We start from the raw sequence: 144,179 nt of genomic DNA, 5'->3' as shown, positions 1-144,179 counted from the left end.
TTCTATTCTCCTTTTATTAATAACATGAATGAAACCATGTTAAAAATTTTACAAAAGTTTGCACTTTGACACACATGAAGTAACCGTTCCCTTTGCATAACAAATGAAGCTTTAACTAACTGTATACTTTACCGTTCTGCACTTCAATGATTTTAAGAAGCAAATGGCTAAACTAAACGTTAATTTGCAATAAATAAAAATTTGAATGAAATAAACAATAAAAGCGTATTCACAATTATAATATATTTGTTTATTATTTCATATTGAATGAAAATGAGTTATTCTACAATCAGATTCAGCTATAGGCGGATTATATTTTAAGTTTCGGCAACACGCGTAGCTGGGAAATCACACAAACCATTTTTCAATAATATTGTAACAACTCTGGGTTAAGACTTGTGTATTTGACGCACTCACAAGATACAGCACTAAACACAGGTGACAACTCAATCGACTACGACACAACATCTCAATGAATGACTACTTGACTACTCTTCAACTACTCACTCTGACTTGTCAGAGTCAGGCTTTTAAAGCTCCCGACATCCGGTCAGAGCGGCAATGCTAGCCAACGTTTGACTTGCGGATCACCTATCAACATGCGATAGGGGACAAAGTCCATTGGCGCTATAATATCCGTACCGGCATTTCAGTCTTCCAAAACCCCATCCCGCCAATGCACTACAGCCGGCGGCGGCCTGAACCCTTTTTCAGGTAGTCCCCAGCTAGGCAATCACAGCAAATGCACAGCGTGACGGACACACAAAACTCCTCCCCCAGTTTCCTTGATGCTTTATAGAGTAAAGACTAGTAACTTAGGGCCCGTCCAGCGTCGGTGGATAGGTAGCGCTAGCGTATTTTAACACAATTCTTAAGAAAATTGATCTAATACTTTTATTTTCCGGTCCAAGTCAAGAGTTTCCCTTTCTTGCCCACTATTCTCGGAAATATTGCCTACATCCACATTTCCACCCAAATTTTAGTCTTCCATAACCCCATCTCACCGATTCACTACAGCCGGCAGCGATCTGAGCCGTTTTTCAGGTAGTCCCCAGCCACACAATCACAGCAAATGCACTGCGCCACAGACAAAGGCTCCTCCCATTTTCCTTGTTGTTTAATGGAGTAGAGAAGATTTCCAGGCCGTGCTATTCCACGCTCCAAGTACGGAATGTACACGATCCCTGCCCTGAAGGTATTCATTATTCAAGAGTTACAAGGTATAAACAACGACAGTAAAACGAATCTGACGACCGATACATAAAAGGGTTATGTCCGAATCTTGGAAGTAACAGGTTATGGTCTTTTCGTTCTCTCTGGCGCCCTAGTGGAAGAAAAAACGCCTACCCCCGTTTTCTCGCTCTACCCCTTAGCACGTCCCCAATGCCCAGCCAAAAGGGCCCGGCTACAACCCTTAATTAATGCGTGCTGGTCACGCTCCCTGCCAAAGATGCACCATCTACCCCCGACCGGCAAAAGAAGTCTTCTCCTCGACAGCGACGAAGGACCACCCCCTAAACACCAGCCAAAATGGCACTCATTCAACGATAGCTCTCCCCCGCCCCCCGTTATCCTCAAACTAACGGATGAAAAAGCTAACTTTAGGCAGATGGACATGGCAGAACTAACAGCCATCACCCAAGATATCGCCGTACAAGTGGGCCAACCTAAAAGCTCCGCCTCCCCAAGAGGAGGTGACCTGTTCGTCAACCCCGTGGACGCAGTTCAGCAAAAGGCCCTACTAAACTTGACACTGGCTACCAACCGCTCTATAAACGCAGCCCTACCTAAATCTATTAACAGACGAAAAGGTATCATCCATAAGGTCCCCACATCGGAGACAGAAACATATTTGTTCGAACTCCTCAGCTCCCAAGGTGTCACCGAAGTCAAGCGCTTCGCTAGAACTGTTGCCAGTAAAAGAGAGCCTTCAGAAACCGTGGCCCTAACATTTGAAAGAACCCTCTCTAGCACAGCTTGTCCTGGGGATGTACTATGATGTAACAAATACGTTGCCAGATACTGCAGCCGATTTGTTCAGTAAAAATGGTTCTTTGTATTGTAAATTTTTCTTAATTTTTATCTTTTTTCGTCGGAACGAACGAATAAATTCGGTGTGTGGTTAGTTAACAACTTAACTGATTTCATAAATAAATTTTTTGACAATATTCCCGACAAACAAATTAGTGAAAAACTTTCTAATATTTCGTAACACTGCAAGTTACCTTTTTTCCCGCCTTTACAGCCAACGCTATTAGTTGTCAAGTGTGTGTGATTCTTTGCTTTGGGAAAAATGCTTCCAGTTTTACTAGTCCCATAAATTCGGAGAGTAATCTTTTCAAGTATGTTTAAATAGATAAAAGCAAAGTCTTTAATAGTTAATAACTTAGTAACAGTTACTGTAATAGTCACTTGTAAGCTGGTATTTTGACTCTTATTGCCTTCTAAACATTATGTATTCACTTCTAACAGAGACAATTGAGGCATCAAGTGACATGGCATTACAAAAGGTAAGTTTTAAACTAGTAATTATCAATATTTAGGTGTAAAAACTAATGACTGTGTAATTCCATTTTAGGACACAGTAACCTAGCTAATCGTAGATTTGGATCATCCACGTTCCCTATGTTGAAACGGACGGGAAATGTGCCTATCCCAAACCAAGAGGAGACATAGCAGAAATAAAACAAGAGCAGCCAAATGATAAGTGGTTATTTTACAATTGCATCACCAGAAAAGAATAAGGCAAGTATTAATCATAAGATAATTAATGGTGCTGAACGCAGAGCAGTAATAAACAAATGCATATGTATTGCAGATCCTACCAAGCTGCAAGAGAAAAACTGAACCGTGCTTGTGTTCAAAACAACCTGACCTCTTCATCTGAAGAAGAAATGCCAATGTGCGAAAAAATAAACCCCTGTGTTGAGATATTCACCAACGCCGGAAACAGTAAACGACGATTCGGATGAGAGCTTTGAAGCTCTGGTTCTACCTGCCAGTACTTACCTCCCGTTCCCATACCATGGATGGACAGTCAGCCGGGTAAGAATGTGTACAGCCATCAGCTGGTAAGTGTTTTTAAAGCTATATGTTAATTTGATGGCATATTTTAATTTATATATTTTTTTTCTGCAGCCGGCAAGTGGCCAGCCACCATTCCCTGCGCCCATCATAGCTCCGCAACAACAACAACTGTCTACCGTCAATATGACTTTTCTTCCGCAGTCCGTCGAACAACGTACTTATGCACCAACAGCACAACTAGCCAGTTGGACTGCACCGCTAAACTATCCAACATTGTCGCAACAACAGAAGACGGCAAGCTTTTCATCATACGCATACGTATGATAAAATAATTTATTGTAATCATATTTTTTTAGTTCATGTAATGTCCTTATTTTCATTTACAGGCAGAGCCAGTCCAAAATACACGGTTTTTCAACGCTTCAGCCTGTTGACTTCAGCCGTCAACCTGAACCTCCAACGGGAACCAGATCAGGTAGTATAATATAGATATAGACTATATTCATTGGTAGTATATATATTATTTTATTCCTTTATTGTTTTCCAGATCAAGACTTGCGTGTCAACTTGGTGCGGGAGCTGGCCAAAATGAAGGAAGTCAACAACGTAATAGTTACCAAACTCATCTCCATGGACACCAAACTCGACAACATTTCCGAAGGAAAGATGGCCAAAAGACATCAAACCAAGGAACCACATCCGATACCGCTAACCGAAATCCCGCCCATGGTTCCGTTCGACGGGGATCTTCGATCCAACAAAGCGAAATACGATAAACTGATAACTTTTTAGACAGGTCAGAGTGGCACATTTAAATCCCTATTTATTTTTTTAGGTCGCTTTAATCCGTGGGATTGGTGGGTCCTGCCTATCCGACGCCATCAAGCATGTGTGGTCCATCATTTTTCGCTCCAATTCTGTTTTTTCTCTATTTTTTAGAAGACATTCAATGCGTTCTGCAGTTCAGAGGCGCAAAACAAAGCGAGCTTGAGCTGGAAACCCTAGCCCTTTGAAATGCAATAAATGCTGGTGTTGCCAACTAAGCAAGTCTGCAGCGTATTGCGAAATAACGAAAATGAAAACGAACGGCGAACTTGGGAAAAAATGATATATTAAACTAAGGACAAAAAAACGAGACAACGCGAGCAAAAAAAAATGGCGACACGACAGGTAGCACGGTCGAAAAGCGTCTGAGCCTCTTTACACGTCATCAATCATATCGCCAATCAAAAAACAAAAGACTTAAGAATTGCGGAACAATAGGCCGCTAAATTAAAGAAAAGGAAGGGTAAATGGTTGGCGCGCGAAGCCCGATCCGAGTTGCCATGGCAACTCGGTAACTCAGCCGGCCCTGCTGCGGCATATCTCGAGCAGCATTAAAGGCTTCTACGCGACACAGCACCGTAGCCGGGCGGGTGTAGGTTTTGCCGGACTTTGTAATGACTTCAGCTGCGCGTACTACACCATCGGGTCCAGGCAACACTTTTTCGACCCGAGAGATTGGCACATGGCCGCGCGGGGACTTCGGATCGAACATAAGCACCATATCCTTGGCTTCTAAGTTCTTTTGCGTCTCTGTCCATTTGTTGCGGGTCGTAAGAGTTGGGAGGAACTCACGCAACCAGCGACTCCACACCTGGTCTAGAAGCTGTTGTGCATGAAACCACCGGTGACGAGAACACTTAATCTCCGGGTCGATAACTTCAGGGGGTAAATGGGGATTGGGTCGCCCCAACAAAAATGGTTCGGGTTTAATGGCTCGAACTTCTTGGGATCTGCTCCCAAGTAGGTTAACGGGCGATTATTCAGCAGCGTCTCAACTTCGATGACGATGGTAGCAAAGATCTCCTCCTTTACTGTTTGCTGGCCGAGGATTGCGCGGAGGGCGTCTTTGCAAGAGCGCACAAGCCGCTCCCATACACCTCCGAAATGCGGGGCAGAAGGCGGGGAGAAATGCCAGCGGATCCCCTTTCGCGCGAGCTGATTGACGATTTTGGCGTCATTTAGGCGGGTTACTGCTTCACGCCGCTCACGTTCTCCAGCCGTTATATTGGTACCGTTATCGCTGAAGACGTCAGCAGGAGCACCTCGTCGGGTAACGTAGCGGGTAAACGCCATCAGAAACGAGTCGTCATCCAGAGACGGGGCTATCTCCAGATGGATCGCGCGGGTGGTAAGACAGGTAAATAGGGCTATCCAACCGTTCTCCGTACGGCGGCCGATCGAGATAGGAAATGGGCCAAGATAGTCCACACCGACATTGGTAAATGGCGGGTTAAACGGTTGGACCCGTTCTGCCGGAAGCGGGCCATCATTGGCTGGAACGGCTGAGCTCTCATCCAGGAACAATAAGGGCAGAAAGTTATCACGGATTTCACTGTTTGACGTCCTCGCAGCACCCAATACCGAGCACGCATTGCGGCCAGTGTCCGGTCAACTCGTCCATGGGCAACGGAAAAATGCACCCATCGAATGAACAACTTCGTTACCGGATGTTTCGGGTCGAGAACCGCGGGATGTCTAGCTTCGGTGCTAATCGGGGCGTTTTCGAGGCGGCCACCGACACGAATAATTCCGGCCCTATCGAGGTAGACGGAAAGCTTCAGTAGCCGGGATTGAGGACGGATCGTTTTCCCTTTCTGCAGCCGATGTAAGTCGTCGGGAAAGGAAAGGCGTTGCGCGATCCGGATTAACAGAAGATGGGTGGACTTCAATTTGTCCGCACTTTGCTGCCGGTCCGTTTTTAGCTGCTCGATCGGTTCTTATGGCGGTTCTACGCGGCTGCCGTCTGGATTAATCTCTCGCTCGGTCCGTCTTCGATGTACGAGGATATGCGTGTTAGTTGTAAATCTCTCAATCCAGGCGACGATGCGTATAAGCCGATGTAGATTGTCGATGCGGACGGTAAAATAGTCTAGCGGTCCGCTGGAAGCGACGATAGCTAGGCAGGCGATAGATTCTTCTTCGTCTTCGCATTTTCACTATCCGGCATCTGGGCTGGCCAATGTTCGGGTGGTAGAGTAAGAAACTCCGGTCCGCGGTACCAACGATGATTCGGGTCGAGCTCGGACGGACAAAGGCATGGTGCCACCGCTGCGGGGTAGTTGAATCGAGGGTCTCTGAAATTCTATTGGCGACGAAGACGTTGTAGCGGCGATGATTGGCGTGTATCCAACGAAGTACGGTCATCACATCCACCAAGAAAAACACGGAAGAAATGGGCAGCGTGATCTCCTTCAGCAGGTAGTTCACCAACCGGACTGCTAACAGCGTACCTTGTAGTTCCATCTTCGGGATAGATATTTGTTGGATCGGAGCAACTCTCACCTTCGCCATCGCGAACGCAACTTCAAATTTGTTCGGCGACTCGAATCGAAGATAGACGACAACTCCAAATCCGTCTTTCGATGCATCTGAAAAGGCGTGTAGCTGGAACTACGAGTAGGCAGATTGTGGACGCGTAATGAGACTTTGCGGGATGTTCAGCGACTTGAGCGTAGGAAGATGTTCCATAAAACGTCCCCACCCATTCAAAATGTCAGCAGTCAACACTTCATCCCAGCCGCTTTTAAGCCGGCAGATGTCCTGAAGAATAATCTTCGCCACCAAGACCACCGGCGCGAGCAGACCAAGCGGATCGTAAATGCTCGCGATGGCAGCCAGAATGTAGCTTTTAGATTAGGCTTCTTTGGGCGGCTTGAAACGGAAGAGGAACTCATCTCGATCGCTATTCCATAGATAACCCAGCGTCCGTTCGGTCGGCAAGTTGTGGAAGTCCAAATCGAGCTCCGGCATAAGACGAAACGCGGAGGGCAAGCGATCCAGCAATAAACGCGAGGAGCTGAGAAACTGGACGAGGTTGAAGCCACCTAGGCTAAGCAATTCCACGAGTTTTCGGCAAGTTGACGCTCCGTCTTCCACTTCGTCGATCGATGACAACAAATTATCCACATACAGGTCGGAGCGAATCCGGCTCACGACTTCCTGCAGGTGGACGGGTGCATCCTTTTCGAGGCGTTGAATGGTGAAGCTACAAGTCGTTGGCGAAGACACGGCGCCGAAAATGAGCACCGTCATCTGGTACTCCTGGATAGGATTTTCAGTCCCAGACTCACTCCATAAAAAGCGAAACATCGGCCTGGCGCCTTCTCGCACCAGAACCTGATAAAACATTCTGGCGATGTCAGCAGTAACGGCAATCCTCCTCTCACGAAAGCGAAGCAGCACTGCAAGCAATTGGGTAGTCAGATCTGGCCCTTTCAACAGGATGTCATTAATGGCCATTCCTTTAAAGCGGCCAGCGGCGTCGTAGACGAGTCGAACCTTGTTGGGCTTGCTGGGATGCTGAACCGGGTGATACGGGAGGTACCAGATTCTCGAACCAGAATCAGTCGAAGTAACTCTTGTGACGTGGCCGCTGCGAAAGACTTCTTGCATTTGTTCGGAAACTGCTTTGCGCAGATCGTTGTTCGACTGCAGTGTCCTCTACAAGGCGAAAAATTTCCGACGGGGCAAACTCCTTGTTGTTCGGCAGCTTCGGGCAGTCGGGGCGAACGGGTTAACCAAAATCATAGCGAACTCCACTGTGTCGAATGGTCGAATCCAATTGGTCTATGGCGCAACGGTCAAGCGCGGACATAAAGGTTTTGGGGGGCCTCATGGACGGGCAGCGATTGGGTTCTCCAGAACCTCTCAACGGACTGCTCCAGCAGCTCGATCGACTCCAACTTAACGAAATTTACGCTCGCTGCTTTCGCAGCGGGCGCGGAAAAGGTTCTCCCCACGATGCCCCAACTGAACGGGATACGAAACGCATTAGGTCCTCGAACTCTACCTGGCGGGCGACGGACTTCGATATTCAGGTGAGCGTCCTGGACGTCCATGCCGATCAGAACTTTATCTTCTGCGGCATCACGAGCGAAAAAATCAAGTCCGCGAAGATACTCGAACGAGGTGGAAGAGTTTTTCATCCTTCGGTGCCCAACGTTGAGATGGGGTACCACGAAAGCGTCGAAAACCGGACAACTTTGCTTGTTACCGATTTGATCGGTAGGGGTAGGACCCTGTAGAGGGCTCCCTTATCGCCTCACTATCTTTTGTTTTTGTCTTCTTGGTGACACGGGCGGGTAGATCCAGTTTCAGTGTTCTTTTTGTGTTCTTTGTAATCGACACATAGCTGTCGAACTCCCCCAACCTTGTAAAACGAAGCCCTTCTCTGTTTAAATACAGTATTGCAAACCTTCGTTAGTTTTCTTAGTTGTCAAGACAGGGGAACTAGGGACTTTAAGACTTGTCGGTCTATAAAGCCATTGCAATTCTTTAGAGATACGCAACATTACTCTCCATCCAGCGATGACACAGTGAAATCTACTAAGCGAGTGTCGACGATAGGATCTTTCCCGTGGAAAGTCCCAAAACGAATTTTGCGAGGCCGAACCGTCAGGCCGAGCGCCTGAGCCGCGTCCTCACGCAACAAAGTAGCGTGGCTGCAGGTGTCCAATAAGGCGAAGACGAACTGGAACAACGGCCAGAAGAACGTTTACTGCTGAACGGAGAGTAATGGCGAGAGTCTGGGGTCCTGGAACATAGCTCGGATCCTCGTTCGGATGTGGAAAACGGCGGTGTCCACTCTTCTCGGGGAAAAATCTTTCCGCACCCTGCAGCAACGAATGATGGCGAGCACGGCAACCGGGCGATTCACAGGCCGGCTACGAAAGACAGTCAGCACTTCGATGTTTCCCGTCAAGACAATTGAAGCAGATACCTTTCTCCTTTACCACCAACGCTCGATGGTTCGGCGACTTCCGCCGAAATTCCGCACAGCTACTCAGTCGATGAGCCTCACCGCAGCTCGGACACTCGATGTCAGTTCTCTCATGGCCTGGGTAGACAAAACGGTGGGAGGTGGACGGATGGGTGGTGGCTTCGGAACTGAAGGCTTGATCGAAGGGTATCTCACAAGGTTAGGATGGTCAAAAGTGACACGCTTTCCGCGAGGCTCCATCTTGGGCGCTAGATCGAAAGACAAACAACTAGCGATTCTTTCTTCTTCAACAACCTCCTCCAGGAAGCGATCGAGATCGTCGAGATCCAGAATTTTCGGCATGCGTTTTCGGACATACCGGGCCCAGCGATGGCGAAAAAGAGGCGGCAACTTTTGAACCGCTTGGTCTAAGTTGGCAGCACTCTTCAAATCGTGCTCCAACCCTTCTTGCTGTAAGACGAAGACTGCTCCATGTAGCTGGTCGGAAAAAAACTCCAGCGCTTGGCGATCACCCGGTTTGACGAAGGGAAGACTCAGGAGATCACGAATTTTGCATCGGGCGATCTGCTCACTCGAACCGTAGTGTTTTTCAGGTAGGCAAGAACGGCAGAGTAACCTGGGGGCGTTTTCAACAGCGGGGAGATGCGACGCAGAACATTAGAGCCTGTTCTGCGTAAGTGTTGGCTGTCGTGCGGGATGACTTCGTGGACGAGAGCCTGGAAAGTGCGAGGCAAAGAGAAGCCAGTCACGTGGATCGCCGTCGAAAGGAGTACACGTAAACGGAGCCGATCCTCCAAACATCCATGGAACAAGGGTGTTTACTGGTACAGCTGCTGGTTCCTGCTCCAGGTTATCGATCCAGCTGTCCACTCTTAAGACGGCCGACCGCGATTCCGAGACGTTTTTGGAGCGGGTCTTTAGCTTCGACGACGGCCTAGGGAAAAATTCCTCGTCGGATTCGCTGAGGGAGCTCAAAGAGATCGGCGAAGACGAACGAATGGATCTTTTCGACAACTCCTTGCTCATACGAAGCCGGGCGATTTCTTTCTCGATTTTCCTTTCCTGTGGTCAGGCTGCGACGCGCTCTATTTCCTCTCGGAGTTTGCGGGTTAGCTCGTTGAGGCGTAGGTCTTCGTCCTTCTCCTCTTCTATTCTCTTCCGGACCAACTCGAGCTCGAGTTCGGCGGCACGGCGTTCTCGCATCAGGGTCGAACGCAACGAATTCCCAGATAAAAAAGAGGAAGTGCTCCCGGCAATGGAAGATTTTGAGCTCAACGAGGGTGAGCGATTACTCTCGGATGGACGACGAGTAGGGCGGTCATGGACGAAAACTTCTCCGGGCCGGGATACACTTTCTTCGCGATACTGCAGCAAGGAATCGGAAGGGACGTACAGCGGAGTAGATTCAGGTGGACGTGTCGGATCAGTCATATCACGGCGGACATGGACTCTCGTACGAGCTTTTGCTGCAGGCGATGACGGTCCAGCAGGTTGTTCAGCATGACGCAGCGCTTCGAACTCTTCATGGGTAGTTTGAAAATCACGTCGTAGATTTTCCAGCCAGCTGTCGTCGGTGATGCCCACTCTTGCGCAATAGCGATGATGGTAGTACATGCATTGTTCGTAGTGGATGTCAGCCTTCTTGAGGAGATCAGCTGTGTAACTGCTGGCTCCAGTCTCCCGAATCACCTTCCTCACCAGATTCAAGTTTCGAGTGAAGTTCCTACGATGATGAGAACGCTTGTTGACCAACGCTGAAGGATCCAGGCGACCGGTAGAATTTGAGGCTATGACAAGCGATTGACAAGCGACCGGGTGGTAACTGTTTGAGAGTCCAAGTCGTATTAGAAATCAATGAATTATACTATTCCGTAGATGGGAATCCGTTGATGTCATGGCATCGGTGAAGCTTTTTGGTTTGCGTGTTCCGGTCATCGACAGCAGTGACTCATCCCATTGACGCTTTGGCACGTGGATGCGAAGCGGATAGGGGGATTGACTAGTTGTAGGCATCGAGGTTTCTTCGTTTGGTATGGTTGTTGAGACCTCATTCTGGACATTTGAGGAGTCAGCCGGCTTAGGATTGCACTCTGGATTGCTAGTGTCCACTGGATTGTCTTCCTCCTGCATCATAGTGCTTCATGGGTGGTTGAGAGGTCTCAATGAGTTGGGCTGTCTTCACTTGACTCGGGAAAAAGTCGTTGTAGTCCGATTTGTTAAATTTGTCGCGGTCTGTTAATGTTTTTGGAACATGGTAGGTCTGTTCGTAAAAAATAACATCTCTGCTAATTTTGATTGTCTTAGCTTCTGGATCCCAAAATCTGTAAGCCTTTTGATGGGTACAGTAGCCTACGAAGTAGCACATAGTGCTTTTTGAGTCCAGCTTTCTCCACTCTGCCTTCGGTACATGGATGTAGGCAATTGATCCAAAAATGCGTAGGTTGGATAGATATGGAATGGTTCCGTGCCAGTTTTGGTACGGAGTATTTGGAGCCGCCTTGGTGGTGACTCGATTAAGAATGTATACTGCACAGGCAATGGCTTCTCCCCATAGTTTGAGGGGCAAATGTTTAGCGTGGATGAGGCATCGGGCGCCTGCCATGATGGTCCTGTTGGCTCTCTCCGATACTCCATTCTGTTCTGGCGTGTGTGGGGTTGATGTTTCCAGTCTAATCCCGTTGTCTGACAGATACTTCTTATAGGAATTCCCGCTGAACTCCCCACCATTGTCGCTTCTTAGAGTGTGCATTGGATTGCCAGTTTCAGACCGCAGGTGGTTGTGAAATTCCTTGAAACATGCCTCTGCTTCTGACTTCTGTTTGAGGAAGTAGACTGTGCGGAAACCACTGTAGTCATCTGTGAAGATCATGAAGTACTTGGAGACTTTGGGTGTTTCGACATGCATTGGCCCAAACAGGTCGGTATGGAAAAGCTGACCCACTTACGTTGCACGCGTTCTTCCTGTCTGGAATGGGGAGCGCTCCATCTTCCCAGCAGCACAGCCATGACAGGGTTCTGTGGGGATTGTGCTCTCTCGTGGTAGTGTCAGCCCAGTCACCAGTTGACTTGATGATATTTTTAATATTCTATTCTAGCTAATGTAGGCCAATCGTTGGTGCCACACCTCAAGGAATGGTGGTGGTGGTGCCATGAAGAGCACTGTGTCAAGCGGGGTGTTGGCGGAGATATGTAGGTGGTAGAGCCTTCTGCCGATTCTCCTTCCAACCATCATAACGGTGTTGTTTCTATTGAAGGTTACTCTAGACTCAACAAAGTGTACGGTGACGCTAGCTTCTGTCACGGTTGCAATCGATAAGAGATTGGTTCCAAGCCCTGGTACATAGAAAACAGTCTTGGCAGTTGTAGGACCAGCGATATGTCTCACTCCGTTCACCACAACCATGAATTCAATTTCTCCATTTCCATGTACTGCTAGTCTTGTGTTGCCAATTTCGCTTACGAACCAAGAGTTGTGCTTGACTGGTATTAGATTTTTCAAATATCTCCGTTGATCGGAGATGTGTCGCCCCAGAGTCAGCGAACCAGTCGTCGGAGCTATGGGAAAAGAAACAGGTAGTGTCAGATATGAAACTATTATCTTCAAGTCGATAGCTCTGATCAACTGCTGGCTTAATGAGAGTCCTCTTTTGTTGAGCACTCAGCTCATCTCGTCTGCGTTGGCGACACATTTCAGCGGTATGGTAATCTTTATTGCAGTATGTACAATGGGGCGTGGAGGCGTACGGATGATAATGTCTTGATGGTGTTCTGACTCCACTGGCACGGTTTTTGCTATCTCTTGTGCCACGTGATGGTGGCCGGGTTGTTAGTGATCTGGCTGCACACCTGTTTGGAAAGTTACTTGCAAAGAAAGCCGCATCGGTGGAATCTTGTTCGCCTCTTGTCCAACGCTTGGCCATGCACCTCTTTTAAAAGCCGAGATGTTAGGAGAGCCAGCGAATTTTTGTTGCAGGACATGTTGATTTTCGACGGCATTACGCAGATGCTGAGCAGATAGGCGATCCCACATCTCATGGGCAGTATGACAGTTGATCAAAGTTTTTTGTTGCTCCCACACGGCACGACGGGCTCCTCAGTACCTTTGCAGAACTGCCTACTTTCCTCCTCAGTCTACTCCATAACCATCCTAAATTCCTCTTAGAACCTTCTTTTTGGTCGCCTAGTAGCTGCCTGACAGGCTCTTCAGTCCCTCTTACATCCTCCTCAGCTAGTACCTAGAACCTCCCATGTTGAAACAAATTGTGTGACATCTCGATTTACCCAACGGCTTTATATACGTTTTATAGGAATTGAATGTAATTAACACATAAAATGAATGTTAGACGACAACAGAACATTGGGTATAATATATTCAATTTCAAAAACTATATCTTTTATTGGAATTGGTTGTGAAATAAGACTCACTTTTAAGATATTTTAGGTCAGTCCTATTTTTCCAAGACATTAATCCTATTTTTATTTAGAGATAGTCGTATTTTCTAAAATTGTTCCCATTGAAACGATGAGCCTCCATTCCGGTAAGCAGTTAGTTGCGTAAAAGCGTCGGCTTATATGCATTTTCCTTTTTAAAATACTGATGGTGTTTACTCATTACTTATATTGGTTCACAAAACCTTTTTTTCTTATGCTATTTTAATTAAAATTACAGGAGAACATGAACGATATTGTATTTAATAGAGGTCATTTAACAAAATACTATTAGGGCAAAATCAGAAATACTTATTACTTATATTGCATTTTATAGTGGTCACAACGAACTTTGCCAATTGCATAAATTTTTTACTATTTCATACTACTATCGTTACCTAATTCTAAATTTCTAATTTTTAATTTTAATTTGAAATGTTTAACCCCAAAATTTACATTATTTAACAATTCTACTTGAGCCAAATGTTTTTGTGATACTTTAAAACTCACGAGTCTTACTTTCATGGAGCGATCTCCTAAAGCAATCCTTAGCATATCACCAACAATTTCTTGAATTGACAATATTGGTATGTTTCTCGAAAATTTTCCAGCCTCTTGTGGCCCTCCTCAGTACTTCTCAACGGTATGATTGATGCGCTGTGGAGTCTAAGAGCCATTTAGGAGATTCGCAGGAAGGAGATGTGCCGTGTGGGCTGACTTTCTATGGTCGCAATGAGATAGTTTCTTGCCATGATGTCCTTTCTCATCCACTATGCTCTCTGCTCGGTGGTCACAGAATTATCTTCAGAGACAACCTTGGCACGTTGGTGAGAAAACATTAACATCTGTTGGGACATGCTTATGCTTAAGATATACCTCAACAGGATATTTTTCCAATCCAGTCAAAACGTTGACAACATCACGCTGCTCGAGCAATAGCCAACATCCGAACTTCCACAGGGGGAAATTACTGCCATTAAACTTGGCTATATGGTTGACTTCCTCAATGTATTTTGTGTCATTTTGCTTTCAGACAGGGCGCATGGACTGGGCCCATAACCTGTGAAGAAGACAGAATGTGTCAATGGAATTGAGGCGTCTGACTTTGACGACAGGCATTGCAATTCCACCCTAGTGCAATGCAGTAAGTGAGCGTATAAATATAGTGAATAAACTTACCTCTTATGTCCATGGTATGTAAAGAAGGAGAGATACAAGTGCGAACTCAAACTGTATTTAGTATGGAGTACGAGAGCTTTTGACGTCTTACTGTTTTCTTACAAACTCTGGATGAGAGAGAGAAGACTGTATGACAAAAGGAACGATGAGCACACTAAACCAAAGGGCAGGTATTCCAACAGATGATGTGTTAAGCACAGCCATCTAATGATAGTCAATAGCAAGTTTGACATTGCCAAAGCGTTCGTATCGCGCTCAACACACCAGTATTCTTTTCAATTGGCAAAATTTGGGCATAAAGGGACAAACCCATAAGTGGATTCAATCTTTCCTCACCGGTAGTACGGTCTGTGTGCAAATAGGAAACTTCGTTTCTTATACAAGAACCATCAACCGAGGAAGCGGTACTAAGTCCATTATTGTTCAATGTCGTAATGCAACAAATCGTCGAGCGAAGCCCCTCCTTACTTACTTTCTCAAATAGACTAGAATCTTATACCTGTACCCCTTGTTTCTTAAAGCCTTCATTTACTAACCTAGTTTTAAAACTCCCTTAGGAATATAGGAAATAACGAAGACATGTCTCGGCACGTTGGCTAAAAATAGATTTATTTTGGTTGGTCTGGGATTATCCGAAATGGCCTAAAACCGTCCGACCGATTTTCAGCTATCGCCCAAAATTCGTTCGATACCACCCGAATTTGCCCGCCTTACCTCTCCATTGCACCCAAAATCGCCCGATACCACCCGATATTGCCGCCTATCCTTTAACATTGTCCCGTATGGCTCTCACGGTCGATGGCTAACATATATAAAGCCATGGACAACTAGCAGTAGTTAGTTGACCCTTGAGAGAACTATCTAGTGTAGGCCTTCAGCATTCTTTCGAGCCGCTACCTCATCCTCTCCAGCTGAAGCGCAAGTCCTCCTCTTAGTAATATCAGCTACTTGTTGTCAACAGCTGTATAAAGAAACGAATAATATACGAAACCTCTTTAACATGCTCACCAAACAATCATTCGGATCAAATACCCCGACACTGGCGACCCTATTCAAATCCACTCTGGTGGATATCCTACACAGAATAGAATAAAATAGATAGAATACACAGAACTTTGGACTGGAAACGGTCAAAAGAAGATACAAATGGCTCATGGCCCGATATCTAATTAAACTGAGGAAACAACCCGACAATTCGGCCTCAGCCAGCCCTGCAACATCTTAACAACCCTTGATCATGGCCCGTCTGAAGCACCCCAAACATCTATATAATGCTCGGTGACATTACTTCGCAGGACTATAATCTTTTATCAGACCGCTTCGGATACATAACTCAAAGGAAAACCACTACGCCCTGGACCACCGCGCCTCACATGACATCCTACTTCTCGATGACAAAACCAGAAGCTACCTCCAACCAATCTAAAGCTCGGGCGGCGATAAACAAGGTTTTAAGGAATATATTCTAGACCTCCCTCGTCGGATTCATGGACGGATCCGTAACTTCAGCCTCCACTTCGTGCGTCTACATATTTTCGGACCCTGGATTCAAAAGTGCCTGGCACCTTACCCCAGTGTCCAACATCCAAACGGCCGAACTATATGGGATAAAAAGCCCTTGAAGCCATTTACCATACAGAACCCGGACCCCGACTCCCAGCAGCCCTTACTGGCAATCAACGCAACTCCTAGACTAACCCAAAACCAAAAGCCAGTTACAATAGAAATATGGAACCTTATCCAAAATCTAAAAAAATCAGGCACTCGCACACACTTGGATCCTAAGCGACATTGGCATCCTAGGTAATGAGCTGGCTGACAGTGGAATCTATTGCACCGAAATCTTTCGTTTCAATAAGGGTTTTGTTTACTATTTTACTGAAATCTGTCGTTGCAATAAGTGGCTTTATTCCCTATTGCACCGAAAGATTTCGTTGTAATAAAATAAGTTTTCCCCTATTGTACCGAAAGATAAAAATTCGTATACTACTAAAATACTATAGTAAAATTCATTATTGCTAATTGAGATTTATATTATAACTCAAATGAAAAGACAAAAAATACCTGGCAATAACACACCACCCGACTGAAAAGCCTTTTGCTAGCTATTAAAAATTAGTATACTCTCGTGGTGTAGATAGACACGTGTAATTTTTTGCGAGTAAAGTGCCGTAATTTACATATTTGTTCTTTTTTGTCAGTGTACAGTGGCAGTGTTTTGTTGTGTTTTTGTTGTGGATAAAGCTGCTTTTTAAAGGTATGTCCCAATTCCGTATTTGTCTTAAGCACGTCATTTTTTTACGTTTTCTATTTCGGCTGGCCATTTTTTGCCACCGGACTGTGCCATCGTGGGTCATGGTTCTTTCCGTTTTTTTGGCGGGCCGTTTTTGCCCACCGGACTATGCCTTCTTAGGCCATTTATTTTTTCTATTTTTTTCGGCTCGCCATTTTTGCCCGCCAGACTATGCCTTCGTGGGGCATTTTTTTTCTCTTTTTTTCTACGCAACGATTGCAACATTTATCAAGCAAATATTTAAATAGCTTTGTGTATTGTTTCTTCACATAGTATTTATACTCAGTTTGCAAATATATTCCTTAGCTTTAGGGGACATCCTTCAAACCTGGAAAAAAGTCTCGAATTCCTTCGAACTACCGAAACTTACTGGTTTCAGTGTAACTAGAGCCATTTTAAAAAACACAAAAAGGACTGAAATTCATGTAAGAGAAAATTCAAAAGAGCGTATATAACGCGTGTCATACTAGAAAAAAATGGGAATGAAGTAAAAACTTAGTTTAAACATACTAGGTAAGAGATTTATCCATTTCTGTAAAAATAAAAATGAAAAATTGAGAAGAAAAGAAATCTTACATGAAGGCTTCCTATGCCGTTTTCTTCATTGGCTACAGTAATAGCGCTCGTTCGCCAAAAAACTTTAAAAAAGCGCTCTTGTAAAAATTTTTTCCTTCTCAATTTTTCATCTTTACTTTTACAAAAATTGATAGTTTCATAAAGAGAGCTATCCATTTCAGTTAAACTTTTTAAATCTTAACTTATGATAGAGCCTAAATTAATTATTTATATTTTAGCTTTCATTTTAGAGGAAGGGAAATGGCAGCCAAGAAGTTCCAAAGTTTAGGACACTCGTTTGGGGGTTATTTCCAATTATTGCAAAAAAAGTACACTTTCTGGAATCTCCGCAAGCTTGTGCATCTCGTGATACCAAAAAATCTATTTAATATTGACTTTTTATAACCAGAATATTGAAAAAAACTTCCACCAATCACCGTCGAAGCAGACAACATTTTCAAGGATTCGGCGGTAATTCGAATGTTTTTTTTTCTTATATTTAATACGGATCTACTTACCAGTTGTTTTAATCGGAGTTTAACTAAAAATACGAATTTTTTTTTGATTATGCAGTAATATTTCATCTCTTTGTCGGTAGATAACCTGCCCATACTGCCAATTCCATTGTTTGTTTTATTACAACTAATGAACTCAAATATTGTCTACAAGTGAAACGGTAAGTTTATTCAAAAATCATCTCTGTTTCATAATCAATTGAATTTTCTATTTCATATAACATCTGACTCTTCTACAAAATCATAGGGAACCCACACATCTCCTACCTGGGAACCTTCTACAAGGCTTTTAGCCTCCCCAGCGCATCAATCATAACTGATTGATACGCTCACTTACTGCATTGCACTAGGGTGGAATTGCAATGCCTGTCATCAAAGACAGACGCCTCAATTCCATTGACACATTCTGTCTTCTTCACAGGTTATGGGCCCAGTCCATGCACCCTGTCTGAAAGCAAAATGACACAAAATACATTGAGGAAGTCAACCATATAGCCAAGTTTAATGGCAGTAATTTCCCCCTGTGGAAGTTCGGATGTTGGCTATTGCTCGAGCAGCGTGATCTTGTCAACGTTTTGACTGGATTGGAAAAATATCCTGTTGAGGTATATCTTAAGCATAAGCATGTCCCAACAGATGTTAATGTTTTCTCACCAACGTGCCAAGGTTGTCTCTGAAGATAATTCTGTCAACACCGAGCAGAGAGCATAGTGGATGAGAAAGGACATCATGGCAAGAAACTATCTCATTGCGACCATAGAAAGTCAGCCCACACGGCACATCTCCTTCCTGCGAATCTTCTAAATGGCTCTTAGCCTCCACAGCACATCTATCATACCGTTGAGAAGTACTGAGGAGTGCCACAAGAGGCTGGAAAATTGTGGAGAAACATGCCAATATTTTCAATTCAAGAAATTGTTGGTGATATGCTCAGGAGAGCTTTAGGAGATCCCTTCATGAAAGTAAGACTCGTGAGTTTTAAAGTATCACAAAAACATTTGGCTAAAGTAGAATTGTTAGATAATGTAAATTTTGCGGTTTACCATTTCAAATTAGAATTAAAAATTGGAAATTTAGAATTAGGTAACGATAGTAGTATGAAATTGTAAAAATTTATGCAATTGGAAAAGTTTGTTATGACCACTATAAATTGATAAATAAACCAATATAAGTAATAAATATGTCTGATTTTGCTCTAATAGTATTTTGTTAAATGAACTCTATTAAATACAATATAGTTCATGTTCTCCTGTAATTTTAATTAAAATAGCATAAGAAAAAAAGGTTTTGTGAACCATTTAAGTAATGAGTAAACACCGTCGGTATTTTAAAAAGGAAAATGCACATAATTCGACGCTTTTACCGGAATGGAGGCCAATCGTTCCAATTGGAACAATTTTAGAAAATAGGACTATCTCTAAATAGAAATAGGACTAATGCCTTGGAAAAATAGGACTAACCTAAAATATTATAAAAGCCAGTCCTATTTCTTTGCCAATTCCAATAAAAGATAAAGTTTTTGAAATTGAATATACAATTTCCAATATTCTGTTGTCGTTTATTATTCATTTTGTTTGTTAATTACATTCAATTCCTATAAAACTTATATAAAGCAGCTGGGTATATCGAAGACATGTGTCACACAATTTTTTTCATCACGGGAGGTTGTAGGTACTGGCTGAGGAGGATGTAAGAGGGACTGAAGATCCTGTCAGGCAGCTACCAGGCGACCAAACAGAAGGTTCTAAGAGGAATTTAGGATGGTTTTGGAGAAGACTGAGGAGGAAAGTAGGCAGTTATGCAGAGGTACAGAGTAGCCCGTCGTGCCGTGTGGGAAGTTTAATATAGATGATACATCAACGTCAAATTTCAACAAGGTTTCGCCGAGCACGAAAATGATCCTCAAAATTTCTGCCTGAGCTAATGACGCCCTGCTTTCACTAAGTGGATCACACATTATCATGTAAGATGCTATGTCCTTTTCTAAAGTTTCTTCAGTTTGTATTGATTCGTTGATAAAATATGCCATCTCCTTGTGAGTTTGCTCACTTTATTCTTCGAATCTTCATTTAAACATCCACGTATCGATTAGCTCGTAGTCTTTCGCGACGGACACTACAATAAAAACAAAATATACTATGTTACAATTTATCTTTCCGTTACACAAGTTATTTATGTTACCATATTTGCCATTCATTCCTTTAAGGCAATTCAGAGCTGAAGTTCTCAAATGGAATCGTCCTGAAAATAATGAAAATTATGTTATGGTAGATGTGATTATTTTCAAACAAACATTTAGTCAAATAAACCCTCACGTGTTATTAAAATAATTGGACTTGACCCACATTTAATGTACATTGTTCCAATAGATTGGCAGTTGTGACAGGAATTTGGCTCAAAAACATGAGCAGCTACATCTTAAAATATCAACAGATTGTTAAAAACATTGTAAAACGTTGACTTGTGCCTTAAAAATACCTTTTAAGCACAATTCCTTCTTGACATCCAGTAATAGTGTTGGAAGAAGAATAATCATTGCACCGCAATTGAAATTAATGTGATGATGTGCCACTTGTTCAGAGTGAATAATGTCGTTGCACAAGTTCTTTTTGCAAGACTTTCAGCGGACACAAGCTGAAGAACTTCTGCATATTTGGCATGTGCTAAAAGCCAATGTGTCCCTTTCATGTTGTAAGGCTTTCTCTGCTATCCAGACCTTGCGGAATCCCATTCTTTATCCAATCGGGTAGCATATATATTCGAACTGCTTTCTTTTTTTCGATATTCTTCAGAAGTTTTTTAATAACCGGTGAGATGGGAACCAACATCATCTTCTTTAAGTTGTTGCAATATTATAACTAGGCTTTAATACAAAATCACTGAGATGGCTACTCAAAACAGAATGGCAGAAATGCATTAAATATTGCACGCGTAATTCGAGTTCTTTAACAACGTTACCTTGTTTTCCTTCATTGTTATCCTGGACAGCGTCGCGATTTTCACAGGTATCTCTCTCTTTTTGACATCTTTATGCACTGCTTATAAATCTAAAAGATTTCCCTCCAATTCTACAAGTTCTATTTGTTTCGTGTTTGCTAATTTGCGTTGTCTAGCTAATGTTTCACAGGGTTAACACTAATCAAATTCAATAAACGACTTTTCACCGGCTGTTTTTCGCGTTTGACAGTGTTTAAACATAGGCTAAGTTTGCACTTTTGGCCGACAGGATCTCTAGTTGGCGTTGGACCGTTTGACCGAAACGTTTTGCCGAAGTCTGTGAAACGGTCCAACGCGTTGGACGATTCTAATGTCAATTTCCAATGGCCGCCCTACGGAGTAGGGTTAGGGCAGTCAGAAAACTAGCCATGACGTCATGCACTAACCGGGGCATTGCCAGGTTTTTGGCCCATTGGAACACATTTTTGTCTTGGTGCAAAGTAGACGCTCTTGTAACGCACATTTGTAAACAAAAAATGGCAGGTGTTGAAAGTTTAGGTTGTAGTTTTTGTGTGTAGTGTGTGCAGTGGTTGTAGATTTGTTTATGCCATTAATTGTGGAGAGTTCAAAGCCTTCCGACGAGGTTCCCGCCACCGTGCTGGAATCGGATTTGTCCCGTTTTTGGGATCTCGCACTTCAGTGGCGCGAGCCAATAACAGGATATCGACATGGTTCCTCAACCTCCGATATTCAAATATCAGATAAATAATCAGAGGCACTGGGAACAGAAATCCAATAACCCACTCAAATGGGTACCGCTTGACGTTCTCTTCTTCCTCCCATTGTCGGCGTAGGCTTTCGACCGCTTTGGTCGCTTTGGTCTATCCGCGTTGGTGGGCGAAGCGCTGATGGTGAATGCTCCAATATTGGGCTCATTACCACCGGTTGCCGTTGCTCCATCACCGGCACCAGCAAGCTGCTCAGCATCCCGGCCGCTTCTTCGTCAATGACGTTTGTGACGTTCATTGGCAGCATCCGTCGAAAGCTCGCTTGCAGAACCCAGTCATCTGAGGTTGCCGAACAAAGTCTTGGGATTCTTATCACCCCCGCTGCGGGCAGAACTTGTGGCAAACCTATTCCGCCGATCCTTTTACCAGGGCACTGGAGCACTATAGTCACATTGTCCTTCCCCGCGTAGCCCCACTTTCGTCCTCCGACATAAAACAGATCTATGCCATTCCACTTTTTACTGTCCAGCCGGCAGTTCTTCTGAATGGCTTCCTGCTCCTGTAGAAATACAGCCGCCGTACAGGTCTTCATCCTTCCTTTTCGGTCAATGGGCTTCAGGAAAGGGCACACACTGCCCATGAATGGCGCACATTTTCGCGCTTCATCGGCGTTGAATTCCACAAACAGTTGGCGATCCGGCGACACTCCCAGATACGGAGCTAACCCAGCGTAGGAGTGGGACATCGATTCCCCTTTGCTGGTGGCCACTGGCATTGGGGACACACACACACACACACTATAAATCTGCAAAGCATAATTAAATTCAAATACTGGTAAATGAATAAACAACCGAATGTTGCCGTTTGCCAGTGCCGCCTCCACCCTAGCCTCTTCGTAGGCCCTCCAGCCATTACCCCCTTGAAGGGCCGGTGTCAGCCCCCATCCTTGGGGTAACGTCTGTCAAACGGACTCCAACGCTTGAGTCAGTACGTTCGGGGGGCACATCAGGGGTGACAGCTTCCCTATTGCTGCGTCCGCTAGCCCAGTCTGCCATCCATGCAGGACTTCCGCCGTCCAGTCCAGAGCGCGATTAGCTTTCTCGATGGATCTCGCCACTTTCTGAGATAAAGCAATTCTCTCGCCAGGTGTGTCCAGCTCTCGTTGAAAGCCTTTCTCAGCTGAGCTTGTTCGTGGCGCATCTGTCCCGAGGTCGCTATCAAGATGTTAATCTCTGCCTCATGTTCCGCCAGGTGTCCCAACGTGACATTCAGGAGTGTTGCTTGCTCCTGAAGAAGATGCACTACTTCCAGGCCCTTCTTGTCGAAAGATTCGAGCCTTGAATGCACCGACTCTAGCTCCTGGGTGGTAGCGGTCCAAAATTTCCAGCTAAGTAATTTGCCTCCAGCGTCGAACATCCCGCGCTTCCTCCGGGTTCCATCGCCTTTCAGGGCTCTCTCCAACTCCCTGAACTCCTGCCGCCGACGCTCCGCTCTGGACTTGATTTCCACCAAATTGAACGCAGGCCCCTCCAAGAATGGCTTTACTTCCATTGGGAAATTGGCCGTCGCGACATTGTCAAATGCCCGAAGACTTTCGTCCACCCAGTTGGTGACACGCTTGATCACTTGCTCCGCTCGAATTTTATGAAATCCGAGACTGCATTTCGTTCGAACATTCTATGAGTTTGATATTGTCTTGTGTAGTATGGCACGAATACAGATAAGTAAAAAAAGTAAAACATGAAAAGCGGAAAACGAACTGCCTCTAGGCGCTACAGAGAACTGAATAAGCCTACTAAACACAAGTACAGCTTGCGACAACTTATATGATAATCGCCTCTTCACATACGTTTTTACGTTCACCATACGTTCACCGTTGGAACCAACTCCAGTCAAGCGGCCTGGAAACAACTCTTTTTCATCCATTGACAACCACTTCTCTACAGACTGTCGTTCACCTCCCCCTCTATTACCTTTCATTATCACTGTAACCGATCATAAGTGCTTTAGAAAAGTATTCATCGTATTCTCGTAAGCCTCTTATCGTATCACCGCGATGGAGATCTATTCGTAGACGGCCCGGATGAGGTGACAAGAAACCTACTTCTGAACTTAAAAAACCTTGATCATATTCCGTACTAGATGTAAAATGGAGCCAAAGCAAATCTTCGTTGTATCAGTAGCAGACCAAGAAGAGGAAATCGTAGTCGAATTAGCCTCATATGAAGTAGTCAAAGCAAAAAGATTAAAAAAGAAAGATGGTGACACTCACCGATTCAGAATATGTCACTCTCATCTCTGACTACCCGCCTAGAGCAAGGGTCCTAGTCACAAATCAAATTGCATGGTCAACGCCCGCTACTTTGAAAAAATTGCTGGTTCCTAGGACCTCCATCCGGAAACTGTCATCCACAATCATTCTGCAAAACAGAATCATTCTACGAAAATACGAACGCCTGTTCCGACATGCTCTGCCGCAACTTTATTCGCAGCTGTGGTAACGCATTTCACTAGGCAGGCGACAGAAACTGGCCCGACTACCTGGAAAAGCCAAGATTCCTAAACTTTGCTCATTCTAAAAATCTGTGGAAACTCAAATTCACTCTCTAGATCTCCAGTTGAGGCATCGGTAAATAACGTATAAAATTTCACGATATCAGCTCTCACATAAAAATGCCTTCTTGTGTACCATCAGAGGAAAATGATTCATCTCTACAAAATGAAGCCATAAAAATCAAAGCCGCCATTCTGATTCAAGAGCTAGAAACACTCCAATCGTCAATCTCTGATATAAAAAGAAATTTCAAAGCTATACCTCACTCACTGCAGTATTTTATATACTACAAAATTGCAATGCGAATACCAAAGTCCTGACTCTCAAGAAATCATCCCTAGATACGATTGCTCCAAGGGTTGCAGGACTAGCTCCGCGTAAACCCTCTTCTCGAAGAAATTTGCAACTATTTCGCAGAAAAACAGCAAGTTTTCTTTACAGACCATACGTCTCTTCAGTCACCCGCTAACACCATCAATGAATCAACATCGATGCACCCTGAGCCAGTTATCAACTGTTGTAACAAATAGTCGGATATTATCGAATGGAATGATAACAGCTTAAAAGAATCAAAACGAAACCTAAATTTTCAGTACCTGGCAAGGCACAACCTCCCGATCATTCTCCCTAGAGAGATACACTGAAATCAGACAGCCACAATGGACATGATCGAAACATTATTTTCCAACATCCTAATTTATGAAAATTGACCCGTTGGTTACGGTGGAGTAGGAAAATCATCATGGAAAATCATCAATCATAGCTCCCACTTCAAATCGAAACCAGCAAGTACTAGACACCGCAATTCACAACCTATTCACGAGTGAGATATCCCTCCTACAGGGTTGGACTATCGCGATACTACCGGTAACGGTACCGCGATATTTCTTTTTTAAAAGTATCGTTACCGGTATCAGATCATAAATTTTGACTTACAATCCCGATACTTTTAAAATTTGGCGCCATCTAGGAGCCAAAAATGTGACTACTATTTCTGCCAACAGATTGTTCTACTATAACTTAAAAATTTGAATCTTCCAGTCCTTACAGTGCGTCTTCTGCTGCAGCCGATTCCGTGTCCTTACATTGTTACTGTCAGTTCAGAATTTTTTCTTCAACAAACAAGTGTCAATTAGAAATTTCCTACTTTTGGAATGTGGAATTATATGGAATGATGTGATAATGAATGATGTGGAATGAATATTTGTTGACAGGATATATATCTTTTCCAGGATATATATTTTTTACTCTTCAATAAAATCGATGCTTATTAAATACAACGCACCACTGCCTTCGTCGGCTTCAGTCGAAAGGCTTTTCAGCGTTGGCGGAAATATTTTTCGTCCACCGAGGAATCGTCATTCTGACGCAAATTTTGAGAAATATTGTTTTTAAAAGTAAAAAATGATTTACAATAAAAAGAAACAATAAAACAAATGCAAAATATTATTGTATTCATATTTTGTTGGTCAACTGATAAAAAAAGCGTAAGTCCCATAAAACTACGATAGCTGAAATGTTGATTAACGCCATCTAACGAAAAAAAATTGTAATAAATTGCACTCATAGATGGCGTTGAGAAAGTAAAAGTATCGGTATCGATATCGCGTGAGATACTTGAAAGTAGTATCGCGATAGTACCGCTATCGCGATAAATTTTTCGAAAATGGAAGTATCTGTACCGCAATACCGATACTTTTGCAAAGTATCGCTTCCAACCCTGCCCTCCTATATGTGTATAGTCCCATGCAAATAACTACAGCACCGAAGACGTTACAAATATTTTCAATGTATGTCCCGGACCAGCTATCGTCGGTGATGATTTCAACGTACATAAAAGTTTTTGAACACCTGGGCATCGAAGACAACCAAACAGGTCATGCGATCTTACAATTCGCACACAAATTGAGTTTTAGCAACTCCGAAAAATTTAGTTACCAGAATATGCTTCGGGTCCAGCCGTACGCCCAGCCGTATGCTCCGCAGTCGTACATTAGATCTCGACTATCCGGTTTATTTGATGACTTCCCGTACTGGGAGAGTGATAACATTCCTAACTTCCTTCCATTCTTGTGTGCATTCTGAATTTCGACTCACAGAACAGATTCGTCCTTAAAATGGGGAAAATGGAATGCATGGAACGAGGCTCACTGGTTGTTTGACATTTGAAAAACATTGTTAACCCGTCCAAGGCCTATGAGACAGTCACAGTATTAATGAACGAAAACATGAAATACTTCCCACAGAGGAATTCAAATAATCAAAAACGTATTATTTCACTTTAGTTTAAATCACTTCTGCCCCTGACAATGCAGCCGTGATCTGGTGCCTTCCTGATATCCTGCTCTTCAGCGCGTACTGGTTTAAACATTGGACCGAGTGCTGGGAAACGAATTTTCTTGAGGGTGTTCCATTACACACAAATATACATTGGAAGGATGAAATATCTACTTATGGCACCTAACTGAGTCCATAGTACATGACAATGTGGACGCGTTAGTCCTCGGGTAAGCCATCAGCTAGCTGATTTCATCAAAATCTTCAACAAAGTTTGCGTCTTTGTAGCCCTTCTGGACTACACAGATGACCATTTGAAGCATAAATTATTGAGATATTTAATACACAGACATCCCATTCAAATAATTAAAGGGATGCAACATCCGAGGCCCTAATGCAACAAGTTACAAAAGCTCTAGAAATGGCTCTAGAAAAGCTCTAAAAAATGTAAGATATCGCTAAATAATGAAATCCCAGACGATAACTTATCAAAGCTCTCAAAACCTCCAAGAACAATGCTACAGGCCCTGGCCTTGTCTACATAAAATGCTGTCCAGCTTACATGCCCTAAACAGAAGCATTCAATTATTGCTGGAGAAATAGGACCCGAAGATTTAGGACCTCAAAATATGACCTGGGGAAATAGGACCTGGAGAATTAGGACCTAGTTTATAAACATTTTTAGAGGGTCCTATTTCTTCCTCATAAGGGTCCTATTTCATCTTGGTAATGGTCCTATTTGTCTTTCATTAATATCCTAAATGTCCAATGTCGGAGAAGAAGTACCGTACGGCTTATGTAGTTTTCCGCAATCCAAACAGCGCTATTAATTGCTCGTATAATCATTCAATCATAACTTTTTTGTTTGAATTCATATTTGTAATGTTTTTGCACGATTACATGGTCTATCTATTGCTTGATACAGCTCATGCATAAAAGTTCTATTTTGCTTAAACAGTGTTTGGTTTTTAGCCCTCGACATTTTGTTAGTGGCGTTTCCAGTCCTAGTATCGCCCTTACCCCCTGACTGATGTCTGTATTCCATGGGAGTTCTCGGGGGCAGGGGGGGGGCGCTTTCGCTAAAGTACCCCTTAATACACTGATAAATAAGAAAAATATTATGTATAGATAATTTAAGATACGTACCTTTTATAATAAAAAAATACTATTTGCCATAAAACCATAGATGAAGACCTACATGGTAAGAACAAAAATAATGAGTTCCGCGGGGCTTTTGGTGGGTGCTGGGAACGAATGTTAACATGAAGACTAGTTTATTATTATTAACATTTGATAAAAAATGTTTATAGAAACAATATTATAATCTTTAACTAAATATCGTCTGAAGAAAGGACAAAAAAGGACTACTATAATTCATTCTTGATTCAAATACCATTTATTTCTTCATCACATTTTCAATTCTTTTCACAGTTACAAAGATTCCAATAAAACAATAATTTTACAATAAAACCCTGCAGCTATAACTATGCCAGGCGATGGAAGCTGTCGGTTTTGTAGGGTAGGAGCGCTTTTCACCAAACCGAAAGATGATTTAAGTAGAACCAAAATGTAGCCTACAACTTTCGTAGGAACATCTATGAGTAAAGTTTCAATAGTTATGACGTGGCTTTTGTTAAAGAGGAAGCGGAACTAATAACCTCACTTTTATTCCGAAAGGGCCACCTACATCTCTGGAAAGACGTCACATTTTTCCCGCATTTATATATGATTCTTGACGTCCTCCGTGTCTTGTTTTCCACCTTACGCACATTTTCAAGGAGCTATTGGTTACCTAATTATATATTACATACAACACTGAAATTTCAGGAAGCTTTGCACTTGACGTTAACAAAGCTACTGTAACGAAGCCGAATACTTTAACTTTTTCTCGCTTTTGCTTCAGTAGTAAACACAAGTCTGGACATGGCAATTGCAACACCATATACGCAGTGCAGCTGACCCAAATGAACACCTTCAGCTGACTCACGCAGACGATACGCCCTCAACATCACGCCACGTCGAACGGCATCTTTTTATTGGCTGCCGCCTGAATGCACAAGCTCCGCCCAATCACGCCACTTTTGCAATATGCAAAGTTTCGTGATAAATCTAGCAGTTGACGGAAATCAGACAAGTAGTTGCAGCCGTGCCAAGTAGTTGCCTTACGTCAATCTTCCTCGCTTCATTGAGTAGTATTGTGCCTAACTTAATGTTTCCTTAACTAAACCTTTGAGTAAAAACTCGTTCTCGTCCTGAGCTATTCCGGACGTTGATTGTCAATTCTCGCGTAAATGAACTCTTGTTGTGTACCGCTCGTGTGGAAGCTGACTTCCAGGTTCGCCTTGTGTCGTTTATCTTCCATTCTTTCACTCGTGAGTTCACGGTAAGACCCTGTTAAATTGTCCCCTCTTTTAACTTGTTTCTTGAATGTTTCTTCTTGTCTTTTGTTCTCATGTCTTTTTAATTCTTATGTCTTAGCTTACAATAAACACATACGTCATTGTGGGTAAACCGCCTCTGAGTTCAATATCTTTTCTTGTCTTAATTCCGTAAAGTCCGTCTTCCCTCACGGAAGAGGCTTTACATTATGGTGGCAGCGGTTTCTCGAACTCAATCACAATGACGGATGATGTTATTTATGGCGGACCTATGATACCTCGCACGCCTGTAAGCACCCCCCTTGTTCCCCTAACGCCAGTGGTACAAATTTCCGACGAAACGGTTGCTAAGTTAATTGATTTTGAGAAACTATCCGATCGCCCTTCGTCCACGTTAGACAAAGTTCAGGGCTGTAAAGCGTCAGAAACAGAAACTGAAGCTGTTAATAAATCGGCTTCTCCCGTTTTGAAACAAGTGCAGACAGATAATACTCAGTTAAGTAAACTACGGTCGAATCCTGCTTATGAGGAAGTGGCTCCGTTCGTTAAACCCACCACTAAAACAACTGGTACGTGTGCTAAATCTACTGCTGCAGCCACTCAACGTCCACGATCGGTTTATGCTAAGTTCTTTTCTCGTCTTTCTCCTCCAAAATCACCTGCGAAAAGCGAATCAAAGGCTAGTCTTCTCTCGAGTACTCTTTTAAGCTTCTTCCAAAAGAAAAGCCCAGTGAATGGACGGTCACCTCAACTTGAGTCTCCATCACCTATACCACGAAATCCAGAACAATCCATCCAAAGTGTTTCCGACGCCGTCGAGTCCGATTCCGTCCCTGATATTAGCAAGTGCCTGAAGGAGAGGGTGTTGGACTTCCAGTCGCACGACCCGAAAATTTGGGACCAGCTGATCCGGCTACGGAACGATTTCGTGCTGAGGAGCCGCCCCCTGGGCAAACCGCAGTTGCTGACAGACGTGGAGACGCCAACGATATTCCTGAGATACTTAGCTGCGATTCAAGAAGTGAGGGCCAGCGGGCGGATAAAGCGAACGTCACGGAAGGCGGATCAACAAGCGTCCGAGTTGACGACGTCCTTTACGACGTATGCGAGACAGTTTACGACGTTCCTGTTAGGACAAACGTACAGCATAGAGGAACTGCAGACGCTCGTACCAGCGAAGGACACGACCCTCTTCGGCTTTGTGCCGAGGTGACGACGCAAGTCAGCGAGGAGGAGAGGCGATACCAGTTTGTCATCCTGGAAACATTCGAATTCTCGATCCACCTGGAGAAAACCTTGTTGGACTTCCAGCTGACTCTTCTCGCGGCCATACTATACTTACTCTCGTTCATAAGGAAACTACAATCAATCACCAGCTTGGAATCACTGTTACCCGAACTGATACTCCTCGGGAACAGATTGACCCACTTCCGGAGAGTGGCAAGACCGTGCCACAAGCAGCTATCGACCATCATCAAAGACGTCCTCACTCAGACTGCCAAACAATTGAAACAGTTGCTATCGTCCATTCGGGAAACCCAGGAAGAGCTGGAGATCACCCCAACTTGTCCGACATCATCACAGCAGATAGACAAGCACCAGACAGAACGACTACGATTCAGAAACCGTCGATACCACTGACCGACAACAATATTGGCGAATCCCGGCCAGTTTCGAACTGCATTCCGGGCACCGCGCAATCTCACCATCACAGAGCTCCAAACTCCCCTGTAACGTTTTTACCAACAATATGGCTTACTCTTATTCCCCTACCAGGGCAGCTACAGTTAATGATTTGAACGATTTGCAGAACAACCAGCATACCTTTTCACGTTTACAACTTCTCCCTCCTTTTTCCGGAAGTCCAATTTCTCGCTTTGACTCTTTGCTAGAATCTTTTGAGAGTATAGTTGATGGGGCAGGATGGTCTGAAGGAAAAATTATTCAGATGATGCGTGCAAAATTAACAGATAAAGCTTTTTCAGTCATACAAACCTTAATTAAAAAACATCCATACGACTATGGTTCCATTAAAACGGCTTTGCTCGATCACTTACACGGGGATGAAAATGTTGATGTATACATTAAGAAATTCAATAAAGCTAAACGTAAACCTGGAGAAATAATTGCAGACTATGCTCATCGTCTACAGGAAATTTTTAAAAAGGCATATCCTGATGGTTATATGGAAAAATCTTTCGCAGTTATTCTCATGCAGAAATTTATTGAAGGATTGGATTCAAAATTGCAAGCTAAGGTCAGATATAAGGAATTCAAAGATTTTCACGAGCTCGTAGCAGCAACTCGCGTTTACGCCGTTCGGCTGGAAGCCTTGGAAACAGACATTAAGAAGCATGAATTTGTTAGGGCAATTGACGAATCCTTTGGCGCAAAAGATTCAGAATTAAGAGAACTTAAGCAAATGTTGATCGATCAGAAGGAAATTGTAAACAATGCCATTGCTAATGTCCGCCATAGCCATAAGCAAGAGGATAATCCAAAGCCGGAGAAAGATGAGATTAAGGATATTCTTCACGAACTCACACAGGCTGTAAAAAAACTCCAAAAGGATAGGAAAGATTGTTCTTCTACTCCACCAGGCGTTCCTTATAGGAAACAAGTATCATTTCAGCCAAATAACGTTAATCAAGATAGAAGCTGGAGGCCTCCCAGTTATCGCCCTAATAACACAAATAATTCTTACCAACCAGCTAGATTCCCAAACAGATCTGCGCCAGGCATGCCATCTTTTCCGAGGTCATCTAACAATTGTAATAACAGATCAGATCAACAAGTAATAATTTTTAATTTTTGTGGTTACCGCGGACACACTCAATCCAATTGTCGTCAACTTCAGCGCCAAACTCTGGAACAAGCTCAGCCTCCCGTCTGCTATTCTTGTCGCGAGATTGGGCATAAATCTAATAACTGTCCGAAATATAGAAACTCTCAACGGTCCAATATTCCAGGCCCCCCTCAACATCAGGGAAACCAGTAGCTATCAACTGTAGCTTCGGGTCAGTTGATAACGATCCTCGCATAAAACCCCGACAAGTCGCGAAATTAACCACTATTACGAATGAATCGACCCCTAGAAATCCATTGAAGATTTTTCAGATTCCGGTACAAGCATTATTTGATACAGGCGCGTCTAAAAGTATTATCCACGAGAGATTATTTAATACGTTACCCCCTAGAGGTCAGGTGATCTGCAGTCAGCTTGACTTCGATTTGTATGATGTAGGGATGGGATGCAATCCAGAAGCACGGATTTCGGCTTGATGGAGAAGCCAGAAGTATTTACCTAGCAAGGGATGAGCAGGTATCAGCCATCTCTGAGGTACCGAATATGGCAGTTACAACGGTCAAAAAGACGACGTTATCTCGTCAGACGTCGATGGTAATTGCAGCGCAGATGAAGGGTTCATTTCCGTATGTCCCGCCTAATACAGCATTTATATTTACCCCAGCAGACATTTTACCAGTAGGTATTTTTATCGAAGAGTTTATAGGAAACGTATCGGCCCACATAGCACATCTCTGCCGTCGGATGTCCGACTGGGATCCGAACATCCGTTAGATATCCTGTGCCATATCGGGTTGTTCCATGGATGTCCGTCGGCTATTAGAATTTGAAGCCCGGTGGAGGTGCCAAAACAAGATCCTGAGGACGTCCCTACAACAGCAAAGAAGAGTTTCAAATATTTTCTTTTTTCGAAATAAACGTTGTTAAAAAAAATTAACCATGTTTTAAATCGTTTTCGAAAAGCCTTTTAGATTTGGATTCATCATTAAAAAGCTTTGTAAAGGATGACCATACGTATAAATGTTCTTTATAAAATTGAACTCTCGTTGAAAAAAATTATTTTATTAAAAATTAGCCCAAGGCAAATAACATGACAGACAAAACGTTAAACACATTACGTAACACATTGCACATTATGATATATTTATCTCACCAAATCTTAATCAATTTTTGTCAAATAAGAAGATGCATAAATTTCACGCGACTAAAAGACGTTTTAACGAAGGAAGCACTTGCTGGGAGATCAACGCCGTTATCCGCCTGAAATAAATAAATAAAAAAGAAAGACAAGTAAATGAGGCCTTTTATCCTTACCAGCATAAACAATAACAATTACCTCGCTAAAGTAGGAGCCGGCATCCAGTCTGTGGGCACTAACGATCCGATGTACACTGGATACCTTCTGCTAAACATCAACGATTGACTCTTCGGCGCTAAGCACTTTTCCCTTTTAGATAGAATGACATCGATTTAAATCATATGAATATGGTTATTACGATACTAATTGCTGATGAAATGAAGAAGAAATATTACTTGATATTTCCATGTGATTGTAGGCAGAGGCCGCCCGCTGGCCATGCAGGTAAGGTCTAAATCGCTACCTTCTTGTAGTTGGTAGTGGTGAGTTGCCACCGTGATGGAGTAGTTCCTCGATTGCAGCAGGAACTGCGGTCCGCCGAGCCCCCGATCATTGAACCACATCCACCCGTTAACAAGAGAGAAACAAGTGTACAATCATTAGATCTATAATTATAATCCTAAATAGATGAGCAAAAATTTAAAGTGATATAGAGCAGCACGATAGGACGTTGAAATGAAATGCCCATCTGATCCTTTATAGAATGGAATCTATGACATTATTCCTCTCGGTTTACTTAACTGATGTCATTACGTTGATCGTAAATGTAATTGCTGTCAGTTGTAAAATGAAGTATAAAGAGAAGAGTATGGAGTTGTAAAGTACGTTTCTTGATCTACCGCAAAATTTCACGGTCCCTTACAATAAATAGCACAATTTAAAAAACGAGCCATCAATGATGTGATCACGCTTTTCACGGATTGGCGTGAAAAAGTTCAAACAATGCCACTATAGTGTGGCAGGATTAAATATAATCAGATAACAGATGACGTCGTATACCGGGTTAGTAAACCGTACATTCAGGAATAGCCTTCTGCGGTACAATTGGTGGGAAATTGAGAAAGAAAAATACATGGCCTATAGTAAACAGAGAAAGAGGTCATTCAGCTTTTTAAAAAATGGTAGACATGATGCCACTGAGCGTCATATCCGTTGGCATTAGCCAGACTGGCGACACAAGCTCACGGACGCACGACCCCACCCTTTCTCTTTTCTTTTTCTGCTGATGCCGAAGCGCTCATGGTTGGTGGAAATCACCATATTAGAAGGAAAATAAAAATTTCAAGGCCCATCCTGCTCGCTGCGATTTCAATTATTCCAGTCAGCAATGTTCTTTTGTTAGCTACCTATTAGGCACATGTTTTTTTCGGTCCAGTAGAATATGCCACATATTTGCCAAATGCGGTACAACCTTCGCAAAGGGATCCGGCTATGTTTGCTAGTTATGTTGCCACACCAGTGTGAAACAATTGCAATATAATTATGTAGTTACATTATACAGACCTTAAACTTGGACGGAGTAGCTAGTTGTCTGTGGAGTGTGAGACTGGACGCTGTACCAGTAGTTTCCCTCATCATCCTCCGCAACACGTTCTATGCTAAAAGAAGAGAAATAACGTTACACAGGCGTGACAGTGTGTACACAGGTTATTAAACGTAAATATGTTACTTGTGCAATACGGTCGAATGATATTTGCTTAGGTATAAAAAGGTATGCAAAATTACTCACAGGGGAAAGAAATAAGTCACTCTGGATAATAAGACAAGATTGAAGGGCAGTCGAAGAACGGTCAGGCAGCAGAACACCATTTTTACTCCAAGTGAAATACTCATAATATATCTGGAAAATGAAACAGGGATTCAATAAACCGTAGCAATTCAAAAGTATTTGTAAATAACGAAAATGATTGAAAATCACCTCCAGCATCTGGTGGAATGCAAGGCAATTTCAAATTCGTTCCAACTAGAACTACCCTTCTGTAGGTGTCGTCGACGTCATTCTCTGATAGCTAGTAGGAACTTCTTTTTTCAAGTGTTGATTTCCGCGACTTAAATCGGCCACCTTGCCATCAGTGCCACATTAGCTCTGCTTTCACATTCGCTCTAAATATCTCTGATAGCAGTGGTAAATAATCCTTTAAAGTATAAATTGTCGATCTCTGATATCTAAATATAAGAAAAAATGTAATATTAACCAAAATAAACTACAGTAAATATAAACTTGCCTGATTCTGATGTCTCACTCGAGCAGACGTTTCTTTAACAATCGCCAACTGAATTGGAATTTAGGATTAAGCATTAGTAACACAATGTTTGCCAGATTTTTTTTGCTGTTTTTTAAATAATTCAAAATTATTATTTAAACGGGCTTTAAAAACTTACAATAATGTTTAAACTATATACTTGTAAAAAAACTCAATACTCAAGCTTCAATAATTGAAGCAATTTATATAAAAAGATTTTTTAGATGTAACCATTCCCCGGGGTTTAGGGAAAGAGAGCTGAAATGATAAAAAATGGTAGTTCCGATTTTCCAATTTTCGCATGCTGGTTCAGCGTTTTTGCCAGTCATCGTTTAGTTGTTCACTGAACAGGTTCTTGTTTCTGCTGTGTCTGGTCTGCGTTTTCGTGTAACTAACTAAAAACTAAACTAACTAGTGAATTTCGCTTTTGTGACTTTCTTCGTTAACAGTGCTTCTATTAGTGCTTCTCTTACTCTGTGTGCTGTGCCTTTACGGAATACTTTCAGTGCTGTGAAAAAGTGGTGCTCTCGATCCTGTCCAGCGAACCGCTGCGTTCCTGCCCAGCTGCGTTCCTGCCCAGTTGCGTAGTCTTCCTGCTGAGACCCCTTATTGTGGATAAAAACGGATGCGCAAACCGTAAGTCTATTTTTCATTTAACTAGGGCTGGGCCGATCCCAGACACGGTGTATCAGGCTCGGAACGGATAGGCAACGGTTCGAGTGCTGGCATTGTTACTATAAGTTTAAGGGCATTGAGACTTGTCATCTCAATGGGCACAGGTATCGGGATTGGTTTCACAGTGTCGTCGTGAAACCAATTGTCTGGCCATGGTCAGTGGACCTTCAGTTAGATGAATATCTTAGTCGGGACATAGGCCGACTAGGATTAGAAATACTTTAGAAAGAGTTATTTGACTATTATTTAAATTATGGGGTGTGTTACTTTTCCATGCGTGATGAATTGCTTTGTTTCTTCACTCCACTTTTATTAATTCTTTTCATTTTTTTAAACTGAACTTTTTTTAAGCCTTACTAATTTCTTTTTTTCTTTGTGGGTTTCGAAAGGGGGCTTTACCCGACAATTTTTTTAACTGTTTTTACCAGCCGCTCTAATGCTTCTGTTATTTCTTAATTATTGTTTTTGGCCATTGATCTTTGTTTTTGTCTTAGTTAATTTTCTTTTATCGCGAGCGTTGATAAGGGGTTTTGGCCAACGATGTTTTAATCAGTTCTTCAGGACGCTTGAAAGCTATTACTATTTCTAATTATTTTTTTGGCAATTGATCTTCGCTTACGCTTAATTCAATTAATTTTGTTTCTTGGTGTTGACAGGGTGCTTTGTTAAACGATTCCGAAGAGGAGTCCCCACCTCCAACTTCTTTGCCCCTGCCGTCTCGTATAGGTAACTACTAAGTAAAATTTACATAATATACAAAATAAAACCTTACCTTACCAAATCTTTTCTATTAGAATTCCCAGTTCCACTTACAATTTTAAACTAACGCTAATTTTGTTTATTTTTTACAAGGCACACCAGTTGGGCGTTCGTCAAATTCATTACTTGGTTTTCTACCTTAAATAGTTGCAATAATAATGTATGTACTAATAAGGAAAAGAGGTTGAGAATGAATAATGGTAGTATATACTATTCAAACTTATATATACAGTTTTTATGTTTTGGATTTTTATTTTGTTTGTTTGTTTGTTATATAGACTGCAGAGGAAATCATTGGTCATCAAGTATTTCAAATGCTTCTGAAAATCACATTCCACCCATTTCAAACAGCCCATTATTGAAATGTAATGGAAACTGTGATAACAATAGACTGCTCAGAACTTCGGAAAACATGATGGTAAATCTATTAAAAGTATAATGGGTAAAGTGATAGATTTAAATAGTGTCTAATATTTTTCATTATAGGGGCCGCGAAAGGACTCAACCAATAATAACAGAACTGAATGCCACCAAGGTGACTGGCTTTACTGCGCAACTGCAAAGAAAAGAGAAAAATAATGCGAGGGTTGTTTAATTTTATGCAATTCATTGGTGTTTTTTTCTCGTTTGAAGTAAACAGTAAAATGTTATCTTGTGGTATTTATGTCATCATTCTCAATACAAAGAAATTTCTTGTAACAATGCAATTCTTTTGTTTTACTTAATTCATTACTCAGTTCTTGGGAGCGGGGGAGGGGAGGATTAGAAGAGCCATCTCTAGTCAGGAATGCTTTCAGCTAGAGAACATTAGTGTGCTCATGAACCCTCAACTTCTTTCTTCGTTTGCGTTATTTGCCATTTTGGAATTATTTTAATTGGTAAAACAAAGGTATTTTTGCATAATTGATACATGTCCACGGCTTGTCCTTTTCCCGCCCAGCAGGACGTCCCTCGGATATCAATCGGCATATTCCCGGGAGGTCTTCCAATATTCAGTCGCTGAAGGACATCCAACTCGGAGGTCAGGCAGTTCTACGGATGTCCGTAAGATGTCACCGTTATCCAACTAGGATATACCACGGATGTCCGTGGGACCGAATTGTGCTATGTGGGGGGAGATGGAACTTATAAAATTTTGATCGAGAATCATTCGCTACATCAAATCAAAATTCCTAGGAACACTAAATTAGGCATAATTGAAATAATTAATAATGTTATCGGGAAAATTTCTTTAGCGGAATCGGACGATAATCCTAAAGCAGAAGCTGAGCCAGTTTTAATTGCAGAAGTAGATCCTGAATTTCAGGCACCGCTTTCAAAATTACTAACCGACTTTCACGACTTGTTCGCGTCCAAAGATTCGGAATTAGGAAACACCAACCTTATAAAACACACGATTGATACACAGGGACGAGGCCCCATTAGACAACGCCCATACAGAGTTACAAACAACCAAAGGAAATTATTAGATGATAAAGTTCAAGAAATGCTGGACGCTGGTGTTATTCAATATTTACATTCCCCATGGGCTTCACCCTTGGTCTTAGTAGAAAAGAAAAATGGAGAAGTACAGTACCCACCAAACGATTAGGTACACCCCTCTTTTTTCAATGTATTCTTATGGCGCTACGTGTCTCGGGAAAAATTAAATATCTTTTTAACAGTTAGAGCTAGATTTTTTTTCTTTTTTCCTCTATCAGGAGAAATAACACTCTACAAGTTTTACACACATGAAAAAAAAATAGGAGTTACACTTAGGGCGGTAAAGTATCGTTCACTTCATTAGGTACACTCAACTAACCCCCATAAACGCCATGTTAAAACCGGCGTTTTCTACAATCGAAATAAAATACTTCGGAACAAGTTAAAATTAAGTTTTTTTTTTCAAACGACGCGCCGTTTATTACTCTACTTGAAGAAATTTTTTTTTTAATTATACCAACTGAAAAAAATACTTCCCTATATCCCAAAGTTGTGGTACTCAGAGTTTTTTTTAACAAAATCATGATTTGTGCCGGCGTCACTAGAGGCGATGAAATAGCAAAGGCTTCTTTCCAAGTCATTGGGATGGACTTTTTGGGTCCTATTACGCCAATTTCACCTAATGGAAATAGTTATATTTTAGTTATTACCGATTATTTCAGCCGATGGGTAGAAGCAGTTGCTTTAAAAGATCAAACCACGCAGACGATAGCAGATTGCGTATATAAGACAATTGTAGTTCGACATGGTATGCCTAAAGCTATTCATTCCGATCGTGGAACCAATTTTACGTCCAAGTTATTCCGTTATTTCTGTAAAAAATTAAAAATTGATCAAAAATTAACAACTGCTTATAATCCAGCTAGCAACGGAGAGACTGAACGATTTAATCGAACGTTAACAACAATGTTGCGAAAGGAATTAAAAGATGGGGAGCATGAAAATTGGGAGGATATGCTGGATGATGTTTTATTCGCTTACCGTAGTTCTGTCCATTCTTCGACTTGCGAAACCCCATATTATTTACTGCACGGTAGAGATCCCAATATACCTATTAATGAATTCCTTAGCGTTTCCCCAAAGACATTTACCTCCGCATCGGATTACGTGGGTAACTTAACTGAACGCTTGCGTTATAGTTCTCTCCGTGAGGAGAGTGAAAAAGCAAGAAAACGCCAAAGGGAACAATATAATAAAAGAGCGAATGTAAAACAGTATATGGTAGGAGATAGAGTATTATTAGATATTAGGATAGTTAAAGAGGGCGATAGTAGGAAATTTACCTCTAAATATAAAGGTCCTTATAGAGTTGTAAAAGTTTATTCCAATAATACAGTTGATATTGCTGATAATTCATACATCTGTCAACGAACTCACGTTAACCGTCTAAAACCCCTGTACGAAACAATGTTATGAAAAGACGAACATTGTCCCCCTATCGAGACGCCTTCGAAGTTCGAGAATCGATTTCGTAAATCGATTTCCACCCAAACAATGGAAACTATGGAAAATATGGAGCTAACAACAAGCGAATCGGAAAACGTGGATATGGAAAAAAGTCCACTAAAAATAGTGGATGCGTAAAATGTGGAATTCGAAACCATGGAATTGGAAATGGACGCCCGCAAAGAAATCGAAGACTACCAATGCGTTATAGGAATTAGGAGAGTTTTTTTTCTCCCTTCGAAACAAAGTCAACGATCACATAACAGCCGTCGTGTATTTATCAGCGAGAAATTTCTATGGGACTTCACAACGTTTTTGACACTTGTTGTCGAGTCCACCCGAATCGTGCTCCAAATTTAAACTTCTGAAAAAATGGACCCGTGCGCCAACTCTACCAATCAACAATCCCAGGCAGTTTCCGAGTGGCTAAGTGCCGGCGAGCAAGCTGAAAAAGTAATGGCACCGATGGTTTCCATCCCAATCTACGACGATTGGACTCCAGTACTAGAAAAATCTACCAACGTCGTTAGCCAGACGCCTCAATCCCCAGAGCTCGACGACATGGAATCATGGGAGCTCGAGCGTCAACGATACGAGCGCCGTGTCGAAGAAGGAACGGCCGCGCTCACCCGCACATTGAACGCCAATCTGTACGCCGAGGACTGGGGAGGAGCTGTCAACACCCTCAAGCTAATTCTGGACTTGGATCCGGCGAAGCGTCACCCCCCTCTTTTCAACTGGTCGCCTGACCTGTGGGACTCAGGTCGAAAACGGCAGAGGCACGACCCCACCACCATCCACAATTAAGACAACGTAAAATGAAAAGGCTCGGAAAAAGGACCACCAAAAGAAAATCTCCTTATTTACTCCCACCCCAAGTAGCAAAATGCTTATTCCCCTTAGTATAGAGCGCTATCTCCAACAAAAAAGTTTTTCCCCCTTCGCATTATATTCCCTATATCTAAGCTATGAATAAACAAAGTAGAACGCAAATATTTCGCTAGCTTTCTCTATAAAAATAAATTTCAAATTCGAGAGTAAGGAGAGCGTCGTCAAATACGAAAATATGTGCTGTTCTTGTTAATCAACCCACAGAATAGCAATTAGGGAATAGTTAACCTCACTAACTCCTGAGGACTCTACCAGTAAAATTTCTTAGTCAAGGTCAGGACGTTGTTCGAACTTAGGACTCCCGAGTCGCAGTCAGAAGCTGTAACGTTATGCCCCCTAGCCAACGCCCTTATTTCCAATATATCATAGGGGATGACCACGAATTATGCATAATTGATCATACTGACTTGTAGAATTGCTACCCTTCATCCTCTCTTCTTTCACTTTTTCTTCTTTCTCTATCTCCATTTGATAAAAGTAGAAATCTAAATTTTAAAACGAAATGAAAGAAAAACGAACCGTTGTGCGCCCTTGGAAGAAGGCTACCCGACCCTACACAGCAATAAATAATTCCCCTCATGACAACGTCCAAGTAAACTTGGAGCCGCGGTTCCCTCGGAATACTCCCCTTCTTGGTTGAATTCTTTTTCTCCCTTTTTCCTCCCTCTCTTGGGTCCCTCGAATATATATATACAAAAAAAAACAATAGTCCATATACCCCATAAGCCTACGTATATTTCGAAAAGAAATTTACGCCTATTTTACCCCAACCTCTTGTGTCTGCGACAAATGTCCCTTGTCTCGCACAAGCCGCTTTTTCTTTCTTCCCCATATGTTCGTTCCCCTTTAGCGCCATTTTTACTTCTTTCCCCTGCTCTTTCTCATGTGTTGGACTTGGAAAATAAAACCTAGATTTCGCGTCATTTTATTTTTTTAAATAATAAATAATGAACTGTACCATTCTGCGTAGGTTAGCATCCTTATTGATGGATGAGTTGTCTAGTCCTACTGAGGATTCCAACCTCAGACCCCCAGCATCACAGCTGAGTGCTCTGTCATTGAGCAATTAGCACCTGTGTTCCGTCTTGCGTGAGCTTAGAATTAAATGCACCCTTCAAGCCTACCGAGCGCGCCTTTTTTCCCTTGCTCGTGCTTCACTTGCCTTTTACTCTATCTGTATCCGCCCTTTGCTGTAACTCTAATGAAAATTGACCTGTGTTTTTCCCCGTCGTTAAAATTGTAACATGCATCTTCTTCTTCTCCTGCCTAAATGATACGTTCTTTCCTTAATTTTTCTTTTGCACAATTGGGATTATTCTTTCCTCTTTCCAATGACACCAGTCGCTACATAAAAATATTCACTCTTATTCCAGATAAAACGTGTTTTTCATGCCCTATATGCGTATTTTTGCTCGCTCGCGACCATCGGCAACTGTTGGAAAGCCGACGGAAGATCGTTGACCTTTCTAATTGCCGTCATATCTACTCCTCCGCTTTTGCTTATTATTTTACCTTCTTTTATATTTTCCCTAAGTAGTTTTAAGAAACCCACATGATGTCATGTTATGCTTTTATCCACATTATCAGCTGCTGGATTGATCACGATGTTCACCATATGTTTCCATCTATAGAAAATGTCGCTGATTCCATTTATGCTGTTATTATGCCTTTACGAGTTACACCCGCAGGCATTTGAAACAACTGTATGCGACTGTTCGGAACCATCGAAGATGGGAATTCTACAATTCTCCGATGCTAATTGTCAACCAATTACGCCTGATAACAAAGCCGTTAAAGTGAAATACGCAATTTATAGTGAAGGACGTGCCGCAACTAAATTTCCCGGTTATATTTGCGCCAGATGGAAGAAAATACGCCACATCACAATGAACTTTTTTGGCCAAATAGTGATAGTGCCGGATAAAATTCCAATTGATACTTCACCCGCCGTATGCAACGACATGATAAACCATAAAAGATGTGATGATTATCGTATGACTATTTCGGACGATAAATATGTATTTGATCGCGAACCTGAGATTCTTGGTTATTGGTTACAAACAATCGATTCTGAAATTATAAATTGTGTTCTCGAGAAGATCCAACTTTTTCAGCAACATGAAGACGGAGACTTTTCGACACCTATCGGAACAGCTTCTGCTACCACTGGAAATTTATCTCATAATCACTTAACACTGATTTGGGACAAAACTTACACTCAAAAAACTAAAATGAATACTCGATTGGTGGAAGATGCAATAGGCACATTGGTTCGACTAGCGGCAGACGAAACAACTTTCAGGCTACAAGACGATGCCAAGCAACTCGATTTCCATTTAACTCCTATAAAACGCTGTGCCTCCCTGCAAAACGAATGCACCAATAGAACTTCGTCGTTTGAGATCATCGGCCAATCAAGACTCACCGTTTCGACGGCGGCCATCATGGAAAATTTAACAGTGACTTTGGATACTCCGGAGCCATCTGGCGACGAAAATCTAAGCGTACCCGCGAATATACAATATATTCGAGACCAACTTACCGATCATGAAAATGAGTTGGCAAGACAAATCATATTAGTCCAATGTGAAGCTCGCAAAGCCAAAGATGAAAGGGCTGTTACAACTGCCCAATATAACGGATGGTTAGCCGCTTCGCAGTTAAATTTGCCACAGTGCGCAAAATTACAACCCTTTGGCAAAACGGCTGTATTGATTCAATGTAAGGCTTTAAATGTTACATTTGAGACTATGCTGACATCTTGCGGGCCTCAACCGAAATTTCAAAACTACACTATTAATCTTGACGGATGGGAACTTGTAAAATATTCCCCTTGTTACTGGACCAATGGTTTTGTTAATTTTAATGACAAATCTTATGCGTACCGTAACGACACCTGGAAGCCAATCGAAGCTAATATTGTGTTACCGGAACAGACTCTTGCGCATTCTTTTCGGTATGAAAATGTCAAGTTCTTCGACTATGAACATTGAAGTAACCCGGCATATACCGACAATATGCTAAATCACATGAACATTATGGCCGATATAGCCCCCGCTATAAAGAACATCCCCCACCTGAATTTACGTTACGCCACAAATACAGTGCATCGAGTGTTTTAGTGACATCGACTAGCGTTGGAACTTCTACATCTTGGTGGGACTCCATCACGAATTATTTCTTCATCGGCATATTATGTCTCTTAGTGCTTCTCTTCTTACGCATGTTACGCCTGCGGTCTTTTTACCTTCATCTGGGTTGTATGCTGCCGCCCTTCCGATGATCTAAGACCTGCAACTCCCGAATCGATTCCGATGCGTAAACTCTGATTACGGGACGTAATCTCACGCCGCCGGGAGTGATATAACGAAGCCGAATATATTACTTTAACTTTTTCTCGCTTTTGCTTCAGTAGTAAACACAAGTCTGGACATGGCAATTGCAACACCATATACGCAGTGCAGCTGACCCAAATGAACACCTGCAGCTGACTCACGCAGACGATACGTCCTCAACATCACGCCACGTCGAACGGCATCTTTTAATTGGCTGCCGCCTGAATGCACAAGCTCCGCCCAATCACGCCACTTTTGCAATATGCAAAGTTTTGTGATAAATCTAGCAGTTGACGGAAATCAGACAAGTAGTTGCAGCCGTGCCAAGTAGTTGCCTTAAGTCAATCTTCCTCGCTTCATTGAGTAGTATTGTGCCTTACTTAATGTTTCCTTAACTAAACCTTTGAGTAAAAACTCGTTCTCGTCCTGAGCTATTCCGGACGTTGATTGTCAATTCTTACGTATATGAACTCTTGTTGTGTACCGCTCGTGTGGAAGCTGACTTCCAGGTTCGCCTTGTGTCGTTTATCTTCCATTCTTTCACTCGTGAGTTCACGGTAAGACCCTGTTAATTTGTCCCCTCTTTTAATTTGTTTCTTGAATGTTTCTTCTTGTCTTTTGTTCTCTTGTCTTTTTAATTCTTATGTCTTAGCTTACAATAAACACATACGTCATTGTGGGTAAACCGCCTCTGAGTTCAATATCTTTTATTGTCTTCATTCCGTAAAGTCCGTCTTCCCACACGGGAAGATGCTTTACACTACTAATAATAACAAATCCATTTTAATTATTTTCGACCAGGAAAGACCTTTTTTTGTGAGTCAGTGATTAACGAAGTCACTAAACCTTTAAAGATTTTTTTTTAATTTTCAACGATCGTGGAAGGCATGCTAGGGTAATGTTATACAAAACTATCACGACACGGCTTGTAAATAATAGAACACAAGTCAGATTATCCATGAGTCAATGTCGGCCATTCATACGATAAATTTGTCTTTTTTCGCTAGTTTATTCAGTTGATGCTTTCTTTTCATTTTTATCATCAACGTCGCAAATGTCACTGCCACTGTCAAACTCCATCTCCACTTGGGTTGCCTTTCGCTCAATTTGTTGACTCGCCGCTTTTTACCTCCACTTGAATTTCGTTGCGATTATCCAAAATTAATCCAATGTCAACGTAAATGACGTCTTCACTGTCATCTTCATCGTCAATTAGTCGTCTTCGTCACAGGAAGCCCCTGCAATCTTTTTATTCCTTAGATGGAAGCATCTTGAAGGCTTTAAAAAAGTTAGATCCGTTGTTTGTAATTGTGCAGTTGACGGAATTCCGCACGGAGGTCTGTCATTGCCTTGGTAAGGACATCTTAAGTGTGCGCCCCATAAGTCGCCGAACACCAAGATAAGCACTTGGCCAGATAATGTCTTCTGTATCCTTTCCTTCCCCTAGCCAATGAACCGTCATTCTGAAATCAGGTTTGATTTAGTTCTTGCATATTTTTGGTTTAAAATCTTCATCATCGAACGCCTATGTTTGATGACAAGTGGACCAATCAATCCCCCAATAAGCTTCTGGAATCCGTCTTCTTCGATTTCGCTTAATGGCATAACATCTGCGATGACGTGATTCTGTATAAAAAATAAAATAAAAATATATTGTCCTGTTTCGAAATATATAATAAAATATTTTTAATGTCGCAAGATCGCCTCGTCATTTCTTCTTGGACTCTTATTTGTTTAAATTTCGAAAAACTCGAATGCAAATGATCATTAAGTTTTATTACTTGCTTGAGATGCGGACTCCTCTCTTTTATTGTTCTACGAAGCAATAAAATTAGAGAGATAGGAAGGGTGTTCTGTCTGGAATATGGAACGACAAACATTAAAGCATTATAAACTGAGAGTAAATCTTATATTAATCTTATTACGCCATCACTTTTAGAAAGCATCTAGTGTACCTTAATATGCCTTTTAGCATTATACACCGAGTTGTTGGTTATGAACAGGTGCTCTGCCTTTTTCCATACTTCGTCTTATGCATATGGCCTAATAAGCATTTAACCTTAAATCCTTTTCCATTCATCTGGTGCTGCATGAGTGCGAAATACTGGGCTGGCAGTTGAATTCTTGACTTATTTGACACACCATCAGCACTAACTTGACGGGCTTCATTTTCCTTCACCCTACAGCAGATTAGAAAATATGAAAATGAACAATAAAAATGAAACCTAGTTAACTATACTGACGATGAGTCAGAAAGAAAATCATCAAAAGGTTCTGGATCTCAATGTGAAGTAACATAAATTTCCTTTTCATAGTCTTCGTCTCGATCTTCTCCATCGTGAATATTACTTGAATTGGAAGCCATAAGAAATAACTCCAGTCTTTGGAAAAACCAACAAGAAATTAATATTAAATTTTATTAATTAAAAATTTTAAATCTTGCCAGAAACCAAAGATTGTACTTGCACACTTGCCCAGACCCAATGTTAAACTGACAGAATTGTTTGTGTCGTCTGCGCACTTATTATGTCGTTCCCGCAAATTCTTGATTATATTAAGAAAATGTTTAAATTGCTACTGAATGATGACACAAAACGTTGTGAGGTTTGTGCCGCATTCTCTATGTCCACGTCCATGTGTGGCCAGTAGATGGATAGACGGGCGCGTTGACGGAGCTTGATAGCTCCTTGGTGCATCCGGAGTAGGTCTTTTAGTACATCCTGGTGGATGCCTTTGGGAATGCCTATGCGTGACCGGACACGATCGTGCCATCGGTGTCGACGATAGCTAGTCCATGGTGCACGCACCAGTAGGATCTAAAGGACGCTCTAAGGCTGCATTTGTTGGCGGAAGACCCCGTACGATGGTCTCCCGTAACTCAGGTCAGTCGGGTACGTTGCTGCAACGCTTTTTATTCGTTCCAAGACTGGGTCCAAGACCGCGGTGTCTTAATCGCCGATTTTATTAATAATGGCAATATCGGTGGAGTTTGTTGGGACGCCTTCCGCGATTTCATCGGATGGTATGGCTTTGTCAACTGGTGACCGGCTGCAACGCTTTTAATTCGTTCCAAGACTGGGTCCAAGACCGCGGTGTCTTAATCGCCGATTTTATTAATAATGGCAATATCGGTGGAGTTTGTTGGGACGCCTTCCGCGATTTCATCGGATGGTATGGCTTTGTCAACTGGTGACCGGCTGAGCGCATCAGAGCCGAGTTTGGTCTTTCCATGGATTCATCTGGCTCGAAAGTCGTACTGTTGCAATTTTAGACGGAGACGCAGCAGTGGTGGGTTATCTAGTTTCTCCAAGGTGTATTTATTCAGGATGGGGACAAATGGCTGGTAGTCGGTTACTAGCTCAAAACATGTGCAGGCCTTCAAGGAACTGCCAGAATTTCTGCAAGGCACATGCGGCCCACAAGCATTCTAACTCAACCATCGCGTAACGGGTTTCTGCGTTGGATAAAATTTGCAATCCAGCTTGCACCATCTTGCAATTGCACTGTGTTCCTTGTTCTTTCAGGACGATACCAAGGCCCTTGAGACGGAAAGGTCGTAAAAATGCGGTTCAGGAATGGAAGAGAAACCGGGTCTGGCCTCTTTGAAGGCGTGGTCATTGATCGAAGTTCACTCCCACTAAAAACCCTTTTTCAGTTGTGGTTCAAGAGGAGCCAGAGAGGCGAAACTTTTGTCGGAGAAGTTGCCGACATGGTGACAAAATACGAAAAACGCTCTCATATCGGTGACTTTTTTGGTTTCGGAAATTCGTCAATGGGTCTGGTCGGCTTGGGATCGGGCCGGAATCCACTACCATCAAATATATATTTGTAGCCGTCGCCTGCATGGGTCACGCCGAATAGTAATCGCAGGTATTGGTACCGACCGAATGGAGCGGAGAACGTCGTGAGTTCGGCGAATTCGAAAACGGGTCAATCTACTTTATCATCAGTCATCCAGTCAAGGGTGGCCAGGGAAGAGCCGTCATTGCTGATGGTTGTGCCAACGGCTATCTCGGGTACTACAGTGTGCTGCAGTTTCACTTTAGGAAAACGTTCGTTTTCTGGCCATTGTAGAGAAAATGCAGGCATTGCCCATTCGGGACAATGTTTCCTCAATCTTGGTAATGGGTACTTCCTTCGCCGAGACACCATTAAGTCGACGGTAGTCAACACAAAGTTCCTAGTGTCGTTTTTCTTCACCAGAACACCCTTGCGACGCCCAAAGGCTGTTGGATTGTTCAATTACTTGTTTCTCTATTATTTTTTTCAACTTATTTCTGTATGATGGATCTTTCTTTCCATAGATTTTTGTAAGGAACTTGATGTACCGGTGGCGACATACCAGTGTTGATTTGGTATTCCACCACCTAACACATTCCAATTTTGGTGCTTTCCAGGGGAAGGAAGGACTGAATTCCGGCAACACGTCTATTAATTCTTCAGCCTCCCGTTATGGTAGGATTTCTGCCAACTGAGCTCGCCGTGGAATCAAGTCTGTTCCCGTGGATAAATCTGTGGAACTTTTTCTTTCTCCAGCACCAAAATGGCGTTACGTTCTGTGGAATGTTTCTCCTGCTTCTCCTCGTCTCTTTGCTCACCCTCGTCCACAGTTTCTTCTTCAATCATGTTGATGGGCAATCTCTTCAAAATCAAATCTGGCCCATTACCATCGTAATTTATTTCCAATCTGTTGAATTGTTTGAGCAATTTATTTCCTAGCACCAGTTAAATGCCCGTCAAAGCAAGCACAGTCACCTCTTCTTTGGCTTTTATGCCTCGATGCTCCACTTCCAGCTCAATGGTTCTCGTTGGATGAGGTTTTTGTCCATTAGCTGTTACCACACAGCGTGCCTTACAGAAAAACTATTTCGCTTGTAGCTCTTCCTGTAGAATAGGTGAGGCTACCGATAACACTGGTCGGCCAGCAACTTCCGAAACTTCTGTATTGAGCTTTAGTGCTGCTAAAGATTTTTATCGTTGTAGGGTTGACAATCGATATTTCCTCCAACAACGTTGGGTGTAGCACCCCGAGGAAGTAATCCACTTTTGCCTCTTCTGACATTCTTGGATCTACTTTCCGGCACAAACAGATGACGTCATAGAAATAATCTTCTCCTGAGTCGTCGATTCCTTGCTTACCGCTGCCGTAAATTTGCTTTCTCGTATCGAGTGTAGTTCTGCGGTTGAAATTCAAGAAGAAATTTGGTCCCCAATCCTATCATTGCGAAAACGGCTTGGACTCCTGGCACCGCAGCAACTACGGGACGTCTTCCCACTCGGTAAATTTTCCAGCTGAGAGAAACAAGTTCCGAGCAGTTTCTTTCAGGAACAATCCGAAGTTTTCTCGTTCTTCTTCGTCTCTCCATCGGTTGTATCCTGCAACACTCTCTTAGCGCTCCAACCAACCCGTAAGGTCTTCGTTAATCTTTCCAAAGAAGATCGGAGGTTCTCTGTACTTCAGTTTTGGAATAAGCGGTCGTTGAGCCATTGCTTCACCGGTTGATTTTCGCAAAACTTCAGAATTTTCACCTTAGTGTCACGACTTAGCTATCGATGACTAATTGAATGAGGCAGTTGGGGCTCGCCAGCTAAAATCGTCTCGCTCTGCTCTTGATCCCTCTTCTCCGGCCAATGAAGCTCCACCCGTGACGCCATTAGTTCACCGGGACTTCCGTCAGGGGTTCCTTCTAACACTTCCTTGAAGTCACTTCCTCACACGGTTCGTCTTGTTCGACAATCGATTCTTCTTCAAGATCACTGCCCCTTGTTTTCTTGTGTAGCACAAATTTTTGAAATCCACACAGTGAACCCGACTCTCCTTGATTTGCCGATCGGATTCAGAGATTCCACTTCTGAATTTGGAATGGAATGGCCGATCTCTAGAGGCCGTTTGAATCTTCTTCTCGACGCTGTCCCACGTTGACTTCTTAGGTATTGCTCCTGTTTTACCTTTCTTAATGCATACGTAGCACGGATTGCATAAGCCTAAGTGTGCTGTGCGTTACAATCTGAAATTTAGATAGATAGGCTACCTCGTCGTTTCAATGGTCTTAATTCAGGCATTGCGGTGTTACATAAGTTTTTAACCTCCTTTTAAAAGCCCATACCTTTTCATGAACAGATAAAAAGTTCTTAGCTAGTCGTTTTGATAAAGTCGAATTGATTATATATTGAAGATGTAAACAAAATTAACGATACCGGGCATGGACAAGCCATGTTTCAAGCAAAATGTAGTTGGTAATAGGTCGTTATTTGAATTCGGTCAGTATTATTGCCCTCCCTTAACATATAAATCGCATTTCTATTCTGTAGGCGAACCCCCAAAGTTATATTCAAACGAAGATAGGGCAAGCGAACGAACAGAAAATATACTTTTACACTCTTCCCCAACACAGCTTTTTACTCACCAAGACACGTGAAGGCCTACACGTTCTCCTTTAAAAATTCGTAAATAAAACAGCTAATAGTATCCGCAACCCGCCATTTGTTAATAGATTTGAACTTTTAAACCTTGTTTTCAAGAGAAGCACCCTATGATGACTTATGTTAGGAATGATTTAACATTTTCTATGAATAGGTTATCTATATCTCAAAGTTTTGCCATTTTCCGTCAGAAACTTCCGACTTGCCGAGCTCCACCTCATAGCCTTTGAAAATGTGCGTTTCTGAATTCAAATTCCATTAAAATAGATAAAACCATAGATGAAGACCGATTACATTGACTGAAGTTTTCATCCTTCCTTCGTGAATTTTTTGTGATGAACCGGAATGTCTATCATTAGGGTAACGCATTTTCTGCGTTGGGTAAATGAGACGTGATACAACTCGTTAGCATGTCGGCGAGACACAAATAGGGATTTAAATAGTTGATGCAGATAACAATTAAATTGCACGTGATAACATTCAAGATGCGGACTAAGTTTATTTGAGTCAAGCTAATTTACGAAAGCACTAAGATTAAAAGTATGGTTTTTCAACACTATCCTAATCATCAATACAAAGGCAATTGGAGTGACTTGGAGACAAGCTAATTTACGGAAGCACTATGATTAAAAGTATTGTTTTCAACACTATCCTAATCATCAATACAAAGGCAATTGGAGTGACTTGGAGACAACTACTGCAATCTCCAAAAATTCCTTGACTGGACTTGCTCAGATTTTGGGTTCACCACGAAACTTAGCATTTTGGCAAAGTGGCGTGATGTGGTGTATCGCGTATAAGTACATCGCACGCGTGAGTCAGATAGCAGATATTCATCGAAGTCAAGCGTGTTGCGCTAATTATATTGCAACTAAGACGAATATACTACTTGAAAATTAATAAAAATATAAAGAAATAGTATATTTTGAAGATATAGATTTGGCTTCGTTACATCCTTCCTGGTGGCGTAAGATTATACCCCATAATCAAATGGGATGCATTGTAATAGTTTTGGAAGCTGTTGGTGTTGAATCGCCAGTAGGGTGACAGCATACGATCCAGGTGATTGTAAAGAACCCGCTACTGTAACAGAAGCGTAAGAAGAGTAGGCCCAAAAGACATAGTATGCCAATGAAGAAATAATCTTTTTAGTCTTCCACCAGAAGATATGGGTTTCTACACCTGCAGTTGTAAATAAAATGTTAGTCGTGCTTGGGGTTTTTGGTGTAATGCAAATTCTGCAGGCGGCAGTTTATTTATCGCGGCGGCTATAATGGCCATAATATTCATATGATTAAGCATGTTTCATGCCGGATTAAGTTGACGTTCCCAGTCGAAAAATTTGACGTTTTTTATAGCAGAAACCATGTGCGAGTCTCCACTGGTCAAACACAATGTTGGCTTCAATGTGTGTCTAGGTTTTGTTACTGAATGCATAAGATTTGTTGTTGAAATTAACATTTTGTTAATTGTCATTTTTTATTTGCCGAATAGCAATATAATATTTTACGAGTTCCCATTCATCGAGGTTAATCGTCTAATTCTGAAATTTTGGTTTGATTCACAAAATGCTATTATGGTTTCAATTGTGATATTTAAGGCTTTAATTGGTTACGAATAGCCGTTTTCCTGAAAGCCTGTAATGGGGCAAATTTAGTTGTGAAAAGCTGCAAACCATCTTTTTATATTGAGTAGTCGTGATTGCCCTTTCGTCTCTTGCCTTGCGAGAATCACATCGTAATATTTGGATTTGTCGTGTCAGTTCATTTTCATGGTCAGTAAGTTGATTTTGAATATATTGTATAGTAGCAGGCATGATTCAATTTTCAGCTTTAGGTGGCGTGGGGGTTTCCAGTGTTATTGCCGTTGAATTTTCCATCATGACCGTCGTTGAAATGGACAATTTTGATTGGCCGACGATATATATGCTTTGGGTTTGTTCAAGCAATTTGTTGTTTGTAAATACAAGACGGCAGAGGAAATAAATGTCAAGTTGCTTGTATCCTCCTGAAGTCTGAAAAATATTTCATCGTTTGCTTTATTAAAGTGCCGATTCCAAATTCCATATGCCGGTGGTTTGGTTAGGTTTCTGAGTATAGGTCTTGTCCCAAATCTGTGTCGTGTCAAAAAGTGATTATTTGATTGAAGTTACCTGATGTAGCAAAAGCAGTGCCTACAGGGGTTGAAAAATCTACGTCTTACATTTGTTGATCAAGTAGAATTTTTTTCAAAGACGCAATTAATAATTCTTTAATAAATTGTTTGTAGACAAAATCAAAATATTTCGGGTTTATTGCCGAATACATGTTTATTTTCTGAAATGAGCATTCATTTTTTATTGAATCTTTCATTGTTGGTCATTTCGTTGCACTCAGCTGGTGTAGTATCGATGGAAATTTGTTCGGCACTATCACAAAAAATTTTATGATAATGTGTCATACATTTGAATTTAGCGCAAATATACCTCGGGAATTTTTTTGCTGCGCGCTCGTTACATCTTATTGCATATTTCATCTTGACAGCATTATTATCGGTACTTTTTTGGTTGACAATTAGCGACAGAGAATTGAAGATTACCCAATTATCCATGCGGCTGCTTTAGGGGTGATCAAATATTTCATGTCTACCCTTTATTTCATAGAATCCTTAACGGATTTTAAAAAACAAATTAGAAAGATAAAGAGCATTCCTTTATCTTTGTAATGCAACAAACCCGATAATTTTGCGTGCAATGTTTCTATACGAAAAAAATTCCGGCGTGCGACACCGTATGGCCTATCCTACGCGTGTTAAAACGGGATAATTGGATGGGGGTGATCCAATTCTTCTGGTGGGTATGTAAACGACGGGAAGGAATGTTAAATGCGAGCGGGTGAGTTGGAGCAAACGCGCTTGGTGTGAGATAAAGGAGTGGGGGGTAGGCTACAAATGTGGACGATGGCGAGGTTGGGAGTAGAGCGTGTTATTTTGGGTTAGGAAAAATAGCGCCGAAGATATTTTCTTGTTTTATCTGGCTGGTGTACTACGAAAAGAAACGAAACGAAAAGGAAAAAGCAGTGTATGTGTACGTTGGAGAAAAATTCGGCATTTGACATGTATACGAAAGAGAGACCTTGTGCAGATAGGGCGTGGCATTGGGGTTAAAACGTGGAATTTGGAAGCTGAAGGACAAGAAAAGTTTGATTCTTTTATTTTATATAAATCTAGCTCCTTCTATATTTTGGTTGAGGAACTGAAAATATGGAACATCCATGTCACCAACTACTGGTCGCCATTGACTTTATTCCTTATATTTATTTTGCTTGGTTCACCGTTTTTATACATTTATTCTTGTGTGTTTTTATATTTATGGGCCTCTAAATTTTTTATAGAAATTTTTATTTACGGAAAGGTATTATTGAAAAACGTACGAAGCCATAATGCCTGTTTTCATTATTTGTAAATTTCGGAGAAAATATGGTTTAGACGAAAACAGGACTACGGACTACGACTTAAAACAGGGAAACGAAATTTTAGAAAGAGGGTGGCTAACACGGTTCGTTACAATCAGGAACGGGAATTGTTCTTGTCTGCCATTGTTTTGCTTGTTGAATTAGGTGAAGTTAATTGTCTGTAGCACTTTTGAGTTGAGAGTAGTGGTTGATGAGGATGATATGTGATGAGAACCAATTTGAGCTGATTGCCATTAGATTTGCTCTTGAAAAAAATTCAAAACCATTCGGGAGAAAACTAGCTTTGGACACGCTATTAACAGGTTCTTACATTTTCGGTTGAAAAAGGGATGCACAAATTGAAGGTGAAAAAAATTCAAAACCATTCGGGAGAAAACTAGCTTTGGACACGCTATTAACAGGTACATTTTCGGTTGAAAAACGGGATGCACAAATTGAAGGTGCGGTGATACGAGGTACTTCTTCATACGCAACATTTAATTTTTATTTCCGTAACTGAGTTTTATCTGTCTGCAATTTAGGATTCAAAACGGTAGGCAGATAATTTTACCGCTTCGGTAGTTTTCGCTGACGCCTCACACCCCTGAAGTTTATTTGGTACAGGCGAGTTTGAAGCTGACCGTTTCCCGAAATTAATTGATTTTGTTACTGTGTTTTTTCTTCCGTTTGTGCAATGAGCGATTACGGGAATGACTGGAGTGCTTATAGAGACGAAAACGTACGAAAAATCTTAAGCCCGTCAGTAGTAATACCACCTATCATTGTGACTCAATTCAAATGTAATTCGATCTTACCGTGGTAGCACTAGCGGAGAAAGCGGAAGGGAAACGAGACCAAAGTAACACGTGATACAACTCTTTAACACGTCGGCGAGGCACAAATAGCGTTTTGAATAGTTATTGCAGATAACAATTAAACTGTCCGTGAAAACACAAAAACCGGAGACGTTTAGAACGAAGTTAGTTTAGTTAAGTCAAAATAATTTATGAAAGCACTAAGATAAAAAGCATTCTCTCGATAAGCTTAAAAAGGAATTTCTTTTTGAGATCTTTATTTTAACTCTCCGTCGAACAAAGAAAAGATAACCATAGTTAAATTCCTGGATACTTCTTCTGTATTTAGTTAGTTTTTTGGTGGTTCATCCATTGTATGCCTCCAATCGCCCTTCGTACCAGGCGATTTTTTTTAATGCGGGCAACACAAATTTCGTGTGACCCGGGCAAATCTGTTGTGTTTGTAAATCGATCAAAAGTGGTTCCGTTCGGAAACTTTCTTATTCTTATTCTTAATTCTATTATCAGGTATTTCTTGAATAGTGTAAGGGACGACCCGCCGGCAACGTTTCCCCACACCAACCTTGGTTCCCACGGAGGGCTTTAACCTCCAATAACCGGCCATGCCCCTTTTCGCACCTCTGTGTTAAATTTACACGGCAAAATTCCCTATCCTTCCCGAAGTGCTAACCAATTCAACCTTCTACTTACCTATAAAATGTTCCCCCTGAAAATCTGTAAATCAGTCAGTTTCTGTGAGTCGGAGTGTAACTAGTGTTAAATAAAAACTTTATTTTCACTTACAACTGTGTTGTGTTTTTTCGCCACCAGCCGCCGCTCTCGACATGCACCCACTGTAAGTTAAAACATTCCTAACTATCTTTATTTTGTTTAGCTTGTTCTCCACCGTTGTGGCCAAGCTTTACATTGGTGACAGTGAATTTCGAATACCAAGCCTCGTAAGTAGACATTTTTTTTTCTACTTCCCCCATTTTTGTTGACACACTTCAACGCCATTTATTGAGTTTTTTGGGCATCATTTTTTTTAAGAACAAACAAACGCCGCCAAAATAGCCAATTTAAAAAGTAGATGGATAATTTAACTAAAGTATTTCGAAGTGCCGGAAAAATAGTGACTGGACTAGCATCCAAAAGAAATCCGAAAGCCCAAGGGCAGAAAAGTGAAATCATTTATTCCCCAATCCAAGCACAAAACACTCTAGCCAGTGGAACAACATTAGAGAGAAAAAAAACCACTCACCTAGAGGTCGACGAACTTGAAACACCCCCTTTGGAGGTCCTAAGAAAAGCCCAATCCATAGTAGTAAACGATCGCAAACAGCAAGAAACAAAAAACGACGTCACAGAATTATTTTTTCAAGAAACCTTCTCAGTAACGAAATTGGACCTAACCGGAACGCCAGGTTTCCATAAACAATATGCCGATCTACGGCTTGAAGACGTCCCAGAAGAAGAAATTTTACTAGAACTACAATTCCTTAAAGCTTTGAATAGCCAACCTGAACTTCCGTACGAAAAGACTCAACAGTTATATCGAGCGCTCATAAGGTCACACGGAAAAAATTTTACACGCCAAGGAAGCTCTTCAATTTTTTGATCTGCGAACACTTCTCACACCTCTACTGGAAAGCATCTACCCAGGGCTTTCACCGGCCAACGCAACAACCCAACCACCACCAATCGATCCCACCCCTCGACCAAATCCAGAGTTAGCCAGCTTTAATTCAGACAGACCACACTCAGCCTTTGCGCCACATCCCATCAGAGCAACAGGAAACCCGTTTGTGCCAAACCAAGAACGAGATACGGGAGCCATTAACAAACCTAACAAGAAAACCACGGAGGAAGAAATCTCAAATACGGAAGCTTTGAACAAAGACACGCCAAGGCCGAACGCGGAGTACCCTCAACCACCAATCCCAAAAGAGAGTATCATTCACCCCTCAACTTATAACAACTACACGACACGACGCTACAAACACAATGGAATCAAACCGTCGCCCCGAAAGGTGTAGTAGCACAAACGATTCAGACGACGACCTAGTCACAGTATTCCGAGCCCTAACCAGGAACAACTGGACAACAGACGCAGCAGCAAGCTTTGTGGCGACCCTAAGGGGTAATACCAGTCAATCCCCACTCGCACCACAATATACGTCCACACCGAACCCTGCTACGTGGCAACGACAGACAAATAACTCTACCGCGCCCCCACAGCAAGATTATCCCGCCATGTTAACAAGGACAATCCCTCAACCAAGTTATATGACCACTGGCGCGTACCAGTCGCAACAAGTATGCGGGCAACGCCAGTCAAACATCAGCGACCTCAACATCCAAGCGACGCGGCTGCTATCACAAATTAGTGTATTCTCCAAGCCAGGAGATAATGTGGACCTCAATTCTCGGATCAGACATTTTGAAAACACGATGGATATCGGCGATTTCGATCGAATCCAAAAAGATTAAATATCTACGGTCTAAGCTGGTAGGGCCTGCGGACGACTTTATGGAACAATTCCAACTGGACCACCCAGTCGAAGCCACCTGCTACGAGACCGTCAAGCGAGCCCTAAAAGAAAGATTCATGGGAAAAAACATGGGACACAAATACAGAACGTCGTTCAACAGCTGCAAAAGAGAGCCTGCGGAATCAATAAGAAATTTCGCACACCGAATCCAAAAACTAGCGAGAGGTGGCTATCCCAATGTAAGCCAGGAAGTCATCGAACAGTTAAGCAGGGACAAATTCATGAACGAACTGGCGCCTCAACTACACGACCGACTATTTTGTCTGGACTTCTCCTCCTTCGACCAGATGATTGAAACAGCGGAACGTCACGACCTAGCGCTGGAACTCGCTAACGCAGGGGCCATCCGGGGAACTTCGATGTACCACCTCCAACAGTAAAGAAGGACGACATCGCATCCCTCGATAGAGAAGCAATAAGTTCGGAACTCGCAAAAAACCAGGAAGGACGAAGATACCCCGAAAGAAAGGAACCATGTAACCCCAAGACCTCGGATAAATATTGCGCCTACCACAACATGTACGGTCACGACACCAAAGACTGTGCAGCATGACAGTACCAAATGAGGCTTGCATGCGACAATTGCGGACGCAGGGGACACACCAGCAACACCTGCCGCACTCAACCCAACCCAGCCCCCACCGGTACAGCAACATCCGACTGCGAGTAACCAGCAGCAAAGGGATATCACCAGCAGCCACCAAGACAACCGCAGCAATAGACACCGCAGTACCCACCACGACCGCCGGGCAATCCGCCGGCAAGTAATCCCTTCAACGGGAAGTTAAACGAGTAACCACAGATAGACGTGACGGGCCAACCGGTGGAAACGCTCCTAAGCCCCGCCAGTACGTAAAAAGTGTGCAGAATAAAGTCGGACCCCCCAGAATCACCTTAAAAGCAGGCCGAAGTGATCTTTGAAGCTCTTTTCGACAGTGGTGCAGGAAAAAGCCAGCTAAGTAACAAATTATATTCAGAACTTTGTGGAAACGTCGTAAATTTCTCTCCAGAGGTTGCAGTAGAGCTATACGATATAAATAACAGGCGCTTAAAAACTCGGGGCACAGTCACCCTTACATTCCAACTAGTGGACGAAGAATGTCCCGATCTCTTAACCCAATCGGTAATCGTAGTAGATGACATCACCGAGGACTGCGTACTAGGTTTAGACGCACTCTACGGCCACAAGTTTATGTTCGACGGCCGTGAGCGGACGATCCATCGGATGAGAAGACCCGATCAATCACCTCACGAACCTGTTATGATTACTCCGCAAAAAATCACCATCTCTCCATACACTGCACAAGTGGTGGAGAGCGAACGGGGGGGCGGAAAGCTACCCCCAAATTTCGCCTGCTCATTTATATCTGCGCCGGAACTCCCGAAGGGAATCCGACTCGACCCGTTTGTTTCGAGGAAACAGGGAAATGGATTATTCCGCATAGTCGTCATCAACGAGACCAACAAGCAAATCACAATACCCGCGTTTCAAGTACTAGGAAAATTAGTTTTTGCCGAAGAAAAGGCACAACACACCATCGCCTCCTGCTCCTACCAAAACACCGCCGCCAACTCCACCATCTTCAAAGAAGCCCCAGCAGCCATCCCAGACCGAGAAAAGCAAGCATTGCAAGAACTCCTTACGAATCATATCCATCTATTCGCTTTCGAAACAGAAGACCTCGGGAAAACAGGGCTAGTCAAGCACACGATCGACACGCAAGGCAAAGGACCCAACCGCTCAAGGCCCTATCGAAACTCTCCACGACAAAAAGAAGTCGCGGAAAAAATCATCCAGGAGTTACTCAAAAACGACGTCATCAAACCCTCTGTTTCACCATGGGCATCACCCATCGTTTTGATACGGAAAAATTCAGGAGAAGAAAGTTTATGCATCGACTCGGCAGGAAGCTGAAAGCGATAACAAAAAAAGATTCATTCCCGCTACCGAAAAGCGACGACGTCCTGGACTTGCTGCAAGGACAAAAACTTTTCTCCACCCTCGACCTCGCGTCAGGTTATTGGCAAATCGAAATGGAAGAACAATCAAAAGAAAAAAACCACGTTTATCGTCGACAAAAATTTCTACGAATGGAATAGACTTGCATTTAAGCTAACCAACGCTCCAGGAACGTTCCAACGATTAATGAACTTCGTACTATCTAGTTTCCTCGGGAAGAGTTGTCTGGTCTACCTGGACGACATCATAGTCTTCTCGACGACCATCGAAAAACATGTCAAACATCTACAAGAAATCTTTAGATTATTAGAAAAAGCTAATCTAAAACTTAAATTGGCATAGTGCAAATTTCTGCAAGATGAAGTGCACTACCTAGGACACATCATATCAGCGGACGGGGTCGTTCACGATCCTAGCAAAATCGAGGCAATCGCCAACTACAAGCGTCCATGCACCGTAAGAGAGTTACAATCATTCCTAGGGTTAGCCTCATACTATCGGCGATTCATCGAGAAATTTTCAACTACCGCAAATCCACTCCTAATACAAACAAAAGGACAGCCAAAAGACGAAGTCAAGTGGGGCCCAGAGGAGGAAAAAGCGTTCGAAGCCCTAAGGAAAAGTTTAATCACCAAACCCGTGCTGGCATACCCGGATTTCAGCAAAGAATTCATCATCTTCACCGACGCAAGCGACTACGGACTGGGGGCCGTCCTCTCCCAAGAAATCAACGGAAGAGACCAGCCGATCGCCTATGCCAGCAGGCACCTAAACGACAGGGAAAGGAAATAGTGTACGGTGGAGAAGGAAGCAGCCGCCTTAATCTTCGGAGTCAAACGATTCAAATACTACCTACAGGACGAGGCCTACCAGCATCACTCAGGCAAGCTCTAGTAGAAGAATACCACGATTCGCCCCTTTCCGGCCACCTCGCCTACAGAAGGACCTGCCAAAGGCTGCGTGACAACTATTATTGGCCCAGCATGCTCGAAGACGTCAAAGAATACTGCCAGAAGTGTCAGGTGTGCGCCCGACAACGACGGTCCGACAACCGAACCCACACAAGCACCCTTCGAGACCCTGGGACCCATAAATCCCACTTCGTTGCAAGGAAACAATCATGTACTGGTAATAACAGATTATTTTACGAAATGGGTAGAAGTCGTGGCTTTACCGAATCAGACCGCGCTAACGACATGCAAAGCTTTGGTCGACAAGGTCATGAACTATCACGGCCCACCTAGAGTAATCATCTCGGATCGCGGAACCAATTTTACATCGGAACTGTTCAAACAACTGTGCCAAGCGCTCCGCATCAAACATTGCACCACCACCGCGTACCACCCACAAACGAATGGACTAACGGAACGGTTCAATAAAACTGTTGTGGAAATGCTGAGAAAATACATCTCGGAAGGATATGAAGACTGGGAAGAAATGCTAGGGCATGTAGCCTTCGCTTATCGGCATTCAGTTAACTCTTCGACGCAGGAAACGCCTTATTTCCTAAATCACCGGTCACCAATCGATCGGTGGTTACAGCCAGTCGCTACCGATCCTGTCACGCCACAGGACTACAAAAGCCAGACTATGAAACGACTCTTCAAGGCATTCGATCTCGTCAAGGAAAACCCGGAAAGAGCTAGAACGCGGCAGAAAAAACAGTACAACAAACGGGTGAAGATGTTTGAGTATCAGATAGGAGATAAAGTACTACTGGACGTCCGAACAGTCAAGCCCGGCACTAGTCGGAAACTAAACCCGAGGTACCAAGGACCCTACCGGATAACAAAAATCAACTCCAACCACATGGTAGAAATCCAGTCCACCCCAGGAGCGACGCCCCAGCTAGTCCATACGAACCGGATCAAACCACTACTCAAAGCAATGATTTGGAGAGAGACCCCTGCCCCATGTTCGAAGACCTCAGGCTAAACCCTGAAGACAGGACGGTCGAAGAACCGATCGACGAACCGATCGAAGAAGAATCCCTAGGACTAAACGACCTGATCCCCGATTCATGGGAACCGTCCACGCTAGAGCCAATAACAGAGGAAGATGAAATAAACATCTCTAACCCATTCTTCGGATTTACCTCCCCAGAGCGCTACGAAGACAAAAGAGTAACCCGACCTGAAAGAAGGGAAGGGCTGTGACCCTGGACTAAAATCCGGCCGCCCCGGAAATTATAAGAAATGTGCATATACTCGTAGCATGCGGAGCGAACGGCCAACGAACTCTCCCAGAACCATACATCTTATGTGTCTCCATCTTATAGTGTTTTTCAGATTCTCGTTTTAGCCGCGATGTGCAGTGGAAACCTTGCGTTCAACGCCACGGTCTTCGATTGTGACTACGCCCTCCACAAGGGATTTCTTCAGTTCGACGACGAAGGCTGCAAACACAAGATCAGCTCGGCAGCTCCCGTTCGAGTATACTACAACGTGTACTCGCTACCTGCGCTACACTACGCTACACTACTACGCTACCTGTTACACAGAGATTCCTGGGCCATACGTGTGTTATGTGGAAAATGAGCAAAACGGCCTATCGCAACTTCTTTCAATGGGACTACGTGCAAGAACACCGCACACCTTTGGACGTCACTACTGACGAATGCCGAAGATAACGCGATTCGTCGGATTGTGTCATCAGCTCACCTATAGGCGACATCCCCGCCTCCGCCAACGGTTCGTTAATACACAACCTCGTGACAATCGTATGGGACAATTCGCTTAGGGAATACCAAAAATGCCAAGGAAAACAAGTGGAAGAAAGAGTGGCCCGGTTGTATCAAACATCCGACCAAAAAAATTTTCGAATTCGTGACTCCAGTAAACAATTAGACTTCGTGGTGAAAAATATCAGTGTTGGACTTTGCAAACCAGCAACGAACTACTCGAACTACCGCCCAGTGCTAGGAATGGACCGCGTAGTAGCCTCTTGGATCACCTTGATTAATTCAAAAAACGAAGCAAAATTAAACAGCAAAAACTGGACCACCTCGACAATGCTCCGCGCCGAGATAGACGCGGCGGCACACACACAATATATCCGGGATATTGCTGTAGAGATGTCGAACGAACTATCAGAAGAAATTCGAGCCCTCCAGTGTCAAATTCGGGAAACAGCACATAAAAACGCCATCGCCACGGCGCAATATAATGGGTCGCTAGCCGCCAGCTACTTGAATCTGCCGAAATGCACCAAACTCCAGCCGACGGGCAAAGACGTTGCCGTGCTCCAGTGCGCTGCCCGAGAAGTAACCTTTGTAACAACCATCATGGACTGCGGACCTCAGCCAAAGGTAGAAATCTCCACCATCAGTATAGAAGGATGGGAACTCACAGAATATAGAGAATGCTATTGGCACTCCGGTTTCTTCAATTTCAACGGGTGCGCTCACACTTACAAAAATGGAACCTGGGACCCTATAGTACCATCTGTGGCAGTAAGGGGCACGAAACTGATCAACGCCCTGATATACGAAGTAGATAACACCCTCGGTTCAGTTCTACAGCTGCACCCAGCGGTCAAACAAAATCCGTTGAGCCCGGCCGCAGCCATGGAAGACATCCTAGCAACAGTACACGAACACAGCACCACCGACATAAGGCTCACCCGCCGAGTGAGTAACGTCCTACTGAACGCTTACGACGCCCCTCATATCTCCTTCATGGCCAGAGTGGGGAACTGGCTTCGGAATTTGTGATCTATTTCAGGCATAGGCATCACCATTGCACTCGCCTCCGATTTTGTGGATTGGGATACCTCCTTTCTAGATTCATCCCTTGTCTACCTTGCTACCGACGTGCAATCTCTTCAACTGGTTAGCAACCAGTGCTAAGAGAGAAACCGACTTAGAGTCCGGGGGCCATGGAAGCGTCCACAATACACCCTCAGCTCTCATAAATATCATCAACGTCCCACCCGCAGTGCAGTATATCGAGCATTCGGAGCCGTCCCGGCCGACAAATAGGACGCCCAATGTAGGAAAAGCTACACTCCACCGGCTACACTAGCGGTAGTAGACATTTTCTACTTTACCCTTTAAATACATGCTGAAATGTAACAATAGTAAAAACTAGAAGCCTCACACAATAACACAAATCTGCGTCTCGTACAAAAATTCGCAATGTCATTTTTTGTCGAAAGGGAGTTTTGAACCCACAACCCTCACGCAACTTCCATTTGTATGTTCCGCAATTTACCCTCCGCCATTTTGTTTTACCCCTTTTTCCCACGATAGACCGCTTCCTTTTTTTACCCACGATCAACCCTACGTTCCCACGATCCACCATAACGCTGACCTTGGTTACCATCGTTATCCCTTTTCCCACGATCTATTCCCCTTTCGCCATTGATCAAGTAAAAAAAAAATCCCCTCCCTGCTCCTACCTGCCGTGCTATTTAAGCTACAACCTGACATCAGCAGAATCATTGTGTCTTCAACCGCAACAGCAAGAAGAACTATTGCAACCGCTTACGAAACCCGCCCAGTTTGCAGCCACAGCCACACGGAAGAAACCTGCCCCTGGTGCTGACCCGCCGAAAACAGCAGACCAGCCGTCTCTTACCACCGCACAACCCTCGGTTGGCGTACCCCTCAAAATTTTCGGAACTGTTCGGGCGCCAGTTTCGTCTTCATCTGCTACCATGGCGAAGGAGCCGAAGATGTCGACCATCAGCTTCCCATCACCGACCGGAACCTGCATGCGGCGGCGCTGAACGACAACATCGAGCGGCACCGCAGTAAGAAGAGGAAATTAGACGGAGCAGAAGAAGACCGGGCCTCGTGGCGCGTCGGAGTTACGCCGGGACATTTCGTCACCGACGACGACGACTCCCGCATCAGAGAATATGTACCCACCCAGTATTACGTAAACACTGGATATCAGAAGGGGTACGACTACGACGACCACTTCCCGAGGTGCTCCACCCCGACGTTCGGAGATTACCAGCCCAACGAACCCCTCGATGAAACCTTTTTGGCTCCACCAGCATCCCCTGGTCAAGTGCAAGAAGAAAAATGGGTGCAGAACGAAGTAGAAGTAATCAACATATCCGACTCTCCAAGTGAGACATCTGGATATCACTCCTACGACAGTGAGTCAACTCTATCCCTCATCATCACATCGTGATTGCGGGACGCAATCTTCCACGGCCGTAAGGTATGTAAGGGACAACCCGCCGGCACCGTTTCCCCACACCGACCGTGGTTCCCACAGAGGGCTTTAACCTCCAAGAACCGGCCATGCCCCTTTTCGCACCTCTGTGTTAAATTTACACGGCAAAATTCCCTACCCTTCCCGAAGTACTAACCAATTCGACCTTCTACTTACCTATAAAATGTTCCCCCTGAAAATCTGTAAATCAGTCAGTTTCTGTGAGTCGGAGTGTAACGGTGCTCTGTGCCAAGTGTGTTGAATAAAAACTTGATTTTCACTTACAACTGTGTTGTGTTTTTTCGCCACCATCCGCCGTTCTCGACATGCGCCCACTGTAAGTAAAAACATTCCTAACTATCTTTATTTTGTTTAGCTTGTCCTCCACCGTTGTGGCCAAGCTTTACAATAGGAATGCATCAGCAGTTGTAAAAAATGTGCAGCAATGGGTTTTGGTCGACCACGTTATTATTGGCTGTGTATATATTTTCGTAAAGCTAACCAAATCCTGTCCTATGCTAATATTTTGCGCAAAACTTGGGGCTTCATCAACAGCAATGTGGCCCGAGGCTAAGCAAAGGGGAGAACATCGTCCCATCGATTGCATGAAACACCTTAGATGTTGTCTGCAATCACGACACGTCCACATTCCTACTATTTCGGCAGCTACAGGGACAACAACCAAGGACGCTGTACTTAAAGCAATCTGTTCATTTTATGACCCGAGCAGTTTTATTTACCATTAGCAAATAGCGAGAAAGCCTTGTTTAAGTATCTTTGCCTAAAAAAGGACAAGCTAGACGAACATATTAGACGAAGGGCATTTAAAAAGGTGGAAAGATATGGTCTCATCAATAGTTGTATAACCTAAATTTTGAGAGGTATTCTCTTAAATTAAAGTTTTTTCATCACCGTACTCAGACATTGCTACCCCGTCTTTACTTTTATTGCACATGCTTCATCTTCAACAACGTGGGGTTTGAATGCAACAGCCCATTGAACACCGATAATAATGGGAAACGGACCTGACTGGAAACTGCAACTTTAGTACAATACAGATTTTTCCGATTTCTTATCTAACTTCTAATTTAATAAGTTTCTATAGATTTACTCAACTATGGTCCATGCATCCGTCAAACTTAAACTGTTCTTTTTAATTTTCCGTCACATTGCACCTAATAAAGGATCGCTAAAAAATTAAAACAACTGATCGCATCAAAAATGCTTCTCGTGGAAGGTTAAAAAGTTTGGAATCTCACGACTGGCTGTGCCAGGAGCTTTGGGGATACTTCAGGACGGGCAGTACCCACTGCTCGGACTCTTGACTTCGCTCGATAAACGCCGGTTTATCTCAGGATCAGGCCAGGTCACCGTAATGACTACAACATGCTTCCATGAAATTAGAAACGGGCTATGTTACAAACTCTCGTGCAGGGGTTTGCAACAGAGTAAGAGAAATGAGAGAAGATGAAGGATGAGGGTGAACGAAAGATGACGATGAGAAAGGGAAACAGACTTTATTGCTGGATTTGGAATGAACAAAGGACAACACGCTTGATTGAAACAAAACGAGGGGGACAAAAACGAATCGAGACTGAAAATGAGACGGGGACGAGACAAGACAACTGTCTGGGTTGAGACTTGATACAATACTGCCCCTTTCCATAGAAAGGGGTAAAAGCAAAATCAAATGGGCACACAATAAAGCCCTGCCCGCGAGGGCAGCACCGTAGGTGACAGCGGGACCCACCGTGAGAACAGGTGCAAATTAAGAAAAGAAACAAAAGAAAACAACAAAGAGACAAACTTCGTGGTGCAACACACCAAAAAAAAACAAAGTGGATGTGAAAGTCTCCCAGCAGCTGAATACTTGAAAACTAGACGAGATGATGGGCCATCCTTAGTGAGTGAGCAGGTTGTTGTACGTCCTTTTTGGCGCACACAAGATCTGATGATGATCTTGTGTGTTGCACAACGTACAACATCGGGGATGGGTACAGTCCGCTGTCTTTGTGTGCCTGGCGACGGCGGTTGGAACAAAGCAACCAAAACACCGTCGCTGGGCAAAGAGAAGTTCCAATTTATCCTGGTTTGTAAGCAGCATGAACTCCTCACACTCCGTGGCCTTCTTTCTGCAGGCGGTCGGTCCCAACACGTGTGACTTTAAAAAGCACAGGATGATGGGCGTGTGGAGAGGGACCACGAACGTGGGACGTGCGGGTGTAGAGACTGGAGTGGCTACCGGCTCTTCGGCCGCCGCCTCCCGAGCTTTGCGTAAAAAGGAGACCCGATATATCCGCTCATCAGTGTCTCACGCTCGGCTCGGAAGTGGACGTGCACGTTGACGAGATCCTCAGAAAGTTTTTTCATTTCCTTGTCGATGTCTATGATGGCCAGCTGGTACCCATACACTTTCTCGACGGCCTCCCTTTTAGCACTCGAGCTTTTCCATTGTTTCGGCGAGGTTGGCCGCGCACTCCTCTTCCCTCTCATGACTCTCTTTTAGTTTTTCCTTTACCGATGCTGGGGATGGCATTGGATTCTCGGCCATGTTTCACGTTGCACGTAGGAATTCACAGGATCACGTTTCACTTAGACGAAGTTAGGTCGACTAAATGCTGTCTGCTAGCATATTAGGCTAAACAGTTTCCAGTTTTTTTTGTACTAAACAGCAAACGACCTGACTTTTGCCCTTTGCCCTACATTTGAACTTGAATATAGGTGGCGCTAAGCTTAGTGACTTCTCCACCAGAGTTTGAGTTGCGATTTTCCTACGTTGTTTACAGTTGAGTGCTGGCATTGTGATTTTACTTGTTTGTTTTGATTTGCATTTGCAATTCGTGTTTTACAAGAGGAGCTACTAAATGTAGCTCCATTACAAACAGTGCTTACATTTTTACAATATTGAGGTTGAACGTTTACGCTGTGGAAGGTTCCGTTTTTTCTTCTTTTGCGTAAACTTGTTGTTCCTTTGCTGCAACCATGATACATAATTTGGCCACCGACCGAATACATGGTTTTGGATGGTTGCTGAGCTTGACTTTTATGACTCGAAGAACATTATCCGTAGCACTGGGAATAACTTTCAACACTTTGTCCATCGGCCACTGCCCACGCAAAGTATTTGGTTCAACTGCAAGTACTAGGTCTCCCACGGTGACGTTAGGCCTATTTCCTTGCCATTTTCTCCTTTCTGTTAGGTGTGGAACGTATTCACGTAGCCATCTATTCCAAAAATGTTGGAGGATGGCCCGACTTTGCAGAAACTGCTTGTTGGTTACGTTCAGGTCTTCCACGTCGGCCAATTGGAGGGACACGTACGGCCGAGCTCCACCGTATAGAAAATGGTTCGGTGTTAGGGGATCCGGGTCTTCTGGATCCATACTCAGATGAGTTAACGGCCGGGCATTTAACAAAGCTGCTACTTCAGCGATTACGGTTCGTAGCACTTGGTCCGTAACCAGGCAATTACCGATGGTGGTTTACATTGCCCGTTTGCAGGATTGTACAATCCTCTCCCAAACACCACCGAAGTGAGGCCCATCGGGTGGAGAGAAGTGCCACTCAATTTGTTGACAAGCCATCACTGTTTGGAGCTCTTCGTGTTTACTGGTGAGTTCTTCCAAGGCTTGCCGCAACTCCTGGTCGGCGGCGACAAAGTTCGTTCCATTGTCGCTGTAAACGACCTTAGGTTTTCCGCGTAGACTCACAAAACGGGAAAAACAGAGTAAGAATTCTTCCATACTAAGTCCGTTGGCTACCTCTAAGTGAACAGCTCGCGTCGTCAGGCACGTGAATAGGCTGACCCAACGTTTTTCGTGTCTTCTTCCCCTTCCACCAACTCGTACAGTCAAGGGTCCAAAGTAGTCGATCCAGTGTACGTGAACGCAGGTAGATGGGGTATTAAACTGGTACTGAACGTTTGGCTGGTACTGAAGCCATCAACGGAGGACTAGGTTTTGCCGACGTGCGCTTGCAAGGCCAGTAGTTGTTGATGACCGAATTTTCCCCCTTGCGTCCGGAAAGTATCCAAAAGCGTGAACGGAGGTCCGTCAGCAATCTCTATCAGTCTTGACGTGCATGTTTCTAACGTGATAATCCCAAATTATCCTTTTCGTTAAGGGTTGATGCTGGCAGAAGTATGGGGTGCTTGGCTGCATAGTCGATCGGCGCTTGAAGAAAACGTCCGCCAATTCGCATCTGTCCAGCTTCATCCAAGAAGGGCTGGAAGGTGCGAAGTTTTGATCTGAGTGGTAATTCCAGATTCTTGCGAAGGGCGTAGACTTCTTCAGCAAAGGCCAATTCTTGCGCGCGTACGACGCATTTTGTCAGTGACGTTACCATTTCTTCTAACGTTATCTCTCCGATCATGGGTTTTTCGTCACGTAGTTTCGCTCTGGCGTTGTTGGCAAACTTGTACTCCAGGCCAGCACTCGTTGAAGTCTCAACAAACTGGAAAAACGTGCGACACATCGATCGATGAAATGATTTTCATCTTCCGTTTTGACTGCCAAGACACGAATCACGTTTACGTCTCGTTCTTCCGGCTCCGCGATCTCTTCCCAAGTGTACCATTCCGAGGGGTCTAGATTCAGGAAAGATGGCCCGCGATGAAAGTGTACCAGTTCGTTGGCATCCTTTGGGTCGATACCTCTACTGCAGAGGTCCGCTGGGTTCAAGTCTCCAGCAACGTGAAGCCATTGTCGACGACCTGTGTTCCAGAGTAATTTTCCAATGCGGTTGTTGACGAATACTTCAAATCGACAAGTTTTGGAATGGATCCACCGCAACACCGTTTATGAGTCCGAGTGGAAGGTCACTTGGCGCAAATGGATTTCTAGTTCAGGGCAAATCGTGAGGGCGATGTTGAGACCTTCTACGGCAGCTTGTAGCTCCAAACGTGGAATCGTGAGATCTTTCACCGGCGTGACGTGTGTTTTTGACATAACGAAAGACACGTTGATCGACTGATCTTCGGATACCGTGCGGAAATAGGCTACCGCTCCGTACCCTTTGTAGCTTGCATCCGTGAAGACGTGGAGGTGCTGTTGAGTCCTACGTCCTCGGTTGAAACGGAAGCATCTCGGCACTGACAGAAAATCCAAATTTTCCAGATGGTCGTACCAGCAGTAGAAACGTTGACTCAATGCTTCCGGTACGACGTCGTCCCAACCGATCCGATCTTCGTTGGTCCAGATGTCTTGGAGCAAGACTTCATTACGAAGATAACTGGTGCAACAAGTCCCAACTGGTCATAGACGCTAGAGATGATGCTTAGGAAGACTCGCTTCGTGAGGGTCACGTTGTTGGGCGGCTTCCGAATCTTGAAAGTCAGCATATCTCGCTCGCTGTCCCACATTACTCCAGGGGTTCTCTCGACGGGGAGTTTCTCCAAGTCCAGATCCAGTGTTGGTGACGCGAGGCCGAATTCTCGTAACGCTGGAATTACCGTTCTCGATGACGACGTCCATTTTGTCAAATTGAAGCCTCCTAACTGGAGAAGAGACTTCATTTCGCAGGACCGTCGTATAACCTCGTCTTCGGAGTCGAAGGGGTCCAGATAATTATCGAGGTAGAAAATACGTCGAACGCTATCAGCTACGTCTGGAAACTGGCTGCGGTGTTCATTGGCCGTCCTGTTGAGGGCGAAGATGCAGCTCGTTGGGGAGGATATAGCTCCAAATACGTGAACCGTCATCTGGTACGTTAACGGAGCAGAAATACTGCCAGGCGTAAGGTAGAGAAATCGGAATGCTGCCTGGTCTTCTTCCGGGACTTTCACTTGGTGAAACATTTTCTCAATGTCCGCCCCGACTGGTATGAGGTTGCGGCGGAAGCGGTTGAGTACACCAAGCAGGCTAACGAGGAGGTTAGGTCCCCGAGGCAGGCTTTGATTAATCGACGTGCCACCAACCTCAGCAGCTCCATCGAATACAACACGAACTTTGGTCGATGAGCTGGATTGGCTCACGACCCCGTGGTGTGGTAAATACCACGTCTTGTTTGTCTCCGTCTGGGCTTCTTGGGTCGTGAGGATTCGGGCATGTTTTAAGCCGATGTACTCCTTTACCACTGCATCTTACCTTTGGGTAAACTCCGCGTCTCGATGAAAACGTCGTTCGAGGGCGTAGAGCCTCTTCAATGCAGATGCCCGATTGTTTGGGAGATTTACGTCGTCGGCTCTCCACATTATGCCGACTTGGTACTGGTTACCAAAAACGTTTCACGGAAGATTCTAGGATGCGTTTTCCACGTCGTTCCAAGTCTTTCCCAGATAGAACGGGTAGTTCTATTTCTACTTCACTGGCCTCAAGTTGCCAGAACATCTTCACCAGCTCGTTCAGGTCTTCGGGACGTTCCTCGGTGGCCAGATGAGTGATGAACGGGCGTCCGTCTTGTGGCGGGCCCGTTTGTCCACCCAAACACCAGCCAAACGGCGTCTTGAAGGCGATGGGCCCAGTCGTTCCAGCCGGCGGCTTGATGGAAGCTACATGATCATGGGCCTCTGCGACGTCGATTCCTATCAGCACGGTCACGTCCTCTTGTTGCACAGTCGGGACGTCAATACCACGTAGATGTTTCCATGACTCCAACTGTCGAGGGTCGATCGGCGAATTCGGCGTCACCTTCAAATTGTCGATGGCGTAAGCGTGCTTGACTTCAAACTGGCTTTGACCATCACGAGATGTTAAGGCGAAGTTTACTACGGAAGCCGTAACGTTAGACGTGGCTCCGTCATACGAGACAACGTTGATGCGTTTAGATGGCCCAACGAGTCCCAACTTCTTTGCTAAGTCGCTCCGAATCAGCGTGGTGTCGCTTCCGGTATCCAGGAAACCGAAAGTGTCGACCCGCGTTTTGCCAGTTCCAACACGGACCGGTACGATCTTGAAACGTACACGTCGTTTTACTGTTTCCAAATGGGTCAAGGTCCCAAGGAATGCTGTCGAAGGTGGCGCTGATGGAGCAGTTGGATCCGCTAGCCTCCTCAATGGGGTGAATTCTGATCCATGAAGCAAGGTGTGGTGACGGGTTCCAGTACAATCAGCGATAGTACAGCTGACGTCCCTGGGACACTCCTTGCGTTCGTGCTTTCCCGTAAGACATAACAGACATCTTCCGGACTTGAATACTTTCTCAGCCCTTTTCATGGGCGTGAGAGACATGAGAACGGTGCAGGTTGAAAGATGGTGGCTCCTACCGTTACATACAAAGCATTTCCACCGTTCCGTCTTTTCGGCTTGCATCTTCCCCGATGTTGATCGGCTCCTTGGAGGCATGGTTGCTGAAGATGTTGACGCCGCTACTTTCGAACCTTCCCTCGTCGATACGTGTCCAATGGTCGACATGTGTGGGAAGCTGGGTCTCTTGACGGGCTTCCTTTCGTCGAACTTTACACCTTTGGACGTCGACGTGGGTAGAGACTCGAATACATTTTTTCCATGTTGCTTGCTCATGGATTTAAACGTAACCCAGTCGTCTAAGTCTAGAACATTCAGTTCTACGCCTGTCTTTTTTCGTTTCTCGTTCCACTTGTCTTTGAGGTGAGGCGTTAATTTTGCTTCCAGGGCCATCAAGGTGGTATGGCTGTGTAGCTCGTGGGCATACTTCGACTTGGAGAGCGTGGCTACTGTACCATGAAGACGATTTGCGAAAGTCTTGAGGCTGGCAGCATCTAAGCTCTTCAATGGCGGGACCTGTAGAAGGTCGTCGAGGTATGTCTGGTCCATGATCTCAGTTCGGCCGTAGACCGCGTCCAAACGTTCCCACACCACAGCGTACATTGTTCCATCGGTCAGACATTCGCCGATTTCGTTTCGTATCTCTTCGGTCACCAGCTCCTCCAACATGAAGAGAAGTACCGGAGAATCTTCATCCTCTTCATACAAGGCCTGGAATTTGGTCTTGAATCGCGCATAATTCTTCGGGTTACCGTCAAACGGCTGGATCTTGAAGTTTGGAGGTTGTAGGCGACTGCAGCAGCTGTTGTGGGGTCGATTGGCTTGACTGTGGGTGTGTGAACGTTCAGACCGGCCATCTTTATCGTGATCCTTAGGGTCGCAACTAGACTTCATATTGGCCATCGTCCCTTGCCGCGGGTCTCGTAGAGATGCATCGGCGGCGACCAATCTTCTGCGATGTCGGACTGCATCTTCCATCGTACGGAAGGGCGATAGGGTGGAAACGTCTCGACGGGTTGTTAAGACTTGTAATTGCTCGCGAGGTCGTTGATCTTGGATCGTTCGAGGTTGTACCCTTATCACGTCTACTTCCGTTCGAAGGTCTTCGATTTTTGCGGCTAACTCCACCTTAACTACGTCAATTTTCTGATCCAAACCGTCCAACGTGTGATGTGCTTCCCGGACTAACGTGTTGTTGGTCGCTATGTCTTGGGACGTGTCTCTTGAACTATCAATGAGTTTACTCAGCTGTTCACTCATGCTCCTTAACGCCTTGTTGAGGGTTTCTGTGATGGAAGTTGTGTTTGACTCCATCTGAGCCCTGGCTGTTTCCAACTTCACCTCCAGCTTCAGCATCTGTGCTTCAGTTTCCAACTCCCCTTGGATTGATTGTTGGAGACGGCTGGTTGGTTTAACGTTGGTACGCCTTTTTTCGGATAACGTGGTACTGCATGTGATATCCGAGGCTGATGTCCCAATGGAGCTGACGGATTGATTCGAGGAAGTGGCATATCGGCTCGCGAATTTGATGATTTCGACGTGATCCGTTTCGAAATCTACTTCCCACTTGTCACATGCTTGACGTTGTTGCTCAGTCAGGCCGGATATACTTTCTGTATACTGGTTGTGAATTGTTTTGACTTCTTCGTATATACGAATCAATTCGTCACGCCATGCGTTTATTTGTAACTTCTTCAATCTGATGGCTCCCATCTTGTGGTCTTCCACTGCCTTTCTGAGTTGTGTCCTTAACTTCGTGTGGGCCGCCTTTCTCTTCCCACGTTTCTTCTTAAGATCGTTTTCGGGAAGTAATGGCCGTTCACTCTTCTGCCGTTCAGGTTTCGATTCATCTACCTTCGGGTTGGGGTCGTGTTCCCAAATGTGGCCAATTTCCATATTTTCGGCTTTGGGTACGGCTACACTCATGACGTAGAAACGTTATGTTAGGCTGATAGAGTCACACGTTAACGGATGTCGATGATTCACGTAGATACACCGATCTTCTAGTCAGATGGCAAACGCGTGGTGGACAGGTGGGTGCCTTCAGGCTGGCGTGGACGTCTGCCAAAGGTTTACAGGGAGAATACCCGACAATTTACCACCCAAGCGAAGGTTTTACAAACGAGGACTGGAAAATGCACGTGTTCGGCAAATCCCGAGTTTCGGCACCATTTGTTGCAAACTCTCGTGCAGGGGTTTGCAACAGAGTAAGAGAAATGAGAGAAGATGAAGGATGAGGGTGAACGAAAGATGACGATGAGAAAGGGAAACAAGCTTTATTGCTGGATTTGGAATGAACAAAGGACCACACGCTTGATTAAAACAAAACGAGGGGGACAAAAACGAATCGAGACTGAAAATGAGACGGGGACGAGACAAGACAACTGTCTGGGTTGAGACTTGATACAATACTGCCCCTTTCCATAGAAAGGGGTAAAAGCAAAATCAAATGGGCACACAATAAAGCATTGGCCCGTGCCCCCTACAGCCTTGCCCGCGAGGGCAGCACCGTAAGTGACAGGCTACTTTCGTATTACAGGATTGTACTTAGCGAGCGCATTTTGTAATCCAAACTTCTTTTTTTGCGCTCTTGCTCTAATTATCTACTAACTGAGTTATTCATCAATAATCGTTTGGCAAGAATCCCCATATAGGTATCTTTAAAATAATTTTATTCCAAATAGAACTAAATTCCTAATCCTAGAACTCTACTGCCTGACAAAATACATTCCCGCTCTATAATACAACTCCGTAGTTGATTTTTTTTAGTTTGTCTGCAGTGGCACACAGCTAGAGTTCAGTGATCGGTTATGCCCTAGCGCGCTGTTACATTATGAAATAGCCCGTTTTTTCACGTTAATGAAGTTAACAAATTGAAGTTTAAGCTAATGATAGTGTTGATGATAACCTTTTCGAACAATTTTTCGATTTGGTATTGATTGTGTCTCGTTTAAATCATCATTTAGAGCTGTCAGTGGTATTTTTAAGTTCGATATTCATATCCACAGTTCACAACTGCATCAAGACATTCCTGGTCTTAAAAGAAATGTAAAACATATTTATCTGGAAGACATGAAAAAAGGCAGAACAAATTACTCAATGTTTCCGATGAATGGTTGGATTTTTCTTTTCCCCGAAATACATTAAATATAAACAATCATTCTGACATAAAATAACGACATTCAATAGTGCTTTTTCTGGGCTATCGAATTTTGCAGCATATTTTACGAAATCTTAAAAAATATATATAAACAAACGACTTGTTTTCCTTATTAGGTGGAGCGTAAAAAATGTTTTAAAATAGTTTTCTTAACTGTTTAAAAATTTAGTCACTAATTTTTTGACGCGCATTTAGGCTGCGTTGGGATAGAACAAAATAACAAACTTCTCTATATATAATGTTTAATTTAGTAATTTTAAAGTCAGAATCAGTATATATAACTAAAAAATTCATGTATATTGACCAATATCCTTAATTCTTTACGGTGACCCGAACTCGATTCCAATTGCAAAGAAGCTAACGAGTACAGCTTGGGTACTCAGCCTTACATCGGCCATCGAGAAGCCAGCTTACGTTTGGTAAGGTAAAAAATAAAAGACTGTGGCTGAGAATTGGCTCCCGCAACGTCGTCGGATGTTACTCGAATTGATTATTCTTTAGATAATTATATTAACATTTTCAAACATTAGAACACAATCGATGTAATACACAAACGTTTTTTTCGACAGTAAATCACCAACAGGATTTTGAAAACGAAGAAAAATCGAACTTGAGTTTAAACCATAAGTCTATACATTGAAGTTGAATAATCATCTTATGCTATTCCTTTATCTTAAAACTTAAGAATGATTTATTAATTTTTTAAAAGTTAAAAGTTTTTGAAATTCAAATTCTATTATAACTATTCTTGTTCTAAATATTTTTCATGTAAAAAAATATATATTTTAATATCTCGATTATGTTAATTTCAATGGCCTGGTTCCCACAAGCTAGACAGCATCTGCGGTTTCACAGTTTGCGCTAGTTTAATTTAAGTCCTCTGACGGTATCCTCGAAAACGCAAGCTAAACTATCACATGCCCTGCTTAATATTTTATAATTTGCAAACTAGCGTGTGGGAAGCTTTGGGATTGGGCATCGCCAATACCTACCTAAGCCTACCGTTCCGTATTGACATATACCTAGAATCCAGGAGAGTTTGTCTGGACTAGAAGGAGCAAGATCTTCTCGATCATGGATTCAGTGAGTGGCTACTGGCAGGTTTCGCTGAGAAAGAAGATAAGATCAAGGTAGCATTCAACACCACTGACGAATTAGGACAGTTTCTAGTGATGTTGATAGAACTCTGCTGCAACCCGGGAACATTCCACCAAACAATTGATCTGATTTTAACGGGCTCATGTGTACCTAGCTTGTTTCTACGACGTAATTGTTTACGCTTATAACACGATGCAGCATTTGGAAAGACTGAGCGTGGTGTTGGTGGCATACTCCCAAAACCAACGCCATCAATGAGCCAGGCTGGAAGAAAATTTCCACTTGATACCATTGCCTAATAGCTTGTTGGTTGGAGTAGGAGCTTATCTTATGAGCTACGTGGCACATGTAAAAGGTGATACATAGTCATTGTCATCTTAGACCAAGTACGTTTTATGGGTCTAAATTCAAACACGAATACGAATCACTTGAGTAGTTCGTCGTAGAATTCTCCGCAGCTGATTGTTGTTACTCGTTTCCTTAAAATCATTTTGGCGTCTGTAAAGATTTTCAGTACAATTCCGATTACGGCCATTCTGCTGTGAATGCATTTGACAGATAGAAATCTACACATAACATCCTTCAAACAAGCTGAAATTGATTTTTTTGCCAAACGACGGGTCATGTATTGTTCGGTTTAAAAATAATGTGGGTTTTCTAACTTGATCAACTTAAACAATACTGTCCTATACCCAAATATTACACTCAGATTTTTTTTTGAGAAAAATCATGAATGTGTTGGCATCACCAGGGGACGCTGGGGATCAAAATATCAAGTACTTTTGTGCTTTTGTAGAGTTATGGAATGCAATGATGTTTTTATTGGGTTTTGGTAGGAGAGTAACAAAGAAAGCAATGAAAGAAAATTTTAAAAATCTGGTAATTCATTAAGGAAATGTTTCTCTGCCCTTGCCCGATCGGGCAATTAGAGATTGATCGGCAATCCCAAAAACTTGGTCGCCATCCGATTGTTTTTAGCGATCAAACTTTTCGTAACCTAGTTGTAGATTTTATAGTCTTATGATAGTATTTTACTACTGTTTCGGTCGAATGCTAATCGACAAAAACTGATCAGTGTTAGTTGTCATTTCCAGTCATTTGCTGCCATTGTTACAACCAGACGTCAGTTCTTTTCTTCGTTGTATGTTTAAAACCTAAGTCTAAGTAGAAAGCTATTTACGGAAATAATATTAATATTATAGTCTTTAAAATAATGTTGTCTTTTTTCTACTAGAAAGATTTTCAAATTTATTGGTTTGGAGTTAGAAATTTTGATTAGGAGTCTGGAACTATGTTCTGATTGTTCTTTGCCTTTATTGAGTTAATTTTACCTAAAGGCAGCGCAACGACACTTTACAAACAATTTCCAGTATTTGAAAAAGCTAGAAGCCATGATCACCAATTTTGGAAATAAACTTACTGTAACGATCCTGGTTCCGGTAGCTTTTGCTCCCTTTAATACTTCGGTACATCACCACTGTTTCATTTGTAGTAGGGGTAACATATAACTTGCAACTGTACCTACAACAAGTAATGAATTATTCGTGTTTTGTACAGTATATGAAAATTTCTTTAGCAGGTTTCTTTCCTACAACAGTATGGAGCACTTCGTCTTTAAAATGTCGCCTTGTGGTTCGCTTCAAAATATTCACCACAAGGAAATTGTTGCTGAAAAATCTAGGTACGATCGTTATAACCATGCTTTGATATACTTTCTATAGGACAAAAAAACTCATTTTTCATCGCTCTAATGCAATCAATTATTAAATTTTACTTACGACATGATATTATTATTTAGATTATGACATGCAGAGGGAAAAACAGTAAGGAGGTATAGGTGCCTATTGAAAGGATACAGAATGGAAACGGAAAAAGACGGTACTCCGAAATCTCTATTGGTTTTCAACGATACTATATTTTACGTCAAAAGACACTACTTGGTATTTAGTCATTCAAAAATACAGTTAGCATGCCTAACGAAATAAGAATATTTGTAGCATTACCGATCCCGACAATTAGCTTGGCAGCAGGAAAAGGTGGAAAGAAAGTGTTGGAAAATTGCAGAAAAACTCTGAGCTAAAAATATAACTACTAATTCACCTATCAAACGTATTGCCACCCAAATAGACTATTGTGTGTGGTAATACCTAGCATTAATTAAAAACCACACATTATTCACTTATTCAGTTTTCGCAAACAGTATTTCTTGATAAAAGAAGTGTTGCCCAGGAAAACATTCATTTTGAAACTCATCACATGCACTTCATGATGCTCCTTTTTAATTTCGGTAGGCGATTTTTGAACGGCTGGCTATGCATTTACCTGGGTATGATGTATCACACTATTTAGGAAGCAAGTATTTAGATAGCTTGTTCCATTGCTTCTTCACTTAGTATTTATACAAAGTTTACAAACAAAATCTTTAGCTTTAGGAACATCCTATAAACCAACGCATTTCAAGTTAATCCATTCTAAACAACAAGAACAAATTACAGTACCCACATCCCCAATAACTTTCTTACAACTATTACAATAATATTTGGATTTCTTCATCTCGATAAGATTTTTTTTCTTCGCAACTGACAAACGATTTTCCGTATTATAAATTAAGAATTTTAAATGGTGACATGAGTTCTAATCTATGCAGAGGTAAAATTTATAAAATTATTATTGTTTTTTCTTATTTGCACTAGACTCCATCTATTGTTAAATGGGAGATCTGTTTGGAATATATCGAACAGTGATTATCTTAAATGTCAACTATCTAAAAACTATCTAAAAATATCGATGTATCGTTTTGAGGTTTAGATAGTCGCCAATACTAGAGCCAAACAGTTGACTAGTTGAGTTGATGGAGATCAAGTTGTTTGTTTTTTCAGGTATCCCCCCTCCCCTTTCCCCCTCAACCCCAAAATGGCATCTCAATTCCCAACAGCTTTTCTTCGAAGAATCTTAACAAACGAAGCCACGTACAAGCTTATACAATTGGATCGCAATGAGGTGGTTTATACTTAATTTTTCAAATTCATTTAACATTGTTGTTTATTTATTATTCACAATCGGCAACATTAGGTAACCATTGATCGGGCTCAAGAAAATTCGTAGTTCATCCCTGATCTTTCAATTTCACGCATACATGCTGTTTTCAAATGTGAAGGAAACAAATGGACGGTGCAAAGTGTTGTCAGGAGTTGATTGTTTTTTTTGTTTCTGTTGTTAATAATTTTTTCCTCGCATTCTATTTTTTTTTCTTCTTCTCATCTAGGGAAGGAATGGCATTTTGGTAAACAATATTAGTGTGCCCAACCATCAGCAAACACCCATACAAGACATGGATACCATTGCGTTTGGCGCTGGCCTTAAATTTGTTTATCTATTTCTTCTGTCATCCAGTAACGATAATACAATTATTGTCGGGCCTGCTATAGATAATGGTAAAACAACACACAATTATTATTACAATTATTATCTTTTACTAGTACCCGTTATTATAGTGATAAACGACTTTGTTTAATCCGCACAGGAAAAGCGCTGCAGGAAGCCGTTCAAGAACTTTCAATTACTGGAAATGCAGGGACTCCAACAACAGTAGCTGAGAGTTAGAGAGAACAGGATCGGCCGACAAATAGTCGAATGCAAGGCCGTCCCCATCGTCCTGCAACTGTCATAGGTATTTTACAGACTTTTCAGGCGTTATCTCTTATTGTAATAAAGAAAACTGCCTAACTTTCACATGCTTATTATTGTACTCGTTTCAAATGCTCCATGGTCAATAATGTGTCAACTGTGGCTGCAGTTCGAGTCACTCCGCGTCAGGCCGATAGACTCCGGATATCACTGGTTCGACGAGCAAGCCGGACTTTACGTCACGAGGGTAGAAACGCACGGCAACTACAACCTCCTCCGTGACGTTATTAAGTTAATTTTTCATGGTGATGTTTTTAAAGTTAAAATAGTTATTTTTCTATGCGTCTATGAAAACGCATTGACGTGTAGCCAAAATCCAAGTTCAATAAATTTATTTCAAACATTTGCCAGTTTTCCCTCTTCTTATTTTACAATAAAAGCCTTTTTAAGCCTGGTTTTCGAGGATGGCGTGCAGAAAATTCAACGTTATATATCCAGCAACTTACAACAAGTGCTCTGGAAAAGTCCCAGAAAATGTTGAAATAAACAAAATTTGCATTCGTTAAATTTCGGTGTTCCATCACTTGGGTCGAATAGTCATTCTAGAAACGATGGAATTCAGAATATTCTGCCATATGCTGTTTCATTCGACTGGTGAAAAAAAGTTTGCGGGATGAAAAATTTTGAAATTCAAAAAAAATGTTGTCATGGTTTTTTTATTGACAGCTATTTTGGCTTAAAAGAACAATAAAAATTGCCTAAAGCCCATGTTCTTATCTTTCACTGCCAGCCTTGAGTCACAATCGGTTAGATTCCATCCACTTTCGGTACTTTAGCCATTTCTTTCTTTGCTTTGTTCATTTAAAAAACTGTTAAACCTTTTTAAATTTTTTGAAAACGTTTTTGGATAACGAGTTGCGTTTGACTACAGTGATAAAAGGGAGTTGATGCTATCGTGACTGGAAAGTGAGAAGGAAATGATGAGCTAAATCTTGAATATCTTACTAAATTTGAATACGAACGCTTACAAGGCAATTAAAAGTCATTTTATTTTTTATGTGAATGTGATACGAAAAGAATTATCATTTATAACTGGTTTTACAGTCCGGAGGACAGCAGCGATGGGACATCATTTCGTTCCGATCCAAGTCCACAGAAAAGAAAGCGTAAATTTCTTCTCTGCTATTGCCAAGAAGTAGAGCAAACAACAAACTGAAGATGAACTCGAAAAATATCTTAAATTTGGTAGTAATTTAAAATAGTTAGATCAGTATTCCACTAAAAAAATTTATTGACTGTGCTCTATTTACGTCCAATATTTATAAACGCAGAATTATAAAACAACATTGGAAAAAATCACCGATAAGGCACAATGAAAAATACAGGCTTTTTCTCATTTTTATCAGTTGAATAACTCAATAAATAATTAAAACACGAGGCTCAAACTTTGTACTATTTTAAAAACACCTTTTTCGAACGAAGTGTGTAAAATAGTATATTTTTATTTTGATGTGCAACTTGGTACAGTGTCCAAGATGGGTCCGGTCTTCCCTACGTAGCACCTAGTATTACTACTAGTAGTATAGGTAATCTAGCATCATATTATTTATTTGAAAAATGTTTCCAGGAGGTAATGTTATTGCAAATTTCCAGGCTGTACAACGTGGCTCATCATCTTCCGCAGCAGTAGAAATGCTCTACAGTCAGAGTGGTCTATTTTATTCACCTAAGCGATTGAAATTGACTTACCAGCACTTCATGAGGCTATTTTCAAAGGGCGATGCATCTGTATTCAACTAATGAATAATTCCTTTCCAATAACATTTTTTTGGGAAGAACCATAACACAAAACATGAACTATGAAAATTTTTAGTATTATACAATTTTTACTGCTATTAGAGCAACCTGCTGTGCTACTGAACTAAGGAAAATGTGAAATGTAGGCGAATATAGTATGGAATTTTTTTTGCACAGGTAACAAATTCATTAAATAGTGTGAATTTTCAACACTAGATGTCGTGCAGACATCAAATCAAGAAAAAAAAATTATCCGAGTCGACTGCTATTATTGCTGTCAGATTTTGGCTTAACTGCCTTATTGCAGAGAAGCTGTGTGATGGCCTTCGCCGCATTTGTAGCATTTACTTAATAATTATTTATTATTATATATTATTAATAAAATAACTGTAACATTTTGTCGCATAATGATTTTTTTCCAGCAGTTTATCATCAGTTTATCAGTTCTTTTCATTCTATCGTAGGCAAGCTCAAAAGATGTTTCCGCTTCAATAAATCTCTCTTCTTGACATGCTTCGTCATAATGTGTCAGGTTTTCATGAAGCACCTTTTCTAGAATCTCTATGGTCACCACCAACATAGCTTGATTTTTGTATTTCTTGTTGACCAATTTGTTATTTAGTTTCCACAGTATGCCTGAAAAATGTATTGCGATTTTACGTTGAGGTGTATGTTTGGTAAACTAACAGCCTCTAGTAGTGGCAAACCACGATAGCTGCACTGTTAAAACCTGTTTCGTAGGAGGCCATTTTCTCATCAATAGCTACTCCTGCGGAAAGAGGTTGATAGGCTCTGCAAGGTATTGGTTGCAGAGGGTGCAGTCTTTGTCCAAATTTAACTTGAACTTGGAATACACCAAGACTTCTAAGTCTTCAACAAGTACCGTAAGGATGATTAAGATAAGGTTTTTAAATGTTAATTTAAACTTAACTTAGATGTACTTCTGAGTAGCTTGTGTCGTGTGGGACTTTTACGACGTATTTGTGGATCACTTTAGCCTCTAGTTATCAAAGCTATGGATACTGAAAATGGATGTTAGTTTTAGAAATACAATAGCTTAGACACTTACGCTAGTCTAACATAGTTGGTCGAAATTGTCCCCAAAACGTGCGTAAACCCACGTTATGTAAAACGCGCAACCGTTTTGAATGAACAACTGTGGGAATCGGAAGCCAACGGTCACATAGTGAGAGTGATCCGAAGCAAGTTCGCGTTTCTATCAAGTATTATAAAGCAATTATTAGAATTAAATGCCACGCTAAAACAATTTGACTTAAACCAATATGACTATTTCTTACAGCTGGACCTGTGTAAACATATTTAAAGCAATGAACAAAATCTTGCAATAGTTACACCAACTGCAAATAGCCTCCATATAGGGTTCAGTCGATTAGTAAATGGACATTTAGCTTCTTAAATCGTTTCTCCAGCACGTTACAACGCAGTTGTCAAAAAGGTTCATCGATCATTATCTATAGGATAGTAAATTTTTAGCGACGGATTTTTGGTTGCCTATCGCTGTTCCAAAGTCACGGGAATGGCAATGGAATATCTTCAGTCATGGTCAGCAGCATAAAATGTTTCAGATCATGCATGGCAGTTGACCATGGTCAACAGTCATGGTAAACAGCATAAAATGTTTAAGATCACACATGGCATCTACTGCTTCAGGCTCTGGAGGACTAGTCTGTTTAAGTAACACTTCAAGCAGCTGCCCTTGCTCACGCTGTGTAGCTTTGATGATTTTTTGGTTTCTGAGCACGAAGTATAGTTTTTGCATCAACGCTGAGAAAAGTTGTGGTTCTGCTGAATAAGAATTTTTTATTACATAATCTTATTTACGATGAAATGCTGTCTTACCTGATGGAAGTTGGACTGGGACTTAGATAAGTCCTTGGCTTCGCAATGTCTATTGTAAAGCATTCTCCCCGCAGAGATGGTTTAAGACAAGGATGAATAAAGAACTCGGAGGCGTGGACCCACAATGACGCATGTATTATTTTAGGCCAAGACATAAGAACATTCAAAGCAACAGAACCGTGATCACACGAGTAGAAGAACGGAAGAGAAGAACGACACAGGAGCGAACGTGATAACTCGGCTTCACGAAGCGATACACAAACAGAGGTTCGAATAAGTAGACAAAAGCCAATCAAACTGCCGAGAATTATTCCGGTCAGGTAAGTCCGGACAGGTTTAATTAAGTCGAACTTAATTAATAAAACATAAAAATAAAAGAATAAAGTTCACTACACAGTACTACTAGCAAAAGCAAGAAAGATACCTTGAGGCAACTACTTTACTCGGCTGTAAGTTCTAATCTAATCTTCGTCAGTTACTGGGTTCACCATGGAACTTTGCATAATGCAAAGTTGCGTGATTGGGAGGAGCTTGTAGGCTTCACGCCAGCAGCCAATCTGAGGGCGCATTCACCTTGGCCTGAAGTTGGAGACGTATGTTCTGCGTGAGTCAGCTAACAGGTGTTCATTTAGGTCAGCCGAACTGCGTATATGGTTTTGCAACTTACATGTCTAGACTTGAATGTTACTGTGGAAGCAAAGCGGAAAAAAGTTGAGGAAGTTATATATTCAGCTTTTTTACATCACTACCGGAGGCGTGAGATTGCATCCGATAATCAGAGTTGACGCATTGGAATCGATTAGGAGGCTGTTGGTCTTGAGTCGTCGGAAGGGCGACAACAGACGACCCAGATGAGGATAATGAAACCACAAACATAGCATATGCGTGGGAGGAGCACCACTAAAAGACATAATATGCAGATGAAGAAATAATTCTTGGCAATCCCCACAAAAATATATAGGTCACCACAGCGGTTGCTGCCACTAGAATACTCGATGCACTGGTTTGTTGCGTAACGTAAATTCAGGTGGTGGATATTCGTTTATCGCGGCGGGTATATCGGCCATAATGTTCATGTAATTTAGCCAGGCTTGGGAACCGATACTTTGAAAAACCATTTTCGATTACGATAGCGATACCCTTGTTTTTTTCTATTTTCGAATATAGGGCGACAGTTCAGAAAAAAAGTATCGGTATCGCGATGAACGATGATTTTGCGATGATCTTATTTTTGAAAAAAAAATTGAATAAAAAAGAATACTGTACAATAAAAGGAGCAGGAATATGAATATGAAAAATATGGATATGAAATCCAGAATACATTAGTGACTATCAACAACTTTCTTATTACTACGCAGGAAAACAAGCATTTCAAAATTAATGTCGCCTAAAAGCGTGCGCATAGGAGTGAGAATGCGACCACCGAGAGAAAAGAGACGTTCACAAGCAGCACTTCCTGGGAGACCAACATTATAGTAGTGGAACAGTTGCTTTATCAATGGAAATTGATTAAGGCATGAAAGCTCAGCGGTGTTCTTGGATTCAAGGTAGCGACTCAGTTCCATTTTCCAGACACTATTGGAAAAATTTTCTTGTTTTCCTCCTTTTGAAAGAAGGGTAAAAAAATCTCTTTCGTCTTCTGGTGAAACAGATTTGTTTAAACTTGAACTTTTTTCTGCATCGATTGCCTGTAGTTTAGTTTCAATCCTTGTAATAATTTGGTTTTTCAGTTTCAAGTCTTCTTCATCTTGGTAATCCAACCAGTTAAGCTTAAACTTGGGATGAAGGGCAGCTGCCAATTGAAAATATTCTAGTTTAAAAAAGCGGTCAAAACGTTTCGAAAGGCCTTCTTGTAAAGCTTCCACAAGGGGTTTGCAAATTGCAAGTGGTGGTTCCTTTAATGCAAGTTCGGCAAGGCGTCTGCGAATCACAACTATAGTTGGCAGCAAATATCCAGATGAAACTTGAGTGTGTTGTTCCCCTTGTAAAACATCCAAAGCATAAGAAACTGGGGTCATCACTGATACATACTCAGAAATGAACAAGTAGTCTTCAGAAGTAGGAACTGGTATTTTTAAAAATTCACAAACTGCTTTCAGATTACTTTTCACTTTCTTCACGGTGACTAAATCTGATACCAAGTTGTGCACATGCTTGATTGCGTCAAACCAAGCATTCCAACGAGTATCGTTGGGAATGACAAACAACGTTCCTAAAAACGTAAAAAAAAATAAATAAACCTAACTGCAAAATAAACATCATCATCATCCCTTAACTCTTGAAGTTCATGTAATTCAAGAGTTAAGGAATGATGATGATGATATGAATCATACCCAATAGTTCCTTTATTTTGTCTTTACTTAAAGAGGATCGCTGTTGTTTATTAAAGATGCCTTGTAATTTCCCAATAGCTGATCTTGACTTTTTCTTGAACTGAGCGTTTGATAAGGCACTGTCTGCATCTGCTTTCGCTAAAAGACTTAATAGGTGCGCAGCACAAGGAGAGTGCATCGGTAGTCTATAAAGTTCTTCTTCGGAATCAATATTTAACAATGCAAAGTCCAAATCTGTACGGACAACATCTTCGCCATTAAAGCAATCATCTTCTTCAGCAGAGTCCGGCTCATTTATAACTGGCTCTGCTCCAAACAATGTGAACGCCTTCAACATGTTTGATCCTGAATCGGTAATTGTGAGGACAGTCTTATTTTCTACACCAAATTCTACATTGATTGCGTCTAGACTAGATGCAATAACATTGTATGTGTGTCTGCCAACAACTCTTCGAATAGCAAGACATATACTATTCCTTTCGAACGTTGTAGGGTGTAGCCAATGACAAGTCATCCCTACATAAGACTTCCCATGAGCAGTCCAAAGGTCTGCGGTTGTGCAAACATGATTAAGTTTCAATAAATGATCAATGATTTTCTCTTTTGCCGTGATATATTTAGCCAATAGTCTCTTTGCCAAAGTTTTCCTGCACATTACTACGTGATCTGAAAAGTAAAAGAAATTAAAATATGTTTGTAGTAATTGTGAATTATTGAATCATACTTGGTGAAACATTTTTCATGAGTTCACGAAATGGATCAGTTTCTACGTGTCTCAAAGGCAAAACACTGTCCACGACGTAATTTAGAACTACATTGTCAAATTCTTCTTGCGTGAGAACAGGCTTTGGTGGCTTCCTTAATTTTAATGTAAGTGATTCTTGGATTGTAGCTTGCCTTTTACTGGGATTATTTTCAATTCCGTCCAAATCTACAACGTCGTCACACTTTCTTTTTTTTGGTTGCGATTCGCCACGAAGGCAAGCAGCTTTAAACGATGACAACAATCCAGGGTGTTTGGACGACAAATGCGAATACAAGTTTTGTCGAGATATATCACTTACAGAAATTGTTTTAACTTGACCACTGCTCTTAATTTTACTCGGACAATTTGCACATATGTACAGAGAATTACCAGCCTTTTCTGCGGGTGCATGAAATGTAAAAAAATCGGGATGTACAAAAATGGTCGGTTTACTCATGTTGACAACAATACCAGGTATGACAAATTGAGTCAAGAATAAACGTCTGCACTTTTTTTTATTTTCAAAAGTATCGGTATCGGCTATTTCATCGATCGATGGTTTTCCGATTATCGATCGATACTCATTCCAAAAAGTATCGAGCGAAAGTCGGGAAATTAAAAAAAACTATTTACGACAACTATTTCATCGAGTATCGGTACGATAGTCCCAAGCCTGAATTTAGCATATTGTCAGTATATGCCGGGTTACTTCAATGGAATTAGAGGTAGCCCATCAAACAACGTTGAAAGAATACGCATTAGTGTAATGACAAATGAGCTGGCTACTCATTAATGTCTCAAAGAATTGTACGAAAAACATTTTGCATTGTACATGCCTAAAAGTACGTAAGAAGGTGAAAAAAACAATAATGAGTGTTACTAATTCCCCGTGCTGGGAACGTAACAGAGAGAGAGATGAGAGGGATGATGAGAAACTAAGGGAAAATAAGAAAGGTGAATTATTGGGAATGACGACACTGTATTTTTAGTTATTCTAGGTGACAGGTTCTAGGTGACAAAGATGGGGCAGGAGCAATTTACTTGGTGGAAGACGAGACAAGAGGTGACTGCCTGGGTCAAAAACTTAAAACGAGACAACTGTCTGGGTGAAAAACTGTTTCGGGGACAAAGAGACAACAAAAATGCGACACAAAATAACTTAGACAACTTGATTCGGCTGTACTTGTCTATTAACTGATCTCAACCCTCCAAAAGGCAGACAAAGGAAAGAAAAACCAAAAAAAATTACACACACTAAATGTGTAGGCCCGTGCCCCCTACAGCCCTGCCCGCGAGGGCAGCACCGTATGTGACAGTGGAACCCACCGTGACAACAGGTGTACTAACAAACAAAATCAATTACTTTCCGCAATGCAACTTTAAAGGAACAAAAATTACTTCAGTTTACGTGGTCGAACATGAGTTTAGCGGTTGGGAGAATGTTCTTGTACGCCTTTTTTGTGCCACAGAGGATCTGGTGGTGGTCACGGGTGTTGTACAACCCTCAATGACGAGGGTGGGGGCAATCCGTGAGCCTTACGTATCCAGCTACAACCGTCGGCACGAAGCACCCAAAGTACCGGCGTTGTTGAAGGAGGAACTCTAACCGGTCTTAGTTTGTGACAAGCATAAAATCCTCACAGGTTGAGATCATCCTCTTGCATGGGCTTGCTCCCGAAACGTGCAACTTCAGGAAGCACGCGATATTAGGAGTGTGCGGCGGGACGATGAACATGGGACGATCTGGGGTGGCGACCGGCGTGGGTACCGGAGCATCGGCCGCCTTTTCTCGATCCTTGCGTAAGAGAGACCCGATGTACCCACTCATCATTGTCTCTCGCTCGGTATTGAAGTGAACGTGTACGTTCACGAGACCTTGCTGCCTCTTCTCATACTCCTCGTCGAGACGGAGGATCACACGTTGGTACCTGTAGACTTGGTTGATGGCTTCTGTTTTAGACCGCAAAATGTCTTCGATCGTCTCCTTGAGGTTGGCGGCTCATTCCTCTTCACGCTCACGACTCACTTTCAACTTCTCTTTCACGGATGCTGCGGATGGGAATGAATTTTCGGCCATTTTACTAACGTTGGACGTAGGGGTACACAGGAGACGTGCACACTAAGCAAAGTTAGGTCGACTGAATATCGTCTACTAGCAGGGTAGGCTAAACGGTTTCACGTTTTTTTTTGTAGTACTAAACAGCAGGCGACCTGACTTTTGCCTTTTGCCCTGTATTTGAACTTGAATATGGATGGCACAGAGCTTAGTGAATCCCACCAGAGTTTAGGTTGCGATTTTTCTACGTTGTTGACATTTATATGTTTTCATCACATGATTGTACTTGTCGCATTTGCAATTTTGAATTTGCGACTTCGGCTCTTGATTTTAACTCCATTACAAGCAATATTTACATTTTTAAAATACTAAAGTTGAACGTTTACGCGTTTGAGGATTCCGTTTTCTCTCCCTGTGCATAAACTTCGTGATCTTTTGCCACAACCATGATAAATAGTTTGGCCACCGGTCGAATACATGGTCTTGGATGGCTGCTGAGCTTCACTTTTACTACTCGAACAACATTGTCAGTAGGGCTGGGAATAACTTCAAGCACTTCGCCCAACGGCCACTGACCACGCAAAGTATTTGGTTCAATTACAAGGACCAACCCCTACGCTGATGTTAGGCCTATTTTCTTGCCATTTTCTTCTTTCTGTTAAGTGAGGAACGTATTCACGTAGCCATCTGTTCAAAAAGTGTTGGAGGATGCCTTGGCTTTAGAGAAGCTGGTTGTTGGTGACGTTCATATCTCCCACGTCAGCCAGCTGGAGGGGCAAGTACGGCCAAGCTCCACCGTATAGGAGGTGATTGGGAATTAAAGATTCCGGATCTTCAGGATCCATGCTTAAGTGTGTTAACGGCCGGGCACTTAACAGAGCTGCTACTTCAACAATGACGGTCCGTAACACTTGGTCCGTGACTAGGCAATTAACTATGCTGGTTTTCATTGCCCGTTTGCAAGACTGTACGATTCTTTCCCAAACACCACCAAAGTGTGGTTCATAGGGTGGAGAAGAGTTCCACTCTATTTGCTAACAAGCCATTACCAAAGTAAGTTCTTCGTGTTTAGTAACAAGTTCTTCTAGGGCTTGTCGAAGCTCCTGTTCGGCGGCAACAAAGTTTGTTCCATTGTCACTATAAACCACTTTCGGCTTCCCTCGCAGGCTGGTAAAGCGGGAGAAACAAAGAAACTACTCCATACATAAACCGCTACTTCCAGGTGAACTGCTCGTGTCGTCAAGCACGTTAATAGGTTAATATAACGTTTTTCGTGTCCTCTTCCTCTTCCACCGACTCGTACAGTTAAAGGTCTAAAGTAATCGATCCCTTTGTACGTGAACGCGGGCAGATGGGGTGCTAAACGGTGGACTGGTAGTGAAGCCATCAACGGAGGGCTAGGCTTTGACGACGTACGCTTGCAAGACCAGCAATTGTTGATTACGGATTTTACCATCTTGCGTCCCGAAAGTATCCAATAGCGTGAAAGGAGGTCCGTCAGTAATCTCTCGGTTTTGACGTGCAGATGTCTTATGTGATAATCCCAAACTATTCTCCGTGTTAAAGGTTGCGTCGCTGGTAGGAGTAAGGGGTGCTTAGCTGCATAGTCTATTGGCGCGTGAAGTATACGTCCGCCTATTCGCAGCTGTCTGATTTCATCCAAGAAGAGCTTGAAGGTGCGAAGCTTTGATCTGAGTGACAATTCCAGATTCTTTCGAAAGGTGTAGAATTCTTCGGCAAAGACCAATTCCTGTGCATGTATGACGCATTTTGTCAGCGACGTTACCATGTCTTTTACCGTTAACTCTCCGACCATGGGTTTTTCTCCACGTAATTTTGTTCGAGCGTTGTTGACAAATCTTTGACTCCATGCCACCACTCGTTGAAGTTTCAACAGGCTGGAAAGACGTACGACACATCGATCGATGATGTGGTTTTATATTCGGTTTTTACTGCCAAGACACGAATCACCTTTACATCCCGTTCTTCTGGCTCTGTATTTTCTTCCCAAATGTAGCCTGGGACACTCCTTGCGTTCGTGTTTTCCCGTAAGACATAACTAACAACTTCCAGACTTGAATACCTTTTCAGCCCTTTTCGTGGGCGTGAGAGACATGAAAGCGGTACAGGTTGAGAGATTGTGGGCCCTGCCGTTACATACAAGGCATTTCCACCATTCGGCCTTCTCGGCTTGCATCTTCCCCGAGGTTGATCGGCTCCTTGTAGGCATAGTTGCTGAAGATGATGACGCCGATGTTTTTTAACCTTCCATCGTCGATACGTGTCCAATGGTCGACGTGTATGGGATGCTGGGTCTCTTGAAGTGTTTCCTTTCGTCGAACTTTACACCTTTGGACGTCGACTTGGGTAAAGACTGGAATACATTTTTTTCCATGCTGTTTGCTCATGTAGAACTTTTACCCCTCATGGACGAACGTTACCTAGTCGTCTAAGTCTAGAACATTCAGTTCTACGCCTGTCTTTTTCCGTTTTTCGTTCCACTTATCCTTGAGGTAAGGCGTCAATTTTGCTTCAAGGGCCATCAAGGTGGTACGGCTGTACAGCTCATGGCTGTACTTCGATTTTGAGAGCGTGGCTACTGCTCCGTGAAGACGGTTTGCGAAAGTCTTGAGGCTGGCAGCATCTAGGCTCTTCAGTGGCGGGACCTGTAAAAGGTCGTCGAGGCACGTCTGATCCATAATCTCAGTACGACCGTAGACCACGTCCAAACGCTCCCACACCACGGAGTACATTGTTCCATCGGTCAGACATTCACCGATTTCATTACGTACCTCTTCGGCTAGCAGCTCCTCCAACATAAAAAGAAGTACCGGAGAGTCCTCATACTCTTCACACATGGACTGGAATTTGGCCTTGAATCGAGCTTAATTCTTAGGGTTACCGTCGAACAGCTGGATCTTGATGTTTGGAGGTTGGAAACGGCTGCAAAAACTGCTGTGAGGACGATTTGCTTGACTGTGGTTGTGTGAACGTTCAGAGCCCTCATCTTCATCGTGATCCGTAGGGTCGCAACTGGACGTCGTCGTGGCCATAGCCCCACGCCACGGATCTCGTGGAAATGCATCGGCGGCGACCAATCTTCTACGATGTCGGACTGTATCTTCCATCGTACGGAGGGGTGACAGGGTAGAAACGTTTTGACGAGGTTGTGAGAATTGTGATCGCTCGGGAGATCGTTTATCTTGAATCGTTCGTGGTTGAACTTTCATCACGTCTACTTCCATTCGAAGGTCTTCGATTTTGGCGTTTAACTCCACTTTAACTGCATCAATTTTCTTATCCAACCCGTCCAACGTTTGATGTGCTTCCCTGACTAGCGTGTTGTTGGCCGCGATGTCTTTGGACGTGACTCTTGAGCTGTCAATGAGTTTACCTTACTGTTCACTCATGCTCCTTAATTCCTTATTAAGGGTTGCTGTGATGGAAGTTGTGTTTGCCTCCATCTCAGCCCTTGCGGTTTCCAACTTCAATTCCAGCTTCAGCATGTGAGCTTCAGTCTCCAACTCCCCATGGCTTAATTGTTGGAGAAGGCTGGTTGGTTTAACGTTGGTATGTCTCTTTTCGGATAACGTGGGGCATGTGATGTCCGAGGCTGATGTCCCGATCGAGCTGACGGATTGATTCGAGGAAGTGGCGTAGCGACTATCAAATTTGGCAATTTCCCCGTGATCAGTTTTGAAGTCTACTTCCCACTTGTCACATGCTTGACGTTGCTGATCAGTCAGGCCGGATATACTTTCTGTATACTTGCTACGTATTTCTTTGACTTCTTCATATATAGGAATCAATTCGTCACGCCATGCTGTTACTTGCAACTTCTTCAATCTGATGGCTCCCGTCTTGTGGTCTTCCACTGCCTTTCTGAGTTGTCGTTAACTTTGTGTGGGCCGCCTTTCTCTTATCACATTTCTTCTTGAGATCGTTTTCGGGAAGTAGTGGCCTCTCACTCTTCTGCCGTTCAGGTTTCAATGCGTCTACCATTGGGTTATGGCCGTCCATGTCCATATTTTCGGCTTTTGGTACGGCTTCACTCATGACGTAGAAGCGTTATTAAAGGCTGATAGAGTCACACGTTAATGAATCTCGATGATTCACGTAGATACACCGATCTTCCAGCCAGATGGCAAACGCGTGGTAGGGCTTAGCCTTCAGGCTGGCGTAGACGTCTGCCAAAGTTTTACAGGGAAAATACCCGACAATTTACGGATCAAGCGAGGGTTTTTACAAACGAGGACGAGAAATGCACGTGTTCGTCAAATTCCGGATTTCAGCACCATTTGTTACTAATTCCCCGTGTTGGGAACGTAACAGAGAGAGAGATGAGAGGGATGATGAAAAAGTAAGGGAAAATGAGAAAGGTGAATGTGATTGGGAATGACGACACTGTATTTTTAGCTGTTCTAGGTGACAAAGATGGGGCAGGAGCAATTTACTTAGTGGAAGACGAAACAAAAGGTGACTGTCTGGGTCAAAAACTTAAAACGAGACAACTGTCTGGGTGAAAACTGTTTCGGGGACAAAGAGACAACAAAAATACGACACAAAAAAACTTAGACAACTTAATTCGGCTGTACTTGACTATTAACTGGTCACAACCTCCCAAAAGGCAGACAAAGGAAAAAAAAACCAAAAAAATTACACACACTAAATTTGTAGGCCCGTGCCCCCTACAGCCCTGCCCGCGAGGGCAGCACCGTATGTGACAGCGGGACCAATCAACAAAATGAATTTAAAAATCTAGGTATATGAATCAGCTCAATTTCATCAAGGATTTTCATGAAATTCAAAAACACAAGGAGCATTGAAGTATTACGTAACAATCAATTGCTCTTAAAATTTGACATTAATTGATGTAAGAATAACTGCATTTTCCTTATGAGTTGGAGATTAGTTTTGTATGTCTGAAATAAGCAGAAATTATTATGTTGTTAAATTGCCCAAAACTAGTCATACTAAATAGTTTTTTTTCCAAGATTTAATATTATTATTTTATGGATTGAAAAAATTAGTCTTCGATATTTCAGTACACAAGTTAGGCTATTTGGCCGCTAAAAGACCTGATTTTACTTAACATTTTATCGGGTATAATTAAGCAGTTTAAGTTTTTGTTCTAGATGAATTAAAAATTGGTAACGAAGCCAAATATATCTATCTTCAATATATATTCCCCTTCTTTGCATGTTTACTCATTACCAAGAGTATACTTATTAGTTGCAGCACACTATGCGCAACACGTATGACCTCAATGAACACTTGCTAACTGGATGAACACCTGCAGCCTAGACAAATACATTCATTGTTACGGGTAAAACGCCTCTCGAATTCTCTCTTATGATTTGATTAGAAGCATGTAAAGTCATTCCCCACACGGAGAGAATGCTTTACGTAATGGTGAAAGCGATTGTTCAAACTCAACCACAATGACGGATGACATTATTCCTGGCGGGTCAAAAATTTTCTGTAGGTCTATCTCTGTAGACACTTTAGTAATTCTCATAACGTCCGTAGCTCAAACTGGTAAGGGAACGGTCCAGATAAACCTCAGAATTGTAAGACTTAAAAAAACAGAGGTCATTAAAAAAATCTGTTACTCCCGTTTCTAGTACAAAATTACAGACAGATAAAACTAAGTTATGAAATTAAGGTCAAATGTTGCGTATGATAAAGTGGCCTCAATAGTTAAGACCGCCCCTCATAAAACTTGGACCCGTGGCAGAGGCAGCGCTGCGCCTGTTAACATGCACCTTCGCTTTATGCTAGCTTAGCTTCTCGCCTTCTCACTTGGGAATTCTCCTATTCAAAAGCGCGTCCAAAACTAGTTTTCTACCGAGCACGCTTTTGGGTTTTTCTAACAACAAGAGCCAATCTATTGGAAAATCAGCTCAACTTCAGTTTATATCACCTATACCACGAAATCAAGGGCAATCAGGACAAAAGATTCCAGACGACGACGAGTCAGTTACCGTTTCTGGTACTAGCATTCAAGAGCCTCAAAGAGAGGGAGTCTCTTTCCATCCGAACGATCCGAAAATCTGGGATTATGACTAGTTTAGCTGGTTGATGCAGGACGAACAATAGGAGACCAAAAAAATCAACAAAAAGCTGCTTTGTAAATTTTCGCGGACGGGACTATTGTCATCCGTGCACGAAGAGAAGATACTGAAGTTTCCATATTCAGCCTAAAAAAACTTTCTTTTCTTTTTTGCTTGTGTGAACTCCGGAACTGCGTAGAATACAATTAAAACCCTGAAAAAGGACAAATTCAAACGTGCCAGACCAACGTATCAGACGTACAAGAAAAATGCAACAAGAAGCAATTCCAGAAGTCATAACAGTAATGAGAGAAACCATACCATGGGAATACAGAAAACTAAGGAAACTATGAGTGACGAGGGAGATTAAGTGGGAGGAAAAGAACGTAGTCCCTAGACAGACGACTAACATAACTGGTTAATTTACAACAATAGAGAAGTGGTAATACTGCTACCAGTAGAACATTATGTAATGAGAAAATTAATAGAACAAACCAACAAAAGAATTAAACGCACATGGGTTAACACTATGATGGCAGAAGTAAGGAAAAGGTTTTGGATACCAAAACGAAGGCGAGCAATAAAAAAAGAACTAAGGTGCTGTATGAAATGCCAAAATTGGAAGCCAGAACATTCAGCGAGATACCAGCTTCATTATGAATGTAGATTTCACGAGACTGTTTCCCATTTGCACCGGCGCAACAAAAAAAACAAGCAAACGCATACATTTGCCTGTTTACATGCGTCGTAGCAAGGGCGGCCCACTTACAGGCAAATACAGAACAGGAATCATCAGCGTTCATATATACGTTGAGGAGAAAATAGATTCTTCGCTAGAAGAATGTTCCGCTGTCGAGTGAAGACTAATCACCTTCCACTGATATATTCGACAAACAGCGTTGTTGCGTATCTCATGAGAGAATGGCAATAGCTTTAAAAAGTGTCAGTCTTTAAGCCCTTAATTCCCTGTCCTGTACTGTTAAGAAACTAACGAAGGTTTGTAATTCTTTATTAACAAAAAACCAAGGAATACTTCGTTATACAAGGGGGGATTTCGACGTGAATGTCGACTCAAAAAGGGAACAGAAAGAAGACTCAAAAGAACACAAATTGAGACTGAATTGACAACTTAACGAGTACTCAAAAGGTATTAACTAGATCGGACCAAGTGTGTCTCCAAGAAAACAAGAAAGAAACAAAAGAAGGTCGAACATGTAAGGGAGCCCTCTAGGGGGTTTTGCATCTACCGATCAAATCGGTGACAGCGGGCCCTTGTTTGTCACTTCGACAAACAACATTTAGTTACGGAAACAAAAACATAACATGGAGAACAAAGGAGAACTTCTGGATTCTAAAAGCGGGGGGTCGACCACAAATCGCGTCATTGCTCGCTCTGACGAGTGACAAAATTTGCTCGACAAAGCAGCTGATGATGGGAAGCACTGTTACAGCGGAAACACTACCGAACATGATTGCAGCTGGCCCCGACATGCTTCTTTTCCCCGACGAAGTCTCCCTTCTTCCAGCAACGAAATCATAGCGAGTGCCGGGCGATCAGTTTTGTCCGTTCAGTGGCCGTCATTTCCTCGACAAAGACCCGGCACTGGTCTATGTTGTGTGGCGGCAAAGGTTGGACATGATCCACGAAACACGGCACTGACGGTGTAAAGCGTGGGGCAGTTACAGTTGGTGGTGATACGGTGGGAGTGGATGTTGGGTAGCCTTGCCTCGGGGAATAGCGTGGTGGGATGGTCGACGAGATCTCCTTGCATAAGATTTTTTCGATGTAATTTCCACTGGAAATTAACGCACCGATAGTTTTTTGCTTGGCACTGGCGTCTAAGGGACGATAAGTTAACAACGCCCAGGCCCTTTGTTCCTCACACTCAAATTTTGCACAAAGTTTTTGAGTTGAGACAATAACTTCTTCTGGCGATCTTCTAACTCGTATAAATTCACTATTTTCATTTTCACTTACACTTGTTCGATCGTCGATGGAGAATAGTCACTGGCACTTTTAGTTCGACACGAGTTTGTTTGGCACAGGTTCGAGACACTACGAAGAGTTGAGACACTTGAAAGTCGACTGGCACTGCTGACTGAAATTTTCACAGTGTGGCAGACGACGTTTGAAAGAGTAATTTGCCAAAGGGTCTACAAGAGGGCGGTCCTTGACAACGTCACGTGAATTGTCAACTACGGTAATTCGATGGGGTTTTTTTTCTTCCTTTTCTTCGCATTTAAGCGAGTTTGGCAGTGAGGGTGTCTGGCTAATTTCAGGTGTACTTTCGTTTTGCGTTGCCAGCACGCATAATCTGGTCACAGGACGAGTTAGGGTATTTTTTGCGCCGGAAATGTTTACTTTAGCTACACGTACTACATTGTCGGACGTGCTAGGTAAAATTTCGACTACCTTTCCCAATGGCCACTGCCCCCGAGGAGTTAATGGATCGACAACGAGTACAATGTCGTTCACTTCGATGTTTTTCTGACTCTGGGTCCATTTTTTTCTTTCGGTGAGATACGGTAGACATTCGGTGATCCATCTTTTCCTGTAGTGATTGACAATAAGTTGACTATGTATGAACTGGTTTTCTGAGATGTTCATGTTGTCAAGATCGACGTATGCCAGTGGGATTTACGGCATTGGTCTGGCGTGCAAGAAATGGTTTGGAGTGAGAGGGTCTGGATCTTCGGGGCTTACGCTGAGATGAGTTAGCGGCTGAGCATTAAGCAAAGCCCCGATTTCAACCACAACAGTATTTAAGACTTGATCACTGACGACACTATTTCCGAGGGTCACTTTCATAGCTCTTTTGCACGATTGCACGAGCCTCTCCCAAACTCCCCGAAATAAGGTCCACTCGGCGGGGAAAAACGCCACTCGATGTGTCGACAAGTGAATTGTGCTTCTAGGTAGTCTTTGCTGTTGCGTAGTTTCTCGACTGCCTCGTTTAGCTCCTTTTCTCCAGCTACAAAATTTGTGCCGTTGTCGCTATACACAACGACTGGCTTTCCCCTTATGCTGGAGAATCGAGAAAAGTCCAATAAGAATGCCTCTGCACTGAGGCTAGCAGTCACTTCTAAATGCACTGCTCGGATGGTAATGCACGTAAAAAGGCAGATCCATCTTTTCTCGTGCCGTCGCCCTCTCCCTCCTACTTTGACAGTAGGTGGACCAAAATAGTCGACTCCTGTATGTGCGAACGGAGGCAAGAAAGGTGTTATACGATGAACTGGGAGCTGGGCCATGAGTGGTGCGACTGGTGGTGCGTTTCTCCGCTTGCAGGGAATACACTTGTTGAGTAGGGATTTGATTACTATTCGTCCAGCGGGTATCCAATACATTGTTCGAAGTTCGAACAATAAACGGTCGGCTTTAATGTGGTAATTTCGAACGTGAGCATCCCAGACTATTAGACTTGTGATCCGTTCCTCTAGAGGTAAGATCACTGAATGTCTTGTTACATAGTCGACGGGTGCTTGACCAATTCGACCACCCACTCGCATTAGGTGTTGTTCATCGATGAATGGTCGAAACTGCGTGAGTTTCGACCGGTTTGGCAGTTCCTTTCCCCTTTTTAAGAACAACACATCTTCGGGGTATGCCACTTCTTGTGCACGTTGAATGCACATTGCCAGAGATGCTTCAGTTTCGACTGGCGTCAGTTCTCCTGAAGTTACCTTCACGTTCTTCACTTTGGCACACCAGTTTGCACACCAGGCGCACTTTGTCTGAATAATATTCTACGCACTGGTCAATCACGTTATCACTGGGCTCCGTTTTCGTTGCGTAGACATGAATGGCTTCGAGATCTTGATGGTCGTTTTGTTCAATCTGATCCCACTTTGGCCATAATGGGGGTTCCAGCAACAGAAAGGCTGACCCTTGATGGAACTGCTGTAGCTCATGGAGACTGTCGGGATCCAGTCCCCTACTGCAAACGTCTGCTGGATTCATGATTTCTGGAACGTGGCGCCATTGCCGACAATCGGTGTTCATTAGAATCCTTCCAATTCTATTTCCCACAAACACTTCGTATTTGACGTTGGCTGAATGGATCCATCTAAGAACTGTCTGGGAGTCGACGTGAAACGTGATTTGGCTCAGATCCAGGTTCATCTCACGGCAAATTATTATGGCCAGGTGTAAAGCTTCGACGGCTCCTTGAAGTTCGCGCCGAGGGATAGAAAGCTGTTTTAACGGCGCGACGTGCGTTTTGGCCATGATGAAAGATACGTCGACCCTTTCACTAGCGTAAGTTCTTCGCACATATGCGACTGCTCCAAACCCTAGTTGACTGGCGTCGGCAAAGATGTGCACTTGTTGGGTTGTTGGGCGCTCTTCTTTTACTAAGCATCGCGGAACTGTGATGCGTGCTGGTTTGACAAATTTTGACACCATTTTTGAAATCGACATTTCAAGGGTTCGGGTAGCTCTTCGTCCCAGTCTACCTTGGCTCGCCATACTTCTTGTGTCAGCATCTTCATGGCGAACACCACTGGAGCAACGAACCCAAGCGGGTCGTATACGGTGGCCACCACACTTACGAGATTTCTTTTAGTAGGTGTGGCATGTAACTGAACCCTTTCTCTCACCTTGAAAGTGAACGCGTCGATTTCACTGTCCCAAAGAATACCTAGGGCGCGATCCATAGGCAATTTGTCTAAGTCTAAATCCAGTTTTGGATTGGCCAAGCCTAAGGATTTGAGCGCTGCTAGGACCTTCCTTGACGACGACGACCACTTGGTGAGATTAAAACCGCCCAGCTGCAACAGTTCCTGTAGCTGGCGGGCCCATTTGATTGCCTCTTCTTCCGAACTGAACGAATCCAGATAGTTGTCGACGTAGAAGCTTGTTCTTACGCTGGCTGCTGCATCTGGAAATTTCTTTTTGTTGTCTTCGGCTGTTTTGTTTAAGGCAAACCAACAAGTTGACGGCGACGAGACGGCTCCGAAGACATAGACTGTCATTCTGTAGGTAAGCGGTGGCGACGTGCTTTCCGGTGACCGGTACAAAAATCGAAAGGCATCTTGATCTTCTTCTGGGCCTAAAACTTGGTGATACATCTTCTCGATGTCGCTACTGATAGGAATTTGATGCTTGCGGAAGCGCAAGATTATTCCAAGCAAGTTTAGGAGGTATTTAGGACCGCGAAGAAGATTTTTGTTCAGGGAAGTACCTTCACACTCTGCTGAACAGTCGAAAACAACTCGTGTCGTGATCGTCAAACTCGTCGCACTTTGAACACCATGATGAGTCATGTAATTGTGTTTTGTGTTCTTCTTTTGGCTTCTTCAGTGGACAAGAGACGAGCATGGCCAAGGTTGATGTATTCTTGAATGACATCATCGTATCGTTTGGCGTAGCTGGGGTCTCGCCTGAAGCGCCGTTCAATTTGAAACAGGCGGCTTAGCGCCATACTGCGGTTGTCTGGTAACTCGGGTTTGTCGACCTTCCACATCAGACCGACTTGATTCCTGATGTATCTGGTGGTCCTCTTCAGAATCTCCTCTCCCCGGCGGTCGTCTGCTGACATGAGTGGGGGAGGCTGTACAGCGTCCTTCGCCTCCAGCCTCCAAAAACGCTCGACAAGTTCGGAAAGGCTCCTTTCCCCTTCCTTCGATGCGATGTGAGCTACATAATGGCTTGTTTGCTCATGTTCGCTTTGCGGGCCCAGTTTGCCTCCCAGGCACCATTCAAACGGCGTGTTGAAAGCCACCGGTCCAGTCGACCCATCCATTGGTTTACACGGTTCACTGTGGTCGTGAGCGTCTGCTACATCGAGACCAATTAGAACCGTTACTTGGTCGGATTGGACTTCCGGGAGTTTCAGGCCTTGCAGGTGTGGGAATGCCTTAGCTTGTACGCTCGAGAAGGTTGGATTTTGAGCAACTTGTAGATTATCTACTGCATACGCCCTTCTTGCTTGGAACGACGTCGACCCGTCTCGCGAACTGATGACGAAGTCCACGATGTGAGCATTGACTGGAGTACCCCCCCCCGTCGTAAGAGGTCACGTTGATCTTCGTTGTTGGCCCTGATAAACCTAGTTGAGTTCTGGCCACATCACTTCGGATTAAGGTGGAGTCGCTTCCGCTGTCTAAAAATCCAAAGGTATCGAAGACCTTCTCTCCCTGTTGTAGACGAACAGGAACAATTTTGAAAAGCACTTGGCGTGGTGTGTTTAACCCAGTGCGTGATACGGCACCAAGGAAGGCTTCGTCGACTTTGTTGTCGAAAGTTACTCGACGCGGTGGTTTCGATTCTGATGTAGTCTTGTAGTCACTGGAGATGCTTGCATTGGTTCTTGTCGAAAACTCGGAACCATGAAGTAACGTCGAGTTCTCCGGATACTTGCATCCTTCGACCGTACATCGAATCGATTTCTGTCTGCAGAGTCGACTTATGTATTTTCCCGTAAGGCATCGGAGACACCTGCCTGCTTTGAAGACTGTCTCCGCTCTTTGCGTTGGAGACATCTGCTTGAAAGTGTTACACTCTCCAATTCTGTGGATTGACTCTTTGCAAACAAAGCATGTTGGGCTGCCTCTTGTTTGGCTAAACGAGGTTGTATTGGGTAGGTTCACCCGCAAACCTCCCCCTTTTGTTTGCAGCAAGTTTGTTTCAGACGTTGAGGTGGTGACGTGATTGTTGGTCGAAACATAGTGTGTTGATTACCCTTTCCCATTCTTCTTGGGCACGACTGGTGGAATCGTTGTAAATGTTGACGGCCCCGCCATTAATTTTGCGAAATCTGAACCCTTCGACTGGAGGGTTAACCAGTCGTCCAGATCGACAATTGAAGGTACAGCAGGATGCATCTTCATCACCTTTCCTCCCCATCTTTCCCTCAAGGTCTTCGGCAGTTTGGTGACGACGTGCATGAGGTTGCCCAGCGATTCCAGCTCGCTCGCAAGTCCAGTGTTTGACAGGGCGGAGACTGCTCCATGAAGCTTGTTGGAAAATGTCTTCAAACTGGCACTGTCGTTCGGCTGCACAGACGGAAGTCGAAGGAGATTATTCAGATGTGTTTGAGCCATGATAGTGGTGTGGCCATATTCTTGATCGAGTCGATGCCAGACCACTTCGTACTTGCTTAGGTCGTGCACACAATCAGCTACCGAGTTGAGAACATGCGTAGCAAGCAACTCCTGCAGATGCGCTAGTCGAATTCCATTGTCGCTGCACCGGTTGTGGTACAGCGTCATAAACTTCGACTTGAACATTTGGTAGTTCAACGGGTTCCCGTCTAACTTGGTGATGGTGAGAGGTGGAAGTGCTGGCATTTTTAAAGAATCAACAAGTTGGCAGATGAGACTAGAATCAGATTTTGGGTCGCTCTTTGACTGTTGCTGGGTGCTAAACGATGGATCGTTGGACATATCGATAGTTGTTCCTATGCTGTCTATTTGCTCGCCCGTTGTCCCGACTCTTCTGCATTGCTCCAACAGGTTGACTGCCCGTGGTGGTGAGGATGGGGTAATGCCTTGCGGCCATCCTAAAGCTTCGCGGCGCTGAGACAACATGCCTTGTATCGACGTGTCCAGCCGACCTTGGGATGATACGTTTCCCCTCGGGGCACTGTCTAGACAATTTTGTGCACGTCTGTTGTACAAGGCATTTTAACCTTTCAAGTTCTTTGGACTGCGACTCACTATTTTTCTGAATAGCTTCTAGTTTCTCTTCGACTTTCTTTGAACTGGACTCGTTCTCTTCCACCATTTGGCCTATCTCAGACTTGAATCGAATGTCCATCTTCTTTTCCACAGTTGCTAAAGATTTTCGTTAACCTCATGGATCGATTGTAGAATTTGTTCGATCGCGTGTAACGATTCACTCTGCCATCTGGCTTGCACAGATGACTTCTTGATGTCATTTACAATGTCTGACAAAAGCTCCCCATGTCGGTTTAGGACGTTTTGAGTGTGACGAGCTTGGGTTTCGAGCTGGTGGATCTTTACAGATACAGTCGAATGCTTTTTTATACTTGCTTTTGTCACTGTTGAGTTGATAGTGACTGACGATGCAAGTGATTATACAGTCGACCGCGATGCTAGATGTTGGTTGATTTCTGACAGTACACTCTGGTGGTCTGTCGTGAACTGTACTTCCCAGCGTTCACATTCGGCTCGGCGTTTACCTGGTAGATTGGTAACTGTCTCCACATATTTTTCGTGACGCTCCATGGTGCTATCGAACAGGCGTACGAGTTCAGTGCGCCAGATGCTCAAGGCCTTGCTGAGGCGAATGCCTTGACAATGTTGACGGATACAGTCGTGGATCCTGGTCGACAGCGTGGTATGCTCCCTCTTCCGTAAACCTCGTGATTGCGTAAGACTGGGAATTGACAAGTCGTGACTCATATTTCCACCATGGCGATCTGGCCCCGGCTCAGCGATTTTTAAGGCCTTTTCAGATTCTTCCTTAGTGGGTTTTGAGATGACTCCTATACTTCCTCCATGATGAACCGGCCCCGACTCAGCGGTTTTTACGGCCGTTATAGGTTCTTCCTTGGTGGGATTCGTGGCAATTCCTTGGGTCTCACTCATCTTGCAATTGAAGTAGAGTAGCACAAATGCTTAACAGACACAGGATGTAGACGATATAAACGGATACAGTTCGAAAGGTTGGTCGACCAGCGTGGACACGGAACTTGAACAACACGAGGTCGCTACAGTACAAAGTTGGACAGCTGGAAATGGAGATTTACACTATTCGATTTCCAGAGTCCCGGGTTTCGGCACCATTTGTTGCGTATCTCGAGAGAGAATGGCAATAGCTTTAAAAAGTGTCAGTCTTTAAGCCCTTAATTCCCTGTCTGGTACTGTTAAGAAATTAACGAAGGTTTGTAATTCTTTATTAACAAAAAACCAAGGAATACTTCGTTATACAAGGGGGGATTTTGACGTGAATGTCGACTCAAAAAGGGAACAGAAAGAAGACTCAAAAGTACACAAATTGAGACTGACTTGACAACTTAACGAGTACTCAAAAGGTATTAACTAGGTCGGACCAAGTGTGTCTCCAAGAAAACAAGAAAGAAACAAAAGAAGGTCGAACATGTAGGGGGGCCCTCTAGGGGGTTTGCCTCTACCGATCAAATCGGTGACAAGGGTCAACAAACACCAATTCCCGAAACCGACTTCATACTCAATAATAATGGGTGTGATGGGTTTACATGATAGTCTGTCAGCAGAATTGCCACCGAAAAATGCTACTGGACGCACGTAAAGAAATCGAAGAAAACCAATTCGATACAGAGATGTAGGTCTAATAACCTAAACGTATGTTACTAATAAAAGAGAAGCACTCCTCGCGATCCATTATAAGGCACGCCATCTATAACAGTGATACGAGTTCAAATAGAAGTCACGACATTTTTCACGCTCGTTGAGTTAAGCTCCTCACACACAACAACTCTCAGCAAGGTCTCAGCAAGGCGAAAATAGTATCTTACGCTAACTTGGGCGCTACATCCAACCTCAGCTACGACCAACAGGCCGCGGACGAATGGGCAAATCGTGATGTCCAAGGACATAGGGTGGCGACGCCGATGATCGTCATCTACGAGCTCGGCTGGGCTCAACCCCATGTGGAAACACTCCAAGTAGTCTGCCAGACACCGCTGTCCATGGAATCCGAAAATATTGACTCATGGGACCTGGAAAGATGCCACCATAAACGACATTTTGAAGAAAAACGGCCGCTCTGACTACAAAATTCAACGAGCAGCCTCTTCGTCGAAAATGAGAGGAGCGTAGTGCATACCTTAAAGCTGATACTGGATTTGGATCTAGCAAAACGTCATCCATTTCTCTACAACTGCAAACCATAGCTGTGGAACACACCTAGGAAAGGTCTGCGGAGAGACCAGGAGGAGCAGCATAAGGTCGCCAGCAAGACAAAACATCGAACATTTTAAAATTATTTCCGATATCTCCCTATGGTCAGTAGCATGTCCATATTACCCGGATATTTTAAAGACATTCTTTTCCTCTCTTCACTTTATATTCTACTTTAAAATGGAATAAACACAAGCAGCAAGCAACAGGAAGCTCCTGTTGGCAGAAACAGGGGTATGCTTCGGCGGAAACATCAGCCGATTTGATAGGGACAGATTCTGAATCCGCCTGGATCGGGGCATCCTCCTCAGTGGCAGTAACAACGGGTTCAGAGATCAAACCGACCTTGCTGGATGATTGTTGTTCCATGGCCGGCCTTATTCCCTCTTCTTCGCTCTTCTCGCCAGTCTAAAGTAGTAGGAGACATTCCACAATGCTTTGTGTGGTTTCCTCAACCGACTTGCACGAACAGGAACATTTTCGGCTGCACCGAGAACTCCTTGGACCGGAGAAGCATCTACAGCACATTCGTGCTGGATGGAAATTGGAGTGTGTTCCTCGCAGACAGGATCTTCAACCGGAGAAGGCAATCCTCGCCCTTCAACGGAAACACGCACTACGTGTTTCATGAACCAGATCCAAACAGCATCAAATATACAGTACCCTCACTTATTATCCGAACGCTAAGGGTTTTTGGGGCTATTTTACATGGCGTCTTATGGCGGTAGGTTGTCTTGCACAAACGCAAAAAAGGACCAGTAAAAATGATGACAAAAAAATTAAAATTTTCTCCTGGTGTTGAACTGAAATACTGGAACTGAAGTGAATAATGGACTATCCAGCCATATTTTTTTTTTTTTATCTATAAGACTTTTTGACTAGCATGCTAATCATGCATTAGCAGAAAACCACGCTAAGCTTGTAGAATGCCTAATGACACTACATTAGTTTTTGAAAAAAATTTTAAAATACAAGGACGTGTTTTCTAGACCACGAATTTACGTTAATCGATAGGATGTTCATTAAACTATATCCCTCTTTAGTACTATAACTTCATATTAAGTATATTAGGAAAGAGCATTTCTAGGGAATAGTTTATTTTCTTTCCACTCGAGGCACTGAACTCATTGCGTAAAAGCAGACAGAAATGCGGCTGCTTTTACAGCAAACTGTGTTAGCTGTCACAGAAAAAAAGCGTTGAGCTCAGCTCTAAAAGGATCTGCTAGTTGATCTTCTGTTGAAATTTGCTTATCTTTGATGTCACCAGCCTCTTGACGATCCCGAACAAAATAGTTTCGGACTTCTATGAGCTTGGTCCGTTGATGTAATATTGGATTCTAAATTAGATCAATAGTTGACCTATTATCGCACATCAAAGGGATTGGCCCAGCCCATCCTGGAGAAATCTATGCCATCAGTAGGCTTTAGGTTTTTGGCGTATTCTTCATCTCGTCTTTTCGTTCATCAAGTCTTTTGCGGCACACTTCTATAGGGTGCTGGGGAACGTTGCAACAATGATATCTGCAAAACGTGTGTGGTTGCTGCCTGTGGTTGGATCGACCACCTCTTCTTAATCCCCGACCATGGTGCGTCGATGTAGAGACGTGGCTGTTTGGATTCTTATGGGATGGAAAGTTGTAGGCGAAGAAGGCTACATCGTTGGCATCCGGCTGACCTTTACTCCAGCGCTTTGCCATCGTTTCTTCCTTGAGAAAACGAGAAGTCCGTTTGAACATTATCCTTTTTGATGCGGGAACACTATCCCATGCTGTAGTGAAGCACCTATAGCTCGGTAGTAACGTGCAGATAATATTTGTCATTATCTGCATTTCAGTAACAGGGGCGTCAACATCGTGTAGTTAGATGCCACCGTTTCAATTTCAGTGATGCGAGACATGATGTCATGTTCAGGTTGAAAACGATTTTCAAAGAACCTCTGCTGCAACACGTGCTGATTTTCAACTGTGTTTCTTAGGTGTTTAGCTGATAAACGCATCCACATTTCATGTGCTGTGTTGCAGTCGACTAGTATTCATTGTTGTTGAGTTTCAATTGTTGCAAGCGGATAATTGCGAGCCAGAATATCTTTCTCTTGTCAGCTGGATCTTGCTACGATGTTAGTGAGTACACCATGTTACAGATCTCGAAAGATCGATAATGGCTTTTAAGACCGACAGTCTTGAGAGCCCTGGTTCCCAACTTATCAAAATAATGAAACTATAGAAGACGCGATTTTGAATTGACTGTATTACCTGAAGAAGGGACACACTTCCGTTGCTCTTTAGCTCACACTTTCTGAAGGGGGTTTGGCAACTATCTGCGTTGAGTTTTGCATGCTATCTGAGTGTGGATCGACGACCACTCGAACAAGAAAACACAAAAAAGAAAATATTAGACTACCCAGACCCGCCACCACTTTTAGTGACTGATAAGGGAGCCCTCTGGTTTCCCAGCGGATCTTACCCCTACCGATCAAATCCGTGACAGCGGGCCCTTGTTTGGTACTTAACGAGCAACGCTCAATTATAAGGAGACATAGCAGGGAGAAAGGGAATTTCTGATTCACAAAATGAACGATGGAGATGTCGACCAAGAAAGAAACCAAAAAACGCGCAACATATGTCACATTATTGGTTGCTCTGTCGAGTGACGAAGCCACCCCGGCAAAGATGTTCGTGTTGGCTTGCGCTGTTGCAGCGAAAACAGTATCGAGGGTGAGCGCAGCTGGCTCCTTCGTGCCTCACGTCTTTGGTAAAGGAGCCCTTCTCCCAACAGCGAAAGCATAGGGAACGTTGGATGATCAGCTTTGCCCGCTCGGAGGCTGTCAATATTTCCAGGAAAACTCGACACCGGTCTAGGGTGTGTGGAGGTAGATTTTCGATGTTGTCCACGAAATACGGCACCGACGGAGTAAAACGTGGGCTAACCAAAGCTGACGGGGATACCGGGGAAATGGAAAAAGAATCGACTGTCGCCTGCTGCCCCTCCTTTACGCGTTGGCAAGAGTTATCGTGTGACTTAACTAGCCTTAGGGAATGACGTGGTGGGCCGATCGCCATGATTTTCCTTCATAGAGTTCCCTTCATTTGATCTCGACTGAAATTAAAGGCTACGATCGTATCTTTCACTTCACTGGCATCTAAAGGACGTTGATTGAGCAATACCCAAGCTTTCTTTTCTTCGCGATCAAAATTTTCCACTACACTTTTCCGTTCGACCAAGAGTTTCTTTCGACGACGATCGTTGATTTCTTCCATCTTCATAGGTTAAGACTACGGACACAATATTTGTTGATGTTCACAGAAAGGGATGGACACTAGCACTTACCAGTTCGACAAAGTTTCGTTGTTTAAAGGCCCAATTGCGAGACACTGAGAAAGACGAATGTGGCTGATGGTTGGCAATTTTCTCCTGATTTTAAGGCAGTGTTGCACACTACGTTTGACGATGTCCGAAAGGGTGACCTTGTCGATGGGTTCACTGGAGGGCGGTCCTAGACAGGGTCTCGTGTATACTGTCAACTGAGGTCATTGGATGGTCTTCCCTCTCTGGTGGTTGGGCAGACTTGGCAGTGTGGGTGTCTGGCTCCTTTCGACTACTTTACTTAATGGCCACTTACCTCGAGGAGTTAATGGGTCGACTACGAGTACAAGATCATTCACTTCGATGTTTCTGTGATGCTTAGACAATTTTTTCCGTTCTGTAAGATACAGCAAACACTCTCTTCCAGTAGTGGTTGAAAATTAGCTGGCTTTGTGCGAACCGGTGTTTTGAGATATTTACATTATCGAGGTCGACGAATGCCAGCGGAACATACGGCATTGGTCTGGCGTTTAGGAAGCGGTTTGGAGTAAGAGGTTCGGGATCTTCTGGATTTATGCTATCAACGACTGGCTTTCCGCCTGTGCTAGAAAATCAGCAAAAGGCCATGAGAAATGCCTCTGCGCTGAGGCTGGCCGTTACTTCTATATTTACTGCTCGTGTTGTAAGGCACGTAAACAGGCAGATCCATCTTTCTTCGTGTCGTTGCCCTCTCCCCCCTACTTTGACAGTCAATGGACCAAAGTAGTCGATTCCTTTATGAGCAAATGGGGGCAAGAATGGCGTTATGCGATGAACCGGTAATGGTGCCATGCGTGGCCTTATTGGTTGTGAGTTTTCGCTTGCAGGGAATACACTTGTTTAGTAGATTATTAATAACCCTACGTCCATTGGTTAAATACAATCAATACATCGTTCGAAGCTCACACAACAAGCGGTCGACCTTAATGTGGTAATTTCGAACGTGAGTATCCCAAACGAAGAGATTTGTGATGCGTTCCTCTGGGGGAAGAATCACTGGATGCCTTGTCACATAGTCGACCGGTGCTTGACCAATTCGACCACCCACTCGCATTGGTTGTTGTTTATCAACAAACGGTCGAAACTGCTTGAGTTTTGAACGAACGACAAATCTTCTGGGTATTCCACTTCTTGTGCCCGTCGAATGCATATTGCCAGAGCTATTTGCTTTTCAGCTGGCGTCAGCTCTCTTGCAGTCAACCTTAGTTTCTTTGCTTCCGCACGACAATTGGTGATGAACCGAGAACACCACGCAAGCACTCGTTCAGGGCACACTTTGTTTGAATAATATTCCACACACATGTCGATCACGTTGTCCCTGGGTTCGGTCTTCGTTGTATAGACGTGGAGACTTTATGGTCGTTTCGTTCGATCTGATCCCACGTTGGCCATAGTTGAGGTTCCCATAATAGAAAGGCTGGCCTTTGATGGAAACGCTGGAGTTCTTTGAGGTTGTTGGGATGCAATCCTCTGCTGCAGACGTCTGCTGGATTCTGGATTCCTGGTACGTGGCGCCATTGTAGACAATACTGTTCATTAATACCTTTCCGATTCCGTTGCCCACAAACATTTCATATTTGACGTTGGCAGACTGGATCCATCTCAGAACTGTCTGGGAGCCGACATGAAACATGGTTTGAATCAGATCCAGGTTCATCGCACGGCAGATTATTATGGCTAGATATAAAGCTTCGGCAGCTCCTTGAAGTTCGAGCCGAGGGATCGAGAGTTGTTTTAGCGGTGCGATAGGTGTCTTGGCCATAATGAAAGATATGTCGACTCTTTCACTGGCGTATGTCTTCCGCCCCTACGTGACTGCTCCAAACCCTAGTTTACTGGCGTCGGCAAAAACTTGTAGCTGTTGAGTTATTGGATGATCTTAATTAACGAGACATAGAGGAACTGTGATGCGTTCTAAGCCTGACAAACTTTGACACCATTTTAGGAATTGAAATTTCAATGGCTCGGGTAGCTCTTCATCCCAATCTAATTTGGCTCGCCTACTCTTGCTTCAATATTTTCATGGCGAACACCACCGGAGCGACGAATCCAAGCGTCGTAAACAGTGGCTACCAAACTTATAAGATTTCTCTTTGCAGGTGTAGCGTACGACTATATTTTCTCTCAAACTTTGAAAGTAAAAGCATCGATTACACTGTCCCAAAGGATCCCTAGGGCGCGATCTATAGGCAATTTGTCCAAGTCTAGGTCCAGCTTTGGGTGGGCTAGTCCTAATGGTTTAAGGGCCGTGAGAACCTTTCTTGTCGACGAAGACCATTTAGTGAGGTTAAAACCCAAGTAGCAACCAAGTAAACTGAGAAGGTAGTTCGGTCCACGAAGAAGATTTTTATTTAAGGAGGTACCCTCGCACTCCGCGAACAGTCGAAAACCACTCTTGTTTTTCCGTCGAAGTTGACGAGCTTTGAACACCGTAATGAGGCATGTAGTTTGTCTTTAATGTTTGTCCTTTTGCTTCTTTGGTAGATAAGAGACGAGCATGGCCAAGTTTTATATATTCTTGGATTACGTTATCGTACCACTTGGCATAGTTGGAGTCTTTTTTGAAGCACCTTCGATCTGGAAGAGGCGGCTTAGCGCCATACTGCGGTTGTCCGGTAACTCTGGGTTGTCGGTCTTCCACATCAGGCCAGGTTTGATGGTGATTCTTTATGTATCTGGTGGTCCTTTTCAGAATTTCCTCTCCCCGTCGATCTTCTTCCGACATGGGTGTGGGAACTTGCACAGAGTCTTTTGCCTCCAGGCTCCAAAACCGTTCGACGAGCTCGGCGAGGCTCCTTTCCCCTTCATTTGAAATGATATGAGCAACATAAGGACTTGTTTGCTCGAGTTCGCCTTGCGGGCCCATTTTTCCTCCCAAGCACCATCCGAAAGGCGTATTGAAAGCTAACGGCCTGGTCGACCCATCTATCGGTTTATGCGATTCGCTGGGGTCGTGGGCGTCTGCTACGTCGAGGCCAATTAGAATCATCACTTGGTCGGATTGGACATCCGGTAGCTTCAGGTTTGCAGATGTGGAAATACCTTTGTTTGTAAATCCGAAAATGTCGGATTTTGAGCAACTTGGAGGTTATCTACTGAATAAGCTCTTCGTGCTTTGAATGATGTCGACCCGTCTCGCGAACGGATGACGAAGTCTATTATGTGAGCGTTGACTGGAGTAACTCCCCCATCGTAGGATGTCACATTGATCTTTGTTGTTGGCTCGAATAAACCTAGTTTGGCTCTGTCCACATCACTTCGGATTAAAGTCGAGTCACTCCCGCTGTCTAGAAATCCAAAGGAATCAAAGAAATTCTCTCCCTGTTGTAGATGAACGGGAACAATTTTGAAAAGTACTCGACGTGGTGTGTTGGACCCTGTGCGTTACGCTGCACCAAAGAAGGCTTCGTCGACAATGATGTCTTCTTTTGCTGGTGCAGTTGTGTGGTCGCTGGAATTACTTGCATTGTTTTTTTTATGGTGAACTCGGAACCATGAAGCAATGTTTGGTGCCCTGGATACTTCGACCAGTCGATTTCATTCTGCAGAATCGACTGGTGTGTCTGCCTGTAAGACATAGGAGACCCCGGCCCGCTTTGAAGTCTGTCTCCGCTCTTTTTGTTGGAGACATCTGTCTTATGGTGGTGCAATCTTCAATTCCGTGGATTGAATCCTTGCAAACAAAGCAAATTGGGCTGCATGATTTGCCTGTAGTTTTACTAAGCGAGGCTGTATTGGGTGGGTTTACCCGCAGACTTCTTCCCTTTGTTTGAAGCGAGTTTGTTTCAGACGCTGACGTGGTTACGCGATTGATGGTGGAAACATGGGGAGTTGGATATCCCTTCCCATTTTTCTTGGGAATGGCTGGTGGAGTCGTTTGAAGTGCTGAGGGGCCAGCCATTAATTCTGCAAAATCCTTTGACTGGAGAGTTAACCAGCCGTTCAGATCGACAATTGACGGCACAACGGGATGCATCTTCATCACCTTTCCTCCCCATCTTTCTCTCAAGTTCTTCGACAGCTTGATGGCGGCGTGCATCAGGTTGCCTGGCGACTCTAATTCGCCTGCGAGTCCCGTTGTTGACAGGGCAGAGACGGCTCCATGAAGCCTGTTGAAGAATATTTTCAAACTGGCGCTGTCGTTCGGCTGCACGGACAGAAGTCGAAGGAAATGGTTGAGATGCGTCTGAGCCATAACAGTAGCACGGCCATTTTCTTGGTCGAGCCGATGACAGACTACATCGTATTTGCGCGGGTCATGCACACAATCAGCTACCGAGTTGAGAACCTGTGTAGCAAGTAGCTCCTGCAAATGCACTAACCGGATTCCATGTCGCTGCACGGGTTGTGGTACAGCAGCATGAATTTCGACTTGAACATTTGGTAGTTTAACGGGTTACTGTCGAACTTGGTGATGCTGAGCGGTGGAAGTACTGACATTTTCAAGGAATCGACAAGTTGAAAGATGAGAATAGACTCTGATTTCGGATCGTTCCTGGGCTGTTGCTGGCAGCCAAACGATGGATCGTTGGACATTTCGGTAGTTGTCTCCATGTTATATATTTGTTCACCCGTTGTCCCCGCTCCTCCGCCTCGCTACAAGAGGCTGACTGCCTGTGGCGGTAGGGATGGGGTGCTGCCTTGCGGCCATCCTAAAGCTTCGCAGCGCTGAGACAACATCCCTTGTATCGATGTGTCCAGCCGACCTTGGGATGGTATTGTTTCACCCTCAGGGCATTGTCTAAACAGTTATGCACAAGTATGTTGTACAACGCCTTTCAGCTTGTCGAGCTCTTTCGACTGCGATTTACTGGTCTTCTGGATGGTTTCGGGTCTCTAGTCTACTTTCTTCGCGTTTGACTCATTCTCTTCCACTATTTGGCCAATCGCCGACTTGAGTCGAATTTCCATCTTTTCGACAACTGCCAAAGATTTTTCGTTAATTTCATTGATCGACTGTAGATGGTGTTCGATCGCATTTAAGGATTTTCTCTACCGTCTGGCTTGCACAGGTGACTTCTTAATGTCGTTGACGACGTCTGACAAAAGCTCCCCGTGTCGGCTTAAAACGTTTAGGGTGTTACTAGCTTAGGAACGCTTCGAACTGTTGGATCTTTGCAGATACAGTCGAATTGTCCTTTACACTTGCCTTTGTCACCGTCGAGTTAATAGTGACTGACGATGCACGTGACGATACAGTTGACCGCGATGCTAGGTGTTGGACGATCTCTCACGGTACACTCTGGTGATCTGTCACGAACTGTATTTCCCAGCGTTCGCACTCGTCTCGGTGTTTACCTGGTAGATTGGTAACTGTCTAAACTTTTTGTCGTGAAGCTCCATGGTCCGATCAAACAGTTGCACGGTGCGAAGCTTAGTGCGCCTGATGCTCAACTGGCCTTCGCTGAGACGAATGCCTTGATGATGTTGGCGGATACAATCGTCGATCCTGGTCGACAGCGTGATGTGTTCTCTCTTCCGCATACCTCGTGCTTGAGTAAGACTAGGAATCGACGAGTCGTGACTCATGTTTCCGCCATGGTGAACCGGCCCCGACACAGCGATTTTTAAGGCCACAGCAGATTATTCCTTTGCGGGATTTGCGATGATTCCTTGGGCCCCACTTATCTTGCAATTCAGGTAGGGAAGCACCAATGTAGAAAATGCTTAACAGACGCAACCAATGTGAATATGAAAACGTGAGCAATTTGAGGTCGATACAGTACAAAGTCGGCAGCTGGAAATGGAGATTTACACTATTCGATTTCCAGAAATCCCGGGTTTCGATACCATTTGTTACACATCTCGAAAGATCGGTAATGGCTTTTACGACCGACAGTCTTGAAAGCCCCTGGTTCCCTTAACTTATCAAGATAACGAAACTAAAGAAGAAGCGAGCTTGAATGGACTGTATTTGGAAGGACACACTTCGGTTGCTCTTTAGCTCACACCTTCTGAAGGGGGTTCGACAACTATCTGCGTTGAGTTTTTCAGGCTATCTAGGTGTGGATCGACGACCCACTCGAACAAAAAAACACAAAAAGGACTATATTAGACTACCCAGACCGGCACCCACCTTTAGTGACCGATCAGGGAGCCCTCTGGTTTCCAAGCGGAGCTTACCCCTACTGATCAAATCGGTGACACACGATTTCTAACATCCTGTGACGGAATGTAATAATTATCATCAGTGAGTGTACAAAGATAAGCATTCTGTACAGCATATCTCAGCAGGGAGAGATTCTTCCCTCCCTTCCCTCGAAAAGTTTTGTCCGTATAACTTCGCGATATGGATTACTTATCTCAATGTTGACATCTTGTATTTTGCGTTGGTTGGTACCTGGGCCAGTAACCTGTTGATTTCTTTATACGGTTCTCTTTTATATGATGTGAGGCATCTGTATTTTTGGTACAGGCAAAACGTGTGTTTACAACATAATTCGTACGTAGACAAGGTATTTTCTACATGGTATGGCCAATTACCTGATTGATGTGATATGAAGAAATAAGGAAGATAACTCACGAGAATGGTTATTACCACGTTGTCTAAAGAAAAAAAAATGGATATGAAGTAGTGGTCGATCATCAGACTGAAAAAGACGTGGGTTGCTACTATACAGCAACCATAAGAGGACAACTTAACTTCTGTCCTCTACCGGTCATTTCTTTATCACTCTTTTGTTACGACAAGAAATGCCATCTGGTAGCGTGTGTTATGGAAATTCAACATATAGTGTGATACAATCAGTTACAGAAACTACATTCAAACCGCATAAAATACACTGTTTTCAATGTAAATATAGTTTGATGCAATGAGTTTCATGAAACAGATCAAAACAACATCAAATAGCCGTGTAGTCAATGTGAACAAAGTGTGATGCAATGAGTTTCGTGAACTACATTCAAAAAGCATCAAATATGCATGTATTCGATGTGAGCATAGTGGAAACAATATGAGTTTCAAAATGCTGAACCTTCAATTAACTTTAAGGCTAATTACAAAATTTCAAATGACGAAACAAAATTGGCATCTTACTTCATTACTGTCTGGTAGATCCTGATTCGGGTCTACACAACATTGGATGTGCTGTAAAACTGAGGACGTTGGAAGAAGCAAAAATAGATTTGCAAAACTAACCAAACGAGATTTCCCCACATTGATTCACAATACACGAACAATTGGCATACACAAATCTAGTTGTTTTGCTGTCCATACGATTGGCGATGAAATAGGACTAAAACGCAATAGGACTGGGAAACGGTACTGAAAATTTCCAGTCCTATTTCTACAGGAGAAATTTTATTTACTTGTTTAGAAAAAGCCATGAAATTAACGGGAATATACTAGATGGTTAGTAGCTTCATAATTCAATTTACCCTGTTCAAAAACTACAAGCTTTCGGGAAAACGGCTGGACTCACGCAATGCAAAGCCTTTGCAATGACACATTTGAAACCATGCTGACATCTTACGGACCGCAACCAAAATTTTAAAAATTATACGATTAACCTCGATGGATTGGAATTCAATTAAAATATTCATCTTCCTATTGGATTTGTTAATTTCAATGACAAACCTTACGCATCCCGTAATAACACTTAAAATGAAATTCAAGACAATATTGTGTTACCGCCGCAGACGCTTGCACACTTTTCTCGTTATGAAAAGGTCGTACTATTTTACTATGAACATCAAAGTAATCCTGCATATACTGTCGTCATCTTTAATCACATGAATATTATGCCCGATATAGCCGCCGCGATAGACGAACAACCACCCAAACAATTTGTATTACACCACAAAACCAAGCGCAACCAATATCTTATTAACAGCAACAGGGATTGAAACTTATACTTCCTGTTGGGAGACTACAAAAAATTATTTCTTCATCGGTACACCATGTCTTTTCGCCCTATTCTCCTTACGCACCTCTATAGTTGTGGTTTCTTTAAGCTCATCTGGGTCGTGTGCTTACAGCCACGGACGGTTCAAAACCAACACTTACCTTATCTGTTCCAATGCATCCAATCTGGTTAAAAATCGTAATCTCACGAAGCCATATATATATTTTCAATATATATTCTCCTTCTTCGTATTTTTAATCACCATCAAGACTTCTTAGTTGCAACACAATATGCGCAACACGTGTGATCGAAATGCGTTGGCTGCACGCGCGACGCATGATGTTCCATGGTGAACCCAAAAACTCATGAGCATCAGTCAAGGAATTGCTTCTGAGTCGAGTAGTTGCCTCAAGCCATTTCGTTGCGTTTGCCTTGATTAGCATTTGGTTATAAGCATATTTTAATTTTAGTGCTTTCATAGTTCTGCTTGACTTAATTAAATCAATCTGACACGCAGTGCTACCGGACAGTTTAACTGTAATCTGCATTACTTATTCAAATCCTTATCTCTGTGTCCCCAACGTAAAAACGAGTGTATTTCGTTTCGTTTTCATCTCGTTTCTCTTCCACTTATCCCGTTTATGATACAGTAGTATTGTGTATATAGTAAGGTTTAATTGCAATTATCTTCTTCACTTCTGTTTCCAAACTGTTTCTTTTTCCTTGTTGTATTCGCTTGCCCTTATTATATTATTATGACTTAGCCTAGAAAAATACATTCATCATTGTTAGTAAAACGCCTCTCGAGTTCTCGCTTATTATTTGTCTTAACATACGTAAAGTCATTCCCACCACGGGCAAAATGCTTTAAACATTCATTCGTTTAATATAAATTTTTCCCATTACGTTTGCGTTTCCTACTGCAGGAACCAGCCTTCTGTCGAATTAGTGCTTTCAATTAAATTGCTACCGAGTCGATAATGGGCATAGCAGTTGATATAAACGTTTTCATCAACAGGCGTATATATGTATTATGCTATCGAACCGATTTTTCCTTGCCGTGTTTCAGCGCCGCCATTGGCTGTATTTTGAACTAAATCCATATTTTTTGGTTGGAATGAACGGATTAAGCACTTTAAAACGTACAAACACATGTTATTAAAATTGGTTTTAGCAATTTTAGACAATAGTGCAAATTGGTTTAATGACTTTACGTAAAATAATAGCCTTCTAAACGAATTCAGGCGGAAAACAATAGAACAAAATGACTTATTGTGCTACTTTTCTCTTTGTCTTTTAATGTTATCAGAATTTTTAAACAACTGTATTACAAAACGACACTTTTCGTGTCGTTTTGCTCGTCGTGTCGTTTTGTTTTTTTCCATTTATTAATTATAGGCACTGAATCACGGCAGAGAAAAATCGGTTCAATAACCGAGCCGGTTCGATAGCTAAGGGTTTCTAGAAGTGGACCGGCACTGTATCTAATATAATGACCAATCGTTGATGGGGCATCCTCTTTGTGGTAGAACCCTATTGTTCGTAAAATAATGCAGGAATGGTTGAGGTATTAAATTCTAATATGAGAACCCCCTTCCCCCTATTCTGGGTAGTTGCGTAGAGATCAGCACTACCCCTGTGCTATTCGCTTTTACATTCCCATACTATCAAAATCTGTGTGATGAAAGAATAGAGGATAGGTGGCTCTGAGATCGGCTGCTCGGTTATAGAACCATTCAGTTATAGAACCGCGCACAGGCCGGTTCTATAACTAGACCGACACTGTACCTTTTTTCGATTTGGCGCCCTTCAAGCCATTATTTTCCAAAATGACGGTGAGTATACTCGGTTTGCCCATCAAAGCCGTCCCAACAAACCCATCTCTGCAAATCGTCTATCTAATTCGCCCACGTTGATAATTTTTGGTGAAGATCTGTGGAAAATCCGAGTTTTCGAGAACCGGACCGATCCCAAACACTAGTTCGTGCATGGTGTATTAGCATGGTGTAACAACTCTTGGTTATAACGGCCTATCTCGGCAGAAGCCTGTTTGTGGTCTAGGTTACCTTTAGTCAGAGACGCCTACTGGCCGATGTTGAAGTAAGCGGTAAGGGCTGCACGTACATAAAAAAATTTTCTAAGTCCAAACAAGGGGACTTGTCCCATTGCTCATTACGTATCAGAATTATCTTTCCTGATTTAGCAGCTGCGTTGCTTATGTACTTCATTACTTATTGACGCTCCATAAGGAAATAAAAATGAACAAAATTTTTTAATTTTGCATTCTGTTCAGACAGATTTATATTGTCAGGGATGTTTCTTAAATTATCTTGTTCAAAATATTAAAATAATGGCAATTCCAAGTAAACATCGCCACAATCTCACTGGAGTCTCATTCAAGTTAAGTTGTTTCATCTGAAGAAAAATCAGTTGGTGTAAGGCCTATGAATTTGATCGGATTTCGGCTACGTGGCGTGGAGTCTGTGCTTGTATTCAGACTTGCCGTCCGATTATTTCTTGAGCGATTTTCGGTAGTCGTCGATAATCGCAAAAAAAATGATCGGCGATCATTCGTCTGTTGAAAAAATTTGATCGGCGATTAAATTTCTTAGCGATTGTTTTTCCGATTATTTTTGAGCGCCATCTAGCAGTAAGATAATAACTTGCCATTGTTTAAATTTAAAAAATTGAAACAAGTGAACATTTCAAAAAAGCGTCTGCTAGAAAAGTGACAAAGCTATGAGTAGACTTTCATATAGTCTCATCTACCGTTCACAGATGTCGCTAAATAATCGGAAAAATAATCGCCCGATTAAATTAAAAATTTTAATCGAAATCGCCGATTTCGATTATTTTAAAATAATTTGATCGTCGATTAAAATTTAATCGAAATCACAATCGCGATTAATTTTCAATCGCGATTACGGCAGGTCTGCTTGTATTCAATTGTACTGTATGCCTAAATTGTAATAAATTATCAGCTTGGATTCAATGGGATCTAAATCTTAACTTATTGTACCTTCATAACTCACCAAACAGTTATCCTTGGGATTGAGATAGAGATCAGGATCTAGAGTTTCCGTCTCAGAATGAATAGAAACATGTTGAGTCAAATGGTAATTACACGATTGGCACTAGATGTTGGGCAAGGCCATCAATCAGACAATTTATAAATAATTTGGTAAAGTTTCCCAGAAATGTATACCAATTAACACAACGGAGGCAAGTGCATTTTTCCCGATCCAAAGAAATATAAGCTGGTGTATGCCCATCACCTCAATCAGATGTGAGCTGCTGTGTGTGGTCTTATTCGTTTAGAGATCAGTGGATGGTGACCTAAACAGTGAGCCCAAAATGGAACACATGATCTTCCATTTGGAATGAAAATGTTTCTTCTCAACTGAGGGAGAGGATACAAATGAGAATATTAGCAAATCATACAGATAGGAGAAGATAAGGTCATCATTTACGTATGTAGTTTACCTGGATTAGCACTCAAAGTTGTCAATGGTTGATGATTACTCTGGCTGTTGGAGCAGGGTCTGCGAGTAAAACATAATAATGATAAGAAAGCACACAGGGACAACATAACCTAAATATACCTAGAAGGTTTTTCTTCGGGAAAACTGTTTCCTACTTATCGAAATTATCCTTTATGGATGGAAGAGTGTTGCAGAGCCATTTACTTGATTACCCCGAGTTTAATAACCATCGACGAGGTACAATTTACTCACCATTTTTCGAAGAACACTATCAAAGCGTTAATTACACGACGCCATTAACGTTTCCAGTGCGAATAAAATGGCAAACCGTTGGTGAATGATCTAGTTCCTAAGTAGTTCCTATGGTGGCGTTGGCTATATGTAACCTCAATTAGGCCCCACCCATCTCCTCTGAAACAGGCTTCATTCGAGATAGGCATTAAAATGGAGAGTTGTTACACCATGCTAGTAGCTACACCATGGTTCGTGTAAAACAAGAATTTTTTACTTAAATAAAACTGACAACGCCGGACGCCTATATGCTCTAGAGTGCCGTTAAACGAAAAACGAAGAAACCAACTGTGAAAACAACTTAACCCCGACAAGGGATCGGTCGCATTGGCTGTACATTAGGTAGAAGTCTCTGTCCCGCCAAACCCCCTCTAAAAATAAAGCTCATTGGGGCGAAAGGGGAGATTCTTTTGTCATCAAAGCGAAATGAGGCGACTACCGCATGCCATGAGGCCACTAAAGCTAACTGCACTATTGTATTAATACTGGATAAATGGCGGCACATTAAAAAGAAAGAAGCATATGTTGACTTTCTGGTGATTCGGCTCCTGAATTCAATTCAGAAGGAAAATCAGAATCAAGATTTTGATGGATATAGTCTCTAATTCCCGTACGTTTGGTTGCTACTTCCCTTGGTTGTTCAGTTAGTCACGTGGTAGTCCCCCACATGAAATTCTCAAATGCAACAGTTTCATACTGAACTGTTATGTAGATTTCTGTTTCTCTGCAGCTGAAAAAATGAATGTATGTTTTTTTTCTTTTTCCTTGTCTCCTAAATGAAAAATTTCAGTTCCACACGAAGTACAAACAAGAAGCAAGTTCCAGGTTAGGAACCTGGGTAAACTTGTAGAAAGCGGCATAACGGAGTTCAAAATAAAAGCTCCCCAATTCGTATGGGGTTAACCAGCACCATATAACAACGACTATATATAGTTTATTTAATAATGTAATTTTGATTCATAATAAAAAAATATATTTCGATTATATTTTTAGAGTACTGTCGCTGTATTCTTAGTATTTAGTTTTAGAGGCAGGAAAAAAATGTGTCGTTTGAAAATCATGAAATAATAAAATTTCTGATGCGAAGAAGTAATGTCCTTTGCGGGCCAGCAAGCGGTGTTTTCGGTGTGCGTTATCGACACGCGGGATTGCCACGTATTACAATCGAATTTTTTTTCCCGATCTTAATCTGGGACGCACCGATCACCTAAATATTCGCATTGAAAAACAAATTTTTGCCCGGATCGACAAGACAAAATTCGTCATTCTAAACAGGTCATGCCAAACAGGACTGAAGCCTACTGGAATAGTTTCTTCTCGAGTTAACAAATATATTTGAAAAATAGTGACTGACAAACCTTTATGTGGAACAAAATACATGTACGAAGACCACGATACCGGCAATTTCTTTTTTTTCATGAAAATTGCATAGCTATTTGCATGTAAGCAACAGAACTACTTCAATCCAAATTCTTACACACCTAAATTTAGCTGATAAGGAAACATAACTTTTCGACTGCTGATTTTTAAAATTGTCGCTTTGTCTGTGTTGTTGTTTACCCTATCTTCAAACTAAACTCAGCTTTTCCAATATATGTGACGAGAAAAATATTTCTCTTTAGTAGATTTTAAAGAGAACGTTTCACACACACTAGTACTTATTGTACTATATGCTGATGGTCATTGATCTTTTATCGTTTTAAGGCAACAAACAACAGGAATCGCAGAAAAGAAATTATTTATTCATCCGTTTCAATTTCTTATTCACCTTCAATAAATCAAGTTTGATAGTTACTAATTACCCAATTAGGCCCGCTATCTATCAAGCCGCTAACCATTAAGCGAATACCCACAGCGTGAATTGGTCTTTCTTCTGTAATACATAGCCTTGTAATCCGAGCGTCAAAATGTAGACAAGATGCTTTCGTCAGTAGTGCTGTGACTAACCATCAAATCTGACAAAACAACTAAACAACTAAAATAAAATAAATTACCTATTACTCTTATATAATAATTGCCCAAAATTTCCTAGGGGGAGATAGCCCACTGAGCGTAGTGCCAATAATTAGGGTGGGGGGAGCGGGGCTTGTTGGTTCTTGCCAGTACATTAGTATTGCCTTGGTCCTCTCGACTCCACCCACATATCGGCTCCCTTTTTCTGTCGCCTCCCCTCCACGTGCTGCTCTCTTATTTCATTTTTTTTCTTTTCCAAGGACATAGCTACGGAGCAATATCCTTCGATTCGCTCATGTATTTACGCCTGTTCGTTCGTATACCTACGTCAACTCATATTCTTGTGTAGACCGAGCAAACGCTGGCCCCAACTGAAGCGTCTCTTACACGTGTGCGTAGTTTATTCTTGCCAAAAATAGGAAAGACTTGGTAGCCGTTCCAATAAGCACGGTCGGGATTTCGAACAAAGGTGTTGGTCATGTTTAAAACATGTTGAATAACTGGGATCGAGTAAAGCATGGTTGTACTTCATGACAAGATATCGAAGCAACTGAGATTTTAACGACAGGAATCGCCTATTTTACTGCGCATAATGTCTTTTTTATGCTCATAGTTATCTCATCAATAGGCTTCAATCAATGAAGTTTTAGGGTAAAAGTTTTGAATACATTCGTCTAATCGATTGGGAATTAATTTCAAATCGTTAAAGCTCTGAAAAACATGCAACTTTCGGAATGCTCTAACAAAATAAAACGTCCTATTCGAAATATCACCAAAATTTATAGTAACAAATCTTATATATTAGATCTCTAGTGATCAACGTCCATATCTTTACGGCCATTGATACATAAACTGTCCCTCCGTTGTAGCCAAACTGCGTAAAGACATATCAGTTTAGTATACCAAAAATTACCGTAAGAATCTTTATCCCTTTGTATGTTAACTGAAGCTCACTTTTATTGATGGGAAGCGGAAGCGACGTTTTCTTTTATTTTTACTTTTCTTCTATATACACCAGGCGATTGTAAAAGTGCAAGATGGCTTACGTGGATGACTACGTTGAACAATACACGTTGAAAAAATTAAAACATCAATTCAGGCTTCATCCCTAGAAAATGGTGCCTAAAACAACCATCGATTTTCACTTGAATTATAATGTGTATTGCTACCAATGCCATCGCCAGTAAAAATAAAATCGTTTAAAGAATTACCGACCTCGTGGTTTCATTTCCCGGCTTTTAATGAATCTCAATCAATAGCCTACTATGTTTAGTTCATCTAGACCGCCGTCTTTATAGATATCACCGTGAATCATTCGTTTTCTTCTAGCTGCCAGATAACCGATCATCCACAAATGTGCGCAATAACGCACGAGGCCTTTTGAATTGTATTTACAGAATTATTTTGTTTATTTTGTATCATTATTAAAATTTGTAATTCATTGCGTATCAGGATATCATAACTTATTGCATAATTTTAAGGAAACCGTGCCATAGTAGGATGCGGAACAAAGTACACGTGAGTTTTTAATCAGTCACGTTTACGATCTTTTTGAAAACAACGTTGATAACACCGTTCGCACGTCAGCCTGAACGTTGAACGATGACAGCAGAATCATGCGGTAACTATTTGGCATATCGGCGCTATAATTACTTATAGATTACAGACATTGTATTTCGTTGCAGTTACGTGGAGTTAAAAAATAGGTAGTGAGTCAGCTTACAACGGGATCTGGGTGAGACGATGTTTATGTAAACTAAAAATATAGGAGCGAGGCGGCATGCAAAAATTTGGTGTAGGATATAGTCATTTATAGGTATTCCCTATACCAACAGCGTGCCATGACGACCATGCCACGTGCCTTGCACGGCCACATAACATCTATAGGTTTCGCTGTCTTTGAGTTTTTCTTGCATCATGACATATTAAATTGTTAGTGCTACATAATAAGAGTCCCACACCGACCATATGTTACAGACTACACGGGGTTATGGAAGCCATACCTACCATACTAGTTGCGATAAGCTCACCTGCACGTGGTTTTTCCGGAACGTTACGACACGAGCTTTTACTTTGGGCTGGCCACTCTCGATTGTCTTGCACGGGAATGTAAATATCTCTGTGAGGTCATACCGGATCTCAACGTTTATAAAGGCTTTTTTTATTTGAAAGATGGAAATTTTTGGCGAATCCTTCGGTTTCTTTAACGCGCGCGCTGTCTTAGCAATTCAACTGAAAAAGCAGATAATGAAACTCTTGTAAACCCCGTGACAAAGGGTACGAACCACGTTGCAGTGAAATTGTGTGCTTTAATAAAACGGTGCCTTTACGGTTTATACCGCCTCAGTAAGTCGGTAAGTGTAGCAATGTATCACGTTTTGCCTGATGATAAAGATTACCCTTTGTTATATCTTACCGGTTTTCATCAGTGTTACGTAACTAATGTAGATAACATGACAATCCACTACGCTGTCTGCAATCATCGCTCAGCTGTTGCAGTGTTACAATATCAAATTACCTTCGCTTTTCCTGATTTAACCCGATGTTCTTTTCTTTAGCGTTGGCTGATGGTCAGTTTAAACTCGGTGCCAATCAAGTGATCAGTAGATTGGAATTATGCATGTGCTGTGAGCACCTGTTGCTGTCATAAGCCGACTTCACGCTCATTCCCTTCGCCATCCATTTGCCTTTGTAAAGCTTCTCGCCTTTCCTATACTTTTTTTTCCGGAAACTGAAGCAGTTTCTGGCTTACTAGTAGATCACGCGCGCGTTGCACGTGCCACGTGAAATTGCGTCAAACAATGAGCTCTTGGCTTCTTTCCGCAATGTGATTCTGGGGGCGAACGGTGCAGTAAATTTTTTTTATGTGTACCCTCTATTACGTGTGATAACAAATTTATATCATTTTTTTAACATTTTTATCCGCGGTGCGTCTTACAAATAAAACGTCAGTCAACAAAAAATAATTTTACGTAAACGCTAAAAACTGTCAAACTTTTTTCTACAAAAAGCATAGATGGAAAGGGATGACTGTGGCGATACCGAGGTAGCTTACAACGGTTAAGCCCTTCACAGTGGCAAGCTAAAGGAAAAAAAAAATACTTTAAGAGCCTAGCACAAATACAATAAACCATAAGTTCCAGCTGATTATTTTCAACTAATGTTTTGTTGCGAATGCTGTGGCTTAATTTCCTTCGAGCCATTGGATGAAGTTTCAAGATTTCCCCTGTAAGGTGTCCTTGCTTGGCTCAATATGTTCCAAGTTTCCGGGTTGCGGGACGCAATGCCATACATCCTAGTGCAAAGGATGAAGCGTGGTGGATAGGCAAGTAGCTTCCGAGTACTATCCTCTGAATGTAATTTATTTTTATAGCAAAAGCTTCAGTAAAGAAAGCGAGATGTGTATGGTTCTGCTATATGGGCAGCGGCGTGTCCATAGGGCGTTCGGAGGAAGTCGAAACTGGTTTAATTACGAAACTCTTTAGCTACTTGATCTCTTCTGCCCCGTGATGCCCTTCAATTGGCAAAGCATAGTAAAATGGTGTGCGTGTTCGTCGGTTAGTCAACGCGAGTTGCAAAAAATATAAAATTTTTATCGTTGAAATGAAAATAATGCAAAAATACAAAAATTAATAAACAAAAAAGATAAAATAATTTTAAAAGAAAGAAAAGGGAATAAAATACGGAAAAAATTATTAATGCGCAAAAAAATCTCGAAAAAGTGATAGAAATAGGGCTAGGTTTTTAAAACATAACACGCAAAACTTAAGGCAGTGAACGCTGTTAAGAAATATCATTTTAACAAGAAGTAAGCGCCCCTTTGAAAAAGTTTAAGCAATAAATATGCGTAAGTCCACAGGAAAATTGCCTTTGAGAAAGTCACTACTGTCTTTTATGGAACATGTCGTCTACGGTGACTCAAAGTTAAGCGTGTGAAATTCAAAAGTGATTCGTTGATTTATACGATATATTGGAGAAGTTGCAACTTACGAAGGTTTTATAGCATGCATTATCGGATTCAATCTTCTATATACGTTCTGCTGTAGCTTCCAACATCATTTTGACGTATTTTTCCGAATATATTTTACAGGTACACTTGGAACACTTGGGAATAAGCCCCAGTGGTGTAATAGGTTTACCTTTTTATTCCTCATTAACTGTATTACCCCTAAAAGTATCAATATATCCCGCTTGACGAAGCAAGTCATGTGTCTTCTCTTTGTATACAACGTTTATGTAATTCTAATAATATCCCTTCCGTTGTCGCAGAAATATTGCAGCATGTACGAATACGTCACATTTTCCGTATTGTGTTCTATTTCAGAAGAACGTCTTTTATTACGTGGCTCAGCAGCAAAAATAACTGGTCGAGTTGATTGACATCTTTCCCCTCATAAACGACACTTTTCCCTCCTCACGACCTGCCTCAGATCCATATATTTTATTCCTCCTTAGGCCTAGCTGCAAATAATTCATAAATAAAACGAAAGCAAAAACAGAAAACCAAACTAAAGAAACGTAGTAGGTAAATGGTCATGGTTTTCTCAGATGGCACGTTTAGGCTTCAGGTGATCTTTCCTTTCTTTTTGCCAGGATATATGTTCAATAAAAGTATGGGCAACTACTACTTCTCTACTATCCTATCCGAGATTAAAAGCTTTCCTATGCGGTTTCATTTGAAAATTAAAAACACAAAGATGGCTTTTGCTGTTTAATGTTACATTATATGCCAATGCAATACGCCAGAGACGACCCACTGCAAATTTGGTAAATTTACGTTGTCGAAGAGTATGACCGCTGCCTACATATGATGGAAGTACGAGTCACGGTCACCACATTCTTTCTTTCTTTTTCTTATAAACAAAATTCACGATGCATGCAAATTTGTTATTGCGTAATCAAATATAAGCTAAATGTATTGTGTCACAAACGAGATGTATCGACATAATGAAAGGCGTGCTGCAGACCAATGTATATTTACTAGTTGTATAGATGACGAACTTGAGCACGCACGAGCTTTTAACATATCACACGGAGTAAACGTTTCGTTCTGGGATTAATCCCACCTAGTGTGCAATAACAGTTGCCATCGACGCGTTTTGCTGCTGGCGACAACGGTAAGCAGAAGCGCAAAACGTGGATAGGCGGGAGTAAAAGTTTTCGTACGCGTCTCATGTGCTGGTGGGACAGAATATAGAGAAGCGGACAAAATAGGCGTAAGCGAAATAAGAATACTATGGTGGAGGACGAACTGAAAGGGCGTTCGGCGCGGGGTGGTGTGTAGATGGACGTGGAATCCTGCGGGGTGTGTTGGGAGAGAGGCAAGAAAGCGGGGAACTCACGCTTATACAACATCGTTTGTGTGTGTGTGTGTGTGTGCCTGTGTGTGTGTGTGTGTGTGTGTGGCTGTGTGCAGCGTGAGTGTTTGGGTCTAAGCAGAGTAAGCGTGTGTCTATGTGTACGCGTGCGTGTGTGTCTGATATAGGCACGGGACTGTCGCTGTTCGAATGGTCTTATTGCGCCGTCGACCTCTGAGACGAGCGTACCTTGTTTTCTTCAACGCCGCCAGTTGTTCCTTTCACCAATCAAAAGCTTATATTGCTTGCATGTGCCAGTTTAAGTTATTTCAAGTCAAAGCTTGAATCATCCTCGTTTCATTCGGTACTTTTTCTTTATCGTCCCAGTTGGCCATTTGCTAGCGTTTCAACGCTCCTTCAGTGGTTCACTCGACTTAAGAAGAAAAACGAAAAAACAAAACAAAACAAAACAAAAAGGACACCGAAACGAAAACGAACAAATAGTGTTAACTGATTTAATGACGATGGTCTCCTGTTCGAGTATTTCACGTTAATCGTTACCTACTATTACCGGAACTGCCGTCCATCAAACTGATTTGTGAACGGGCCGTTCGTGTCAAATTTTGCGGGCAAAGCAGCGCTTAACGTCTGCTCATCGCAGGAGAGCACGGCTATCACACTGGACGCGCTTCACCCGCCCATCACGGTAAGTCATACGTGTTCCATTATTTGCCCCGTGTATGGAAAACTATAAAATTGCATGGAGCGCGAAAGATTAACGAGGGAAGAGCGCAGGGAAAGCGCTGCATGTTATTATAACTGAAACGAAGGGAAACGAGGATTATAAAGGTCCAGCAAATCCCTGCTAGGAAAAATTCAAAACTATTTTTATTATAAATGCACATAAAACTCTTGAAATATCAAAATTATGAATAACGGATATTGCGAAACATTACATAACTGCAAATTTCGGTGTAGGTGAGTCGCTATCATAAGAGGGAAAACCATTCGAACAAAAAATTTGAGACCTTGCAAATCTCGAAGGGAATGTTATGGGAACACTTTAGAGTACAATTATAACTCGGAGGCATTTTCACGTCTAATTTTTTATTATTACTTTTTTTCCTTTTGGCTATTTGGTGTGTGTGGCTGTATTTTTCATTTTCACAAAAAGCTTGCTGATTTCTAGACTGCATGGTGTATACATCTCAGGCAAAATTGTATGCATTTGTACAATGTCTTGGAGTCCACGAACCCGGGTGACTCCTCCTCTTTCCAACACCCGCCTTTGTCCCTCCTCCTCCAAGATCCACCCGCTTTTCATCCCCCTTTCCACCTCCTTCATCTCGTCTCTCCTTTCCCAAGCCATGTATATTTTGCTTGTTCCCTTTTTTTATTTTGTACACAGTAAGGCTAGATCCTCCAACTCTCCAATTCAACCACCCCTCGCCCACCCCACCCACTACGCCCTTTAGAAACAAAGAAAACGTTACGTAAGATGTACCGACGTGCTGTGTACAACAGTTTCGTGAGATGAAATAAAGAATAGCAGAAAATAGACATTAACAAAAAAAAAGTAATAATAATAAATACATACATAAATCATCATTTACTACAATGAAAAAAAAATGAATAACCACAGTGATATGGGATGGTTGTGTTTGGTACCTTTTCATTAATTAGTGAGTTGGATTCGAATGATGACGGTAGACCAGACCAGTCGTTTTTCTTATGGAACGAGTATAAGAGGGTGTATACTGCGGTGAAGAACGTAGCAAGGGTGCGCAAGGAAGGCCCGCCTCTCGGACGGAACGGTTGACGCATCGGTTATTCGGTTCGCTCAGTGTTACGTCAGAGGTCCAACGAGTCGGTCACCCGCGCGTACGGAACATTATACATATAGCTACATAGCTGTAGCAGAGCTTGCTGTGTGCAACTCTCTTGCAGGCGATCGCAGTACTACCGAAACTTTGACAGAGAGAACGTGTCCCATCCATACTTTGTGTTTTCCAGTCTGCATTTATTTAAATTTTTTTCTTATTGCGTCCGTACCTCTACGATCGTGCATCGCATCACGCCCACGCCGCCGTGGTCAGCGTGTCGTTCTATCTCGGACTTAACTTGTAAACATTTGTCTCGTTACACAAGGCCGACTGATTAACATTCAATGTGCTACGAGCCAGCCTGAAGAAGACAAGGTTTTTTTTTTTATTCGCCCCCACCGTTGTGGCTTAAAGCTGGTGTTTTCGCAGTTTGGCCATACCGTAACACATACGAAGGGAATAAGGTAGGTTCAAGATATAACGCACCTTGACAAACGTGTAATTGTAAGGTTAAACACAGTCTATTTTGGATAGACCATAGGGTCTGCTATAATATGTGTTAGGATGTATCATTGTCGTACGCTTTCATACCCTTCTGGGCTAGTAAAAGAAATGCGTAACTGCTGTACGATTCTCTAGGATAGCTGTACTTCAATATAAAAGGCGGCACTTTACCTTGATTTGTTTCCCTAAGTCTTTTTTTTTTTTACCTCTGTGCTGATGACAATATGCAGAGACGGAAGTTGCGATCTAGGCGGTTAAAAACTGAGGCAATACGGACAACATAGAGTTCGTTCTATCAGCTGCCACTGATAGGCCTGTTTAAAGCGGACAGATCTACTTACAACTAAATATAGGATGTGACTGTCGGCCTAGCTAGGTTGCTACATATGGCATTTTGTTTCAAGTCCGTCTTGCATTTTTTTTTTTTTACTGATCTCCATATGATGATTGTCCTCATTCGTCAGCCTATATTTTCCCGTGCTATCCTTTTTGCCGTAGAAATCCGCCTTAACTGCTGTATTAGCAGAAGCGAAGTACAATTGACGCTTGTGGGGTCAGTGTTACGTGAATGCTAGTGGTGAGATGCGAATAGTAAGTCATAGTTATCTATAGCCACTCGTTTGATTAGAATGTGTTTCGTCATCGCGTTGCAGCATAATAGGCACTGTCGAGCTTGGCAAGAGTGAGTGTTTCAGAGAATATGTGCGGGGACGTGAACCGTGAAGGCGAATGAAGAAATCAGCAATCAAAAGAGGCGAAATGAGAGGAAGACAAACGGTCAGACTGAACCCGTTTTTGTGCTTTCCACTCGCCCCACAATGCCCCACCAGAGTACCCGTGGCCCTTGCGCTGGATTTTGAAATTGAGCAACTCATGGCGTCACGTCGCCAGTTATTATCACAGATATTGCGTCATGCTCGCCTTTAGTGTGCGTGTGTGTGTTGTGCGTGCTTGTGTGTATGCGAGCGGGAATGAGCGGGAACCGACTGACAAGGAATAGGAGAGTAGGCGGAGAGCGAATAATGCGAGAGAGAGAGAGAGAGAGAAAAGAGGCGAAAAGAACGAAAAGAAAGAAGAAAAAAAGAAAACAGGAAAAAAAAAACTAGAAAAAGAAAAAAGAAAAAAAAAAGAATTCCACAGTGCCGAGTGCCCCGCCGGTCGATGAGTAAAAAAGACGAGAGAGCGGGCGACACGTGCAGAGGTCGAATGAAGGGTGACTGCCTCCTGCCTGCTTGCCTTTTTTCTTCCGACTTCTATATATTTTTTTTTCTTCTTTTTTTTTCTGTTTTTTTGTTTTCGTTTTATCTTTTCTTTTCATCATCTTCATCATCTTTGATTTGATTTTCGATGGCATTTAAGCTTTTAATCTTTGGCTTCGTAACTTCACCACAAACACATACAATTGTGAATGTCCATTATAGAAAGACATAGAATTTCGTTATTGGTCTGGTTTACAAAAATAGTACACTAAATCGTATCCAATTAAAAAAAAAAAGATGTATTATGGCGTCGAACTTGATTTGATGTTGAAGATTGAAACTTAAATCAAGAAGAAAAAAATAAAAGATAGACGAGAAATGAAATGATAGAATCGAGAATAAAAGTAAAAACAGTCAAAGAGTACAACTGCGAAATTGCATATTTGCTACGAAAATAGCACAAATGTACGCTATGCAGCAAGCAGGTTACAATGTCAATTTCTTGTAGTTCAACATGCTTGCAATTTTGATTCTCTAGTTTCACTGGTTTGATTGTCCTTATGGGGTCTTAGTTGCAGGGTGGATTACTCCGTGATACAATCAAAAAATTGAAATTGGGAAAGAGAGAAACTAGCAAACAAAACAATATTAAAAGAAAGCAAACAAAAAAAACCGAACAAAAACAAAACTAGCCTCCCCAAGTTATAGTTCACAAGTTACCGGTTACAAGTTACCAAAAAATTCCAAGCCAGCTAATATAATATACCCTCGTTTAGTCCTTTCCCTAAAAGGGTTGTTGTGCTCTATTCTGGCTTTCCTTAGAGAGGGACAGAAGGAGAATGGAACGAGAAAAAAAAATGAAGATCAAGAAAGAAAGAGAGAGAGAGAGAGAGAGCGATAGCATACCGACCACGAAATACTGCTCAAATTCAATACAACCAGGGTTAGGCAGGGAAGCAGCATACCCAAGTAAAAGCCACTGTACACGTCGTGCGCTTACGTAATATGAATGTAGCCATCATATCCTTTGCGTGTAATACAGTCCAAATATGTTACATATGCATTTTAGTAACGACTGAGGGAAACTGGCTTCCACGGCAAATCAGGCACAGTGAAGTTAAATGTGGAAACAAAAGGAGTACTTTATACAGGATCTGTGAACTGTATTTGTTACGTAACGCGTGACAGTACTGCCTAGAATGTTAGCGACAAGAAACGGGGATGGGAATGAAACATCAAAATCATTAGGATAAGTAACAAACGAATCCTATCAAACAATATAAATACATGCATTAATGCAAAAAGACAAAACAAAACAACGATGACAAAGTACGGTTTGGAACGACTGTCTCCTCTTTATACTGTCGTCCGCCAATGAGGTAATCACAACGTATACCCAATGGGAGGGGGTCGTGCCTTGCAATGTGACTTTGCCTCGTGTGCTGAATACGAGAACTGCAACACCAGGCAACTTATTCTTACATCGTCCTTCAAAACTTAAACAAAAAAAAAAAAAAACACGCCCGTCTGTCTCCCTCTCGCCCTTTTCTTTTTCTATTTCCCTCGCGTTTATAGAATACCACGCCATGTAACAAAATTATTGTAGAGGGTAACAGAGTATTATTGAAGAGTTTAAAATAAGAACATGAAACGAACTCTTAACGAATACGCTGTAGAGGCGGAACACTAGTCCTCGAGAAATCCCGATTTCATTTTAGAACTGAGGTCGCCTTCATTTTTTTTTTTTTTTTTTCTTGTTTTTGTTTTTGTTCCCTTCGATCTACTGAAGGCAAAACGATAATAGCCGGGTAATGGTCCAAAACAACAAACGTATTGGGAAAAAATAACAAAAAAAAAAGGCGAATCCGCTTACACAGCGCATAGCTCCTAGGAAATAAGCGCAAAGATTTAAAGCTTTAAAGCACGTAATGACACGAAACCGGGGGAAAAAATTCCAAAAACTAAAGAACAAAAAGGCAAACAAAAAACCAAAACGAGAAAAAAAAAAAACGAAGAAACGGAATGAACGACCGAAAGAAGATGAGATGGGAGACAGAGAGAATGATGCAAGAATCGAGTGCGGGACGGCAAGAGTCATCGGGCGGCAATGACGGCACGAGTTTGGACCTTGGCGCTGCTATCGGTTATGGTGGTTGTTGAGTTGGCGTGGCCTTCACAGCCGTGAGCCGAGTCGAGCCGAGCCGAGAACGGAGCGCGCGTGTGGATCGTTGTGTGTGTCTGTACGGTTGCAGGTCGTAGCCCTCCTTTCCCTTCCTTCTCGGACCGAGTTTGTGTCTGCTGTGTGTTGCGTCGTATATTGCGTGATAGTAGGTTACACGTGGAGTGGGCGCGGGGTGGGACCGCTTACTTTGAGGGTGGTGGGAGACTAGCTCCGGGAACGGACGGCCCTTCTTTCATTCTTTCTTTTTCTTTCGTTCGTTTTCGTCTCCCTTTCTCTATACTGTCTCTATCCTCTCTCTCTCTCTCTCATTCCATTTTCCCGGACTCGTCCGTTTGCACTGGATCACGTCTACCATGTAAATAAAAGTGAGGCTGGGAATAAGAGATAGGGAGAGGGAGGGAGGCGAGCACGAAACTCTGCCAAAGAGAGGGAGGAAAAAAAAAGAAAGAGAGAGAGAGAGTAGCTGCTGACGGTGGCGGCGTCTAATACGGCCACGGCGACGCACGGGCGCATCGAGCAACCTGTTTATTACATATATTCAGCAGGAAGCCCCCTGTTAATATATATAAATCATCATCTCCTAACAAAACCTTGTTTGAGGTTGAGAACTGTACGATGTAGGTCCGTACACGTCATAACTTTAAATTCCCCGCACCCTTTTCACGTTTAAAGTAATGAACGGCAGGCCACCGAAAAAAACAAAACATCGATAAGAAATCGGCCTAGAGCCAATAAATATTATTAGAAATGGCACAAATTTCACCATTTTGTTCTATGCTTGATGAAAACTGCATACTTAATTGAGTATTGGGACTAAGTTTACCTTCGAGGAGACTTCCAGTGTGCATTTTACAGAGTTTTGAAAGAAAAAAAGGAAAGGTCAGTGAGCGCTCGTTCTTGGAAGTAAAATATCAGTTTAATCAATTTTTTTTTCCTATTGAGGTTTTCCAAATTTCGTTGGGAAAACTAATATGGAGTTCGAAACGTATCAGTGTCCGAATATTTTGCGTAATACAAACGAACGGATGCAGAAACGAAAAAACAACAAAAAAAAAAAAAGAAAAAAAAAAAGAAAACAGCAAAACAAAACTTCGCTGATGACGTCAGCGGCAAGCCAATGACTAGTCTTTGATTTATTTCATGTTACACAACGAGAGAGAAACAAAATCAGTAGAACAGGAACAAACATAAGAATATAAGCAAACTTAAAACGCCGCTGAGTGAAGGATTTAAATTTAACACGAAGTGAAACAGATAATTTCCCGTTTGTTGGTTTTTTGAATATTTCTCTTTTCTTCTTCTGAAATTTGTTTTTTCGACGAACTGCTCGGTCGGATAAACCAGGGCGAATCAATTACCTCGCTTACGACGATAAACCAAAGTTACAGCTACTATTTAACCTTCATTCTTATCTATTTTGGAGCTTGATGATGTACGCGAAGAGGCATGTGCGTCGTTTAGTACGGACGAGCAGCCTATAGTCCCGGACAAGGACAAGCGTCGACACGGTCAGCAGTAATTGGCCGTCGAAGCGTATTTGTCTGATGCCAGTAGTCTAAACAGTAGTCTAATCGTTTGGACGATGTACACTGGCTGCTTTAGGACGTTTTCTTATTGTTAACACTGCTACGGAAGTGAGGGTTCCTTTTTTATAGCAGCCTACTATCATGTTCAATCTGCATGCACGAAACTGGCTTACCGTTCGTTTGTTATTGAGCGGCAATGCCGGCGATCCTAGTTTGTTCAGTGCCCTTTCTTTATAAGAGCCGTAATGAGAGGATCGACGGTACCTTCGTTATACACATTTCTACGAAAAAGAGTAAGGGGCTACTAGATGCGTTCAACGACCATTCGCTGAGCGCCATGGTGATGTTTGATTTAATGATGAACTTGATGAACCCGTTTCTCAGCTTTGGCTTTAGGTGCTTTTCCACAAATAACGCGGTATCATGTGGTGTTCCTTTTTTGTTTGTTCATTGCTCCATCATCGCTCTATTTTTCTCGCCAATTGTGCCATTCCTTTTATCGAACGCGAGAAGGCAATACGCGTTGGAGAAGGAGAAGAGGAAGACAGGTAAGTCAATGATAGTTCAGGGAGTGACAGATGGTTGGACGGGGGAACCATGTAGGGATTACGCAGTTGACAAAAAAGATGAGGAAAAAGAGGCTACATGACCTCCCCGCTGCAGGTGGACCTGAGAAGAATGGAAGGAGATTTTCCCCCATAAGCTATACAGACCGAGCATTACGTAATCAGAACATCAAGAAACACGTCACCTGATGTCGGCGTTATCTGTCTGACTAGGCGTTTCCCTCATCCTTCGAAATGAGCCTGCCTTTCGATGTGTTACGTATTCCCAGTCAAGTATAGGCCTGCGCCCGTAGATTACGCGTTATCATTAAGGGCCGTACACTGTAATTATCGATGTTACGTCTGTGTTTTCTATAAAGGACTAAGCATGCATATAGCTGCGACGGCTCTATGAATGTTCGTTTTTTATTAACTCGTGCACTTGAAGCTATTTGTTTAAAGCCTTTACATGCATTTTTTTTTTCTTTGTTTTTTACCTTGATTTTTTAAATGAAGGAAGAAAAGAGACAAAAAAAACGAATCAAGTCAAGCATTCGGCAATAATCCGTCTCCGTTACGCGCACGGTCGCTATATTGAGAGCCTTTGTTCAGCGTTCTAATGGGAAAAGATATTGAAAATTACCGTTGGCTTCTATTGTATTCGACGCGCATGAATCTCATGACTGTAGGCTATGTTCGTATCCTATGCCTTCTACTAATGTCTCGCTCCGTGTGCTACCAACGCATACAACACATTCTTCACCACAAGTTTACCTGGCAAATTGAAGGCGAATTTTGCGTGGCTTGTTGAAACTTGTCGATGTCTTTTTTCATGCGGCCAATTTTTCAGGCTTCACCCGAATATTTGTGCAAGTATCGATAATTACGACTTCCGGATTAGCGGTAATTCCGTTTCAGGAGTAGGGTTTATGGGTGTTTAAATTTTGTTGTTCTTGTAGGACATGCATACCCGAGAAAAGAAAAAGTAAAATACAGCCAAAGCAATGTTGTGTGTTGTCTACATTGTCGCCGTGTACTCGTACGGAATGTATTACGTGTAGAGCGTTATGCAAGTGCCTTTGTGACTTTGGTCTATAGCAAGCGGATAGGGTAGTTGAGGGGGTAGGAAAACGAACCTGCCAATCTGCCCGACGTAATTTTGGGGTTCAGCTAAACGGGGAGTGTGTGTATATCTGTACCTTGTGCATGGGGGGTACAGGGAGGAAAGAGCTGAAGTGACGAGCGGATTGCACAAATGTTAAACTAGTATGCTGTACCAATGCCCTCGTGAGAAGGCGGAGGCGAAGGAGGAAGAGGTGAAGAAGGCGATGGGAAGAAGTGGGCGGAGAAGAAGAAAGCATAGAAAATAAAACTCAAGGCTACTACCAAGTACCAAGCAAGACCTTGCAGGCTTGCACGATGGCGCGTTCGGGTACTTACACGTGGAGGACTCGTCTGGCCGGGTTCGGTTCGGTTATTAATGGCCTCCTGCTTTCCCTCTTTCCATTGCTCCTCCTTCTCTCTCTCTCTCTCTCTCTCTCTCTCTCTCTCTCTCTCTCTCTCTCCTTCTTCTTTGACTCTTGCTCTCCTTTCGTTACTTCTCTTTCATGATCGTCCGCCCTAGTATTGTGCCCGATGCTTTCCTAGCCTGTTGGCATCTTCTAGTTCATCTATTTTATGGGGGATGACACAGTGGCACACGTCCAAACAGACAAAGAAAATACGCACACGAGGCGGCACGTGTATGCATCGCATCTTCCGTTCGGTGCATTATTGATTCTCATTCTTGTCTTCCCGTCGCTCTTGTCACTCTCCTTATAAGCTATGCATTTATGTAAGCAGGCTACAAATATACACGCATACTTGGAGTAGACCCACCATTTGATACGCACGTCCGCACATCACACACACCCTTTTTATTTTTATCTTGCCGTCCATTTCAATTCAACCTTTTTTCCATCAGTCGATCAAAGGAAGTGACAACGAAAGATGAGCATAGTGGAGTAGTACATAGCGATAGGTGTACCGACTCGAGAAGTTGAATGACTGCACGGATTAGACAGAAAGGTGGACTACGGGAAAAACGGATCTCTGTCAATGGCTTCCGAACGCTGGTGGAACCTACCAATTCATGCGCATCTATTGTACACGCGCATCTAGTTTAGTGGTCGTACAGAACTTGTTTCCGGATTGATACGCAATGATCTCTTCGAACGCTCTACGCAGGTTACGGGAATATGACGCAACGGGCGGGGGAGGCTATTAAATAAGAAACTTTTTTACCGAAGAAAAAGAAAGATGTATCTCTTGTATCGACGTAGAGAAAAGTAGGCATCATAGGGATTGGTCGCTTCGTAATAACATTTTAAATTACTAATTTCGTATCAATTTCAATGGAGATTTCCCATGTGGATAGTAAAAAGACGGTGCCATTAACCAAGGTGATCAGGTAAAATCCGTTTTTATGACGGAATTCAGTTAGTGATATGTAGCTTGGCAATTGAGCATATGCAGATTGATAAGATAGATTGGTAATCATCTCCGCAAGCCAAATGTTGTCTGTGTCCGTTGTTTGTCTATTCTATATGAACGTGACGTGCATGCGGGCAGAAAAAGAGAAGGACAAGGGCCAAAAAAAAAAAAAAGAAACAGTTTGCCCAATAGATGGCTTTTCTCGCGGCGATATCATGGCACGAAAGGCAGTGCCGAGTTGAAGTACAGCAGAAGATGACGTCATCGTTGCTTAACTTCGTGGCCTCGCCGTCTCCCTCTCGTACCGAAATCGAACGATTCAATCCTGTTTTTTTTTGTACACCGTTAAATCATAGATGGCGTTCTCCTCCTGCCTGAAGAAAGAATTTAGACGTGTTCCTGTAATTCGATTAGCTTTTGGATGATGTCGTAAGAGTGAAACGCTTATCTTCGTTCTTCTTTGTTTCCCTTCACCTTTAGTTCTTCGTTGTTAGTAGTTATTCCTTTCTTTCTCTTCGCCCTTTCTCAGTTTGGCCTCTTATCAGTATTAGCAATATGAAGGCAATCTAAATCCTATGCTGCATTTCGCCTACCTCACGGTCACGCTCCCGTCACTGTCTGATGATGCAATCTCCTTTATGCGAGTCATTTGGCGCTTTGGTATTTTTAGCTCATGCAAGATCGTTCTCCTTTTTCTTTCATTGTTTCTTCTCCACCTTCTATTCATTCCAGTCTTTATTTCCACACCTGGATTAGGTAGGTATTTCAACCATTCGGTTGTTCCCATTGAGTTTCATAATTTTTAGTGCATTTAGTTACACATTTTGCCACTTTCCTATTTTGGTCTTTTTTGAACTGTCGTTAAGACCTGGTAGCATGACCGGCAACAGTTTAGTTGCAATTCATGCAGGTAATCGCTAGCCACTATGACAAACATGATGAGGTTTTAAGCATCAATTCAGGATCCAAATATTCGACATTTCAGGTGATTATTGGCATCTGGACATGTTATGCTGTCTACGTAACAGTTCGCTTCTTTGTTTTGCTTTGATTTTTGTTTCATTTGCATCGACCGCTGGCTTGCGTAATAACGTTGGCAATAAATTCTCTGTCGTAACAATGGGTTTAATAACAAGTTTGAAAACTATAAGAGTCGAAACGCCAACCTTTTTGGTCATTCATTTTTACCCAAGGCATAAACGTCCAACAGAATTGCAACAAGTTCCACCTTTTGTTTTTCTCGTTTAGAGAAGAGAGGATTCAGGAGGCAAGGAAGTTTCAAGGATGTTCATTTCAAACAAAAGACGCTTGGAGGGGCGGGGGAGCGGGGATTTCCCTCCCGCTTCCGGCTATGGCATTGCAGACGTCACACATTCGTTTCCTACTTGTGCCATTCGGAAATGCCAAAGCGAATAGGTCATAGTGCACTAAATCCGGTTTCTCAGGTTATGTAAACGCGTCCTGTTGTTGCGCAGTTACACACGTAAAACCAATCCCTCTTTAGCGATTGAAAGTTTTTTGGTTAGATCGATCAAGACCAAAATTAGTTCATGGTCTATTTTTCGTTTCAATTCGCAAGGCGACAGAACCGTTTGACAGTCCTGTATTTCTAACGTGTTGCATTGGCCTACTTTTCGTTTCGTGTTTCATTGACAAACGTTTCTTCCGCGCCAACACCCTTAAAGTCATGAAACCGCACGAAACGCAACAGAAATTGCTACACTTTTATTCTGATGGAATTTTACGTCCGATTACGATTGATTTACTGATATTTAAAATTTTTGTATTTTTTTTTACCAACAGAGCCGCAATATGGTGACTGAGAGTCATTCACATCAGCATTCTCAGCAGATCCAGCACCAGCACGCACAGCGCAACGGGCGCTATTTGCAGCAAACGTCATCCCACCATCAAGACGCTCACGAGGAACGCGCTATGGTGATTCAACAGCATTCGGCTTCCATTCCCATGTCTGGCGAGCCGCAACGCAACGGTTCGTCTGCAAACTCCCAGCAGCACGCCAATAGCGTTTCGCACCTCAACGCCGCCATGGAGGAAAGAGCGGTGGCTCTTCAAGCCGCAGCCGCCGTTGCCGCCGCCGTCAACGGGTTTAATTCCGCCAATTTGTCAGTCGGTATGGATTTGTCCGGTCTCGTTCCAGTAGGTCTCATGAATCACTTGCAGCACAACAATGAGCAGCAGCAACATAACTCGCCAAACAATAACAACAACAATAACAACAGCAACCAGCAGAGGAAGCAGCGTGAGTTCATTCCGGACAACAAGAAAGACGACAGCTACTGGGACCGGCGCCGGCGCAACAACGAGGCGGCCAAAAGGTCTCGCGAGAAACGCCGACTCAACGACATGGTCTTGGAAAGCCGCGTTCTCGAGTTGACCAAAGAGAACCACATTCTTCGGGCCCAGTTGGCCGCCGTTCGTGACAAATACGGCATCAATCCGGACGGTCTCGTCTCGATCGATCAGGTGCTGGCCACTTTGCCGTCGCCCGATCAGGTGCTCAGTCTGCCGCGACCCCGTTCCCGCCTGCTGTCCGGCATGAGTCCGTCTTTGGGCCGCGGTGGCGGATCGGTCTCGCCGTCGCCAAGCAATCGTAGCATCTCACCGCCCATGTCACAGCAGTCACAAATGCATTCACACCAGCCACATCACCAACCGAATCAACATCAGCAACAGAGGCAGTCCGTTCTGATGTCAATGAACCGGGCGCACAGGTCTCCTAGTCCGGCAGCGGTAGGATCAGGGCAGGGTTCGGGATCGGCATCTATGCAGCAGCAGCACTCGTACGCCAGCGGCCATCACCATCAGCAGCATCACCAGCACGGCTTTCGTTATCAACCTGCCGGAGAATTGGCCGGAACGGGCGGAAATCACGCGTATCAGCACCAGCAACAGCATCAACATGCACAGCATTCTCAACCAATTAAAACTCAGCAAAGAGTATTGGAGAGGTCTCTGCCGCCTCTTCCAGCACTGACTCCTGTACCAGTCATTTCTCCCAATCACCAGCTGGAGATTGGAGGGTCATCAGTGGAAGGAGCTCACCAGCACGCTCATCCAGGAGCGGATAGGGTTGGTTCGAATGGCAACGTAGCACCAGTTGCGGCTTTCTTTGACCTGTGTTCATCGTCAAGCAGCAGTAGCTCGAGCAGCTCTAGCAGCCACCCGGGCTCAAGTAGCGGTGACGACGGGAGCCATTCTCCGATTGATCCGGCCGTAGCAGCCGGCCGACTACTGCCGCTTAAACTACGCCACAAAACCCACCTGGGTGAAAGGGACGTAGCGGCCGCCACCGCTTCGGCTGCCGCCGTTCTGCTGACACTCAACGAGATTAAACACGAGCCGGAAGGAATCGAGGACAGCCCTTCGGCGGTCGACTCGGCAGTGGACAGCGTTTCTGCTGAAATGAATAACAACAGTATGAGCGACCATCACAGCCAAGTTCATCACCATGGCCTGCATCACCATGCCAGCCACCACAGCCACCACCATCATCAGCAACAGCCACAACAGCAATCGCATCAGAATGCCCAACAACATCAACAACTGCAGCATCCACATCACCAGCATCACCTAAACAGTAGCGGTCGGCGTTCGACCGAGTCGAGCGATGACCGCGATTCGGGAATCTCATCAGGTGGAGATTGGTCGTTGTCGCGCAGTTCGTCGCGGTTTAGTAGCAGCAGCACTGGCAGCAATGCCAGTGTCAGCGCAATCGGTAGCAACAACGGCAACGTTGTTGGCCATTTGTACCACGCACATCAACAACATCAACCAGCGTCGAAGCGTATGAGGATGAGCCCAAATTCTCCAATTGTGGACCACCAACATCAAAATGAGCACCACATGCAACATCAGCAGACGGTGCAGAGACGCTTCGCCGCTGCCCGAGCCAATCAGCAACAACAGCAACAGCAACAAGTGTTGAACAATCAAGAAGCGGATGAGGAGGAGAACGACCCGGCTTCTGGTATCGTCCATGAACGATTGGTATTAGTCGGTGGCAATGAATCTTCGGACGAGAACAACGACGAACTTCGTTCGCACATTGCTCGACTCGCCTCTGAATTGGAGTCTCTCAAAACGATGATGCTCGGTGGTGGGGGCACTTCGGCAGCTGGCTCAGCGTCGGCCATTCGGAACTGCAAAAGCAGCAGTACCAACTTTCGGCTTCATTGAGCTATCAATCACATTTTATCAATAATGTACAAACAAATAAAAAGAGATAAACTTCGAAAAAGAGATTGGGAAAAAAAAAGTCGACCTAGTCGTTATTTTTCAGTAAAATCCCCCTTCAATTCATAAATAGAATAAAAAAGTAAAACAAAAAAGCAGATTGACATAGAAGCGACTTCCTGTTCGAGGATTTCTCTCTTCACGCATCATACATTCATATCCATGTGTTGATTAAATCCGGTTATTCTCTATGTTCATGAAAGTATGTAGTTTTAAAAATGATCCACCAGTAACACAATCGCGGTTTCATCCACGTATCACCAAGTTGAGTTGCCCTCTTGTGCAGTATAATTTACAACTCTCACCGTGCTTTCGTGTTTGACTCATCGATAAAAAAAAAATAATTTTCAGAAAAACTGCTTGTACTCTAATGAATATGTGTTTTCTGCCTGATTCTGCCAAATTGGGCTACTTTCATCCACCCCCTCTCATCCTCATGAAAACTTAAAAATTGAAAAAAAGAAAAGAAAAAAATTACGATATAAGAACACCAGAGCATAAACAAATAAGAACGTACAATGTAAAGGTTCGTTCTATAAACTTTCCTGCATGTCTATACATACAAATTTTCGCATGGCATACGATCTTATAAACCCTCGATTGAACCGTTATGACCTACTCGTCTAGTTGTTCTAACTTTCATTTTTAAATCGATGTATTTGTTACAAAAATATAATTTTCCCACTTATACACACACGTTATTAGCTAAAGGAATAAACTGCACATGTATCGAGTATTTCGACTTAGCATTGCTTTCGAAGGCACAGCTGCGGAAGCCATTGCGTTATTTGTGAATTGCTCAAATTGTTCTCTTTTCGCGGCAGCACCGGGAAAAAAAATAAATAAAAGGCAAACATGGGAAACAACGCAAACAAAAAGGAAATTTTATTTTGCCTGGAAAACCACCACTTCAAAATCCTGGATTAAACATGATTTCTAATCTGTTATTTGTTTATTATTTCGTTTGTGTTTCATAACCTGTATCATGATTCTTGTTTTTGCAAATCGATACTCCAAATGTATATTTTTATTTGATTCGTTCAATCGTTAACCCCTCCCTTGCCCCTTTCCACGTGCTTAAAGGATATCATTTGCCATTATTTGTTTTAACCACGTTTCTTTTTCTTGTTGTAAATTTTTGTTGTTACCACATGCGTGCAATTCGGTCTTACATGTTTTTTTGCCGTTTCTGTTTGTCGGGTTGTTCTGCTTAAGAACCTGCTTTGCTCGAGGTGATCCACGTTATGTAATTTTATGATAATGTTATATTTGCCCACTTCGCCTTGTCTCTGGTCGTATAGGACCGTGAAGTGTAATTCAAGTTAACTGTCGAGTTTCAGCCATCTCAGTGACCAAGAAGAGGCTGGCAATGTTAACTACGGGGGTGCAGTGCCCGTGTTGAAGCTGCGATTTCATCTTTTTCTTTCAAAATTTTGTCCCATCTTCTACATTGTTTAAAATGGGGAAATGTTACCGGTTTGTAAGGAAGAGAGCATTCTGTTCTGACTGTGCTATCCTGTACACTACTGTATGTATCAAGATGGTGGCGACGAACTCCTGAATGGTTTTTCTGCGATATTCTGCGATGTCGATACGCCTGTCTATGAAGGTGTATATTTATCTACATTGTAGACAAAAACGCAACATCTCAGAATGTGCGTCACCCCAAACACAATTGTGCATGCTGTACGTAGGCCTATGTTTCCCTTGGTATAGAGAAAAAAAACGTGTGATGGCACTCCACTATGTGACAGAAAGTGATTTTTTGTGTGTACAACTTTGACAATTTCAAAAAAATAAACAAAAACAAACATGATAATGATAAGGCGATTTAGATTTGTTGTAAACTATTGAGTCTAAATGTACAATAAACCAGATTACATTGGTTGGTTACCTACGCATCCAATTTCATTACGCGATGATCTTAACATTCAACATAAACCCACACTACAACGTTGCTTGACATTCTTTGAAAACGTTTCGAAACCAAGAAATGCGATAGTTTGATTTCAAGACCTAATGTCTCATTTATAATACCAAACACATCCAAACTTAACTGACTAAAGATTAAGTCAGCTGATTATTTAAATAATAGACCTATTTCCGAAACCCTTCTTGTTGAAAAAAGATGCACTGGAAAAATGTTGCGCCAATAATAAGTAGTTGAAATTACTGAAATTCGACTCCACCAGTTAGGTAGCTACGAAATACCAAATTTCATTTTTGGTAATGGATACCTGAAACAGTTAAATAGAAATGCATTTTTTTTAGATAATTTCTACTACTAGTTTCTCTTGTTTTTGAAAAACATTAGACTGTCCAACACCTTTGCCTGTTTTGTGACTAGCGCGTTAGGAATTTTACATTCGCAGCTTCTTCTCTTACCATTGCACTACATCATTTGTAATTAAAAAAATGTTTTTAATATGCTCTGGTTTACCAAGGGATTCTACAGGCTATTTCATTACAGTCTCTTTTGTGAGTTGGTTTCTTTTGCTTGCTGGTCGTTGGTTCTTGTTATTGGAGTTGGTTCTTCTTATATCTTTCAGAAGAGATTACAAATTTTGATGCATTATTAGGTAGTAATTAACGTCTCGTGGCAGTATTAATTATCAGGTGAAGTTATTTATTAAGTTTTTTCTACTGGGAACATTGTCAAATTTTTGTGCGATTTCGTATTTTCTAGAAAAACGGAAAAGGCGAGGCCCCGATTATTTGAAACCCGAAAAACCTCGCCGACCTGTCCGAAAAATGGCCGTTCGGTTGCTATCTGAATAGGACTTTCAAGCGATATGATTCATTTCAAAATACATGGCGAAACCGATAAACCCGCCGCCATGTTAAAAAAAAAAAAATAACTCATAAATAGCGCCAAATTAGAAAAAATGGAAAACACGATAAATTAGGCACCAATCAAAAATGCTTTTTATGCACTGCGGACCCAGCGCACTCCGATCGAATAATTACAATGACCACTGACATGCGGAAATGCAAATTATCTTAGCTGGTCACAATACTTGACAGTTACATGTTGGACTCGTTGGGAAACCAGAAGTTGCAGTGCTTAAACGAGAGATTGACAACGTACGTTTCACAACTGAATGGAAAATAGGGCCCGATCACGCGATTCTGGACGTGCTATCACACGCACCTGTAAATCACCGGAGAACAGAGGATGAGGCGGCCAACGACGATATTCAAACATTCCCGCAATAAACGATGCTCAGATGTGTAGCGGCCATCAACGCATTACAGTTGGATAATAGCGATTTACTGGTCAAAGCATACGATTCGCCTCCTAATCAGCAATACCCGATGCTCGTCCGCCTACGAGAGGAAGCAGTGGTCGATACGGCATATTCAGACCTTATCGTCGCTGTCGAAACAAGATTTTCTACGCGTCGTGAGCTGACCAGCCCATCTATGCGACAATTGTTAATTACCAGAGGGATCGTGTAACGATCCCGAAAGGTAATTGTAATTGTGCTAGAAATAAATGAAGAGACGACCCTAAGGGTGTAGACCCATTTATCTAGCTCTTTAAAGACAAAAAAACAAAAGAACATCTATTCCTTTCCTAATGCCTGGATACGCCCCCTCTCTTCAGACTTATTTCACCAGGGCTTGTAACAACTTTAACAACATAAACAACCAAACAAAACAATGATTATGAAATCAGTGATGGACCAGAGAAAAAACCTGACGTAATTCTGACAGGGGAAAAAAACTCAGTCCGTAACGGTCTTGAAAAAAGGTAACAACAGTAGTGCCATTCAAAGATCCACTCGTTAAGAAAAGACACAACAAAAAATTGCAGTTCTTCTATAGCTGCCATCTCGCCAGGGGTTTTCTTAGCCATGAAGCTGATTTGCTGGACGTTCGTTGGACTGATTCCAGTTATGACCACTGCCTCCGCTGAAACCTCTGGGCTTTCTGGCTTGGTTTACTCTATCAGAAACCAAAATATAATG

The 144,179-nt window shown here is 42.8% G+C and overlaps 2 protein-coding genes and 1 long non-coding RNA gene across 5 annotated transcripts; 1 reads left to right on the top strand and 2 right to left on the bottom strand.

The window, feature by feature from the left end:
- Window positions 1-6,705: 6,705 nt before the first annotated feature.
- On the bottom strand, window positions 6,706-9,133 carry LOC130691038 (uncharacterized). The gene is made up of 2 exons (XM_057513942.1): window positions 8,873-9,133; window positions 6,706-7,512 (listed from the first exon to the last, which is right to left on the bottom strand). Exons 1-2 carry the CDS (start codon window positions 9,131-9,133, stop codon window positions 6,706-6,708), a joined length of 1,068 nt encoding a protein of 355 aa, XP_057369925.1.
- A 56,902-nt stretch (window positions 9,134-66,035) lies between these two features.
- Window positions 66,036-141,056, top strand: LOC130691199 (box A-binding factor-like). Of its 3 annotated transcripts, none has more exons than XM_057514106.2 (2): window positions 66,036-66,043; window positions 137,755-141,056. In XM_057514106.2, exon 2 carries the CDS (start codon window positions 137,764-137,766, stop codon window positions 140,149-140,151), a length of 2,388 nt encoding a protein of 795 aa, XP_057370089.1. In that variant the 5' UTR covers window positions 66,036-66,043; window positions 137,755-137,763; the 3' UTR covers window positions 140,152-141,056. The 3 variants fall into 3 exon arrangements, with proteins under 3 accessions (XP_057370089.1, XP_057370088.1, XP_057370087.1); XM_057514105.2 differs by lacking the exon at window positions 66,036-66,043 and adding an exon at window positions 125,908-126,406; XM_057514104.2 differs by lacking the exon at window positions 66,036-66,043 and adding an exon at window positions 127,651-127,987.
- On the bottom strand, window positions 116,975-118,474 carry LOC130691200 (uncharacterized). The gene is made up of 5 exons (XR_009001158.1): window positions 118,280-118,474; window positions 118,161-118,219; window positions 117,883-118,077; window positions 117,697-117,811; window positions 116,975-117,636 (listed from the first exon to the last, which is right to left on the bottom strand). It is a non-coding gene; the product is annotated as an uncharacterized LOC130691200 (long non-coding RNA).
- Window positions 141,057-144,179: the final 3,123 nt, after the last annotated feature.

The sequence above is a fragment of the Daphnia carinata genome, chromosome 1 (assembly GCF_022539665.2).
Source record: "Daphnia carinata strain CSIRO-1 chromosome 1, CSIRO_AGI_Dcar_HiC_V3, whole genome shotgun sequence".
In the NCBI taxonomy this organism is placed as follows: Eukaryota; Metazoa; Arthropoda; class Branchiopoda; order Diplostraca; family Daphniidae; genus Daphnia; species Daphnia carinata.
Note: the sequence above shows the minus strand (reverse complement) of the source record. Positions and strands in the feature narration are given on the sequence as shown.

Bases quoted from the DNA above. Each gene is read 5' to 3' on its own strand.
- LOC130691038 (XM_057513942.1), bottom strand. From the start codon at position 9,133: ATGCCGAAAATTCTGGATCTCGACGATCTCGATCGCTTCCTGGAGGAG. The intron at 7,513-8,872 runs GTGAGGCTCATC...TTCGCCTTGTAG, and splicing joins CATCGAGTGTCCGAGCTGCG to AGGACACTGCAGTCGAACAA.
- LOC130691199 (XM_057514106.2), top strand. From the start codon at position 137,764: ATGGTGACTGAGAGTCATTCACATCAGCATTCTCAGCAGATCCAGCAC.